Source organism: Synchiropus splendidus, chromosome 6 (assembly GCF_027744825.2).
Source record: "Synchiropus splendidus isolate RoL2022-P1 chromosome 6, RoL_Sspl_1.0, whole genome shotgun sequence".
Classification (NCBI taxonomy): domain Eukaryota; kingdom Metazoa; phylum Chordata; class Actinopteri; order Syngnathiformes; family Callionymidae; genus Synchiropus; species Synchiropus splendidus.
In genome coordinates, this window is record NC_071339.1 from 14,138,027 (window position 1) to 14,259,922 (window position 121,896).

Below are 121,896 nucleotides of genomic sequence, written 5' to 3' on the forward strand. Positions count from 1 at the left end.
AGATGTCTCCATTTTGCCCAGTATTTCTAGATAGAGTATTCTTCATTTCCTGAGATAAAAACTGCATGTAACATATTTTCCTTCTTGGAAATATAGCATTTGAGCTTGTTCAGACAGGAAACTCAATTTATTGTAAATAGATGTAACCGCTATTGCTTGCCTCTTGCCCCGCTGAGATAGGCTCTAGCAGTGCCCGGAATCCTGAACAAGAAGATGAAGATGTTATCGCAATTCTGTAATGGGTGGTCAAAGCAAAATAGTTCACACATTTCAACTTTTCATTTCTTCTTCTCCTTTCTGTTTCTCCAGGCCAGGAAGTGTTGTCGCAGAGAGTATAGCGGAGTATAATTATCTAAACAACGCCACGCAAATCCACTCCCTTAACACAGAGCTTGTTGGGGTCCTGACCGACATCTTGAATGACACAAGGAACCTCAATAAGATTTCTGAAGACTTCGGCAATGTCAGTGTCCAGTTAAATCTCCTGACGTTTCAGAGCCCTGCCATTCAAAGTGAGCACAAACGCTTCATAACGTTATAAAGCAGCTGAATGAAGAACTTTAACTGGCTTTGTTCTCACTCCAGATATCACAGACCTCCTGCCTTTCGTCAACTGCTCTCGATTCACTAACTACACTGCTGAGCTCATTGATGGCCGGTGGCAGTGCGCGGGACATTGCAGAACAAATCCTGGTTACTGCCACCAGAATGGACAGTGTTTAAATCACGTTTCAGAAGGGCCGATTTGCAGGTGAGTCAAAGCACTCTTTTGTCCGCTCGGCTTTGCTGAGGACACAGCTTGCTGTTGTCATTACAGGTGCTACAAGACTGACACCAAGGAGTTCTATGGAGCGCGATGCAATCAGTACCGCTGGGGTCCAGGTTTCTACGCAGCGGTCTTTGGTTCTTTAGCAGCTGTGCTCCTGATCGTGACCATTATAGTGGTCATTGTCATCGTCAGAGCGAAACACAGCAGGGTTTGGTGGGTAGAAGTGATTTGTTTCTCAGTGTGACACAACACCCAGAGCAAATAAGAGATGCACACGCCAACCAAACCAAGTCCTTGCGTTGGACATCATTTCAAGTCTGGGCGCACGAAACTTAAATGTACAGGCCCTGGAAGAACAATAGTGCTCACTGGACAATGGATGAAAAGATATCTTACAGGTGCACACTAAAAATAGTTTATTTACTTAATGGGTTGGCCTTTGCTGAGGTCGTGTCTTTTCACCGATTTTCTATGGAACAATGACACACTGGTGAGAGAAAGTTGACATTTGACGTACTTTAGGGAGCATCACTTCTCTTTTTTATCAGGGTTTCAAGCCTCTCAAGCAAATCCTTGTCTATTTGGGCAGCAATGTCATTGTCCATGCACCTCTTCTTTCTTTTGACAAAATACAGACGTCATCATGGACACAAACTCTCACAGAAAAATCGTCAATCGACGTAACCACAAAAATCCATGAGGAGAACAACTGCGAAGTATGAATAATTAACGCCAATATATCAGCACATCACGATAAAAGTCAGGGTGGGGCAATTTAATTCACAGAGGAGACAAAATTCCGTATTAAGAAACCTTTTTCACAATGTTTTTTTTTCTTTAAATTTATGTTGAGGGATGAGAAATACTGAGGAATAAGACAATTTGCTGTGAGAAACATTTCCACCTTTTTTTTTTAATTTTACATTGCCTCCACGAGGGCCGCAAATCACTTGATGCTTTTTTAAAAGTGAGAACCATCATTAAGTTCAATACGCAATTTAAGGCTGAATCATATATTTGCATCAGTGAGGCCTTCCTTTATGGCATGGTAAGTTTTGGAATGTGTCAAAAATAACTACAGTCAGGCCACACTACACACAAACGGAACAGAATACAACACGTAACCTATTCATACGTCCAGTTTAATGTGAATGAATAATTTGACAGATGTTTTTTCCTTTCCCCATTTAGGAAGCTTAACAGAGGCTCCAACTTTGAGGAAGAGTTCTTCGACTTCTCTCATCAAGGTACAGCTTCTATTCATGGCGAGTAAGCGCCTCAACCATGTGACTTCACGGCTAGTTTTGTGTCTCTGCAGGTCGAGTCACCTGGTTGAGGTTGTGAAGCTCAAGGGCCACCGCCTTTGTACATGACAAACTTTTATTTGGAGCTGGAGCTTTCCATCACTGAGTTCATGATATTAATAGACCCATTTAGAGTTTGTGATAAAGTGAATGCGAGTGCCTGCATTTTGGCAATTGAGTCAGGTGGAGCGCAGCAGTTTGTCAAGCTACATGAGAGGTCAGGACTCACAGTGACGGATCCCACGCCTGTACACCAGTCAGTGCTCTACTTTACTTGGAGGTTTACTGAACTTTAAGCCTTGTTTACAGCAAACATTCAATTGCACGTGTGGATGAAGCTGCAAGCTGCCAAGGTGTGCATGTATTTTCCGAAGACAGCGGTAAATGGATCTATACAAGTGTTTGTCTGTGTCTCTGTGAACGTGCAATGATCTGTAAATAAATGATGAATGAAAGTTCAGATCTTCAACCAGTCATCATTGTTCAAATCCTTGCTGAAGACACCCAACAGAGTCAGAACTGCACATCAAATTGTTTTTCCAGGTGAGTCATCAAAAGAACCAGAGTCAGGACAGTGAACTGCTGGAGTTGTTTAACCCCAGAACACTGCTCATAGTGAGCATCAACATCATTGAGGGCCCTCCTTTGTGGCTCATATGCCATAAAGGAAAAGAGTCATTTTGTCCACATCTATCGAAATATCTCCGTCTGATGTCCAACTATAGTGAGTTATAGCACTGTAGTAGCGCAGGTTGGAGGATGGTCCGCCCTCCAAGCCACCAGCCGGGGTCCAGTTCAACAGACTGGAAGGGATAGAGTTCTCGCTCACAGGAAGCCACGGCCCCAGAGCAGGAAATCGACCTCCATAATAAGAGTGCGACGAGGGGAGCACTTCAATGACGTCAAGGAGCATCTTAAATAAAACATAAATAACCTGGTGAGTTAGTGACGTCAGGTGTAGGAGGGGGTCTCAGTAAACATTTCATTAATGCGCAGATGGCGCGAAGAGCTGAGAGTTGAATGCAGGTCGCCAGCAGGCGGCGGTGTCCCTGCACGAGTTTCAGACTGCGGGAGTGTCCAGAGGAAAAAGGAATCGGATGAATGCACAAACTACAAACAATTATAGAATTGTGATTTTTTTTTTTTTAATGTGTTGGAGGCGATTTTCAGCTGTTGGCTCGGGACCCAAAAGAAGGTCGTGTAGTTACCATCAGTGGGTCAGAGGTGGGGGACAAAATATCTTTTATTGTATGAAACTATCAATAAACTGTCGTGTTGTATTAAGTGTGCAGGATGATTCTGAATTTATTTTTCTTATTGAAAATAGATTTAATTAACCTCATACTTGCAATTTGGCATAGGAATTATCTGGAAGGAGTAATGACTGAACTTTCTCTTGTGAGGAAAGTTGTTTTAGCAAAGAAATAATTGGACAATTATTAATAACAAAGATGTTATCAATAATAATGATGCTACTGTTACTATAGATGTCAGATTCCTCTGCCATATGGAGCTCATTTATTGTGCACACTCAAAATTTAAATAGAATTATCCTGTTCTGTTTTCTTCCTGAAGTTGTTATTGCATGAGTCCAGTGTGTTTGCATGTGATATGTTCCTTCCAGAGTTTTTCTCACTGAAATGTTTTTTCTCACTCAATTTAAATTTGTTTAAGAGCCCTGGTTAAGGTTAGCCACATGTTTTAGATGGTTAGGTTTAGGGTGAGGTGAGCATTGCAGCAATGAGCGGTCTCCACTGAGTCCTAACAAGGATTCAAACACGAAGCAGGAAGCTATATGATCCAAACACATACTCGGTCCTCAGTAAAATTTAACCAGCTGAGTTCAGTCTGAGTTAAATATTGACAAACCTCTCCACATCTGTGAGCCAATGGCAGAAGCAGACATGGGTGTGTAGCTCACCCGCAGAAGTATGGCTTTCATGGATGGAATCGATCTGTTTTTAAGGTGGACTGATCAAGTTAAAGAAACAGTCATACTTCGAGGATTCTATCAGCCTTGTTATTGATGTACAGTTGTGCAAAAATGATGTCATTACGTGAGACAAAATATGATGAGATTCTCCAGACTGGATGAGAAAGGGTGTAAAATGAAACAATATGCACTTTTGAACCTTAATGTAAAAACGTTGCAAAAATGTTTTTGAGTTCACTTTTACTTGTATTTCGACAGTGAGCCCATGAGACTGAGTGTGGTCGAATGTGAAGTCTGACAACTGCAACACAACAGTGTCTTGCTTTGAAAATGAATGAGACAGATGAACACCACTGCTTCGTTTTGTTGCGCTTGTATCCAGACTTTTCTTACCTCATCTTCATTAAACAAAGGCTCAGGAAGGAAACTGTCATCTGGTGTCATCGCTCTGAAAACTCGTGTGTGATTGATGCAGAGGAGTCAATCATCATTGTCTGTCTGAGGAGTGTTCATTAAAAGAGACTGTTGCCAGAACAATTATGTAGCTGACCCACAGAAAAAATAGGTCAGGTCACCAATAGTGTCAGGCCTCGTGGGGTTTTATCTTTATGGAGCTTAAATAGAATACAAATTCAGATATTAAGATATTAAAAAAATCACCCAAATAAATAAGAAACATCCATGTTTTGAGATTCAAAGTTCAGATGAAGGCGTCTAATGAACTGAGTACGACACAATGATTTATAATTTTAACAGGAAATAGTTCAAATTAGAACCACAAAAATAGAATGATCAAAAAGTGTCGAAGGATGCAGTTCAAATGAGTCATCAGTCCGCACGAGTCAAATATCAAGAAACAAAAAAACAGATTGTAAATACAAATATACATATTAAAGTCACAAATTTTCAAGATAAAAAATATGTTTAGATCTCAGTAGAGATCTTGGCACTTTTTCTTAACATGAACTTAAATAAATAAATGTCATATCAAAGATTTCAAAACGGTGTTGAGAGAAAGAAACAAATGTATTCACCAACGATTATATGAAATCGTGTTAGAACAGAGTAAGAGTTTGAATTACAATTGAGAGCCTCAATACTTGTTTACTTTAGTCATTTATTTTAAAATTAATTCAACAATATTTTCATATTTATTCAGTAACAAACTCCACAGAGCAGTCAAAACTGCCAGGTCATCTAGTGCGGGACTGAAAGACTCATGAATACAAGATGTATGAACGGGATGAAGTGTGTTGGACTCCCAGTTTGTAACTGAAATTCTGAAAGTAAATAGAAATTATACCAGAAATAAATTGACTTTGTTGAATTAAATCCATTAAATGAACGAGCTAAAATACCATCATCATGAGCTTAAAATGAGTTACAATGTAAAAAAATGCATTGATAAATATTAGCTTTAAAGAGATTAAATTTAGAACTAAATTTAGGTCAGAATTATTTCAATGAATACAAATAATGAAAGGAGTGTTAAAGATGAGACAGTGGCATTAGATTTGCCTTTGGGAAATGCAGGAGGAAGGTCTGTAATACATGTAAAATATTGTGGGGGCAAACAGGGTGCCCGATTCAGGTAGCACCAGGAAGAGGAAGCGAGGCGGTGTACACCTGCCACACCACTGTCAGTCACTCTGGTTTCTCTGGATAGAGGCCAGTCACACTGAGGATCAGCAGGAGGGCGTGTGGCTGATAAAACAGGCCAAGCAGCTGAGTGAAGAGAGCACTTCGGCTCAACAAACCCAAGCACGGAAGTCCATAAATAATCGCTTTTATTTTCTTTCCTTGCAGCGACCACACACTACTCATGAGAACAAATGGAATTGTTAAATACGAAACACGGCATACTCTCCCAGTGCACGTCCTCACCGCAGCAGAGTCTCCATTCACTCTTTTATTGTCACTTTCTCATAAGACATGTGAATACCTTAAGATTAAATAGTGTCAGTGTACGATGTAAACATTGCATTCAGACCTTAAAGTCAGAGTGTTTGTGAACAGGAGGGGAGAAAATAAACAAAACAGACTTCAATGACCGTTTGACCTAAGCAGGCTTCCCAACACGAACACTTGGATACGTTTCTGTGATGCATGTGCTACATCTACTATATGTAATGGTTCAACAGAGTAGATCATATTGTCAGGGCCGCCAGCAGCCGAACACACCCACCACAATCATGTCAGACAGGAATGCACGCGCAGAACAGGAAAGTCTGTCAGGTAAGAAAAACCAGCAGCGTCTCTGACACCAGCAGCTCCGTCACCTCACGTCTGGCTACACCTGAGCAGCCCTCGCTGATCCAACAACAGCCGCTCCATTTTAGCTTCAACTCCATCAGCTACGTTCACATTACGTCTTTGTCGTCAAATGCCACGTATTGTCCTGTCGCTGTGTCTCCTCCAAATTTTGACTGAAAGTTAGTACGGATATTGTGCTTGTTTCATAGCTAATGATGTTGTAGCAACATTAGAAATGTGTTGTTGGCGCGGGTTTGGAGCAAACATGGCAAAACTCAACATCAGTTGAGGTAAATAAAGATCACATTTTAATAAAAAAAAGGAGTATCTGCTTCATATTTCCAATATGATGGCAGCGACATGGCAGCAGGGTCGAAGCCAGCCAAGCTCACTCTTAATGGTTAACTTCGCCAACAAATGTGACAGAAAACCTTGCTCAAATACATGCAGACTTTAAAGTGACAGACTGCAGTCCTAAACTGCAGCTTTAAAAGTTACTGTTTCAGGTTTCATGGGTTTGTGGCTGCAGTATTTTTGGCTCCTTTAAGGACAGGAAAAAGGTTTAATTTCCACGAGACACGGCTCAGTCTGTACCACGAGTACAATTGACAAAGGTAAAAGCGCATCCAAACTTGAAGGTGCCACGTGCCTCAACATTGCTGTAGCTGCACTCACTCTAGTATTTCACCTCGAAAATGCTTAAATCTGTCTGAAATGATGAATGTTGACAAAGGTTTTTAACTCAACACATTTCATCTTCATCAATTTACCAAGGTGTTTTCATTTATTGCTCACTTGAACGGAGCAGTGAGCTTCTTTAATTGGCAGCCTCCCATGAAAATAAATAACTCCTATCTTCCATGAGCCATGAGAGTCAGTGTGACGTGAACGTAGCCCCTTATGTTCAACCACTCGTGTTTCTAACAAGCTGCTCACTTCACTTGTCCAATTTACGAACCGCTATTGTTTTATTCGTGACATCGCCGGAACTCTCCATCTGCTGTCGCACATACAAACACACACATGCACGCGCGCGCACACACACACACACACTGCACCTCAGCTGCACTAAACATTCCAACACTCATAGCTACCAGTAGTGTTCCTATTTCTCAGTACAAAATGTAACACAACAGCACAGCACTTAGGAAACACAAATGTGCACAAACACTTTGGCCTAATGGAAACTAAAAGCACGGAGTCTCAAATATAACAACAGATTTGCGTGTCCTTCATTATCTAGACTTCAACTGGCCTCGTCGCTGACCCTTCGTGAGAGCAGCATCCAAAATGGCCCAAACGCACACTCAACAACCTTAAAAACACTGAGCTTATGAGGTCAAGACCCGCTTGCACCTTCGAACAGCGCTGCATTATCAAAATCAATACAAAAATCTTATCAAAAATAACGTCTATAGTCACAGATACAAGGTCAAAGTACTAAGATGTGATTCCGAGATTACCAGTAACGCAAACACAGGGTGCACAGGTCCTGCGTGTCAGAATACAATGGGGTTAAAAAAAAAGCAGCAGTTTGAGAGTTCCAATTGGTTTGTTAAATAAAAAGACGCTCAGTTAAACCAGGTGCACGTGCGCGTTCCTCCGGGAGTGGTAGTCCCGATGTGAGTCTGACACATCAGTGTGATGTGTAGGGGGACTGTCCAGAGCTGAAAACAGTTTATCCACGCAGGTGGAGTCCACAGGCTGCTGAGGCATGAGATAGTAGTGCGTGTCGCTGTCTTTGACGCCTGCCACCGTGACAGGCAGGATGCAGGGGGAGCCCTCGCTGTTCTGTCGGTGAAAACTCATATAGTTGGGGTCTGGTGCAAAGCTCTGGGTGGAGGGCATCACTCCATTGGAGTACATCGGAAGGCTTTTGGGGCTTGGGCTTGGGGTGCGGGAGCTGCCCAGAGGATCCCTTGGAGGAACCTTGGGAGGTCTGCCCTCATCGCTGTGAAGCCCGGACGAGTCTGACCAGCGGCGAGGGTCCCCAGTTTTGCTAGTCCGTGGTGGGATGGGAGGCGGAACGTCGTGTTTATCCATATACATTTTTTGACACATGATGCGCTGTAGCGAATGTTTGTTGAACGATCCAGCCGGGCCGGAGTGAGAGCGCTGTAGCCTCCTCTGAGCTTTGTTCTGCTGACAGACCAGTGGCGCTTCCTGAAGCTGCCGTGGCTCGTTCTGCACCCGTACCCCGTGCGGCGGGGCATCCAGGTGGGGCTGCTGTTGGGGCACCTTCCTGCTTTGCGGTGCTAGCGGTCCATCGTAGTAGGCGTGGTTCACCTGCCCGCCGCCTCTGAAGCTCCGACGGCTGGACTGTCCGTTTCGAAAAGGCGATTTAACGCAAGGATCAGACACCAGGCAGCAGCTCTCGTCAGTGTTCGTCGAGAAGTCCAACTCACTGTCCATCTGCTCGAAGACGTGATGAGGTGGCGGCGGGGTCGGGGGGAGAGGCTTGGAGCATCGGCCCGGTGTGTGTGGCGGACTGTGGCACCCGTATGCTGGGACACCGTGGAATGGAGACGCCATCAGGTCCTTGTCACCTGGACTCGTGTGGGACGGGTCAGTGCTGCAGCTGAACAAGAGATGATGCGGACGGGGCTTCTTGGGAGGAAACTTCTGTGTGGTGGCGCTGTGTTTGTGCCCTGGAACAGAGAGCGACAGTTTAAACTGGCATGTCAATGCATTATTGAACTATTAGTCCAGTGTCATTGTCTTCAGTGAATTTGCAGACTGCAAACTTGGCTGCTGAATTGAGACTCGTGCAGCAGTGGCATACTATCAACCCTGCATTCATACCACGTTTTTAAGAATGGCAGATACATGTTCCACCCCCTCACAAATGGAATACTTCTTCTATCAAGCCAGACAGATCACACGCATTGGGCAGGCTTGTTGGAAAAAGAAAAGAACGAAATGACTTTGAAATGGATGAGCATGGCTGTCTCACACTACACCATTAGTGAAGGTAACCTTTCATCTTGCTAGCACGAGCTCTTGTCCGAGGCTATTACGTGGGTCCCTTTAAGATGATGACAGAAACAACAGTATAGACCAAAGGTTTCCACGGTGCTTGGACTACACAGATTCCGCAGGACATTTCAAATGACAAAGATGAACAATGAACCCGCCATATTAGCGTCACAGAGTGAGACGACCTTCCTGCAGGACGGACGTGCAAACACGTGGCCAACAAACTGTCAAGTTTATCCACGTAAGGATACGTGTGATGGCCCATCTTTCAATGCCAAAGACTGGATCGCGTGATGCAACAGGCATTCCCAGGTAACCTTACTGAAGCTGCGAGCTAAACGTCACTTCATTCATGTTTTTCACTTGAAGGTAGACGTGCATTTAAATCTAAAGGCTCAATACACTGTATGTTGACTGAACGATCCAGATGATGAACCAAAACAGAGTGAATCAACTCCATTAATTCTATTGAAGCAAGCCCATCTCAGTCAAGAATCTTCTCTCCCCCTCTTTACACTGTCAGTTCCCCAGAGTTCTCACTTCTTCACATGCAGAAGAAGACAGCACTTACTCTCATGGCTTATAGACGGCGCCGTGGGTGTCTTCTGCTGGGCTCCATAGCTGTGACACGTGGGAGGAGACATACTGATGTAGAAGCTGCAAACAACGATAACCAGTAAACCATTATTCATACAACCAAGTCATCATCACGCATTCACTGCTGAGCACTTACTTGTCCTGCTCACGGCCGCAGCTCCAGTTCGATTTGGATCCAGCCATGCTGTGACAGTAGCTGCCCCACAGGAGGGAGTTTTCGATGGGAAAAGCGGTCTCCTGGGCAGTCAGGCCCACTGTGGACATGCTCCAGCCACACTCGGGTCGCATCAAAGCCAGGAAACACTCAGATCACCCCGGCTGGCTGCCCCTGCCTCTCCTGAACCTGCAGCCAAAACCACACCATGAATGGAAGTGAAGGAAGCCAGTGCACAACAGTGACACCTTTTCTGCTTTTCCAGTTTTATTCGTCATGCGAAAATGAAGCAACAACCTGTCAACATAATCAAAGTTTGACACGACTCTTGAGCAATCTCCCAGCCTCAGGACAGGATGTTCACGCTTTCCGCTTGTCTATAAAAACGTCCCGCTCTCGTATTTAAAACACTTCAGGTCAAAAAAGAATAACATGGAAATATGAACCACACACTGAACACCCCTCACCTGGTCATTATAGGCGACAGAGCTAAGTTTCAATAAATCTAAAACAGAATTTGTGGAGCAGAACAAGCACAATGCTCTGACACAGCAGGCCTATGCCTGACTCAACAACCCTGTCTGCTATATATCTGATATTTTCTTCATTTTATTTTCTGAAATCAAAAGTTAGGTTGAATAACTTAATCCAAAGTTTACTGTACATTGCTCTGAGCACTTCAGAAGGACGTGAACTTGATGTATCCAACAAGATGTGTCTGTCTGTTCTATAGCACCGACTCTGAAGTCACATCCTCTGTGCACTTTTCAAACCAGACAGCAGGCTCGAAAGCTGCTGCCAGACTAGCAGTGGAAGGGGCTCCTCCTGTTACCAGAGATCTACCTGATGTTGCAACAACTCCTCAAGTCGAATGACCTGAATGTTTGTGTCGTGTCAAGTATGTGTCAAGGGCTGAGTAAACAATGTACACAAGAGTCAGCAGGGGAGCGTTCGCAGACCCTCCAGTACAGACATTTCAGGGTCAGAGACATTTGAGAAGAGACAGTCAGAGGAGGACAAAGCTGCACGATTTGGACTTTATAGAGACAGTTTTAAGGCCAGGGAGCCGACAGTGACTCCTAGACTCTGTGTCGACATACTGTAATCGCAAGTTCTATGTGTAATACTGCGATACCTGTGATGGCCTAAAAGTGGACCTTTGAACACCTAGAGACTGAACGCTAGTTTGTGCTTTGCAGCAGAACATTGTACCCACCTGAAGATCAGACATGATAGAAGACATGAGGTGAGAGAGAGGAGAGGAAGTCTGTGACAACCATCGAGGCAGTTGCAGGGAAGTTGTTCAGTATCTTATATTATAAGTATATGAAAAGCCGCATCAGCATGTAGGTGGATTTAAATGTCCCTCCCAGTGATGGAGGACATCTCTGAGAGGCCTGTGTTTCAAGGTTCACTAATACCAACGCATTCTCCAACATAAAGTAGCAAGTGTCTTCTAGGGTTAAACATGTGCTGGCTGTGATGTGACACTTGGTACATATAAAGTATCTTAAACAGTGACAGTCGTGAGGAGGAGGGGCCACTCAAGGTGTTGTTGTTGTTGTTTTTAAATTCTTCACATGAACCAATAAAGACCTGCGGAGCTCTCCGTCGGCCGCTTCATGGTTCACACATGTTCCAATTCACACCTGGAGGTTTGGCTGAACCAAACAAGATTCGTTCCTGTTTCACTGATGCTAAATCCACTCTGAGCTTTTTGAACTCCAACCCTTGTCATTTATGCAACAGAGTAAACTGTTGAAGTTGATTAGGAACCAGTGTCAGTATGTAGAATCGTAAAAGGAATGGCTAAAGTCTATGACACTCAAATCCATCGATACTGATGACCTGAACGTTCCCCATTGAGAATCAACAAGAGAATTGCAAAGGAAGTGAATTGTTTGGCAGTAGCGAAAATGGAATCAGAATTGTTAAAATACTATCAATTCCCATACCTTTACAGAATTTTTTTAAATTAATTATTGAATTAAATAGGAAAACATTTTTACTCCACTGAAACACCTATGCACCATCAACACACAACACCGACTTCGGCATCATCATAAGATGCAAAAATCACATGAAGAAATCTTGGGGTAATGAAAGAAAGTGATATATTCCTGCACTGACTTCACACGTCAGTCTTCAGTTCCAATAAAAGCCGGACCTCATGTGCCACATACAGAAGAAACTCAACAAGTAGCCGTGTGCGTAGTCAAATAAATGGAAGATATTTGGCAACATAATGTGAGAACAGCGAACATAACTCACGACATACGGGCGTGTTTTAAAGGCCCAGAGGTTTTCTGCTGGAGAAGACAGTTTGCATGGTAGACAGGGGAAAAGTCTGAGCAATGGTTGGTCTGCAATAGCATGCAGTGAGCTAAAAAACAATCTTGGGAAGAAGCCATTAAGCAAGAGTGATCAAACTACACCCAGTCAAAAAGCTCTTCCTCTTTCATTCTAGAGCCAAATCTCCCCACGACGTACGGAATCGACTCAAGACTCACTCGACCAACACTCTCACGCACCCATGAAGAGGACCAGCAGCAGGATGAAGACTGTTATGATCACCACACACAGAGCAATAGCAGTTAAAAATGTATTGTTTGGGGCAGGTCTGAAAGTGATTCCCAATGATGAATTCCCAATTTGATGGACGTACGTCTGATGGACATTTCAGGAGCCAATAAAGGGACGCCAGCAAGAGAACCTACTTCGCAGTAACCTTGTGTTCGTCGGTAGCAATGGGGTCAGGGTCCATTTTTGCATAGCGTACTGAAGTTTGCGATGATCTGGTCTGATAGCCAGAATGAGGTTTCCTGTGATCCAAGTTAGAGATGTCATGCAGACATTCCAGCTTGACTTCCAAAGCTAAGTTTGAGGGCACTACGAGAACAATGTCAGAGGTCAATATTGTTTGAAATTTGTTTAACACTGCAGCAAGAGCCAGGGTCAGAAGGAGCTTTGCATTGCAGCGTCCACTCATGGTCCTGGTCCATGTTGATAGCGATCTTTGATAGAGTCCTGCAGGTCTCCTGATAACGGAGCCATATTTCCGTGCTAGTCCCTGACAGCTGGGGAGAAACAAAGCTCTAAAACAACAGGAAGCCTGGGACATGAGCTTAAGCCAAACTGCCCAACAAGGCATGCAACCTCCTGCCCGCCCAGGGCTGTAGATTCGGTTCGGTGAGGACGGGAAGCAACCTGATCCCTGATAATGAACCCCCAGAGGCCTGTGCTTCCTCTCGCAACAGGTGCAATGACAGTTCATCCTGGCACTTCACCACAGCAGCATTTACAGGCAGGAGGATTACACAAAATGATGTCCGACATTAGAACCAAATTATTTATCTACTTGCCACAAAAAAAAAGTGCCCCTCTTGTGTGTGTGGACCTGCGACCGGAAGATGCTTTCCTTCTCCAGATTGCAATCACAGTCCGTGAAAGAGTGAGTTCACACCCCGCTCATGACACCCCTGCAGCGGTTTCCGAGCAACCATACCCGCTTTACCTGTGCTGCAAGCAAACAGCGCTCACACCCCCTCACTTTGCTTGAGCGAGATAATAATGGTTAAAAGCCCTGTAGCAGCGAGGTGAGTCAGACCAGAACACACAAGTCAGCTATTTGGCATCCACAAGGTAATGATGATGCAGAAATTAATGATTCCCCACTGACGGATTATTGGAGAGAGCAGAAGATGCAGGAAGGCTTTGTAATGAGGGCGCACATATATAAATACATATAGGATGCACTATATATTAGTGTGTAATTACCAGTCATACCAGTCATTTGCATAATTTAATGATAAAAATACTGAATAAATATTGCAATTTTTAGATGTCTGGCTGTTATTTTTATTATTATTTTATTATTTCTTGTATACGGCACGTTTGAAAAGCATTTTATGGTGAAGATGAAGTCATTCGGACATAATAATAATATTCTCTACTGAGAATGAGGCATCTAACATCAACCAGGAATACACAGTCTGAGGCTGGTAACAGAGAGCTGAGGCTGCATGACAGGACCCCACTGTGTCCACTCACCAAACACCACTCCACCGCTCGTCCGTGCCCTCGCTGGAAAGAGTTCCAACTCCTGATCGCTTTTGGAAAGTTTTCTCTCGCGTCGCGACTGAGGAGGATCCGTCACGCGCCCTCACTGGTTTTTCGAACGCTTCTTGGCTGTGAGTTTGTCTCTAGATCGTGTGTTGTGGAGAACAAATGTCTTATAGGCTGGAGCCCACGGCGCCGGCTCCGCCCCGCTCTGCGCACGCTCTCTTAAAGGCGCAGGCGCACTCACGCCTGCTTGTGGGGCCCTTTTGCTGGCCCCCGCGACTTAAGGCCTCAATGGAGTATTGAAACTTCAAAATAACTGGGTCACTATAATTGAGTTTGGTTCAGAGGTTAAGATGAGCCATGTGTTTTGGATGGTTAGGTTTTGGGGGAGAGGCTGAGGTAAGTGTGATGGCAATGAAAAGATCCCAACAAAACTTCACACAATAAGACGTGATGGAAAAGTTGATTCCATGTTGAAACCGTAATATCTTTTCAACATTGAATCAATGGAGATTTTCCGAGTATTTTTGGTCGAGATTGAAATGTCTGTTACTGTTTCAGCGTGCGAAAAAGTTATGTTAATTCAACGCTGAACTCATTTCAACTGGTTGAAATTTCAACGTTGTTTCAATGTTGAGCATAACATGCACTTTCAACATGTATTCAGTGTTGGCAATGTAGGAAACCCAATGTTATTTCAATGTCAGGTTATCTGGATAGTTTTGGGTTTTTACATTCATACACAGCCAACCAAGTTGAATTATTACCAGGTTCTGTTAGTTTGACATTATTTTTATGAAACCAGAAACCTTTTAAAATTGTATATCATGAGCCTATTTTGCGAGCACTCTCCACCTTACACACAAGGCGAGCGCTGAATGAAGGTGTGGAGACTGGTGGACTGAAACCTCCAGCATCCAGATGAAGTCAGGAGCAAGTGGCCAAATGAGCTGTTGCTGGATGGCATGTTTAAGTCTGCATCAGTGCACAAATTATACAATTTGCCAGGAATATGTAAGTAAAATATAACTGGTTGGTATGCTTCACGCTGCCATCGTGCCCTGAAGCACATATAAAAGCCACCATGAGAAGCAAAAGTTTCACATGAATGTATTTGGCAGGTCACAATTCTATCTAAAACATGTTGCCATGAGAAGAGAATCACACAGTATGGCAGGGGCAGATCTCAACAACCTTCTTCAAAAAGAGGGATCAGGCAAACTGACTGCTATACTGACCACATGTCATCTTTTGCTCAGTTTAGGACTACTGTTTCCATGAGAGGATGGAAATTCACTATGTGGTGGATACATGAAGGCGTTGGTTACCTCCTACCACCGTCACCAACCCTGACTGTGCTGCTTATCAGATCACGCTGCGCGAGCTGGTGACCTCACACAGCCTATTCCTGAGGCCAGAATGTGCACTTGCATTTTGCTGTTTATGATGTGCAACGTGCAAGTTCACACACTCCATGTTGCTCAGCCAGGTAATGACAAGTGTTACATTAACTATGTCACCCGTGCAGTCCACGCAAAACCAACCCTAGTCAGCGCGCGCTAACCAAACAAGGCGACACAAAACACCCGCTGAATCAATAAAGGCTGAGGTGTGGGCCCAAACAGAACACTGTGTTCCTGTGTCAGACTTTCTAAATCCTCTGCAGCTTTAACACACGGCCCCCCTCTAACCCCACAAGGCTTATCATTACATTCATGGATCTGCATTGCCCCTCTTATAATTTCAGACACATTTTTGGGATTCCTCTGGACTAGTGGAGAGCAGCAGGACAAGATGGGACTTCTGTCAAATTGCAACTGTCAGTGTTGCGGTTTTCCACCTCGCAGCATGTATGTCAACCGTCACGTTACTTTCACATTCTGAGATCTTGTCTTCCATACTTCCATGTTTCAGAGCTCACTGACTCTTGTTGTTGAGCCTCCTTGCTCTGGAATCAGATCCTTTGTAGGAGTCTGGACCTGTCTTTTGCTACCCGGACTGATGCCCTCCTTTGATAGGGTTTTTGTTCAGCTTTCTCTGCTCTCACTCTATTTACTTCCACCGTGTAGCTACCAAAAGCAACATCTTCCTGAAACCAGTCAGTAGATCAATTCTATGGTTTCCTTACTTCCAAAATAGACTTCTAAATTTACTAGCAGGCAAAGAAACAGAAGAGTCAGAAGAGTGTATTTTTTTAATGTAGCCATCAGCACAACACTGAAGATGCGCCGCAGATAAACATGTTGTCGTAACCCAACGCGATAGACAGATTGATTTAATTTTTCATGTGCGTGTCTAAACAACATACGTCATGACATGGCGCACAACTCCCCTTCCTTTGATGTTACTCACTCTATAGCTGTCCTGTGTGATCACAAAGTTGTGCATTTGAACAGCTGATGCTGTGAAACCCAGAAATCAACACCATGTTTTGTTCGGAACGGTTTGACTGAGAAGATTCATGGATTTCAAATCTAACAGTGCAGTTCTGTCTGGTGTGGCTTACTGGAGTTGGACTGGGATTTGAACCTATGGTCCACTGCACAGCAGTCTTTGTTTCTCAGGCATTCATTCACTCAGCAGGTCCCACAGTGCACAGCAACAGTTGAAGCCATCCAAACATGCAAAATGAAGGTTTAAAGCAGGAGTGGAACTGGTTTGGCCAGGGGGGCATTTGTGGTCCACGATCAGATTTGAAGCGGCCACAGCCTCTGGTGAAAACACAGCTTCATCCTGTCTGACCTTCAGATGTAAAGATGTTTCGTATTCATAGATTAAGAAAGCTTCCGTTGCAACATATTCATGTTCCTTTTGTCCTGTGTTAAGTTGCAAAGGCTCTGAGAAACCAATTTGTGTTCTTGTTTAAACGTAAGTTCAACTAAATATCCTCACTGTGACTTTCAAACTTTCCCCCATGTGAAGCATTTCCCTCTCTTATATATATGAATATATGAAATACATGAGGCCAATATGAGAGCGTGGGAGTGTCTCTAACAACAGCTTCGTGTTCTGTCGCTCGCTCTCCCGTATGAGCGGAGTGGTGATGTCATCACTCACAGGAAGCTCCATATAAAGCAAGGCGGCGGGGGGGGGAGTAAGATAAGCAGCAAGACAGAGGCGGCTCTGATGAGACTTGGAGATGGCAGATGAAAGAACCCACAGAGGCTGTGTCCTGTTCTCCTGCCCCGCACCATGACTCACGCTCTGCCCCGCTCACTAAATCCCCCTACAAAAGAGGGGACGCACACACACCTTTGGCTCACTTCCCTCCACGGCTGAGGAACCTTCCTGTCTTCAGTGTCTCACAGTGGAGTTGGAGCAGCGGATCAAGCCAGACAAAAGAGAGGCTGAAGCGGAGCTGGGAGCCTCACAGGGAAATAGAAGCACCTGAACCATTAGGGTAAATCATTTATTCCCTCTGGAGGTCACGGGGCTGATTTCCACCGCCTGCAGAGGTTATTGAATTACGTAGACGTTCATCCAGCGAGCAAAGTCCTCACTGATATAAACACAAGGTGGAGTTTTATAGTAAAGTGACGTCAGCTACAGAAGGTGCCAGCCAGCAGATCATTAACTGAAATTCTGTTTACATTTTTTCACCTGACAGACTGGTTTTCCACATCGGTGTCTCCAAGTCGATCTGATTATTGGACTCAACAAAAGCAGAGAGTCCGAAAAGTCTCTCTACCATTTATAAATCATTACACAGCCTTTGATGTGATCAGAGTGGAGTTTGCTGAGCGATATCAGAGTGAGGAAGTGAGGAAGCGGAGTAAAAAAGTTCATCAATGTAACTGGGCTGAGGTCATATCTTGGACCATTTGTCTGCTAACTTGAGTTAGTGAGAGTGTCCTGATGTGAACCTTGTATTTCATTAAGACAGTTCTGCACTTACGCTCCCAGGTCGGGAAACAGACCGGGACCTGCCACCACGTTTTTAATACTTTCAGTGTTACACTTAACGCAAACAAACCTGGCAGGATTCATAATGTGAGACAATAAATGAGATATCACATACAAAATAAAGGTAAAAATAAAATAAAATACAGGTCAGAGAATTAAATGATGAACACAATAGTAGCAGAGTGAAAGAACGATGTGATACTAAAAGTATCACGGCACACAGTTGGCTGATGGATGCGATGGGACGGGCAGACCTGGCCTCCTGTGAGACCCAGAAGATGGTCGTGAAGATGGTTAAAAGTCCTCGACAGTTTTCCTCAAAATTATTAGGGATTTTCACCTTTCTTTGATAAAGATAAAGGTTCCACTGGTGGCGTGCCTTAAAAAAAGTGAGTTGTGGGTTTAAAAAGCTTGGAAAAATAGTCTTAAAATGTTGACTTTACAGAAGAAAGAAACTGCACACAAGAGTATCCACTCCAACATGATGACAAAAATGTAGTTTCTAAAAAACATCACCACAATGACCACAATGGGCACAAAAACTTACTGTGCATGTCACTAAAATGTCACATATTTACTGCAAACTTTGGGCAGTGTGTGCTACTATAGTATTAAAAGGAGTCCAACATTTCGTACACACAGTACAAATACACTTCAGAAGTAAGGGTTGTTGTATGGCAACAATTTTATGCCTGATTGTGCTGAATTTGTGACTCGCCACCTAAATGTGAGGTTCTCTCCCAAAGTTTCTGCTGGCAGTGAGTGTGAGTCACAGCAGAGGAAGAGGACTCCACCATCCTGGGACTGGGCCTGACGCACTGCACTGCTGCTGGACGGTGGTTTTGTCTGACAGCCCCGCACACTCTTGGCTCCTGCTTTGGAAACTAAACACAAATCCCCAGGCAACGGCCGTCACCTTTCACGACAATGTAAATATAACCTGATTAAAGCTCTTTAACTTGTTAACTGTAACAAGTTCCAGGAAACAGCCGCGCTTCTTCACTCATTGATCACTTCCTCTTGGAGCAAGGCCTGTGGGGAAATGAATGAATTCAATGCAAATTGCCACATAAGCTCTCAGGTATCTTCTGTTTTGGAGTGTAATGAAAAGCAGCAACAGCGAGTCACAGTTGCATCACTTGTTTGACATTGTTATGCAGAGTGGTTCAAGTGTAGTGGGTGGGTGGAGCAAGTCGAGCCTGACTGAAGATGACAGGGTGTGTTTAGTCTCCGGGATCCAGTGAGGGCTTCAGACTCAGAGCGGGGGAGTCATTCGCCAGCACATCCTGTGACTCGAGGATGAATCAAAGCTTCTTAGTAATCCTGATGAGTCAGTGTTAGTAAAGTGCTGGAATACTTCCGCTTCCAGTTATCTTGAAAACAATCCCAGGAAGTAAATCACTACAGCATTCTCCCAGAGTAGATCTTAAACTGGGTTAAGCCTCCTGACTTCCTCCGACATCGAGGAGAGGAGTGAGTTCACTGACCTCTTAGTGTAACTTCACATCTTTAATATAGAAAGATCCTCTGATGTTATTTTGTCATCACGCTGCAAACATCCATGTGGAATACTTTGAACATATTTAATCCCTTCTAAAAATGTCATGTATAACTGTGGCCTCCTTTAACTTGTTTCAACTGGACGGCAAGCCATATTCAAGTGAGCAAGCTCTTCTCATCAACCCATTGAGACTCACTTCTGTGACTCTCTGGCTCCTGTCATGTGCTGCAGCATCTGCACGGAACAGAACCTTTTTTTTCATTCCTAAATTCTTGAGGAAAATAGTTACTCTGTGATCACGTCCACTCAAATGTACAGCTTAAAGCTAAAAAAGCTTTAAGGTGTTTCCATTATTTTGTCCAAGGAACCAACGCTGCAACAACATTTGTGATCGGTGACTTTCTTCCAGACTTGAGTTCCTGGTGTTAGATGTTGCAGGGGAGCTCAACTCTCCATGTGGAAGAAGCACAAACCGCCATGAATCACACATCAGCCCCATGTTGCGGGCAGTCCAGGGCAGGGACTGGCTTTCCAAGATGGTGCATTTTGAGATAGGAGCTCAGGAGTCCTACAGCGGCTCAACATCTAAGGTAGGTTGAGATGCACAGGTTTTTTCCAGTTTCAGCCAAGAGGGCACTTGGAAAGGTTGTGATGATCCCGTCAGCTGAGCGCGAGACAGTGAGTGGCCGAGGGTGAAGACTGCTCACACTGATGCAGTTGCCCACACAAACATTCCTCACTGAGTCTCATGTTTTGGGAAAAAGTTGCCAAACAGAAGACAGCTGTGGTGTGATGAGAGTGTCCCACAACTCAGAATCCTTCCAACTGCTGGTCGTGAGCCAGACCTCCAGCAGACAGACTGACACAGATGGAAGTGGCTCCTCAAACGCCTTGTTTCCGGCAAATGTTTCACAGTGAGCAGCACGTCAAGTCCGCGTCCGCTCTTCCATCTCCATCATCAAACCCTGGACGGATTGTAAAGAAACGATTTCCTCGTGTGTAACGTCTGTATTGGATTTCACACAGCCAAGACAGGAGTTTCTGGCGTCCGGCCGATGACTATCCCAGGCTTCCGGTTCCCCTCATGTTGTTGAGCTGATGTTAGACTCTATTAACCTTACATCACAACCTCTGCCTGTAGGAGTCTGCTGTCCCTGATTTTCTCATTAAACCTCCGTCATGGGGGAAGAAAGAGCGCAGCAGGAACCAAGGTCTCGGACTGAGGTGATAAAGATTTCAGATGTGCTCCTCCAGAGATAAAGGGGAAGCTTTGAATGCGAGGAGTATAAATCAGAAGCTGCAGCGGTAAAGAAAACCTCCCTCAACAAGCGAAGAGCAGATGTGCACAAGAGAACACAGTGGATGAGCTCCAGTTCCTCACGTGGAAGTCAGTCCCTGACCTGAGTCCTTCCTGGTGCCCTCAGATTCAGTTGAACACTGGCCTTGCATTAATTCTGCGCCGCTGAAACCGAGCGGCTCACTAACCACACGCTCCTAATGAGCCGGTTCAGGGAGTGCAGATGTGCTCCGACTCCCATTTTCCATCCCCAGCCAGAGCCGCAGCCTGTGCAGGCGCATATGTTGGAGACAATCGCAGCGCTTCAGGGAGACGGGCCAGCGTGGGCGGGAACTGCTTTAAACTTTTGTCACAAACCTACAAGAACCCGGAGGCCAAATGTGCAGATAAATAACTTGTTGGGTGAATAATTCTCCCAAATGTGGGGCCGAGTTGCAACTTCCTGTGGCTGACAAACACTCCCATTAATGTGATGGAGTAATGAGACTGAGGAAGAACATGACTGTCATTTTACTCACAGTTCAAAGAACACTGTATGTAAATGATTATCTAATACCTATTTATGTAACACATATGATGCCATCATTTTAAAAGCATTTTTTTTTCCGTTTAAACCGGACATTCTCATCAGAGTTTCCTCAAGAAAGGTGACCATCGTCTGAGTCAACGCGTCAGTATTAGGACAAAAAACCAGCGCTGGGGTTAGCACGATCATCACAAATGCTAACACCTGCCACTTACCTGTCACTCCCAAATGCGTGCGACTAGAAGATTGTTGTGTGGGGAGTGAGGATCCATAGCTGACGTGTCTTAGTGGTTTGTGTTTGCCTGTTTGCACCCGCTGTCTCTCTCTAGTCGGCTCATTTTTAGTCAAGATAAATGCATTTTATCAATATCAAACTAAATAACAAGGCCATTTACTGTGATTTTTTGATAAGAAATCAACAATAAAAGAAAATGGATCAATTTCTCTCTTGAAAAGATTTTTGGAAATTACCTAAAATAAAGTAAACAATAAAGTTCTTTGGCCTAAATTGTCAGATTTTTCTTTTTCCTTTGGGACTAACACTGACTAGAGTTATTTAAAATAAATAACTCATGGTATATTCTGCCATAGTGCCCACCCCTTTCTGGAGACATTTCTTTTGTTTCTGCCTTTTTTTGTTTCCAAGATCGCTCAGTGTCAGTCGCTAAATATTTTCACAATTAAACAGGATTATTTACAGGACTTAAAAAAGGCTTAAAAATGATCGAAAAAAAAAACTGCTGTAGCTACGGCTCCCCGCAGTGTTTACAAAAACCTCCAATTACTGGTGAAAGTTAAGTCATATTTAAACAACACCAAACTGTTCTTTATCCTTTTAATTCATTTACACCTACAGGCAAACTTAACTATCAGTGCAAAAACCCTCATGCTGAACACGGAGCTCTGCACGAGGTTCAGTACCAGCCTTTGCTGCAGGATAAATGTATCTCTGAGTGGGAAGAGGAGTGTGAGCTTAATACCAGTCTGTAATTACCTGGAGTGTCTAAATTACTCCCTCACTGCCGAAGAAATAATGGGTTACTGCGCATGAAACCTACTACTTAAATCATGTGAGCAAAGAAGACCTTTGATGTCTCAGTCAACTCTATTATATACTGTATATATATATAGATATAGATAGTCTGTGCGCTTCCTATTGGCCGGCTGGGCGAACACTTGAACAGTGATGGGGTCACTCCGAGTGATGATATTACCTGTTGCTTACAGTCAAGATAGTCCCCGACAGGAAGTCAGTCAGCCAGCGACCGGCCCCAGACCAAACACTGCAAAGGCCCCCTGAGCCTGAGGCTGCGTAGGAGGTGCAGTCGGGGCTCGCGGGGCACACACTGCTGCCTTTCAAGTGAAAAAGCAGACCTGTGTAGACAACCTCCGAACATGTACTCGATTCAAGCAGCCTGATTTCATTCACACTAGTGACGTCTGGAACACTCTGGACTCTGGAAACAGTGTCGCATTGCACTTGTAGTACAGATATGACACTAACAAGCCTGTCACTCTGACCTGCCCAGGGCTATAGAGATGGATTTCCATTGAGACTGGAGGTGGTCAAGACACATTTTAACACATCGCTTGTGTGTAAAGAGAGTTATTTGTTATCCCCCCTGACCCGTGCCGCCCTCAAATAGCACTTGGATCTCCACCAGTATCCGGGTACTACAGGGAAAACAAATACAAGTTACCCTGTTCGCAGAGTGTGGAACACCATTCCTGGCGACTCTGGACAAAATGGTGTACGTTGTGAGCAAAGAAGTCTGCCGGTAGAACAAGTGAAAATTCTCTTGACAATGTTGTCAACATAAGTCCTTCCATCTGACAACAAGAAGCAAAAACTCACCCTGCATTTCATCTTTGGGTTCAAAACTACATGTTTCCAAAGGTTTGGTTTTGTCAGACAGAGGATCTTGAAGCTGCCACTCGGCAGGTAAACTTTAACCGGTTACTTATTTTAAGCTAAATCAGTTGTATGGGATTTGAATGAGAGGGAGGGAACACTTCATTAATTTAACAGTGTTTGCAAAGTAGAAGTCTGTATTTCGCCTCTGTTCCACTGTCATCCAGTCATCACCTTGCGTGACTGTCGCCTGGTACGAGGCTCTGCAGGTTTCAGCAGGAGGTGGAGGGGCAGACAGCGCATGTCAGAGCGGACTGTGTGGTTAATACAAGGCAGGAGAGCTGCGGAGGAAGTGTTGGAGGAGGTGTGGGCGTCGGCTCGGGGGAGGAACCGCACACTCTGACACAGAAGACTGACTCATGAGGTTTTTGTTGGCAGACGGCTGCGGGACAGGGACAATACCTGGTCGACAGCCAGCACAGATCAGCCAATCAGCAGCCTCTGTTCAATCTGCTGAGCCGAGAATACAACCTGCCATTATGCGTATTTTCACTAGTCATTCCCCACAGATCACAAACAATAACACACTTGATGCATTCACATCACATCACTTTATTTTATTATTGTAATTATTGTAAAAATAATGCCGTACATAAAAGCAACGACAACGAACAGACTTGAGCAATAGTACGCCAGGACTGTAGAGGCGCTGCAATGCTCCAGCAACAAACAAGAAGACAGCGCATGTGCAAATTTAGCAAGGGTGCAAGTACTCTCTCACTTTCACTTGACTCACCAGCTCTTATCTCACATTTAGGAGGAGGTGGAGGCGTCAGCGCAAGAACACGAATAACCAGTCCATCCATTTCCTCCTGCGGACTCCTGGGGATCCGAGGGTCACCTGGATGGAACCCGTCCCAGCTGCACCTGGAGAGAGCTGGCAGATCACTGGTCCAACAGGAGGCTCGTGGTGTGGGAGGATGCATCGCACTCCAACTCGTGGTCACCGCGACTACAGTCCAGCACTGGACTCTTGTATACAAGAAGCACACAATCTCACAGCTGCTGTCCACAGTTCCCTGTGGAAGATCCTTGAAGACACCTACAGATGCGAAGAACCAAACTCCTCCGACAGGACCCAGCTAATGAGTTGCAGGTCGCCTCATGTGAGTTTGAAACTGGGGACCGTCTTGCTGTGCTACTGCAACACTAACCACCTCACTGCCACCCGCAAGCCACTGACCCAGACGGGACGAAAATGACCTCCTGTCCATATTCTGTAGTGCCACAAACAATCCGTTGGTCCTGTGCAATCAATGATGATGTCCCTCTCTACATGTCACTGTCAGATCTTTGTTGTAGTTGGTTAAGGTGGCCTAGGGCGCCCCAAACGTTCAGCGCACATCCGTGTCGAAGCACCGTTTGCCATCGCCGCGCATCAGAGCAGTGCGTTCCTAAACTAAAACATGAATCACATCATCTGGAAGACAAATGATGACAACCTCAGCGAGCACCGTGTCCCAGTGTGCTGTGATGATGTGGCAAAACCAGTGTTTACATTGTGGCCCACTCGGACTTAAGGAAGTCTGGCAGCCTTTTCAAACTCCCACAGACTGACACGACGCGGTGACATGTTTGGCCTGAGACCAGCCGGTGCGTGCTGAATTAAGTCTGCTGTTTCATGCACACACAAAACCCACACATTGTTTGTTTAACTTGTTGCCGTAGTGATGGTGGCATCTCTCATGACCTGAATAGTTTCCAGGGGGAACTCGGGCACTGCCTGTTTCACTATGAGATACTGTACAGTGGAGAGAGATCCCTCGCCCGACAGACCGACAGCCACTGATCATGGGGAGTACTTTCTCTGCTGCCCAGTTTCCAGACCACATTATACGCCATCTGATTGTTTTACAACCTGCTGGCACCAGACCGTCTGCCTCACCTGTGTGTGTGTGTGTTCTGCTAATCAAACACACACTTGCAGCGCTGAGTCAGAAACCAGTGAGTTCCTCATGAACCCATGAGCAAGGCTCCAATTTGATCAGGGTGTAGAGGTTGTGTTGGAAAAGGCAATGCAAAATCTCCTCAGTAGCTTTGGTTTTATAATACGTTTTGAATGAAAATAGAAGGGGAAATGCTGTGCGGGATCAAAGGAGCTTGTAGGAGGTTTGGCCAGCAATCGTGGGGCAACACTGCAGGTTTGTCATCAGTGACTGGTTGGACCTGATCTGTCGCATGTATCTCTGCACACAGAGGGTGGGGTTTCCCGCTGGCCCGCGCAGGCTGTGCTTAGAAAACAGTTGGCGCCAAACAAGTATTTTGTTAGGTGTAAAATGAGTTGTTATCTATTACTGTGATCAGAATCGTTGATGGAATGATCGCAAGCCTGGAAAATCAAAGGAGATGGTGGTTAATAAAATGTACATTTTATCAACGCTGCATGACTTGAATCCCTGCGGCGAACCACAGCACTCGATGGGAGAAAAAAAACAGGTCATTGTGTTGTGCAAGCGCTCGGTTGTGTGTTCCAGGTCATGAAGGAGCGCAGCGCTGCCATGGCTCCGAGTTCATGGAGAATTGCAAGCATTTCTCCACGACAAACTTCAAAAGTGAAGTCTGCGGACTGACAGGAAGCCTCTCTGTTCAAAGTGTGCATTTGAAGAAAAAGAAACAGGAAAGTCAGGATATATGAAAGAAGAGAAGAATGTGTGGCTGCAAGGTTGACTGTTGTCATGCCGTAAGCACCGTATCTTTTATTCTGCTGATAAAACACCCCCCCACCTCACCCCCACCTGTGCGTCTGTCCTCCGTGTTTGCACTACAGACTGTGTCATCTGGCCACGGTTTACAAACAGAGTCTGTCTCGTGTTACTGGACACCACAGCTATTCTGGCCTTCTCTTCCGATGCGCACCAACCAAGTGTCCGGTCTCCATGTGGAAGTCTGCAAGCCAAGGTCACCGGGTCACATTCCTCAAGCTCTTTGGCATTCTGCCCCATGGTTGTACTGTGTGTGCGTGTGTGTGTGTGTGTAGAGGTACATGTATTAATATTCTTGTGTTGACCAATCTTTGACAAGACACTGTTCTTATGAGGACATTTTTCTTTTCTTTTCTTGTTCTTTTCTTTCCACACATAGTTTTGAGGATGTCTTCAAAACATCAAGGTCATTATAATTGGCTGTGAGTTTGGTTCAGAGTCCTGGTTAAGGTTAGTCGTTTATTTTGGATGGTTAAGTTTGTGTTGAGAAGCTGGGGAAAGGGGTATGGCAATGAGAGGTCCTCATAGGGATAGAAGTAGAAGTGAGTGTGTGGGCATGTTTGCTGTACTGTTGAGTCTTTTCAGGACATTTTGCTTTGTGAGGACATTTTGGCCTGTCCTCACAAGGTTTAGAGGGTTAAAAGTTGTTTTTTTAATCGATCATAACTTTGGTCCTGTTCAAGGTTTGCGCGAGAGAGAGAGAGAGAACGGTGCACACGCCTGTACACACAGCATTGATTTGAATTATAGCACTGTAGAGGGAGATGGTTGGAGGCTGGTTCTTCACTCAGTTCTTGGCTTCTTGGATGGTGAGTTGCTGTTCTCTGGAGGCTGGAGGATCTGGAGCTGGTTGCTGTGTTTTCAGTCTATCTGCTTGTCCCTTGTGGAAAGGGGGACTTCATCTCTGGAGGGGGAGAACAACTCAGAAATCCACCTGAGACACCTGAGTCCTGGTTATCGCCAAAGAGCCTGACATCAAAGAGGTCAGCTGACTGTTGACACGATGAGCATCACTTGGTTTCATTTGACACGGGAGAAAAGAACCACTCATATTATGACTTTATACAATGTTACTTATTTATTTTGTCAGCTTATTTGATGCTTTCCTAAGTATTTGATAGATCATTCACAGCAGTGAGCTCAATGAGGTGAGGAGGTGGCAGCATCATATCTCGCAAATGAATAAAGGAGGCAGTCAGATGGGAGCCTGGAGGAGATGAAGCTTGGGCTTCAAGTATCAATACGTTTGCCGATTTCATCCTGTAACTTGTCTTACGCTCTACTCACGTACACAAATACCCAGACGCGTGAAGCTGTGCGTACACCGTTGCAGTGAGTACAGATGTTGGACGAGAGATGAGTTGTTCTGAATGATGAAACAGCAAGCCATCTGGATGTGGAATACAAACTTGGTGTTTGCGAGGAGCTGGTGCAATACTCATCATGTGACCGGTGTGCAGCGATCGCATCGGTTATACTGGCTCTTAAGCTTCATCTGTCTTACTCACTGTGGAACACGTTGGATCTTTTTATCAGTGTCTCCTTTCCTGTCAGTGCCACAGATGAAGCACACATTTTCTGTTTCCGCTAGCAAGACTTAAGTGTCACAAGGTGACAATGAGGTGAAACGGCTGCCTGAGCGGCGATGGCTCAGGGGGTGTGAGTCCTTCAGTCATTCTCTGGTGCAGTGTGAGGCCGATGGGGTCTCTACCTGTAGGACAGTCACTCCCACAGGCCTGTAGGTTTCTGCTGAAGACAACAGGAAGAGGACACGCAAACTCCACACACACAAATGTACTGACCACTGCAGCCTGAAAAAAAAAAAACAAGGATCTCAGGGAGGTTGTGTTGAGATAGTGCAACAGCTGTCATCAAGCAGTGCCAAGAGGGAATGAACCACGGTGAAAACATGTTTTAGCTTAACTCAATCATGTTTGATTTGAGGAGCGCACATCACGTCGGCCAGAGCCTGAAGACAAAGTCAACAACGTGAGGCATTTGATTGACAAGTGTGTAGCTCATATTGAAGCGCGCCATGATCCTAAAACTTCCTGGAGTCCTGTTCCCTGAATTTCCAAGAGCCGTGCCGGAAATCCCAAATGAGGCAACAAGCTGGCCCCTGACAGGGTCGCCGAGTGTGAATCAGTCCACAGAGTGGTCATGGACGTGGCTGACAGATGGACTGACTCAGCGCCACATTCCAGGGGAGTCAACCACGCGCTGCACTCCCAGCACACACTCTCTCACACACACACATCAGATCTGTACGACGCTCATCTCAGAAAACAACAACAACAACACAATCTCCAGATCCGGCTTTCCTCAGGAGGATTTTGGGCGGAGCCTGTGATCAATACCCAGACAAGACACTTCAGTCCCTCCCTGAGGAGCTCATCACCACACCACCTCAACCTTTGGATTACAGACCATAATAGCCTTGGTCATGCTGCAGTCACTTGGCTGTAACACTGAACCATCACCATTGGTCATTTGCTACCTGAACACAGGTCACTGACCTCTTCCTGATCTGCATTCGTTCTCCCGGTTCCATGACGCCTTCCGTTGGACTTATTTCGTTGTGGACTCGTGGCGCTTTGGATTTGGATTATGCTTTATTTCTCCCGGTTCGGTGACGCGTTTTGTTGTGATTTTTGTATTGATATATTAAACAAATGTATTTGACCCGCTATCAGCCGGCTGTGACTCTTCCATCACTGCAATTGGGTTCCACTCTGCGTCTCTAACATCACAAAAAACCCAGCTACAAATTATGTTGCAGTGATCATCCAGGAGAGGGAGAGAAGAGAAGAGGAGTGGAGAGACATCAGAGTATACAACAGGCTGATTTGGTCCAGACCTTTGTGTTTGATGATCCTGTCATCGAGGTCTTTTGTTCATGAATGGAAGAATAAGGGTATTGTAATTTCCACGTGTTGTTTGCGTAGTTCAACTGTAAACATTTGTATTTCATACTTAGTTACTAGATCTGTAGTATCTAACCCATAGATACTACAGAGGTTACACGTAGCTTAGCTCGACTGCAGGTTCAGCATGAAACCCAACATGAGGTTCCACACAGTAAAGGAGTAACAAGACTTCCTCATCAAGATCCCACCCCAGAGGAGATGACTCCACCAGCCAGATCCCACCCCAGAGGAGATGACTCCACCTGCCAGATCCCACCCCAGAGGAGATGACTCCACCAGCCAGATCCCACCCCAGAGGAGATGACTCCACCTGCCAGATCCCACCCCAGAGGAGATGACTCCACCAGCCAGATCCCACCCCAGAGGAGATGACTCCACCAGCCAGATCCCACCCCAGAGGAGAACAACCGCACCCCAAGGGGGAAGAAGCAACATGGTCCCACCTTGGAGGGGAAGAGGAAAAAGAGTTCATCATTGTCCCGCAAGTCCCACTTTGGAGGTGAATTATTTAGGTGGAAAAATGGCCAATTGAAGGCCAAAAATAATTAATTTGAAACGCTGAGGCTCAACCATGTGACCCGAGGGGGCCATCTCATTGGTCAGTAAGCTCTCAGATGACACAATATTATTGAATCAAACCTCCTCACTCCAAATCTTATGGAACAGTCTAAGCTTTCTACACTGAAGCACTTGTTTCCTGCACGATGACAGAACCACACCATTGATTCAACTGCTCACCTGGGTGGTTATTTCTGGCTTTCTGTCAGTATGAAACAAAAATAAAAAATGAATTTCGCTTGTTTTATGTCATATGTGCCCCGCCATCTAACGGGCTTCGCTATTTGTTAGCTGCTACTCATCCTTCTTTGACTCAGGTATGTAACCAATAGCTAAGTGAAATGTTAGTTACCTGAATGTAACTTCAGTGCTATGAGTACGTGCAAACTGTTCGCCCAGCAGGCCCTGTTCTGTTGTTGAGTTCAAAGAAGGATGTGTAGCAGCTAACAGGGGGCTTTATGGAAGAGGTGGAGCCTACCTGGGCAGAGAGTTTTATTATCCAATTATCAGGCATGAGGCGGGGCCTCAGAGTGGAGGTAACCAATAGCGAAGCCCGTGAGAGGGCCTCGTACATATTCATAGAACTGAAGTTACATTCCGGTAACTAACATTTTCATCGTGAGCCAAAGTTTGCAATGCAGCATGTGTGTTGCACATCACAGACACACACACTGAGACATGTCACTAAGGTGATGGTTGTAAATATTCTGGGAAACGCGGTCATACATTTAAATATTCAAAACTAGCAGGGAGACTGAAGACGCAGGTGCCTGTGAGGAACTGAAAACAGTTCCGTCTGTGAAACTCGTGGAGAAAAACCCACTTGGACACTGTCAGCACACTGCAGCAGTGTCTCTGGTTGGAGTTCACAGAGGATCAACCCAGAGTTACGTGAACGCTGCAGGTGCTGCTCTGTGCCAGGGAGGTGTGTGATTCGCTCCCAGTGACTCAGATACAGGTGTTTAGCAATTGTAAAGACGGCTTCCGGTCGGAGTTTTATGGTCGTGAGGCCGCCTGCATCTTCACACGCGAGCTGGCCGCCAGTCAGGAGCAGAGAGGTCATCAGTCATCGGACGCTCTCCAGCAGCGACACCCGTGTTTACATGTGTAATCCAGGCTTCGGTATATAGCTACGGGAAGGTAGCTGATGCTGAGCCATGTAGGTGTGTGGCTCAAAGTGAAAGATAAGGGGGGGATAAAAGGGGAAACAGAAGGCCTTGCTATATCAGGGGGTCAGAGTTTGACAATCCGCCGCCAGGTCCGGTATTACAGTGCCAGCCTGTCATCACTGGGGCTATTACCAATGTCAGATCATGGTGACGACGCGCACTGTCATCTGCCGGCAGTAATGCTATGTGGATTTTCCTGTAAGGTCACAAGTGTGACGCAAAGCCATGTCTCAAGAGCATCCACTGAGTCATCCATCTACAAAGGACAATATATATCTGTGTGTGCGCATGTGTGTAGGTGTGTGCACTTGCGTGTGTGTGTGAGCACAAGTTAAAATTGAAACCAAACCAAGCGCACTTGTTTTATTGGTGGATGGTCTACAGTGTTTCGTCGACACGCCATTACAGGAGCACTGCGAAGGCTGTGCTTGCAGAGGATTGACCTCGGCTCAACATGCCAAGGATGGCACCACTATCCTGCAACCCTATGGAATCAGATTTGGGTCAATAATAATCAAACAAAGCTTTTTACATTGCAAACAAAAAATTAGATTTTGAAAAAAACTGAAATATCTACCGTAATTTCCAGACTATAGAGTGCACCAGAATATTAGTCGCACTCACTGAATTTAAGAAGGAAAATAGATCTTCCATAAGCCTCAGGTTCAGTGGTGCTGTCTGTGCTGTGGACAGGTCAGTTTGGAAAACTAGTTTTGAAAAGGGGGGAAATTGCGGAAATAATACAGAGTGTCTTGACTGGTGCAGCTCTCGAGCAGGGCTCAAGTCTATGGCCAAAACCCGACTTGCGTGTGTTCACGTCGGACTTTTGAGCTGAACGCACTTTCTCTCGAGACAGCGTCCCACGTCTTTTATTCACATTAATGCCCTCAAAATGCACTCTTTTTGCCTGTGTGCCCAAAGTTCTGACACCACTGCCGGTTTCAGCGGCTGCTTCTGGATTCCAGACTACCAGGAGATCAGCTCTGTTGACTCTGTCTCAGACCACGAGAGAAAAGTATCAGTTTATAGTCCGGAAATTACGGTATATATTTTTAAAAGTAACTTTCAGTGATAATCTCCTTACTTTTGTTTTGTTGTTTACAGTCCTCAATTTTCTTTTTTTTTGCTCCCGATGTCAGCTTTCTCGTATCCGCTGCCTGATTTTTTGCTTCCGAGTTTTCACCCAAACGGCTGGCGTGGGCGGGCCTTGTGAGGAATGCGTCCTCATTGGCTAACTAGATTTGAGGTGACAGCTCAGTGCCGAATGTTGAATCCCACATTGACCAGACTTCTCAGACTCCAAGAGTAAGTATGAAATATGTTGTCTATGGTGTACTAGACGTTTTTCATTCCATACAACCCATGTATACAGGATGTATACAACTAATGCTAGCATCCGCGTGACGACCCCACCAACACGTCACGATATGCACCCGCATGTTTCATCATGTTCGGCTCTGTCCACGTGGACAGCTCAAAGGTGGTACTGTGATGGGGCTGTAAGAAGGAGGAAGTTCCTCGTCCCTTGACCAAAGCACATTTATTCCTCCGGGCTCCAACACACCGCTTCCCTGGTAGTGGCGGTGGTTGAAGCTTGACACCAGCGTGGCCTGTCTCTCTTCTAAAGAGGTCTACCTCTCCAGAAGCGTGAGGAGGATTCATCCTGGAAGTGACAGCACGTGGGCAGCTCCTAACCTGCGCTGCGGAAGGCAGACACCCCGAGGGTCCAGTGAAGCAGCTGGTGTGTTACTAAAAACAGGCTGGGCTCCAGGCCGTCCGTCCTCCTCTGGTCTTGGCAGCAGATGCTGATTTGTGTCTGTCTTCAGAAGCAAGCAATTACTGAGTCAGAGGGAGCGCCGGCCTCCTTTTAATAAAGCCACATCAGATCATCTGGTGACTGACAGCCACACAGTCTGACTCACGGAGAGCGGAGAGGTTGGACGATGATGTCAACCTGACCATCAAAACGAGCAGCAGTGAAGGAGGGACGCTGTCGCTTCTCTGTCTGACTCCTCATCTGCAGCTCAGCCTCTTACATAATCCTGACCTGGTAAAATTCCACAGCGTTGGTTTACTCCACTGCTCCCAGGTCCATCACCCCGCGCTTCCTGTCCTGCCGCTCACTCCTCGGATGTTTTGCCAGCTGCCAGAAAGGAAGAAGAGCTTCATCTTCTGGGGAGTCCGCTTACCAAAACAGGGTATCAGCGTGTCACAGTCACGTCTGCTGCTGCTGCCGCCGCCCGGCAAGCGCTCTTCTACTTTGAAAAGAGTCATCGTGGACGTGACGGACACGACTGTGACGTGCGCCTGGTTTTATCGGCTGTGCCAATCAATGTCACTTTGTGGCAGAGGAGGTTCACATCTCTTCATCTGAGGATGGAGCAGGTTAAACAAACAGGAGGGAAGCAGACAGATAACTTGTCTGATGAGTCACACACACGAGATGACAGATGAGACCTATCAGTTTGGTTTAGCTTGTAACAAGACACCAACACACACACAGTCGCACACACACACACACACACAAGCATGTTTAGGCACGCACACACTCTTATCTTTATTTTGTAATTGCTGTACTGGATATTTATCTACCCGCAGTGGAAGGGGTGCTGGGTACGTAGTGAAGTAGGGACGTCAGAACACCAGCGAAATCAAAGCCTTTCCAAGCTGCTTAGCAACCAGCTCTGGAACAGTTACTCTGTTGACGAATGGGCGACAGAGATCAGGTGGTGCTTTTCCACAAACAAAAGACTTCATTGGTCCAGAAGTTACCAAACAGCTGTGGCCCACAGTGGTCTTGATAGTCTAGCATGGAGGCGATGGATTCCGGGACACGACCAAGTGCTAGAGGGAGCTATAGCAATAGTGATATTAAAAACTTTTTCCCCCTGGACAGTTATAGTCGCAGGCAAAATCTGCCATGTCAGCATTCCTCTATCACGCTTGAGTTAGCAGCAGTTCTAGCTTTGTTGTAACTCTTGAGGAAAACTGTATGAAATGTGAAGAGGTTCAGTGATGATGGACCTTCGGAGAGCAGTCGATGCTGGACTGGACCGAGCCTTGCTCTTCAGTGGATGACAGGAGTCCTGCCTCCAACTGAAACATGGATCCTGATCAAGATAACAAGCACTTAACAACACCTGGCAGCACCTCAGGAGTATTTCCCCTCTACTGGGGGACCTGATGGTTGGATCTTCTCATCAGCCTGGGAGTCACCTTTGCAGCTGTAGCTGCAGCGAAGGTGGAACTGGTGCTGCTGCGATGACTGTGACCTGAACAGCACAATGCAGGCCACTTTATCACGCTTCCAGTGGCTGCGCAGTCTGATCAGAGAACAGTCCAATTCCTGACCCTCGAGGAAGGTTGCGTGGAAAACTCCAACAATCTGTGTGTGTTGCTGCAATTCTGCACATGTGGAGTTGCAAAACTGTGTGCACACCACACACGCAAAGACACACATGCATGCAGAAGACACGAAGAAGAACAAGTTCTACTGCTCCGCGGGGAGGAGGATCCACTTTAACCCTCGAAGGTCCGCCTCAGACACCTACGTGATGCTGCGGGATCTTTTCTGCAGAACCAGAAGGCAGCTCAAGTGAGCTTCCAAAAGTCAGCAGCTGTGGCACGAACTTGTGGGTGGCCAGTGCACAGACAAGTTGGCCAATCAGTGGTCAGTACCAGCAGGGTTTGAGGCCAGAACGTCAACAACAAGGCCACTGTTTGATGGAGAGACAGAGCAGGAGGAGAGGACAGGGGCCACAGACCGAGTGGGCCACGGCTGGAACCCGGGGTGGGCATGTTTTGCAACCGTCATTGCTTCACTCCTGAACACGCGCAGCATTTTCTGATGCTGAAGACATGATTGTTGTCACAGTCACCAATGTTGTGCAACAACGTTCCCTCCTCTCAGGTCAGCCGCCGCTGCAGGACCTGCTGTCTCACAGTGTAAGTCAGCACAAGGAAACACAAGTCATGGTTCAACACCGGTGCACAAGCGTCAAAAATAGCCGAGGCACTATGGTTTTCAATGCTCCCATCTAGTGGGCAGCTTTTAAAGAGCACCTACACTCAGTTCAGGTTTAACTTGGTTGTGGTCAGGCTGAACAATATCTGTATTCACTCTCACGTTTACACTTACAAGCTTATATATTCATTAACACCTTATGTATAGACATTGAAATGGTGCCAATGTGTGTGTTAATTTGAGGTTTTATAATTAATCCCCTTTTGTCAAATGTTCGTATTTCATGCAGGAGCCATAGGAAAATATATTTATTTATGTTCAAATAGTTTGTATTTTTCCCTGACTGTGAGGAGGTCTGTCTGGTGGTGTGTGCGCATTGTTATTTTCATCTCCAGCGTTTGCTGTGACTTTTTCATTTATTGTCTTATCACTTTGATTTGCTTTGCACTAATAAAGGAAAAAAGTTTTATAAATTGGAGTAAATGTTTTTGGACAAATGTGTCTTGCTATGGGGCTGAGTTGAGGAGACACAATCCCACGTTTTACGTGTTGAATCAAATGTTGTGGAAGGAAGTCGGTGCAGATTTGAATGCATCTGCAACATTACAGGCAAATGAACATGCAAAGAGTCTCCGGTGGTCACACAACATTTAAATAGGTGGCCCAGGAGTCTGTAGGTCTTACAGCAGGGGTCTCAAACTGACCCTCATAAGGTTGGGAAGGTGGTCCCAAAGGACCTGAACTATAAATAGTTAATGCCTCAGGAAAGAGTTTTTCTGATGTATCAATGTCATGCAATAAAATGGAAATTAATTAATTGTTTTAAATTACATCAGTCACATTTTTATTTAATGACTGCCCTCTACAATGGATGGTCAAGTAAAGGGGGAGAGGCTGGGGAAAGCTTTATGGCAATGAGAGGTCCTCATAAAAATGTTGAAACAAATGTGTGTGTGTGTGTGGGATGGTTTATACTGCCTCGTGGGGACCACTTCTTGACAAAACACTATCCTCATGGGGACCTTACGTCTTTGTGGGGACCTTTTGCTGGTCGATAGATAGATAGATAGATAGATAGATAGATAGATAGATAGATAGATAGAGCTGCAATATTAACAGACTGAACCACCTGACCACAATCTTGCGGCTGATTTGACAGTCTTTTGTTGGCTGGCCAAGAGGGGGCGTGGTCTGAAACGCCGAGTTTTTGTTTGCACGTAACCTGACTTAATGACAGAGCCTGACAGTGAGCTGTCTGCAGCATGGCTGGTCTTCTCGGGCTCCTGGTGTTTTGGGTGTCTCTGGCAGGCTCCATGCCCAACCGCCCCGACTGGTTCCACAACATTTCCACTAACTTCTTCTACCTGAGCGGAGATGTGATGCTGGGAGGACTGTTTCCCATCCACGAGCGGTCCGACACCCTGATGGACCGGACAGTGCCCAACAACATCACCTGTGAGAGGTAGGATGCCATGGTGGATCAGAAGGAGTAGGAGATGTTGGTCCTGATCCAGAAGACTTTCTTGTGGGCTGGTGTTGTTTTGACAGTAGACAAGCTTAAATGTCATTTCTTTTCCTGAATAAGCAGCACCTTGACCTCTGTCAGAAACGCCACCTTTGGATGAACCTTTTGAGTCTTGCATATGAGTATAAACATATGAAAATTGCAAGAATTTGATTCATAATGTAAGAGTCCTGTCCCAGCTAGTCGGGAGCAAGAGAAGGGGACACCTGGGTAGGTTATCAATGGAGTCACTCGTCTGTCTACGTTTAGTGGGGAGAATCCAGAGGACAGTGGAGGCCAGCATTCAGTAAAAACCCTAGTGAAAAGACAGTGGTCCGATCCAAAGCTAGGTTTGCCAGGCTGAAGATGCTTTGTTGTCTGAAGTCCATATGAACCGGTTGTGTTGCTGAGGACTTTTCCTTGTCTCCTTTCCACCTGTCTCATCTGCAGACTGAATGCACTCGGGCTGGGTCTGTCTCTGGTGATGAAATATGCTGTGGATGAGATCAACGGAAAGCAAAGGCTGCTTCCGGGCATGACGTTAGGTTATGACATCTACGATACGTGTAAGGAGTCTGCAGTCATCATGAGGCCCACGCTCTCCTTCCTCACTGCCAAATCCACCAGGGAGCTGGACGTCCGTTGTAACTACACCGACCATGAGACCAGGGTCTCAGCCGTCATCGGACCGCTGACCTCCGAAATGGTCTCAGTCATTGGCAAGCTGCTGGGATTCTTTCTGATACCACAGGTTTGGCCGCAGCACTGCTCCCGCTCTTCATGAGCATGTGTCTTCTGCTGACTGGGTTTGCCCAAAATTGACCTCACATCATACATTGCGTCTCACACTCTCATTATGAGAGTGTTTTGGCTGGGACCGCTGACTTAGGCAGTATAAGACCACTGTACTTCCTCAGTGACTGTTGTCATTCCAGATTAGCTACGGCGCCACCAGTGACAAATTCAGCGACAACGTCCTATACCCGTCATTCTTCCGCACCGTCCCCACAGACAAGTGGCAGGTCCAGGCCATGGCACATGTCTTGACGGAGCTCCACTGGAACTGGGTGGCAGTGGTGGGCAGCGATGAGGAGTACGGCCAACAAGGAGTGGAGGAGTTCTCCAAAGAAGCTGAGAAGATGTCTGTGTGTGTGGCCTACCAGGGCCTCATCCCGGTCTACACAGACCCAGAACCAGTGGTGAAGAACATCATTGATAATATTGAAGCAGCCAAGGTGGGAGTGGTGGTGGTGATTTCTCTGGTGGGCCCAGCAGAGCTCTTTTTTCAACAGGTATGGGAAAGACACACACTTTTGATTATAGGAGTGTAAAGTAAAAGGATTTTGGTCAAAGTCAGCGTCCTTTTTCTTTTTTTTTTGACCTGAGTCACAGAGCCGATGAAAGGACTATGGTGTCGAGCACAGAGGTCCAGAAACAACCAGTCAGAAGGGTAGTGAGGTCTTTCCACACCATCACCCGGTCTTATTTGGTGTTTTATTGTGAAGCAAGATCATTTTTTTTTAAATATCTTGAGAAAGAAATATGAAAAGTGGCGATAGACAGAGTCAGGTCACGTCTGGCTCTGGACTGTAGTATCAGATTAGATGCTCTTTCTCGTGTCCCACAGTGGGGACAACTCAATTAAAATTATTTAAAATTATATGAAAAAAAATGTAAAATTATTAAAGCGTATCAATGCTTGCAAGATTGTCAAAAAAGGGAGCCAACCAACCTACAATGGCTACCAGCTATTGGAAACTGTGTTTGAATATAAAGTCAGTAGAACAATTCACCTTTCTCTGCCTGGTGGTTGGTGTTATTGACTCTCAAGCTTCTGGTCAAACCACTGTTTCTATCTTTTCCAGGTTATTAACAGGAATATAACCATGGTCTGGATTGCAAGCACGAGCTGGGCAGTCCGCCATGAAATCAAATCCCTTCCAAATGTCCAGAAGGTTGGCACCATCATAGGCTTCACCTATAAAATACTGGAACTGCCACAGCTCTATGACTACACGCTGGAGCTCTTCACTAAGCTGAGTGAACAGCCGACATCATTTTCCTTTGACCGCCCGGTCAACACCTGCCCCCAATGTGTGGACATCACACCAGCTAACATCAGCCTGATCACCGATGCTGCTGTCCAGGGATTGGCCTTCAGCGTCTACGCCGCTGTCAATAGTGTAGCTCAGGCGCTGCACGACATGTTGGGGTGCAACTCCCAAGGCTGCCAGTTTTGGGAAGCTGGAACCAAAATCTTACCATGGCAGGTTGGTGGATCTATCGCCACGTAGCTTCACGTAACAACACGATAACCACACCAACACTCTTCTCCAGTTGTTGGAGGTTCTACGGAACACGTCGATCGACATCAACGGCACCAGGATCATGTTTGACGCTAATGGCAACCCAAATATTGGCTACAACGTGGTTCAGTGGGTTTGGAATGGCACTGACTTGGACTTCCAACATGTGGGGATCTACAATGGAAGTTTGTCCATCGACCCTTCCCTTTTTAAGTGGCACACAAATAATTCAGAGGTGATTCTGAGCAGTTCTAAATACTGTCTGCAATAATGTCACTGAGTCACAGTCCTGTATGACGCAGATGCCTAAGTCAACATGTTCAGCGGCCTGTGGGGTGGGTCAAGTCCGAAGGGTCAAAGGGTTTCATTCCTGCTGCTTTGATTGCATCGACTGTCTGGAAGGCACCTTCCAGAAGGAGAAAGGTAGTGTCCACCATTTTCTCTCAAACCTTAGAGCAGGTTTGCTAAGGGTTTGAGTGGACTTAACCACAAATGTATCGAGTGAGGAACATTTGTGCTCCACACGCATTCACTCAGACTTGTTCACAGGAGACTTAGAATTAAATGTCTGCAACAAATGCTCTGGTGGAGCTGGCATTGGGTGCCACTCGTGTCAAATGAAATCAAATATTAAGAAGGTAAATAAATGAAGTAAAGGTGGAAATAAAGTATATAATATACTATATAGAATGTATAACTTGTGTCGCAAAAATGAAACAAAACTACAGAGAAAATGGATGGGAAGAAGACAATGTGCCGTTTGTTGTTGAGCAAATAATGCTGTATTGTATAAAGATATGCTAAAATATTGAAAATCTAAATCTGTCTTCCCCCTGTCCCTGGGAGGGCCGGATAGGAAGAAATGGTCAGAGGGAAACAAGTACTGCATGCAGCCAGTTATGCCATTCTTTAGCTTGTCACAGTCTGTAATAGGGTTTATCGTAATGGCTTCTATGTAGATGTATGTTTTGCCATCCCACAGAGGACATCCAGTGCACCAAGTGTCCGGAGGGTCAGTGGTCGTATTTCCGCAGCACCAACTGCACCTTACCCACTTTCACCGTGCTGTCCTGGGACTCCCCTGAGGCTGTGGCGCTGATACTGGGTATGGTGGTGCTGCTGCTCTGTCAGGCATCGGTTTTGCTCCTCTTCCTGAAGCACCGAGGAACCCACATGGTCATGGCCTCGGGAGGAAACCTGAGTTTTGTGATCCTGCTCAGTTTGATGGGAGCATGCTTAAGTCTGCTGCTTTTCCTGGGAGAGCCAGGAGACACCGTGTGTCGTCTTCAGCTTCCTCTCTGCTCCGTATTCCAGACTGTTGCTGTCTCGATTATCACATCTGTGGCTCTGCAGGTGAGAGAACCACTGGTCAACAGCTTGGTCCACCTGAAGATAACGCCGCCTTCCTCTCCTGCACAGATCTTCTTTGTGACGGAGTTCAATGAGAAGGTTGGCAAACTGCTCCCCAAGCTGCGCCTCCCCGTGAACTGCGTGATGGTGTTGATCTGCCTCGCCGTGCAGGCGGGTCTGTGCGGCTGGTTCGTCCAGGACGGACCCACGCTGTCTGAGTACAAGGACAACATGAAGATAGACTTTCTAGAGACCTTCCTGTCCTGTCCACTGGAGCCCATGTTGGGCTTTGTGCTGATGCAGGGTTTCCCTTGTGCCCTGACCCTGACATCCTTCATGTGCACCTTCATCGCCGTGAAACCTCTTCACCAGTACAACCTGGCCAGGGACATCACCTTCTCCTGTCTGGTCTACTGTGTGCTGTGGGTGGTGTTCATCCCCATCTACATCGGCCTCAACCACAGGAAGAGGTCCGTCGCCCACGTGGCTTTTTCTCTGTCCAGCAACTTTGCTCTGATTGTTGCTTATTTCGTCCCCAAATGCTTCCTGCTGTTGAGAAAACCAGAGCTCAACACTCCAGAGTACTTTTGCACCTTCCTCGAGGGCGCCCCAATGAGCCCACCTGAGGAGGAGGCACAGGCCCCGCCACAGGCCCCGCCGGCAGATTAGTTCAGTGGAGGAATATAGGATAGTGCAGTTGACTTTTAAATAAATGCTCAACATGAGCATTTGTTATGTCTGTATGGGGAATATATGAATGATTCATGAGCAGTTTCACAGTGAAGTGAAAAGTGAAGCAACAGCGCCGCCCTTTGACGAGCTGAGAAGTGCGGGTTTGACATCCGAGTGTTTCACTCATCGAAACGAAGTTCTCTGTTTTATTTATTTAATTTTTTACTGAATGTACGGAAGAGGATTAGGGCCAGTGAAGAAAAAAAATGGCAGAATTCTGACTTTAAAGTGAGAATTCTGAGATTCTCACTTTAGAGTCAGAATTCTCTTTTTTGTTCCTCAGAATTCTGTGAAAAAAGTCAGTTTTCTCACTTTATAGTCTATAGGATTTTGAGATTCAAGTCAGAATTCTTCTGAGAAAAAAATCAGAATTCTGCCTTTTTTTCCTCCACTGGCACTAATGCTCTTCCGTAGAATCCAGAGAGAGAGTAAAAAATAGTGAAAACATGTGGCCATGTAATGATTGAAAAAGACACGACGTGTATATGTGCTTTTGTGAGACAATAAAAAGGCATGAAAATGATCCAGTTCCGGCACTTCAGCGCTCTCTCACACGGAAACAGACGCCCGGGCCACACCCTCCACTGCGCCTGCGCGCCCAGTGTCAGCGAAGATGGCGCCGACCACTGCTCAGCTGGAGTCCCAAACGTCTCAAATAATTCAGTGTTTATTCGATGAAAACGAAAAGCTTAAATATCAGCAGGCGACCGACTCAGATCTGGAGACGGACGCACCGGAAGGTGAGTTTGTGACATAAAGTCTGACAGTTACCTGGAGTGAATCTGTCGGCTGCTCCATATTGAGACGTATATTTCAGTCTGACTTTTCTGATCTTCGCATATTTGACTTGACTTTTCGACTGGCTTACTTCAATGTCCTGCTTTCGAAAACGAAACTAAAAAAAATAGTGGCTGGGTCAGTCTGGCGTCACAATCGCACATTACGAAGTCGACTGGCGTGAAAGACACTTCCAAAGTTAACAACTCAATTGTTAATGATTCGGTTGTTCAGCTCAAAACACCTTCTCGGCCCAGTCGTGCTGCTTGCGTCCTGAGTGCTGTGATCACTCACGCTTCCCTCATTCTTCTCAACAGATCTAAACTTCGACCCAGTTGTCGTAGCAGACAAGCTGAGAGCCATCGGCGACTCTCTGGACGCGCGTGCCGACTTCCAAACCGTTCTGTCCAAGATGATGGAAGCCACTGTGGAGAAGGTTGGTGTTATTCATCCAAAGCCCTTCACTGACTTGTCAAACATCACTGACTTCTGACTCTGTGTCACCGCCTGCGTCATGAACATCCTCATAGTAAACCAGTTAGTCATCATTTGGCTGGGAAGAGCACAATATTTGGTTTTTTTTTCTGTAGCTCAGCAACATTGTTGCTCTTGAGGTTCACACAGAGTCATGTGATTGCGCCATCATTGCTTGGTGTGTCGCCATTTCATGACACAATTGGATTTTTAGTCTATAAATATGTTTACTTCCTTGAACTCATTCATTCATTCGAACAACAATGAACTTACCAGGGTTGGTGGTTGGGGTGGGGGACTCCTAGATGCATCGCAACGGTTTTGAATCCATCCGTAAACGTCCATATTCCGATTATTTGAATGTGAAACAGACTGAACTAAAAAGCAGAACCAACATGGCTGACCATCTATTTCAGCACATGCTGCAGCATGCCTTCACCCTACCCTTTTAATCCGCTGTAATCATGAGCTGCTGAACATCAGTGTCACATACACACACAAACATTCCCCACCTTTACCTCTCAATAACAACACAGCGAGCGCACGCTACAGCTCTCACCCTGGAAACTTCTCACAGAGTGTCATCATAAAAAAAGATAATGTTTTTTGAAGTTAAAGCACGCAGAACCCAAATCACTTAATTCGCGGTGCACCGAATATTCGATGGACGAATATATATTTACTATTACAAATCAAAATAGCAATCAAACAGTGTGTTTTTTTTTATACAAAAATGTGTTGCATGGTTGAAACAATGTCAGCAAGAATATTGCAGCAATATCCGCCACTTCAGCGGTGACAGCACAGAATCACTTCACTGTTCAAGAGCAGACCAACACAAGTTGATTTTTTTTTTCTTTCCGAACCATTTATCACAAGTTTCCTTTCTATTTTTTTGTCATCCATTGTGTTAAAATATCAAGCACGGAGGCGTCATGGTAACACTTCATTGCAAAGTGTGATTCAAAGTCTGAATTGCGTTGGAATCGTGAAGTGCCTGTCGACTCCCACTCATAGGAGTGATGACTCTTGGTTTGGCAATCGTAAAACGTAGACGTCTAGCTTGCAGTTCAGAACTGGAACTATATATTAAGCCAGCCGTCTAAGATCTGACTTTTTAAAATGCATGTCAGCACTTACTCCAACTATGTTAGGGCAGAGTTCTTATTGACTGAGTGACCGGTGACCTTCTAGGTCACCGGTCACTCAGTCAATAAGAACTCGGTCAGAGAGGCCATGTGACTCTCTGATCGGTGAGAATCACATGGTGAGAGTCAGAGAGGCCATGTGACTCACTAGAGAGTGTTATCTCTGCTACATGGAAATCAGTACAAACTGCAGCACTGAGCTCTTAGTTCGACTGTTCCTGCTTGAAATCATGGTCATTCTCACGTGGTGTCATCCTAAACAGGAGCTGAAAGAAGCCTTCAGTGGTGGCGTGGATGCTGTGGTCCAGGCTCAGGGCCTCAGTCTAGCTGAAGTGGCTCCAGAGATGCTGCTGATCAAAGCGTCAGTGGCCTTCGGACTTTATATCAAGAAGTGTTGTCCGGAGCTGAAGCGGAAAGCCCAGAGTGCCATGACTGGTTATCTGAATGAGCGTGTGGGAGCCTGGGTCGCCGAGCAGGGAGGATGGGTAAGTGACTGGACCTGCATTTAACCTGTTGACAATGGGCCAAACTGATCAAGACACAGTGAAAGTCCTAGGAGTTATGATCCACCCAGGTGGACTTCACCTCCTGAAGGGCGCCTTACTGTTTGTGGACAACTACAATTGGCTTCTTGTGCTACAGTGCAGCTGTTTCTCTCCACGGTTGTCTTGTGGAGGACTGTCATGCCAACTCATTTGTTAGTCATCATGTTTCCTCTTGTCTCAGTTCTGTCTTCACCCCAAGACATGTGTGATTTCATGTGTCTATGTCCTTAGATAAACCAAGTACTTAAGGCTGTGTCCCATTTCTCATCCTAACACTAGCACTTGGTTTTGAGTGCCCTCCACTATGAAATGCCCTCCGACGACCATGTGAGTCCTAAGAATTGGGACTTCAAAAAACACTTCAAGTATGAGGATGTTAACGTTAGCCTGGATGCTAGCCTTAAACTGAGGAAATAAAAACATACTGCTGTACATCCACGTGATATTGTTCATGTTGTCAGACACGGTAGACCATGTGGGTCGCTGACATGTGGCACGAGAGAAAGTCAACAGACGGAAGAGTAGTCCTTGTTACTAAAATGTCCCCGTTGTCCTATCCAACGTTGTTTTTAAATGGTATCCTGGAAATCTATCCACACTTTGGTTTCAAGTCAGCTCCAGAGAACCCTCTGTTTGAAGGGATCATTTCAAGTGGTGAACGGCGAGTGCCCTCGCTCTTAGGAGTGTTGGGACACACTACACTTCGACATGATGCGCAAAACCCAGTGTTAGGGTGAGAAATGGGACTAACTGTAATAACTCCAGATTAGGAAGTCATGGGTTCGAATCCCAGCGGACCAGTTTTGGCTAGGCTTTTGCCAAATCCTCTGTCATTGTTGTGTGTCTTTCAGAATCGAGTGGCTGATTTCTGATCTGAGCATCAAGGCGCTCCACTGAGGATGCCTCCAATGCCTTCTCACGTTCACGGTGTCACTTCACCTTGAGTATTAGATCGTGCACAAACCAATGTGAATCGTTTTGTGAATTTGTTCACCTCTTGGCTTCATGGGGGACAGTCAGGGTTGTAAGATGAGACAGCTATTAGAGGTTGGGATTTGAGTCCATTTATAGTTTTGTTCGTTTACACTGTAAAAAAATAGAGATTTTATTTTTTCATCTGCTCAGGTTGTGTCATCTAAGTTAAGGGATGACTTTTCGTGGTGGCCTCTCTGCAAAGATACTGTTATTATTTGAGGAATCATGATCATCATCATCAATTGGACGGTGCTCAATTCAAATTGCTCCTCCTGTCTTCCTTCTGTTCTGTCATGAAATGCCTTTGTGCGAAACAAAGAAATGTTTTTGAATAAACAGTGCGTTTGTGTAGTGTTTCACAATATACTGCAAATGCTTTTATTTCTTGTTAAATAGTTCACACCTTATTGACAAGCACACAACATTGAGCACGGTTTTGTTGGACAGCCTGGGAACACCACTGTGTCCCTCCTGAAGGAGGTTTCTGGGGAGAGATGGACAGAGGAGACTTGCTCCTCATCCCACTTTCCACGACAGGTGGCGCCAGAACATTCCTAGTTTGTTTTGGCAGCCGAGGCGCTTCACATTATTTCCATGTAGATCCAACAGCTCAGTGTGAAGAAGTGGGTGACGCACAGGGAGGAACACAAACAAGTGGACACGATGTTAGTGTATTCATACATGATAAGCAACACACGGCATATACTTTCAAGTCTTAGTTCAGCGGAGAATTGCACACTAGTGCTGAAAAACAGTTATTTTAACACAATCTTCACTTTGCCTTGTCAACATTGGAGTTAAAAATTGTGTTACTGATCTACTGCTATTAACTCAAGTTTGGACACCTTTGTCTGTCAAGAGAGCAGCAGACCTTAACCACCTGAACCTTGTCAGTCCAGCATCATGTCCATCGCTCACGTCCCATGACGTCATCCTCACGGGACACAGCTGCCCAACACTCTGGCAACGTCAGGTCCTCACTCCTTGAAACGAGGGTCACACCCAGGCGTGATATCGAACCCTGTCACATTCATCTGAGGTCAAAGGTCACACACTGTCGGCATCGTCGTCGTCCTCATTCTGCTTCAGCCGCTGCTCGCGACTCCTCCCTCTCTGGCTCCCTCGCTGAGGAAGCCGACCCACAGGATCCTGACACAGGAAGTACAGCTTCCAGATTTTCCTAAACGCACTGCGGAACTGCTTAATGCGGAAGGCGTAAACCACAGGGTTGACGGCGGAGTTGCCGTGCGTGAGGATGATGGCGATGTACAGAAGAAACGCTGGCATTTTAAAGGAGGGGCAGAAGAGAGTGATGCAGTTGAGGATGTGGAGAGGAAGCCAGCTGACAGCGAAGAGGAAGAGGACCAGCGCCAGGGACTTGGCCAGCTTCAGTTCCTTGCCAAAGTAGCGGCTGGGGTCGGCGTGGCTGACAGTCACCTGCACACAGACACAAGTCACTGGCGGGATGTTGTCAGGAAAGAACACAACCATTAGCAAAGCGTCTCATTTTGTCTCTTCTGTGAACCAGAATCCTGAGACTCAGAGCTCAGGATGCGGATTCCTGCTCGCACAGTGGCAGTATGTTCCGTGAACCCACACCTCAGTGAAGCTAAGCTACCAGCTAACACTGGCTAGGTGCAGTAGATCGTCTACACATGACTGAACTGACCTTCTTGTTCAGCTGCTTGTGGATCATGTAGAAGATCTCCACGTAGATGGCCAACATGAGGAGCAGCGGCGGCAGCACCCACCCGAAGAAGTTGAAGTAAACCATGTAGTCCATGCTGATGACCGTCTCAAACTCGCACTTCACCCGCAGGTCGTCCGTCAGCAGCGAGCTGTTCCGCCGCAGACTTTCCAGGTTGTTCCAGCCAAACATGGGCGTGAGGCCCACCACGATGGAGACCAGCCAACACAGCAACACGGCCATCCCTGCCCGGCGAGGGGTCACCACCTGCTTGTAGCTGTTGGCGCCAGGGAGGGTGGGAAACAAGCAGGAAATTTAAATCCTGGCTGGTCAGTGACTCAGTGGTTTAGAGGTACACCTGTGAAAAGCTCTGAGTCTAAGCCTGTCAAGAGTGGGGTGCCCCATCCTAGGGCTTTGGTCCTTCCCTAACTGGGAATAAAGAGTGAGACGAAGTGGTCCGAAAGAGCACAAAGTTCCAAGCTGGACTAGTGGAGGTGTGAGGCCTAGTGAGACAGTTGAGGTGGCTCAACTCAAGTTCTGGTCAGGAAGCCGGACAGGACACGTCAGCACCTCAGGAGGACTGATCTCTGGTCAGCAGGTGACTGGGTGGACGGAAAATCAGAAATCAGAAATCAGTCGTTCAACCAGGACGCCCCTCAACAGTCTCTCTCTCTCTCCCTCGTCTCTCTGCCCAGACTCCAACCTCTTCCAGCTGTTTTGAGTTCCAGTCTCCACCCAGATGTCACATGACACAGAGCCACGGGTCGCGGGTGTTGACAAGCTTTGGGGAATCTTCACGGTCAGTGTCTCGCACCGTGTTCAGTTCCAAACACAAGGGCTCTCCCGCTGGGGCAATGGCCCCAAGTTTCAGAACCTCATCCAACCTAATTCTAGAATGCTGCTGCTGTGATGTCGCTGAGAGCTGAGCTCAAATGTGAACGCAACTCTCACGCAGCTCTTACAGCCAGTAAAAAAGGAACTGTTGATTTGAAAAAAAGGGTTCGGCTATTCCATGGACAAGTTTCGGCAGATGACAGCCAACACCCAAAGCCGTTTCTTCCTATGGCTGATCCTGGCAAATGCCTTGGTCCCCGAAGCCATCAGGGAGCCCCAAAGATGAATGTGAAATGATCGTTTTCATCTGTGGTTACGTTTTCATGACACCTAACATATGCTTATAAATAAACATTGGCTATTAATAAATTGTGTTTTTTTATTCTTTATATGGTACTGTTAATTATGACGTAAAACCAGATATTTTATGGAAAGAGTTTTTTAGTCATGTTGTTGACTATTTGAGTCTACTGTGGCTGTGGATCATTATGTACATTTCAACAAACAACAGCCCAGGGCCACCACACAGCTAGAAACGGCCCTGCCAACAACAGACGGACGGGGCGACCCGAAAGTGGCGCTGCTGTCCTGGGTCCTATAGACGGAGACTCAGCCAGTTTTACCACAGGGTCGACAGTGAGTGCTAACTTTGCATTATTACCAGTAGTGGGACTTTAACGGATTAATTAATTAATCGTAATTAACACGTTAAAATATTTTAACCACATTTAATCGTTTTAATTTAAGGAAATTTAATGGAACAGTTTGTTCTCCAGACAACAGGGAACCTTTGTCAGTGCAGGAGTTCCTGGTCCACTGATCACAATGACACAAGACACGTGGCAGCTAGGATGATAACAACAACAACAAACATGGAGGAACCCCTGAACAAAAGCAAACAAAAGCATCTGTTTGCTTTTGTTCAGGGAGGTTTATCACTACACAGTGGCCAGGGTTTCCACTACCCTGAATGTACTTGAAATTCTTAGAAAATTGATATTCTTATACATATAGTTTCAAGACATTAGAAGAGTTTTAGTTTAAATAAGGTGATATAAAAACCTAAATATAGCCACCATCTTGATTTATTGTGCTGTTGTCAAACTGATGCAAAATAAACAATATTTTGTTGTTTAAATGTATGAATGGACCTCCATCATTTGATTCAGTAATATACCAAATTCATTCAAATTGAAAAATGTGACTTCTTGTGGCAAATATTCTTATACCATTAAACTGTGATTAATTAATCACCAATTCTCTAATTAATTAGATACATTTTTAATCGAATTCCACCCCTAATTATTACATTTATGAACGTGTAGGAACACATGAAATATGCGAATGGCTGATACCAATCCTTCATGTAAAAGTAAAATCATTGTTAAGAAACATATCAGTTAAGATTTAAACATCAGAAGAGATCATGCACTAAATTTAGTTAAGTCACAAAAACTAAATACTGAATAAATACAGGAAAACTGCAATCATTTTATTTGCATAATAAACTAATCCTGACTACATTCCCGACTTATAACATCAGTTCCCCACTGAACCTTCCGAGGAAGCAAGTTCCAAGGAAGAGCTCTGTGTCTGACCTGACACACAGCAGCGCCGCCCATGCCTTCTATGCCTTACTTTGGTTACGTGGGATCCGTCACACACATAAAAACTACATTTTGCTGTTTTAGTGTTTTTAAACACAAATGAGGCGAGCATCAATGATGTCTGCGACCTTCATTCATGCTGAGGGAGTCAGGATGGAGTCAAATAGTGGAGTCTGAAACGTCCCCTATTTCAGTGGATGGAGGAGTTCAAGTATTTCAACCCTGTATCATCGCTGGGATTTCCTGTTCCTCTGAACATTGCCTGAAAACGAAGCAGCCTCCTACAGATTGTGATCAATTCAACTATCTTCGATAAACAGTTTTCACAACATTGAAACAGAAACAATAATTGAAGCTCCGCAGCCAGTCAGGTCATTTTGCCTGTGTAAGGCCTCTGCAAATGTTCGGAGCACACCTGTCTACGAACAGGTTTGATGTCCGGAATGAGCAAACCTGCACAGTCGGCATCGCCAGGGTCAGAGAGACGCTGCTGGGGTGCGCTTGTGTTGTTTCCCAGCATTAGGAATGAAAGCAGGCGGCCAGCGAGAGACGGCACAAACAGCAGCGCTCGGATGAGTGAACCACCAGTGTCTGGACTTCTCACACCTGCACCTCTGCAACAGGAGTGTTCCTGTCCTCCGAGTCAGCAGAAGCCAGGCCAGCCAATCTCAGTTATCTTCATGAGCAGTTGTGCGACGCCCATCAGCCTCAAGCTTCACTGACACTCGATGGAAGTCAAGGGTGGCAGAGAGAAGAACTAGTAGCTGAGTCTCGTGCGGACGGCACTGGAACAGTGCTCAGTCCGAGAGACGGTCTTTGGTCTGACTGATGTGTCGTGCTCGATCAGAACCAGATCTTCTCACTGGAACATTCCCAGCTGAATTTGAGGAGGAGAGTTAGAACAGGACCTGTCCAGGTTTAGATTTCCCAGAGTCTTGTTCTCCAGTGAGGGGAAGGATGCTGAGGGAAGAGACTTCATTCATATTGTAACGCTGCTTTGGGGTCGCGTGGAAACAAAATAAACGAGAACGGTATCAACATGCAAAGTTTAGTTTCGGAAAGAAAAATTCTCCACAACTTCCCTAGGCTATGTAACTTGAGTTGAGACAGATGTACAAAGAAGACACTTCAGATTACTCATGTGGACTGGCAAATCACAAACTGTGATTGCCCGCCACCAAAACGTCCTCACATTTCGATTGTTACAACATGCTGACTTCTCATCTCACCAGGCGGAGAAGTCTCTCAGAGTCCTTTCACATCAACACAGTTCTGGTTCTGGAACCGGTGCCGTTCTGAGACTATCTATCGAGCCAGTCCACGTTCTTACGGGTTGACATGGAACTAAAGTGGGAGCGGCTAAATATCCTCATGCCAGAGCAAACAAAGCATATATTTCATTTAATAACATTTCCAGCAGTTCCTCCTCATTTCGCAAAGAGAGCAAACAACACACCCACCGGTTCCATCTCGCAAACCAAAGTTTCTGGTGCCGAATCACTTCTTTCCCTATCTGAGCAATGTGAACATGTGAAACAGCTCACACTGGCTTCTTATAGAAACCAGCTGAGGTGATTTGGGCATGTGTGGGGTCAGCAGCTGGACGGATGCTCGGGTCGGTCCCAGGACTCACTGTGGAGACAGCACCTGTCAGAGGGAAGTCTGGGACTCTGCTTGGGCTGCTGCCTCCACAACCGACCCATCAAGAGGAAGGAAGTGGCTGGAAGTCATACTGGGCAAATGTGAGGAATAGCTAAAGCATTTGCTGCCTTGCCAACAGTTTGACTCAACTCCTCTGCTCTTCATTGGCTTTTTAATGAAGTGAGCCTACCTCATGGGGATCTTGACTCTCAGGTACCGGTCGATGGCGATGGCCAGCAGCGCCAGGATGGAACTCTGGGTCAGCACCAGCATGGTGCAGGCGACCAGCAGACAGCTGTAGAAGTGAGTCTGGAGTCCGATGCTGAGGGTGATGGCCAGCGGGATGACCAGAGCCCCCACCGCGATGTCCGCCAAGGCCAGCGAGACGATGAAGCAGAAGGTGGTGTTCCTCTGAGAGCGGTTGATGCGCACCGCCCAGACCACCAGCACGTTCCCCACCACAGAGGAGAGCGCGATCACCGCCTCCACGCCGATGTAGACGGCGGTGGTGGGGGCCACGGCCGGAGTCATGCTGGCCGGCGGGGGCAGCGCTCGGCGGGAAAACACGCGCTGGGACTCCTGCGGGAGAGCTGCTGCGTGTCGGCGGAGGAGCTTGTTCTGAGCATGTTGCTGGACGGCGCTCCCGCTGCCGGTCCGGGCCGTGAGTTTGTTGTGTGGGAGAGCGCCCCCACCTCACACCCCCGGCACCCCTCCCATCACCAACTCCCGTCAGAGGTTCGTCCGACCCCCAAAACAGGCCACGAATGAAGCAGACGTTCCAAACTGCTTCACAAATATCAGAGCTATTTTGTACTTTTAAAAGCGGATGTGAGGACCAACTTTCACTCTCCATCAGTGCAGAAAAATATCTTTGTCTGAGTGTGAGTCGTTCACTCTTCCAAACATCTCAAATAAAAAAAGATTGTTTAAAATCTAAATGTTCATGATAATGATTTGTTCGCTTCTGAACTAAAGAATATAGATGCTTCCTCCTGTCACTCACCTCTTCAGAACAACGCTTCAGTGGTTCCCCATGACTGGTCCATGACCAACTTATCTCCACCTCCAAACTCTGTGTTGTGTAAGCTACGCTTGCGTGCAAAGAATACCAGCTTGATATACAATGTTGCTTCCTCTTATCTTGTCTTTGACAGCAGCTGCAATACACAAATTCCCGAAGCCTTCAGCCAGAGCGTCTCATGTTTCACTTGCGGATGAAATCATGGTCGTGACCAGAGGAGTTCGGGGAGGAAGGAGAAGATGATTTCCACGTCCTGCTCAGGTGTCGTCACAGCAGGTCCTCCACCTCCTCCACCCTCCATCACACCCTCACTTTGAACATTACCGTCCTTGTTTCTCCTTGTTTCCTCTCCCATCCTCGTCTCTCTGTCTCAAAGCCATGGAAGAATCATGATGACATGCATTCGTCTGTTTTTTAACATCACTGGTTCCTCATGGTGAATGAATGGGTGAGGTGGGAGGTGACATGTTCTTTACAGGTCGGCTCAGGCATTTATTTTCCTACTCAGACTGAGACCCGAACATTGAAGTCAAGAGTGAAAAACATATCTGTCCATCTAAAATCATCTTGCAAATGAGTCCACAGTGTGAAAGGATGGAGGTCGAGTGGGGCGGCGGATTGTTGTCACAAGTTTGACGTGTTCCGGGAAACGCAGCTGCTCTGACAGACAATGTTTCCTGCTTCAGTTGAGGCCCTTTGTGTGGAATCTGTGCTGTGGCCACCCAAGCATGGCCACTTCAGGGAGAACGTGCGGCTTCTCATCAACCCGGCATAAATGGAGTCGATTGTTTGGCTGCGGAGCTGAGCTGCAGCACCAGATCTCTCCTGCAGAACTGCTGGTGGAAACCAAGCTGTTAGTCCTGATGATTAAAAATACAGCAGAAAACACAAATCCTTTTCTTGTCAAATGATTTTTTGAAGTCACCAGCGTGATGAAGAGCTTCCTCAGATAGTACATAGAGTACCAGTATGTGGTCAATACATTGATATGGGATAGTGTATTTCCAGAGAGGAGCAGAAGAATCTTGCTGTGGTGGATGTTTTTTTTTTTTGGAGAACATTGATCCAAAGCATTGATTCTTAACCATAGGGCCAGGGCCGCGAGCGCCACCTAGAGGGCTGCTAGAAGTTTCTTTGTTCAACACCTTTGGGCTGTGAGGGCCGCAAGACGCTCAGTTTTAATGCATTACCAACATATGGTGACAGTAGTGTGTCACTGAATTGACTTGACTGCTGCAAATCTGTGATAGTTACCAACTATGGAGACGTTCTTGAAAAGAAAAAATGATGAAGAAAGTGAGTAACAGTAAAAATTGTTAATGGAAGCACCTGTTTAATTTTGGAAATTAATTAGAACATTTTATGGCGATGCTTTCATTGACATTTCACTTATATCTTCCTTGGAGTTTAAATAAAATACATTATTTTTATTTTATGATATTTAGGCATGGTTTTATTATATTTATTTTATTCATAATTTGTTCAGTTTTTCTAATTTTCTCAACAGTTTGCATCAAGTGTATTTTTTTCTTAACTAAATTTGATGAATATGACTTGCGCCTGGTTCTGCTGCTGGTTGGACGTTTCGATGACAAATGAATATCTTTGCGATGATCACATGGTTTCATGTCATTTCATTCAAGGTTTTGCTTTGTTTACGTGTGGCTAGATTGAATATGGTTATTGATCACAAATGAAATCAAAAGTCATGAATCAGTTCTATTGAACAGTCCCCCGGGCCATGTGTTCTGGGAAAGGTGGGCCCCAGGATCAGAAAGCTTACAAAGGGTTCAAAGCACACCTCTCAGACACCTGAAGAGACGAGTCATGAGGAAGAGAAACTTTGAGTTTGTCCCTGTCTCCGTCTCTCACTTGACCCCTAGGGAGAGTCAGGACACACTACAGAGAAAAGCACATTTTCAGAAAAGGTCTCAAAAGCTGGCGATCGTATATAAGAGTTAATAAGAGTAGAAATCCACCAATAGATTGAGCTTTATCTTTTTGCACAGCTCTTTCTCCCTCACATCAGAATCCTCGTGATCCGCCTGTCCATCATGGGAAGAATCTCTGGGAAGGTTCCAGTGAGAGCTGAAGATCCTGATGTAGATGCAACCTTGGGAAGGCAATATGCAAAAGGAAATGAAAGACTTTCCCATGTTTATGTCTGTCATTTCTGAGGTATTCCTGAGGCGACCATTTTCAGGAAATGAAATTGCTCCTTTCTGCAGACTCCAGAGGAGCTCTGATGACTTTCTTATTATTCAGAGGGCTTTTTCTCCTTGGGACACTGTTCATGCTCCTGTGTTCTTAGGCCAGGTAAAGGTGACGTCATCCTCTGGAGCGTCACAATGACGCTGTCCTCCTGTGTGTAGCTCTGAAAGGTGCTTCTGAGGACGTGGCAGGGTGTGGACTCTGGACTCCTACAGTTGTGAAGGTGCTGTCTCACACTTGATTGTCTTATCCAGTTTGCATGTGAAGATCAGCGGCTCCAAGCATGAATGGAGTGATGACCCTGATACAACCTCATGCCCTTCACCTTTGTCTCACTGCTGCATTCACAGAGTGCATTAACTGCAATCTTCTCCTGTGTTCTCTCCTCTGATCTCATTTTACATTTGTGTGTGTGTGTGTCTGTGTGTGTACCTGTGTGGCTTCCAGGCCACGTCCCCCACGAGCTCTCCACAGTGCACCTCCTCATGCAGCAGAGATCCAATCTGGCTGAAGGAAGTTTACGTGTGGCTCCATCTCACAGTGGAGCTGGTGATATTACTCTCATCTATGAGAGCGTCTGTTTAATGTTTTTCCGTGGAGTTTGGATCCCACAGACTGCTGAGCTCCCACTGAGCCACCGTTAGCTGACGACTCGTGTCTGACCACCTGAGGGGGTGCAGCAAATGACTGGAGGATTTATGATGAGCAAACAAAAGAGACCATCAGGGCCAAACTTGGAACAATGTGTCTGCACTGGCTGAGGGACTGCAGTTCCCAGGTATCACGGCGTCTGTAGCACAAACATAGCTGATCCCTGACATTCAATCAGGTTCCTCTCTTTGTGTGTGAGGTCACTGATGCAAGTCTTGGAGCCTGGAAACTTCACACTGTGACTGAATTTTGAATGTATCATAAATGTGTGATGTATTTTATATGAGGACGCCTTGTTAAGCTTGTTAAAATAGTGTCCACGGTGAGCTGAGGCTGAACCTGAAAACGTATATGACCTTCAGAAGGTGACGATGCCATCGTTGCTCCTCCCTGTTGACAGACAGGTGGTGAAGGAGGCTGTGAGTCTGGAGAGTGAGCGGAGCTGCGGAGAAAACTGCAGCCAGGGAAGGAGCGTTTTTGCATGTCGGAGGTGCTGGGGACGTGAAGGCGGCCGTAGCTTCTATCAGCTCTGGTTCTGGTGGAGCAGGGGTGGCTTCTGGGCTTGGTCCTGATAAATGAAAGCCACCAGCCTCAGGGCGGTGCGTCAGCCCCTTATTGTGTCAGACTCAGTCGCCTGTTCGCTGCTCACATTTCACTGCTCCATCTGCAGGTTTGAACTTTTCTCTCGCCAAAGTAGAATTTATTGTTCAGAGACATTGTCTTTACATTCTCCTCCTAATAAGCAGCAGTGCAAAAGAAGCCCCAGGGCCAGTCGAGGTCCTCAGCATGAAGACCTTCACCACCACCATCATCATCATCATCATCAAATATTTCACCTGTTCTTGACTTTTACCTTGTTATTGTTACTCAGTAATCTGTCCTGTCATGGGGGAAAATTGATTTCCCTTACATATTAATTTGTTCATTGACATATTAAAACAGAAACATTGTTACTTTAATTCTATTTACTTGCTGCATGGAACTTTGTGTCCCTTGTGTGTCTGAAAGATGCTGTTTTATTATTCTTCATTTTTTTATTTTAATCATAAATTAATTTTCACTTATATTTACTATAATTTTAATTAAATTTAAATTTAAATTATTTGTCATGCCAAATATACAGATTTACATGGAAACATTTAGACTCAAGAACATTTCCTTTACAGTATGAACTACTGACTTCAATATCAACAGAAGTGATAAACTAACAAAGTCATGGAGGCACGGTTGGAAAGTGGCAGAGTTGATGGATTCCTGCCGAACTGCTGCTGAGGACCAGAAAGAATGTTCAAAAACCAGATCGCTGAGACTTACTGGTCCTCTCATGACGATCTTTTATGAACAACAATCATGTGGGAAAGCAGCTCCCAGTGTTTGGTTCCAAGCCCTACCCGACAACATTTCTGCCCGCCAGTGTTTTTGCATTCCTGAAATAGATGTGAGATTTCTGGCGGATTGCTGTGCCACTCCGTTCCCTCTCACACAGAAGTGTGTTCACCCTGGCGCAGCCGCCAAACCCCCCTCAGCTGGGAGAGGAGTTTATGGACGGCCGAAAGATTCGGGAGTCGTAGACAGAGTCATGATCTCCTTGATGATGTTGCATTTCATTCAGTTGTCTGGTGCTCGGCTTGTCCACACAAAAAAACTCTTTATCTATTTGTGTTTTGCTTATGAGGTGTTTCTTTGACGGTTCATCCAAGAATATGTCGTCTCTGTGGTTCAATGTTTGGTAGCTGCTTGTTATAGAGAGGTCCACGATTCATATTTCCATGAAGCCCAACGGCTGCTGCAGAATGAGCTCCACTCGTCGCTGACTGAGACTTTAAATTCCACCTGTGAGATTCTTCCATCATGTCAGACTGCTGCCCCGTCACATTAAGGGTTGATGGTGAAATTCAGATTTTAATGTTCCCTCTCTCTGAAGTAAAACACATCAGGCCGCTGCCGTTGGCAGGCGCAGCATTGCTCAGCGCCTTGGGAGTCGGACAAAAATAAACTTTCTCATTGGAATCATTCCATGAACGTCGCCAACACTCACGACTCTCTTCGTCATGTCTGATGGGACTTGCAACCAAGTCATGCTGAATCATGGAAACAGTCATTAAATCGTAAAGCAAACATTAGAAACTGAGACAAAGTAGAAGAAGACAGTATAGTAAACATTTCATATTGCTGAACATTAGAAATGATGAACAAGTGAAAGCTGACCTGACTCTTCTGCACTGGACTCCAGTGGTGACGGGTCAATGGGGGGCGCTGTCCCACACCTCATAGTCCCCTCAAATAGCCATAAGGTAGAGTTGCCTATTTTTTAAAGGAACATTTTATTCATTAGTTGTGACCATTAGTCACGATTGATAGTGAGTCAGAGTTCAGCATGTCACCAGTGAAATCTGAATCATTGTATATTTGAGGAAACAGCTTCCTGTTCATCATCAACTGCTCATGTAAAAGTAACAAAGCAGCCCAGACACAACCTCGACTCTCTAACACAAGGGGCACTTTTCTGCAGACGACATCCGACCCCCCTCACACGTCCCTCTGATAGACTCATTTGTGATCTGGTTCTTTCTCCCAATGGCAGCCTCAGTGTCTTCATCTCTGACTCTCCTGACTCTGACTCCTGCCTTGTGGGAGAGAGCTGAATACTGTTGTGTTTTAAAAATCAACCAACCATTCCAGCATTCTCTGAGTCTTTTGTTGACGCCATCAGGCAGTCGGAGTTTGACATTTTACCTGTTTAATATTGAAAGTACAACCTCAGGTGTCCGTCAGCAGCGACGTGATGGATTCAATGGCTGATGCAGTGTTCGCTCGAATACAGAATAGTTCCTGATCGTGTCGCTCCTTTCTGACGGAAAATGAAAAAGCTGGGACTTCAGGAGAGTCTCAGTGGGTCTGACATCACTGACCAAGAGAGCAGCTGGAGCCATCAAGCCGGGAGACTCCAACACGTCTTCCTTCTGAGGCTGGAGTCTCCACCTCCATGACGAGGGGTGGCACCGGGAGCTCTTCTGTCCTTTTGGTTCTGCTGTCGGTAGAAGAACAGGCCGAGCTGCCAGGTAGCGAGGAGCCGTCCCACACTGTTATATTGTTCTTTGTACGCAGCGATCGTTCTGAGAGTCAGAGTCAGCGCTTCAGAGCGATGGCCCTGTCATGGTCATCGTGTTTGGATTGGAGTAAAATCCAATGTTCAGGAGACTCTGTTGTCTTTGTTTTGCAAGAATGATAGATGTCGAGTCACTGAAGCACAGAGTCTCACTTCATCTCACTGGGCGTGAGCCCCCGACTAGCTTAGTATCCAAGCTTAGTGACGGCTGCTAACACTAGCACAACCGCACATCACCCAGTCCAGTGATGGTCCAGCTACATGGCTACATGCCAGTTTAGTCCAGTTATTAATCGCATCATCCAGGTCATGGAGTCTGACTAAGAGAAATTCCACTTCTCTCGATTTCTCTCTTATAGTTGGACGAAGCTGTTTATATTAGAAAAAGGCTGAATTTAGCCGGACTAACACAATAATTCAGTTTTCTGGGCCGGACATGCGACCGTGCTTTCTCTCTCTCACTTACTCATTATCTCACTATCTTACTTATTCACTCACCCTCTCTCTCACCCTGACTTGCTCACTCTTACTCACTCAGTCATTCATCCATCGATCTGGTCACGGTCACTAACTCATTCTGTTACTGTCTCTCTCAGTCACACACTCACTCAATCGCTCTCTTTCACTGACTCTCACTCTCACTCACTCACTCATCCCCACACTGCCTCTGGTTCTCTCTCTAGTCCCACTGAATGCACCCCTCAAAAGCCCCTATGGTGACCCCGTCCCCTGGGTCAGAGCAGCCATGTTGTTGGTGACTGCCCTCTTTGATGAAGCGTCTTCGCTAATGAGGTCCAGTGAATGCACGACTCCCTCACCCTCTCATTTGCTCCCTCTCTCACTTCCTCACCCCCCCACTGACCCCTGGACCCTCAACACAGAGACCGACGGACCGGTTCACAACACGGGGCAGCTGTTGCGGCAGTGATTGTGTTGTTAAGGCAACACAACATGGAACAAATGGTGTTTTAGACAGTGTGGTTAAGAGTCCCACACCATCATCCCCTTTTTTTTACGTTGCCGTCTTCATGTGCTTTGGAAATACTGATGGGAAAATAACATTAGATAAGATAGTCCTCTAAATATCGTGAGCACAGTCATGTTTCACAAGAGTTGTGAGTCAGTGCTCCACTGTCTGCTCGTCCCCTGGCCTCCAGCAGGCCGGTCAGTGGTGACCATGAAGGAGAGTTGTCCATGCCGCAGGAGAGCTCCTTCTCGGTGGAGGCCTGGATGACGTCCATGAAGATGAAAACCTGGTCCAGTCACGCCCTCCCCTCTGAAGAGTGCACCCTCAGGCAGCTGCTGATCTCACCTCCAGGCGTCGGTCTGGAGTCGCTGAGTCACCCTGTGTGTCCGTGTGTGTGTGTGTTGTGCCACATCTCTCTCTGCATCTCAGCAGCAGCACCTGTGGCCCTTCTCGTCAGTTGTCTGAGACAGAGGGGAGGAAGGGTGAGAGATTCGCGGGACAGCAGAATTAAACAGGCCCGATATTGTTTCAGGGAGTGAGGAGGGATGAGAGTGGGGGTGAGGAGTCATATCCATTACTCCAACAAGATGGTGAATCACAGGAGTTGAGTCTGTATTTACATTAGATCAGAGTCTGTGACTCCTTCAAGAAGCTCCTGAGGGTGTCAGGAGTCATGGTTTCTGCCTCAGCTCCAGCAAGCACTGGCCGTTATGAGGAGGATCTCTCACTAACCTCAGGTCAAGATGGTGTCCCTGCTTCAGTGTCACATTCCCTAACAAGTTTCTCCTCTACGGCCCAGATCACAGTCTGTTTCCTGATATTTATGATTGATATTTATTCATCTTTGAACTCACATCAGTGAGTGACCTCTGACCTCTCTGTCACTCTGAACAGACTCCGGGTCATGATTTAAAGGTGGTTCTGCTGCGAGTGTTGGTTCCAGTTGAAACCCGGCAGAATCAGAAGGAAGCTGGTCACAGTTCAGGGTGGAGGAGAGGGACCTGCTGACAGGAGGTGCTGAAGGACGGAGAAGAAGACAGCAGAGTTCCGTCAGCTACAGTGACACCAGACTGCAATGCAGCTTGAAGTCATCCATCAGCAGGCCACATCTTTTCTGACACCCTGAAGCCAGAGAGGAAGGTTTGCATCCGTCTCCAGAGACAGGAGTCTCTGTGGAGGCACAGCTGTCGCCTCACTTCTGCACGGAAGGGGGACGAGGCGTGAGGAGATTGTACTGGTGTGACAGGAGGGTCGACAGGCTGCAGACTGAGAGGAAACATTTCCACAGTTCCTGAGGAGTAACTCACGAGAGGGTCAGCAGTTGGAAATTCATTCCAGATCTCCATTCGTCCTGTTGTACAGATCTAATTATTTATCAGTGAATAACCTGGAGACATGACTTGCCAGTAAGTTGACATCTCTGCTGCACGTTTCAGTGAGTTTTGTCTGCGTTTTTGTCTTTTTTTTTTCTAAGTGTTGTTTTTGCACCCGCATCCTCCCACACAGACTGGTTCTGGTTGTGTTCAATCCCTCCTAGTATGTTGTTTTTTTAGACGTTAGTGTGTGTTTGTATACTTGGTTCATCCTCACTTGTGGCGACCAATTCTTGACAAAACACCTCCTTGTAAGGACCTTACGCCCTTGTGGGGACCATTTGACAGGACCCCACAAGTCCTTTCATTGTTTGAAATTAGCTCATGATTCATTACACGATCACAAAAAAGGAAAAATTCCTCGGTCGACGTTTAGTGTCGCGCAGCGTGAGGATTGATTTAAATGGACAATACTCCATCTAGTGGTGTATTTGTGCAATTGCATATTTCCAAGCGACATTTCAAAGGTTAATATGTGTCGCAAGAAATCACAATTATGATGATCGATTCATCAATAATAATGTATAATAAGAGTGATGAAAATGAAAACTGATTGATACGAGGACAAAAGAAAACAGGCGTTTTTTCGGAATTATTGCTTTGAATTATGCATATGCAATAAATATTTTATTGTCTCTATCTCAATTATTTAGAATGCATCTCACATTTTGTTTGATAATAACTACCGTAATAATTATTGGTGAACTACTGGAATTCTTATGGACATTTGCCATTGTTTATGTATGTATGCATTTTGTTTTTACTTACCTATGGTTAAAAAAATAAAATGATATTGAATGCCCTGAAATGAGGGAATAGCTCACTGTCTAAGAAGAACAATAAACACTGACCACTGCTGTCCAGCTGCTGCTCTGACATCTTTGACCAGAGAGACTCCTGCTCCCTAACCTGCATGAGCAGCATTGAGAGGGCTTCAGAAAGAAGATGAGAATCTGTAACGGATGTCCACAGGTGTCAGTGCTACTTTATTAAAAATAACATTTATATCCACAACACTGTACAGTTGAGCTCCAGACATGCTGAAAGTGAGTCCCTCCGCGGGATGATGGACGCTGAGTGATCATGTGCGACTGATCAAACCCTGAGTCTGTTGGAAGAGTTCAAGTCCTGAGAGGAAAAATGGGTGCTGGCTCAAAATCCATCACAAAGCGAGGAAGACAGTGGATGCAGAGATCCCACTGTGATGGCTCAGATACACGACCCCTTCACAAAACCATGATGTGCATGAAAATAAACATGCTAACACTTGTGTAAAATGACCACATGGAGCACTTGTGCTCTGTCGGCAAGCGTGGTGCCGGCACCGGGTCGGCACTGTGTCACGTAAGGCAGCACATGAGTTTTTACAGACAGATCATGTAACGCACAGAAGCTGGTTAGGTCTGATGCATTCAGGTGCAGTAGGGATTCATGCACACTCACTCAGCTCAACAGCCACTTTAGGTATCTGAACCCTTTTACTGATTAATTCCTTCCTGGTTCAAGCAGTCAGTCACAGTTCTCTATGCTTTTCAGTCATGATGTTTGTCAGCTACAGTTCAGGAGGCACCTGAACGCATCAGCCCCAATGGCTTCTACGATTGGCTGACTCTTACTAGGTGATGCAGGAGGAGACAATCTGAAAGCAAAAATGGGTGACTGACACTAAAGAGGGGAAACATGCAGTGTAGACTGAGCTAAATGATCCAATTTGCATGACCGTGAGCTCAAGCTGTGTTCGCTTCAACTGGAAAACTCAAAATCAGGAGCTAAGGACGGATGGAAGGCAACGACTCGGCTGAGAACGTTTATCACGACACCTTCTGCAAGCAGGCAGCTTCAGAGCTTCAAAATACACCGTTTTTTAGTTTGGCCTTTTGAAAAACTTCAGCTGGTCAGGAAATATTGTTTGGTTTGTGTCGTCCGAGTGAAAAAAATATGCCAAGATTTGAGGCTCCAGATGTGTGGAAGACTTCATCTCCAGATACTAAATGAAACCGGACGTTCATTAAGGCTAACTAATGACTCGCTAGTTTGATCCTCCAGGACGAATATAAATCATGAAAATGACTAAACTGGCCAACTCAAACTCAAGATCGGAACCACTGTGCTGGTGGGGGTGGGGGTTAGGACAGGCAGTGACGTCACCGGTCAGAAGCGTGTGCACAGCCACCACTCGCAAGCTCAGTCAGCGTCATTGTCCCGGGAAGTAGGAGCCCTCGCGGTTGTGTGTCTGCAGGTGCCTCTTGATTTTGTCGGAGCGACTGAAGCACTTGCCGCACACCGGGCAGCTGTACGGCTTCTCTCCGGTGTGGATCCTCATGTGGACCTTCAGGTGAGCCATCTGCGTGAAGCCGTTCCCACAGATCTGGCAGCGGAAGGGCTTCTCCCCGGTGTGGCTCCGCTGGTGCTCCTGCAGGCGGCCGGAGGAGCTGCAGCACTTCCCACATACGCCGCAGCGGTACGGCTTCTCCCGCGTGTGCACTTGAACATGGACGTGCAAATGTCCGATGTGACTGAAGGCCTCGCCACATACCTTGCAGCTGAAAGACGCCATGTTGCCTTGCAGTGGAGATTTCTGATGCGGGCAGTCCACGTTGGTCGGCTGGCCGCGCATCTGAGGCGCCGGCCCTCTGCTGACAGCCGTGCCTTTCATCTGGCCTCCACTGTCCCCGCTGATGATGTTGTTCTCATTCGGGCAGTTTGGGTTGACAGGCGCGAGAGGCTGCGCGCTGCTGTTCGCAGCGGCAGCAGCAGTGTTTCTGTGGACGCCTCCGGCCTCGGCCTTCACGTGTCGCACCATGCCGCGGCCCCCAGGATCCCGTTCGCTGTTCTCCACCCCGGGGTTCTGCGGCAGGTTGGAGGTCTGAGGAACGTCCGGCGTGTAGTCGTTAGCGAGCCGTGCGGGTGGGAACATGTTTTCTGAGGCGCTGCAGTGTCCGCGAATCTGGCTGCCTCCTGGGTCTCGTTTGTCCTTGATCTGAAGAGGGACTCGCTCCTCGTGACCCATGCTGGGACTCCACTCTCGCCGTGGATGTTCGCCATCCTCCTCCTCCAGAAGAGCCATTGATGGACGATCTATGAAAAGAGCAGGTTCAGGTGACTCCATCCACAGAGCTTTTTCACAGCGATATTAAACACACACATCATTGTGTACATACAGCTAGTGGCAGACATTTGCGTGTAAATGGTTATCACTTCATTCTAGAGTGGTTTTCCAAACCAACCATAATGAACTTGACACTACAGGAGTCACTTTACACTGCCTTTTGTTAGCTAGAATCAAGCACAAGCCCCTCATTTTGTTCATGTCAATGTTCTTTTAGATAATCTAATAAAAGTGACGAAAATTAACAATAAAAAAAGAAATACTGAGCAAAGCTGTGGGTAAATGTAATTCAGTCGGGTGACTCATAACACGACTTAATTGTAGATGCAGCTCAGTTCATTTGAAAACCTTGATCACATGAGGGTGTACGAATATATATGCTGCGGAATTTTCACATGGAAAACAAAAAAATGTTTTTGCAAAAACGAAATAAGTGAAAATACAAGCCCTAAAACAGTTATATAGCAGGTAATACCCGGTATTTTTTTTTTATACAAATGAAGAATACAAAATAAAAAGGACTAGCTCATTGACATCTGCATAGCTCAAGAGAAACTTTAACAAATAGCCCCATGTCTGCATGGGCAGCTTCCAAATGCCCTCTGACCACGATGGCCACACAGAGGGCGGCAAACGGCCACGCTCGGCCCTCAGATCGGCTCGAGAGGCTGCACAGTGTACAGACATCATTTGAATGAACAACACTAAAACGTGGTGCTCCTTCATTCAGACACACTGTGCTGTGTCCTGCTGCAGTGTATCTAAATTCGATACAGAATGAATGAATCACAGAAATAAATACGTTTTTTGAGTGTTGAATTAAATCAGATTAGTGTTAAAGTCAGGTGTGTGTGTGTGTGTGTGTGTGTGTGTGTCAGTGTCAGTTTTGATCTCTGAGGTGAAGACCCTCTCCAGAATAATCTTTGTGTCAGACTGTTGTAAAACGAAATAAAAAGCAATGTGACTCAGCCGCTCTCTCTGTGTTCAGACAGTTATGTTGCCCTTGAAACACATTAGAAACAGAGCTTTTCCAAAAGACTCGCGCGGTCAGCCGCAGCTCGATCCTCAAGGAGCGAGTCGCTCACGACCCACTGGAGCGGGAGGGAACGAGCTCGGCTCCGGTCTGGGTTTGCAGTGAGTTAAGATGCGTGTCCTCGTTACATTAGTATAGCAAGGGGTTCGTTTGAGCAGGAACATCTAGCACCAGCTCATTCACTTGGAGCTGAGTTGAAACTAACTTGAACTCCGGTTCGGCGGAAGCTAACGAACAAAGGCTGCTATGACATTAGCAGCTAACGGCAGCTAGCTAGCGCGCTAGCTGCCACCGTGACATGTCCACACATGCGCTGACTTGGCGAGTCCTTCAATGAACTCGAGGCCACTGACCCGCGGCCGAGCTCCGGGTCGCCTCACCTGGCCACACTTCCATCCCCGCGTCTCTCAGCCGTCGCCTCAGGTAGTCGTTCTCGCGCTCTCGGATCGCGATCTCCTCCTGGTACTCCAGGATGGTGTCCTCCACAGACTTGTAGATCTCCTGGGCGGCGAGCATGAGCCGCTCCGTCAGGAACACGTTCAGAAATTGCAGTTTGGTCATCGTGTGCGGCGACGTGGACAAGAGACGATCCTCCGGCGGACGAGGCGATGAGGGGGACTGTCACGTGACCCGCCCTCGCGCGACACCCTCGGGAGCTGGGGGGGGGGATCCTGGGCGATGGCGCGCTCGCGTTCACGGGGGGCTGAACCCCAACTCTGTGTGGCGTCAGACACTAATGTTTGAAGAGGCAGCTATTTTTTCTCAGTTGATAAGGAGCTCAACTGCATTAGATTAGATTAGAGGCAGAATCTATCTCTCCTGACAACATGTGAAATAAACCATGAGAAAGGGTTGTTTGAAAACATGTTTGTGGCCCCTGATAAACACTTTTTATGACCAGATATTCTCCCAAAATAAAGCCAGTAGAATTGAGTTCAGGAAAAGTTTCAATCGCAGTGTCGTTTAAATGGCTCATCTAAATGACCAGTTACATTGCACTTGAGTTCAAAGATGTTTGAAATCTTCAAAATAGTGGTGAAGAAATGTTGAAGTGAGTCAATCATTCGAGGTGCTGTAAATGATCAGACTCAGCTTTAGTGCTAAGGTCAGTGGGGATCCTACCAACTAGGAAAGTGCTTTGGTACAACGTACGAGAATGAATAATAATAATAATAATAATAATAATAATAATAATAATAATAATAATAATAATAAAGAAAGAAACGAATGAAGTATGCATACAATAATAATAGAAGTACCCAATAAATAAATAAACCACAATCAACAATAAATGGGATTATTATTAATATAGTATTCCATATTATTTCCGTTTTAGAGCAATAATACCAGAGAATGGTAAATGAACAAAATGTCTCGTCTTCGTCTCCTTCTGTTCGTATTGACAGATAAACGTCGAGCCATTGTCCGCCAGATCAGCAGGTGGCAGTGTAAGTACCGCTGCGTAGAAAAGCGGAGGTGACGGCACCAGACGCTTCCTCGCCTCCTCCACGTGTGGGATCAGTCACTGCACCATGAAGCGACCAAGTGAGTGTGGCTCGTTTTTCAGAGCCAAAAACGCGTCGCTTTAATGTTGTGGTAGTTTAATTTGATGCGACTTTTTTGTCTTCATCTCTTCCTGTTATGCGATCTGACTTCTTCGTGTGTTTTCAGAGCTGCGGAAGGCGAGTAAGCGCATGACATGTGCGAAGCGATTTAAAATACAAAAGAAAGTAAGTTCTACGTCATTTTCCAAACTTGTACTTGTTGTCGGGGAGTTTGTTGATACGTGACCCACACTCGTCCTGTGCCCCAGGTTCGGGAACACCACAGGAAAGTGAGGAGAGAGGCCAAGAAGAAAGGTGTGAGCAAGAGAGTCAAGAAAGACCCCGGAGTTCCGAGCAGCGCCCCGTTTAAAGAGGAGGTGCTGCGGGAGGCCGAGCAGAGGAGACTGCAGGTTTGGCTTCAGCTCGGACTATAGTGACTCTTGATTGACTGACCGACAGAAGTGTCTGAACGTCCAGAGCCAGTGAACCAGTGAGATCTGGTTTCCGCCACATGGACACGACCGTAGCGCACCTTACACATTCTAAATATCACGTGGTCAAACGTATTAAAACAACGGTAAAACATGAGGAAACCGACATCATGGTGGTTTTCGGCGTGTTTGTAACGCAAATATTCCGAAAGAAAACTCAATTGGACGAGCAAGAAACGAGCCCGCAGAAGTAGACACGTGACTGCAGACGATCACCCTCGTTGCATTCAGTCTTTCGGTTAAAGAGGTTTCGACGAGCTTCTTAATAAATTTGTCCTGAGGTCAGAATTGTATGCTTTTTAGGCTTCATCCACACGGATCCGCACTTTTTCCTATCCGAACATTTAACACATCAAAACCGTGCTTCGTTAACACGCAGCATTTTCTGCTGTTGTTTCAGTCGGGTTTGCTGCACGCCACTCCCGACCACTAGTGGCCGCTGTTCCCGGGTGTACCTGGCACTGGCACCTGTGGTTCATAGAGGGACAGCTGACGTTTCTCTTGATCCAACCAAGAGCAGCGCGTGTTGTCACTGCCTGTTGCGGTCCGTGTCACTGCCTGATGTGGTCCGCCGGACGTTCCGGGACTGGAACCGGATCTTAGAAACACGCATGCTCAAGGTCTACGAATTGTTTATTATATCACGTAAATTTGTTTTGTTTTTTTTAATAGTTGTCAAAATAGTCTTTAACAGTAAAATCTGGAAACTACACGTTTTTACGTGGATGCGTAAGTACGATCTGCTGGTCTGTCTACCTGATGTGGTCCACCGGATATGATGGTGCTGGTTCAGGAAGTAACCGACGAACCGGTTTATGGTAAGTGAGTGTTACTTTGGTTTATTTCTTTGTCACAGCCAAACTGTACAAACCTAACCCTTAATCTAGACTGTAGAAGTAAAAAAATTAAAAAGTAAAAAAATAAACTTGCATTGCCTGTGCGCGATACAACCATGGACGCATGCGCTTACCAGTAAACGTCAGTTGGTAAAACACGCACAATTTCCGGTTCCAGTCCCGGAATTCCTGGCGGACCGCAACAGGCAGGCGGACCACATCAGGCAGTGATAAGTGTCACTGCCTGATGTGGTCCGCCTGTGGTTTTTTTAACTTATTAAAACATTTTTTTGTACTTCTAGGGTCTAGATTAAGAAATTGTATCTTTATATGATATTCTAGTTTAGTACAACATAAACGGACTCAAGCGCTGCACCACGGTCGACATAAACCTCGTTCAGGGCCAGATGACCTCACTCCTGTTCCTTTTAAATCATGAAACAAATTTTAGGAGAAATGTTTCCCATACACTCCGTATTGTATCGGAAGCAATGCACAGCGCAGGTCATTGTATTGGAGGAGTCTGAAATGATTGATTCAATACTGGATTAAAGAAATTATAATGGCAGAGAAACATGCAGTCTCCAGATTACAATGCCAAATATTGATTATTTTAATAAAAAATAACCAATTCACATAATTGCACGTTTACTGGTGTGCACATGCGCTCAACAGTAAACCGGTTAGTTTGTAACTTCCTGCTCCAGCACCATTTCCAGCGGACCACATCAGGCAGGCGGACCGGATCGTACTTGCGCATGTGCGTAAAAACATATAATTTCCAGATTTCACTGTTAAATATAGACTATTTAAAAAAAAAAAACACCACTTCACGCGATACAACCAGTAAACACAATTTTTGCGCATGCATGTTTCCAGTCCCGGAACTTCTGGCGGACCGCATCAGGCAGTGACACTGCTTTCTCCCCTCGCACATGCGCAACCCGTGCTTGTGCCCTAAGTATTAGCACTGGATGACATAAACAAGTTGAGCGATAAGAGACACTGTGGTTTACAGAAGATGCGGTGGAGCTTTGATTTAGGTCATTACTGAACTACAAATCGTCATTGACACTCGAGTGGCAGGGACACATGTTTAGACTGGATTTAGCAGCTCTGTGGTTTCATGCTTTGGCACCCCAGGGTGTAATTAGCTTAAATTTCACTTCCATTAGTTCTTGTTTGGTTATGGTTTGCGAAAATAGACATTTAATTCTAAACAAAATATTCCACTTGTTGACTGGTTTCCGTGTAGTGTGCTGCTCTCACATCTGTATCACGACGATCGTCTGCTGCTTATTATGAGTAGAGTAGCTGAAGATTTCCTGTTTACATTAACAATGACTTGAACAGTTGTTGCTGAGCATATACTACTCCCTTGTTCACTGGTGTTGTGAGGTGTTGAGCGAGGCAGACGGACCTGTGATGTCATTGTTGAAATGCATCCACTGTTCACATGGAAACAGGTTTTTCAAATGTGTTCATGCCTGGCCCCTGTTTTAAAAAGTGTTGGATACGGGCACTCAAAACTCTGGATCAGTTTGGCCTGTTCGACACTTCGACTCTTCTTTGACTCGCTCCACTCTTTCATGTCCTCCCCAAAATGACTTCTTAGATCGAGGAGCAAAAGGAGAAGCAGCGGCAGGCTAAGAAAGAGGAGCGGGCCAAGAAGAGGAAAGCGGAGAAGGAGGATGGAGCCAAAGAACCCACAGCAAAGAAGGCTCGCCAGGTGAGTGCGCCTCTGACGCCCTGATGAAGCACAGTGTGGTGACTGTGCTCTTCCCTGGTCCAGGTGGAAGCTGCCGAGAAGCGTTCAGAAAAGACACGAGACAAAGGCTCCAAGCAGTTCATGTGCTCCGAGCTGAACAAGGTAAAGCATCTTGGTGTGTTGTTTGTGAAGACTGGCCTCACACCGTCATCACACTAGGTGATCAACGCTTCAGACGTCGTCATTGAAGTCCTGGATGCTCGCGATCCTCTGGGCTGCCGATGTCCTCAGTTGGAGGAGTCAGTGCTGAGCAAGAACAAGAAGCTGCTCTTCCTTCTCAACAGGATCGGTAACAGACCCTGAGGTTGCTCGGTGTTGTGTTCTTGGAAATGAGCCTGGTGTGTTGCAGACTTGGTCCCCCGACAAAACGTCAACCAATGGCTGCAGCATCTGCAGAAGGAGGGCCCGGTCGTGGCGTTCAAAGCTTCAAGGAAGTATCAGCACGACACGCCGGTAGGAATCTTAAGATCGCCGCGTTACAGTTGTTAAGAGCTGTCACTGACCTGGAGGGTTGAGAAGGTGACGCAGCTGACCATGTGCTGCTGTGACCGGTTAGAACCTCCCACAGCAACTGTCAAAGCGCTTCTCGACATGGTTCTGATCACCTGAGACCAGGCCAGTGTGTGCGCGTTTGTGGACAAGTCTTGGATGATGACAATGACACAAGAGCACGCTCGCACAGCTGAGGCTCACCCGTTCTTCTGCTCTCTCTCCAGCAGTCGAAGAAAAAGCGATTCGTACCCTCCAACGATGTCGCTGACTTGTCTAATGCAGCGTCCTGCTTCGGGGGCTCCTGTCTGGTGGAGCTCCTGTCCGATTACGCCACCAGCATGAAGGAGGGAGCTCTTCTCAAGGTCGGAGTGGTTGGTGAGCTTCCCGCCGTCTAGGGTTCCTCACTGGCTCGTTCCTCTGCTCAAGTCTTTTGGTTGTCTCCAGGCTTCCCCAGTGTGGGGAAGAGCAGTGTCATCAACGGTGTGAAGGGAGCAGTGGTCTGCAGCGCCGGCGTCCAGAGAGGCCTGACAAAGTGAGTGACCGTCCATCTGTAGGAGCATTACCAGCATCGATCTGAGGACTGCTGAAGTCTGGGGTGCAAACTGAAGCCTCACTGAAGATTGGCTGATATTTCGGGAGTTCTGGCTGAGAGCTGTTCACTGGTCCTGCTCACTGTCGGTGTGGAGCAGAAGAGCTCTCACTGCTACACTGGCTTTCCAGCTGTGGGGGCTGATCCCGCCTCTGCCTGGACAGTTGCCTCTCTGATGTGACATGTTGAGGAAACCGGGTCCTGAGTGGGTGCTGTTGGTGCCAGTCCTGTGTGGACACGAGAGCCTATTGCATCGCAAGATATCGGTCCATACACACCACTAGTGGTGGTGAAATCCCACTGGACTCTTCTGACCACACACACACACACACACACGTGTTTGTATTGCTGACCCAGTTATTTTGAGGTTTTCATCCTCAAATTTGCCGGTCCCCACAAAGACATAAGGTCCCCACGAGGATAGTGTCATCAGGAATTGGAACACACTCACACACACACTTTAAATGCCCTCTAGTTGAGGTGTCCTCTCAAAGTTGAGGGATTTTTTTTTTTTAACTTTGGAAAGGTCACCTTAAAACGCTGACCCTAGAATGATGACCATGATGTTTGACCCTTTGTTGGTTGAGGCCTGACCAGTGTGTCATGGTTGTGAAGAATTGCCCTTAAAAATGTGGTGTTTCTGTGTTGGGGGCCAGACACATGCAGGAGGTGCACGTAGCCAAGAACGTGAATCTGCTGGACAGCCCTGCACTTGTGGCGTCGCCATCCAACTCTCCGGCCTGTCTGGCCCTGAGGAGCCTGCAGATGGAGGAGGCCCAGCAGAGCGTGCTGGAGGCCGTGAGGGTGCTGCTCAAGCAGTGTGACAAGACTCAGGTGGGTGTGGAGAGCCGGTGTCGTCCTGTAGTCAGACACCGCTGAGCTAGACGTGCTTCGTCCCACAGGTCATCCTCCAGTACAACATCCCAGACTACAGGAACTCCACAGAATTCCTGACTCTCTTGGCCAAGAAGTGGGGTTTTCAGAAGAAAGGGGCCCTGGACACAGTGCAGGCCGCCGTCACCTTCCTGAACAACTGGACCGGGTGAGTTGTGGCCTTGGTTCTGTTGACCTCTGTGGCTGAGCACTGATGAGGAAGTGAGGACAAAACGATTTCTGGATTCTACCGTGAAGACTTTAATCCAACACTGATCCTCTCATCACCCAGCTGTGGTAGCAACATTTGTGCGCCTCTAGAGGGCGTTGTTTTAACACCTGTCCTCCCGCAGGCCCAGAATGAGCTACTACTGTAAACCACCCAACAGCGCTGCTCCTCCAGCCTACATGTCCGAAGCCGTTGTTGCCCAGATGAAGGAAGGATGGGATCTGCAGAAGCTACAGACAGGAAATGAGGCCACGATGAATGGTGAACGTCTCAAGTGTTTGAACATGTTTTTGGCTCCAGTCTGTGACTGACACAGCTCTTCCCCTCAGCCGTCAGGTTCCCAAACCGGATGAACGGGATCAGTTTTGTGTCCACTGGCCCCACCTCTGGCCTCCTGAGTGTCAGCAGCGACTCGCCGCCTCCTGCCACCACATCGGCTGAGCCCGAGAGCCAGGTAACTGCCGGTGGAGGCACTTGTTTCTATAGTGAGCCTGGAAGTGAGGACAAACGCACAAGTCTCGATTTGTTAGTGAAGACTGTATATCCAGATCTGATCCAGTCCAAACGTGAAAGACACGACTGCGTGTCAGAGGCGGAACTCTAACGTGCATCTGTTGTCTCGCAGCCTCAGGTGGACTTGGCAGAAGAACCCCAGCACACAGAAGAAACCAAAAGTAAACAGTCTTTGAAGTGGAGCTCTGATGTCGAACCTGTTCTAAACCACTTGTTTCCTCTTCCACTCAGAGACTCGTGTGCAGTTTCAGTCCGTCGACATCAGTGCCCCAATAGCCACCTCAGGTGACACCTACGACTTCAACACAGACTTCAACTGACGACGGCAATCCTCACTCAGAACATTTTATCAGACGCGTGTCTGATTGTAAACTTCTGTATATTTATTGATGGTTTAACTGATGTTTGTGCAGAGTAATGTATATAGAATTGCTTCAACTGTAATAAATCTGTCAACATCTCCAACACTCTTGTTCTTGGGATTAAGTCAGTTATTTGGTGGAGTGACTGCTAGTTCTGACTTGAACAATCCCTGTAGAACATCAGGAGTGAGGTCATACTCTCCTGTGTCCAGTCATAGCCACTGAAATGTCATCGGAGTTCCTCTCTATGACAGCAAGAATGAGTCAACTGTAAAAAAAAAAAAGTTTTATTTTATGTACCTTACAAAACATTTACACAGGAACATAATTGTGCAAAGACTCTGGAGTGTAGTCTCAGTGGTGTTTCTGGAAACGTCTTATCTTCACACCTGGGTCCATGTTCTGAGTTGTCTGAGCTTGTAAACCCGACTCAGCCTGGCGTCAGGAAACAGGCGCAGCTCTTGGTAGTGGAAGTTTCAGTCCGGGCTACAAGATGTGCCAGGAGAAGGTGATTCCTGGGGGCCCCCTTCCTCCGCTGACTGACACACCTGACGCCAAGCCTTCTAGTCTCCTGTGTGTTTGCGGACGGGATGAAACTTCCCCGAAGGGTCCGGAACAAACCACTTGTCCCAAACATCAGAGAATGACGACGTCCTGCCCCACGGCTTGTAGTGGCCATTCCAGTGGAGCAGTTTGGCAGCTTTCACGAACTGCTGCGAGTAGCGGTTCCCCGTGGCTGTCATGCCTGGAAATGACCTGACGTCATGACTCGGGCCATGGTGAAGGCAGGAAGACAGACTCACCCAGGTGCCTGACATGCCACATTGGGTCGATGGTGGAATGGCGTTTGTAGAAGACGATGAGTAGTGGGGGCGTAGTGAAGCTCTCTGCCAGCATCTTACTGTACAGGTCCTCCCTGAGGTGCAGGGGACACTCTGAGTTCCCTGACATGTCACTTATGACCATGGACTTACCGAGCATTCAGCTCCATCCAGTGCTCCAGCTGCCCGGTGATGTTCATGTTCCTCCACTCGGTCAGGTTGGCCACAATGACCCCAGGGTTGAAGGAGCACGTGTTGGCCCTCATGCCCAGCCTCTTTATGGACTCTTTCTTGAAGTCCAGGAAGCCAATGTAGTTGTTCTGCACGAGGAGTGTCACTGGTGAACAAGACAAGGCAGTGGGAAGCGACAGGGAAACAGAAGCCCACCTGACTGCCGGCCCCACGCACAATCCCCTTGGAGGAGGCGGAGTCACAGTCTTCAGAGAAAGCTGCCGCATGTCCTGGTTTGATGGAGGTTTCGTACAGTTCCTGAATGTCTCCTGAGATCAGAGGGAGTCAAAGATGGGTCACAAAAACTGCATCTCAGAGGAGTCATGACCCACTGTCAGGGGAGGAAACTAACAAAAAACCTCCAAGCATCTCATATCTAGCCTTTTTTGTCATCACCTTTTTCCACATATTTTCCAGCCTCACCTTGAACGATGACGTCATCATCCAGATAGATGACCTTCTCTGCCTCGGTGATGTATAGAGGAAGATAATAGCGGGCGAAGGTCAGCTGGAGGAAAGAGAACCGCAGATGGAGATGGCAGCAGCTTCATTCTACAGTCAGTTTTTTTTCTTACTGGTTTTGTGGCCTCCAGCACTTTGGGGTCGCTGGATATTTTCCCAATCAGCACCTCTGAATTAAAAATGACGATTTTGTACTTGAGATTTTTGAACTTGGTCAGGCTGAGCCACTCTCTGTGAAGCCAAGAAGATGGAGTGGAGTTGGACTCAAATGGTGATTGACACGTTAGGGATGTTAACCTCACCTGAGGTGATCCACGGTGTCGTTGAAGGTCACGATGGTGAAGACCACATTGGCTTTGCTGTTCTGGTAGATGCTGTTGACAGCAGCGACCACGGCTCCAAGTCTTTCCTCGGCTGCAGTGATGATGACCGGGATCTCTGGACCTTTTCTCTCCACCTCCAGTCTCAAGTCCGGCGATAGCTCATACTCAAAGGGAAGAACTGCCCCGGTATCTGGAGTCACATCCGCAGACTTCATGTGACACAGAAGCTCGAGGGTTCAATGACAGACTACTTACACGTGTTCTCCTTGTGTAGGAAGTCTCGGAGGTTGAGAAGGTTCCGCTGAAGGATGATCAGGAAGGCCACAGCCAACAGCACCAGGATGACCACGTTCACTAGGGGACACCAGGAAAACACATCAGCTTCATGCTCTCCAATCCACAGGTAGCCACAAACTATTTTCAGACCTGAAGTATCCAGACATAGAAACCAAACAACTGTTCTCAAGTGGGGGCTTTAAAGGTCCAGGTTATTAAGTGAGAAAACAAAAATGAGTTTCGCCAGCAAAGAATGATTCCACATGGACTTTCGAAACTGGGTTTTTCATTTTCTGGGTCATTCATTCATTCGGACCCACAGGTGTCAGATATTCCTGCCCTTCAGTTTTGCAGTCAACATAAGTCAAGTGCTCGAGAACCAGGTGCACGTGCGCTGGGACACGAACAAACGTCTGTCGAGAGGAAGACCAGCAGTGAGGTTCACGGATGACGTGTATTGGGACTTGAAGCGGGCAGGTGTGACTGAAATCAAACATCGGCCACGGTGCCACACCGCCTTTCCTGTGGCCCCAGTCGTAATCTTTATGATCTGCAGCTATGATGAACAGAGCGATGAAGGTGCATGTGCGCAGGTGTGAGTCCACTCACCTCTTCTCATTGCCATGACAACATCCGCCTCCAAGTAAAGAGGGATAACTGGAGGTCAGTTGCAGAGCAAGGCTGTGTTAGCTGCAGGCTAACAAAGGCAGAAACGACATACACGAGGCGAGCCCATGCAACGCGCGCGCGCACACCAGCGGGTTATTCTGTGCGTCTCAACTGCACCAACTCTCGTTAAGAAGCGCGGAGGCGCCTGTCGCCAGTTGGAGGCTCCTCCAAACTGCCAACTCAACATCAATAACTTCCACTACTTCTTCGTTGACCGCTCCATCTGGCTGCATAACGCCCCCTGCTGTACGGGAGCAGTACAGCTACTGCGCGCCTAATACATACATAAAATATTTTTTTTTTAAACATATGCGACACAAATGCAATTACACCAGTATAAAATGCATGCAATCATATTTACAGCATCATAATAATATAATTTTAAGTTATGGTAGTGACGCGTGTGCTTAGCGAAGCTGCCCTCCTCGCGCCTGATGAAAATCATTTGTATAAAAAATACATTGATAAATAAACTTGTTTTTAAAGACTATATTCAGTGATATATAACGCGATAGAGGTATTTCAGTATGCTATAACGCATGGTCTGCGCAATCACATCTTCACCCCAGCGGAAGTGGTCCTTGTTAACATGACGTATCTCTCCTGAAACGGAAGTGTCTGTTGAGCGGAGTTTATTTTCCTGCATAATAGAAAATATTTCTTGAAATATGCTGTCTATATTCAACTCCATCCCCACTCACATGGTAGGTAAATAATCGAGTGAAGCGAGGCTGCATGTTCACATGCATTTTCTATTTCCTGTCACACGTTTAGACGAGTTAGCGCTTTGCTGCATATGCCACTGACGACGAACTGTATCTCCATGCTGCTTCTGCTGTGACTTGTGTTCCATCAGTCATTTATTTCAATGGCTCATCTGTTCTCATTGGATCTCACCAGCATCATCAGAAGCTATTTATCCGCTCCAAACACGTGACTTCAAAGGAGAGGACGTTTATTGACGGCAAGCCTAGTTGAGGAGCCAATAATTCTACAGCAGACACTGGCGATGCCACCTTTGATGCAGGGAAACAAGGGAGCCAGCCCTCGATGAGGCAAAGACGGAACTCGGTGCCGACCTTGTTTTGCCAACACAATGCTTTATGATCAGTCGTAATGCAAAGCTCATTTATACTAGTGATGAGAATCTGCATCTATATTGTAGATTCGATTAGACCGATGACGTGCCTGTGAATTGTCAACGTCTGAGAACAACATTCGCCTTTATGCACACATCCACTCTCACCTAGGGTCACCGTTTATATGATAATTTTTCTGTAATATGTACATTTTTTATTCTTAAAATCATGTTTCTCCACAAGCACAGTGCAAAACCAGTTGACCAGCATCAAAAATATTCCATATTGAAGCAACACGTTAGTGTGATTACATGAAAAACGCATATATTTTATTATAAATCCCATATTATAACACTGAGCAATAGCTGTTTACAGTTGGCATGTAATAACTTCACGTCATATCATGACAGTCAAAGGAATCGTGGCAGAATGAAAACTTCACAGTGTTAAATCATGTGTCAGTAACTGGTATTTCTGTTGTTGCATTATTTGCATTAAACTTTTGTTGCTTTAACAGTTATTATTCGCACAAACCTTCCTTCATATTAGACGTCATTTACACATATATACTCACAATCTTCATGAACTAGTTGGACTCTTTTAGTGAGGACACTTGAGATTAACCCCAGACCTTTGTAAAACAAAAGCCCAACTTGTTGCTTGCCATTTGCACTTGTGCGGTGATTCTAGCGAGGTGTGCAGCATAAACGCACAACACAGGCTTCCGCCCTCTTCCATCTCCAGTTCTGCTTCTACCAGACAGATTAACGTCACCCGGAAGACAGAGGGACTTACCAGCATGTTTGATTTTAATACTTTCATCAGACCTTGTGTGCTTGTGTCTGCTTGTTTCCAGGATTACAAAGGCCAGAAGTTGGCTGAACAAATTTTCCAAGGAATTATTCTCATCTCAGCGGTAAGTGTTAAATGACACTGAAGACGTGACGGGCTGTCATCACTCCTGTTTGCTCTGTCTCTCAGGTGATTGGCTTCGTCTGCGGCCTTGTTGTGGAGCAGTTTGGATGGACGGTGTACATCGTGCTGGCTGGGTTTGCTGTTTCCTGTGTGGTAAGGTTGCATCCCGATGGCTTGACTTGTAACAGCTGTCGATGTGCGGTTCACAATGGTACGTGTTCTCAACGCAGTTGACCCTCCCTCCGTGGCCGATGTACAGAATGAACCCCCTGTCATGGCAGCCAGCTTTGCCAGAGAGCAACAGCGAGCCTGGCCAGAAGCCGCAGGAGAGTCTCAAGAAGAAGAAGCATAAATAATCCACCCGTTTCCAGAGTTTTGGCTGCTCACCGTTCAAGTCACACAAACCCTGTGTGTGTGTGTGTGTTTTTTGTTTGTATCTTGTGAAAGAAACATTCATTCACATTTGTTGTGTCAGTGAACGTTTCCTGAATCTTCAGTATTGAAAGCTGCACTGTGGTTGAAATAGATGTGGTTCACCGGACGGAACATCACTGGACCAGACACGTTTAATAAGATGTTTATTAAGGTTCTACCAAAATACAAATCGGAGCAGGATAAAATAATACACTTATTTACATATGATTGCAAGAACAATGTCATTTCGTAGACATTATTGGACATGTCCTTATAAAGGGTGTATTCACCAGGAACATGTAACAGCTTCAGTCTTGACCTCATGACTGGGAGAAGTGACCCTTTATGTGTTGAAGAACATTTCTTCAAGGAACTTGAGTTGGCTGACCATCACGCCGTAAGCTTGGAACTTCTCATCGCCCATGTGGCTGCGCAGACACCGCTGAAAAATGGAAGGAAATTAGGATTAGGAACATCACACCCTGGCGTCCAAAGGTGCTGACAACAGACAATAGAGGGTTTCCGTCTCCTGCACTTGGATAAAGCTGGACTTGTTCAGAACGTTCCGTAAATAGCAGAGCAAATCCTACTTCTCGTTCACCATCATCCTCCTCCTCCATGATTTCCAGGACTCTGTCGAGCAGCTTGACCCCCAGGCCCTTCAGCACATCTGTCCTCAGTTTTTCCACCGCCAGCCGTATCTTTGCCGGCCTTGACGGAAAGCCTTTAAGAAGATTAAAATATCGGGTGAGTTGCATCACAGCAGCCAACTGACAATAGAGAGTGGCCAACAAATCTGACCTTTTGGTATCTCGCTGAGAGACACGCCGTCCGTCTGGGAGCAAGCTTTGCCGTGAAGCGCCAGTGTGTCCCGGTACTTCCTGTTCAGCTTAAACTCTGGCAGCACCACTGAGCCAAATCCCTCTTTGTTCACGTCATGTCCACCATTCATGCTCAGAGTTTGGGTCATCATTTGGACCAAATCCTGCATCTCAGTGGATTCTGTCTTCCTGCAGATGAATCACAGATTATGCTAGATTATGCCATGACACTGCAGGATAACATGCGAGTTCTAGTGATCAGTGTCTGACTTCAGTCATGAAAGACTTCTATTTTCTGGCTCCATCCATACTCCCTTGTGTGACCCTACCTTTCTCTTTCATCTCCCTCCGAGCGATCTGTGGAACTGGTGGACGAGCTGCACTCCTCATCCTCATCTTCATCATCTGACCTCTTCACGATCACGCCGTGCTGAAGTAGATCACTCATTAGACTTTGCGTTCACAGTGTCAAGTCACAGCCTCGAACAGAACCAACCCTGCTGGACACCAGAGAGTCCGCTCTGCTCACTGGGACGTGGGCAGTCTCAGCCGGGGTGGTGCCGCACGGTGCTTGTCTGATGGAGCTCAAGTCTACAGTGAGAGACGTGTTAGATGCCTCAGCCTGCTGGGCTTTGAAGAGCATGGCGAGAGGTTTACCAGACGGGTGGCTCTCCAGAGACTGCCTCAGTCTTCTTCTCTCTCGAGCCGACAGGAGGCGCTCCTGGCATCGCTAGCAGATCAGAAGCTTGGTTCACGCCAGAAACAGACTGTGAAAGAATCTCACCTGAGAGGCCTGAACATGGACATCAGCTGTCTGTTGGGGGACCTTCCTGCTCTGCTTCATCACCTCCACAGGTTTGCTCATGAGCGGGCGTGGGGGCAAAGGTCGGGAAGCCACCACCTGAATGAAAAAGTGCCATACTCTTTAGAGTGCTTGAAACAGTACTCTGCTTGAACCAACACTCAAGATGATGTTGGTCTAGTAGTTAAGATGATGTCCTCCATCACCTCCTGCTGATGTTTCCGTCGACCATCCTTCAGACTGTGCTGATTTGGGAGCAAAGGTCCTGCTGCTGAATACGACGGGGTCGGAGTGAGCTGGTCCATTTGATTGGAAGGCTTCACTTCTGGCTCCTAGAGGAACAAGATGTGCAGAAGGATTCAGAGAAGAGCACTTGGTCTCTTCTTCCAACATGATGGTGTCAGGTCACATCATGTGGCAGTTGTGTGTGTGTCGCGGTGTACAGCTAGTTAAAGATTCCAGATCATCAAGAAATTAACCGGAGGATGGACAGACAGTCATAGTATTGAATCTGATACCAGGGCGGAGGGAAAGGGCTGCAGCAGCATCTCAGTCGACTCCAGGTTTTCCTAAAAATAAATCAACAGTCAGTTCTTCGCTGGAAATCTGCACCTTTATCCAGGGGAGACTCACCTGCTGGTCTACGTCTTCCATGCTGCATTTCTGAGATCTTCCTTCAGGGTTGGAGGACGACACTACCGGCTTCACGTTGTTCATCTCAGCTTCCTTGAGTAACTCCAAGGTGCCTGGTTCATCATCAGAGTCTGGCATCTGTTTACCATCAACGACCCCCAGAGAGAAGGTCTTCCCAGGCTTTTCTGGAGCCCCAGGGAGGAGGTCTGTGAAGCCAGCAGAGCATTTCCGAACCTCTCCCACCCTCCTTCCAGCACCTGAGCTCGGCCTCGGAAGGGGTTTCACAGACACCAGAGAGGGGTGTGATTTCCCTCTTTCCTTTTGCACATTTTGGGTGACATGACTTGAACTCGGAGTTGTGTTTGTCTGCTCAGCCTCCTGTTGCTCTTGGATATCAACATCAATGTTGCTGATGGTCGCCAGACATGTGCTGCTCTGATTGGCAGGTGGACACAGCAGCTGCGGCCGCGGGCTCTCGGCCCTGCTGCTCTGGACCCCTCTGTGTTGTGATGCCTCTTCTTTCTGTAAGAGCGAGCAAACCATGCAGTCAAAGACACAGGCAGCTACCCTGTCCCCAAAACATGTTGGGACACTGGGATTGCGGACAGTATAGGAGAGACGAGGAAAGTTGTTTTCATCCGGCCAACTGGATCTCCATAATAATCTTCTGGCAACCCATCCAGCATACTCAGAGGCCCGGTGGTAAGAATCTGGCAACCCTATCCCCCACTTCAGCGGTGACAGCACACTGCCCACTGGTGACCGAACCGGAGCGGTTTGGAAAGTATTTTGACCAATGTATCAATGTTTCCTTATTATTTGATAATTTCTTTGATCCCCATGGTGTCCAGTATGAAGTTCGCCCTGCTCCGAATGTCGTCATAGCGACAGTTCAGCACAAATATAATATTTTAAAGTGTTGGAAAGCGAGAATGCAAATGCGACAAGTGTTTAACCAAACTATCTTAAGTGTTCTGTTTACATTATTAGCCTGCTCACTGTGAGAAGATGTACTTTTTAAAGACTTATTTTTATATTTTACTGTTTTTTTTTAATGTAAAAATGTAAATGTAAAAAATATTCAATCAACCACAATAATCACATTTCTTTGATAATTATTTGGTATTCGGCCAAGCATTTTAAATTTTATTCCGCTTTGGCTACACTGAAGCTTTGGCCCCTGTGGAGTCTGAAGCAAACGACCCCCTGGCAGGACCTTTAAGTCCAATTTGATGGGATATGAATGAACTCTAAAGCACTAGAGTGCGCTCTCTCACAAATCTAGAGCAGTGGAACCCAAGCAGGCTTTTAGCTAGGATTTTGAAAGAGGGCATCCAAAACCCCGCCCCTAATCCCACACCCTCCCGACACCATGTCAACTGACAACTTGCTTTGTAAAACAAAGCTGTAAACATCTATTTGTCCCAAATAACTTGATAAACAACAAATAAACAAGCATCTGAGTCAAATAACAAACGTTGCAGCAGACATGGACTCAGTAACTGTTTCCACAGTAACACTTTGAGATGCAGGCGGGCCCGGGGCAACTGTTTTATTTGGCTGACTCTGATTAATCAAAAAATAATAATAAAAAAACATTTTTATCATGATTCTTTCCCTTACTACAAGGCATCGTGTGTACAGCCTTGTGTCTTTTTTCATATATTTATGCGAGATCAGCATGCAGTATTGGCTGTGATGGTTTCCTAAACTTTCACAACCACAACATTCATTCATGGGATCTGGGGGGCGGAGAGGGGACCGCCAAATATTCCTCCGATTAGAAAGCAAAGAGTTAGTTTTGTGAACCGATTGTTAAAAGTTTGGAACACATTTGCGGTTTCCTCCTGTCATCAGCGTCAGATATTCCATCAATATCAGCCCGCGTCCATACCACGAGTGTCGCGACTCGCGAGATGTGGATCACCGTGAGATTATGGCAGTAGACAAATATGGCGACAGCCAAAATACAGTTGCAAAAGGTTCAAGGATCTGCACATTTGGATCATATTCGGCAAAATTACCAGACGGAAACACAATTTAGTGTAAACTAGTGAGACGAGTCCAGGAGTTGGGCACTAATAATACATTGAGGGGGTCCGGTTTTGAGTACTGGAATGCACCCATTTTTTTCACGTTTTGTAGTTTAGACGCCCTCTAACTAAAAGCTTGAACCCAAGTTCAGTCCTCTGTTCTTTGTTTCATTATCAATATTTCCAACCTTAAAAGAAAAACCACACCAGACCCCTTTAATAAATGGTCCCCTCTGTCTCACCTTCACAGCAGCAGCACTTTGGGGCATCTGCCTTGATGGAGTTGGCTTTTTTTGCATGACAGGTGACACGCTGATGGACCTCAGATCACCGTTGCCACCCACTGTTTTCTTCTTTGTCTTGGCAGTTTTTCTAAGATGACAGAGGAATGAGGCATGAGAGGCTGTTCAAGTGTAGGAGACCATGAGGACAAACGCACTCCTTGGTTGCCTCCAGAAACATTGCAATTTGATGTTTGATGTAGGGTTGTCGCAGGATGATTTTCACTTCAGGTCTGTCTTCAGGGCTCTTAGAGAGCATGCGCTTGATCAGATCTCCCAGCTGAGGGTCGTAACGGCTGGGCATCTGAGGCAGCTGGAGAGAAGGCACCAGATAAAAGATGCAAAATACGAGGGATGTACCAAACATTCGGCTTCGGTAGCAAAAAGTCAAACACCATGGAGAGCAGCATGAACAATGATTTTTTGCTTGAAATTGACTATGCAATGTAATAGTGTTTTTCAAATATCAAAAATTGCACAATGCATTGCATCCCAACAAACTAGATATTCAGCTGTAACTGCCAACACTAACACTCAGGCTAGCACCGCAGCAACACCAGTCACAGGGTGAATAATCTACATAAAAGGAAGCACCAGAAAAAAACAAAAACAAAGAAAGGAAACTTACTTTTCCTTGTACAATGCGGTAGACGAGGGAGTTCATGTCTTTGGCGTTAAAGGCGTGTCTGAGTGTGGACATCTCGTACAAACAGCACCCAAGGGCCCAAACATCGGACTAGCAAAAGGCAACTTCATAAATGACAACGCACAGGATACATTCAACAAGAAACACATACCTTGTGGTTGTACGGTTTATTAGAGAATAGCTCAGGGCTCATGTAGTAAGGAGTCCCGATGAGTGTGCTGGCCATGTCGTTTTGATTCTCCAGGACTCGGGCAATGCCCAGGTCTCCGACTTTAATGATGTTGTTCTTCGTCAGGAAGATATTTTGTGTTTTCAGGTCCCGGTGGAGAATGTTCCTCTCGTGCAGATACTGCATGTCAATACAAAACAGATGAATAAAAAGTGCACACAGTCAGCCACAACAACAACAACAACAACAGAGCTCACCTGGAGGGCCATGGCGATCTGGACAAACCATTCCACCACCTGCCTCTCTGGCAGAAGCTCTCCCTTCTGCTCTTTGAGCCTGTGGTAGAGGTCGCCAGCTTCACAGAAGCCCATCACAATGTACAGCTGAGAATCATTTCCTTCCCAGGACTCCCTGTACGTCACGATGTTGGGATGGCGCAACTGTGAGAGGAGCTGCGCCTCCTGCTCCGCGGACCGCCGTTCCCGCTTCGGGGAGTTGGAGAGATTCAGCCTCTTGACGACATACTGGAGGTTCACAAACGCAGAAAACTGAATCAAACATTCGACTTAAGACAGTCAGACTGAGAATAAAATGAAGATCAATAGGAACAAGACAGTGTGTGAATGGGAGGGTGTCAGGAGTGAAGATGCAGGGAGCTGAGGGAGTGAAAATAGCGCAGGAATTTGGGATCAGGCATCCAGATGATGAACAGAGATGAGGAAGACCACTGTGGTACCGTAGAGGTGGCTGCCATGATGTATGTTTTTTGAGATTTAACAGTCAGAAGCAGAGGAGCCATTCACATATATTCATATATTCATATCACTACTTTTTCGATAAATTGCCAATGTTCATCACCTTAAGTGAATGACATAATTCTCACTAAATCTCTAATTTCATATCAAAATCACACCTTCAGATGACATTTACTCTTTATACAGAATGCAGAGAGAGACACGTGGTCATTTTGAAATTATCAATCGAATTACATAATAAATATTAATAAAGACTTTTAGGTAACGTTTGAACTGCATTTGATAGAAATTTTACGAAACAATATTAGACGTTTTTGGACATTAACAAAACCACGTCTGCTGCTCGGTAAGTTCTGTTTAAAATGTTCGGTGTGACTATAATAGTATAGAATCCATTACGTATATGAATTCCTTTTTCTTTGATGCAAAAATGGAACTTTGAAATACTCTAGGTTCTACTCCTTGAGTGTAAAAAAAACACTGTTATCTGCGTGTCGACAAGGGAGCAGTATTCTCGAGCTGTGCAGCACAACGGACAATGCACCGTGAGTCATACCTGGAGAAAAGAACATTGGAAGTACTGTGGAGCCGCTCAGAGACCCCATTCATCTGGGGTGAACGTCAACAACCCGCTAGCCTGCTGAACTGAACTCTACTGCTAAGCTAGCGACTTCACCTTCTATCACACCGTTTCACGGGCGCTTGAAACAGACGTTTGCTTCTCTGATAACTTCTCACCTGTTTTCGGTCTGCCTTGTGCCTCACCAAGTTCACCTCTCCGTAGCTGCCTTTCCCCACAACTCGGATGAAAACATAATTATTCATCCCGTCGGACTCGTCACAGCGCGGAGCGAGACGCTGGAGTGACGCGTGCGCACGGTACAAGCATTATTCCGTCTGAGACGTAGACATACAGCGAGAACACGGGCTGAAAAGTGGGATCGTATATGTCAACGAAGAGATTTGGCGAAAACGCAGCAGACGTTTTCAGTCACTAGGCAACCGACGTACGAAGACGTCGAAGAAGAAAACTTCAATAGCCAGCCTTTGCTTACAACACAGCGACACCTGCAGTTTGGGAGTAGCACGTTCGAAAGCGGCCCTTCAAAATAATTCAATTCCGAGCATCTTTTGGCAAGTTGTCTCCAATTACTCAGTCGGTAAATTGACACAGGGTTGTATGTTTTTTATATTTGAATGGTGGAAATATCATACAAACCTATGTTTAACAGCAGGCTTAGTCTGTATATGAGGACAGTGATGAGCGTGAGTCGGGTTGGGTTGTTAGAGGAGCGAGACAGAAGTGCTGAAGACTACTGGAGGAGGAGGAGAAGACGAGGAAGACAACAACGAGGGCCGTGATGGAGGACTGACTGGAGCACGACGAAGAAGGAGAAGGTGTAGGACTTGCTGTGAAGACCCTTGGTGGGAAATGATGAACAAAAGCCCGTATGTTCAGTTAATAAAATGTAACATGTAAATACAATGTTATGTTTCATGTGACTCGGCCGATTAAACCCACTAGATGGAGCACTCCCCTCTCTTTCTGTTCATTGAAGTCGTGCTGGTTGTCCAGCAACAATTACTGCTGATGTTTTTCCCCGTTATTTTTTAAATCAGGAAATGGTGTAGCTTTTTTTGACTAGTGAGTGAAACGCAACATTTCAAAAATATGGCGTCCTTTCCGTTGGATCATGTTCTTCTCTGTATACCATCACATCTTGGAGTGATTTCGATGGTTTCTGACGTGTCTCCACCGCACAGTTTACACTCATCCAAGTCAACGTATTCCCCTGAATGCCTCCAACATGGCATCCAACTATGTCTTGTGAATCCGTTGCAATGCACTTCAGTATAAATCAAGCAAACAGTTTATCCGCATTAATATAATCCTTTAACTTCGCGAACACCTCGCCACGAGCCTGAGCGGCACCTCATCGCGTCCCCGTCATGTATAGGCGGCCTGAAGGAGGAGACAAGTATCTGCTCCTCAGGAAAGTTGTGCGCGTTAATGCTTTAATCTGTACCGGTGGTGGTACAACCTATCGGTCGTCCACGCGCCTTCACATGGAGGGGACTCGACCAATCAGTTGTCAGTGCCGAGCAGGCGCCTATAACATTGTCACCTGTGATTGGTCGATGTGTCGCCCCGCCCTGCACGGACCTATTGCCGCTGTAGGAAGCTCCGACTTAGTCCTGACTGTCAGCAGACGGAGCCGGACGCGCTGCTTGGACCGCCCTCTCTCTGAGCCCGCAGGTAGGACGCTTCTTCGGGACCGTGACTCCGTTCTCCTCCTCGCGTACTCTGACATTGTGATGTGGTGAACGGATGCCGTTCTCCCCGGGGCTTCCGGAGTCTCATCCCCGAGGAAGCTCTCTCGCGCGCGGCTGACAGATCAGAGGGGTGAGACAGATGTTGGGACCCAGACTTGATGATGGGAGGCGTTCATTCAGCTGCAGACACTTCTGGTTCTGGCGCTCATGTGGGTTCATCGATATTATTAAAATAACGAACGATGATACAGTGAGCAGTATGTCATATTTCTAGTGGAACCCAGCCAGAGCAAGAGCACAAACAACAGTATAATGAGAAAAGTAGCTCCCAACGCTCAGCAGGAGGATTCACAGTGGAGACACTGTCCCCCACCCCGGGAGAAGCCAGAGGTCATGAATGTGTCAGGAAGTCCGGCAACTGGGATGCGGCCGGGGACACACTGGAGAGTTGTCGACTGTCAGGAGGAAGTGTCTGGGGAGATGGAAGTTTAGACTCTTTACTTCTGTAATTGGGTGGACATGGAAAACCGACCAAACTGAAGGACAGAAATAGAAAGAAAGTAATATTTTTAGCCTTTGTATATCCTGAACTGCTGGAGGATGCTGTATAAATACACGACAGTTGTCTGATAAGGAGCTGTATGATCTACACACACTAGATGTGGCGTCCAGAGTCTGCGCCCGTGGTGACATGTTTGTGCTCTCGGCAGTGTCGTCTCCCTGTTTGGATGTGGGCCACAGGTAGTTGGTAAAGTCATCTAACAAAGGCGAGCCGGTACCAATATTTGTCCTTGCTGACTGACAGGACGAGAGCCATCTTGTAGCGGCGTCCTTCTGTTATCACTCTCAGACTGTCCATGTGTCTGAATCTGTCAGTGTTTAGTGTCTAACAATGCTGTTATGATACATCATTTGTCTCATTTAACTGTGGTCATGTGTCTGTATATATATGTGTGTGTGTGTGTGTGTGTGTGTTCTCTCTGTCCACTGCTCATCACAGGAATGGGAAACCAGTGAGTACACCACTTCTCTCTGTGTACACTCTCCAGGGGTGAATGCTGCATGTTACGTTCTTGTTTGGGAATGCAGTTTTGGTCCTGTACACCTCCTGACTGCAGCACCTCACTTCAGTTCTGAGGCTGTCCCAGTGCCAGGCCGCTGTCAGCTGCAGTCACTGGTGGACATTCAGCGGCTCTCTGTGCTCCTGTTCCTTCAGTCTCACTTCACCTGCATGCGTCTGTCCTCTTTTCTCTACTGTCCGTCCCCGTGTGTTTCACTCTTGTTCCGCTGGTGTTTCTAAATGCTATTTTCTGACAATGCCTAGATGAATTCATCTCAACAGAAAAAGGATTAATAATGTATGACTGTCACCATATTTTCTTCTGGGACTTTTGCGTAGCCAGAGTAGCCAGAACATCTCCATCCTGGCTGCCACCTGAGGTCCCTCTGTCAAGCAATTTGGACTCCGTAGCCGCTCCGACAGGTTTCCATGACGACACACATGGAGATGATTTGTGACATTAGTTGTGGCAGCTTGAGAGAGATGCTGCTATCACCTGCGAGCTTCGACTTGAGTGCACGTGCGCACATGTGCGATTCATTTGTGCCCCATTAAGCGTCACTCATGGGTCTGGCTTGGTCTGACCTGCCTCCCTTCATATTTCGGAGGGAAGCACTGCTTCTTCACACTAATTGGAAAATAATTAATGTTCAGATGAAGTCAAGCTGCAAGTGTACCCACTGGAGCAGAGTCATTGCATCATCACAGTGAAGGTGCAGGCAGCAGGAACAAAAGCGGGGAGAGGCGTGCTGATATGAGCGGGGCTATTTTAGTCTGCAGGTCTGGAGTCACTTCTGTGTACAGATGACAAGGTCTGTGAGTGAACACTCTCACTGCTGACTTCTGGTGCACGCCGATGTTGGAACAACAGTAACACTGATGCTGTTTTCTCAGAGCGCGACAGTTCGCCGATCTAAATCTGGAACTGTGATCTTTAGGTCGGGCACTTTCACTTTAATCATCTGGGAGGAGTTGTTTATGGAGTACCAGCGTGAGTTTGGTAAACAGTCTAAGCAGTGGTAGTGGTTCAGTGTTCTGACCCCTATATGTCATACTAGTGTGACGAAAAAGCATTAAAAAGTTATTGTAATTCTCTGAGCCCCCGAATACGCCTGTGAGAACGGACATCTGTCAGTGTCTCCTGGGTCTCTCCCAGGGCCTCCTCCCTGCCAGGAAGGAGAAGAAGGAGTCCTGTAGAGATTCTGAGAACTGGCTAGTCTTCTCTGAGAGAAAGAGTCCAGACTCCTATGGATTCAACTATTTTCCTCACAGATGACGTCAGCGATGAGTACACACTTTGATGAGCCACTAAATTAGCAATAGGTCGATGAATACTTGAGGGTAACTTTCTGAATGTCACAAACATGTGTGAGAGAGTTTCACGGGAAAAACAAGTCGTACCAGAACAAAACAGTCCAGCTGGTTTCCCTGAACCCACCTGTGACACTGGGTGCTCGGCATATTTGGTCTCTTGTCCTGCTGGTAATTGAGCAGCCTCATCTGAAAAGCCTCAGGGAAACTCCAGTCCACGAAGAAAATGCATGGGGAACATTAGCTCACCCTGCGCAGTCCAAAGACAATCGTTTTTAATAAGAAACAAGTGTTTCATTAGAAGTAGGGCAGCGGTTATTGCTGAACGAGAACGAGATAAGTCCAGATGTACAACCTTGAAACTGCTAAAAGCTTGGCTTCTTGCTTCCATCATGGGTCCAGCCGGGGTCACCCTGCATCCCCTCTCCTCCTGCCTTGAGCATGGCAACAGTTTTTTCTGCTATCAAGCTGGAAGGTGGCAAAGATATTATGAACATAAATCTCACTGCTGGCCTCTGTGCATGGCAAGCTAGGATCCGATCACGTCAACCCAAAATTGAATAAATGGAAAATGACCTCAGCGCTGACCATGACTCGGCTGGAACCTGCCTTTTAAAGGGACAAGACGGAAAGAGAAGTCGCTCTTAGAGGCACAAGAAATGCTGTGATACGTATCCTGTTTTGTCGATATTTTTCGGAGATATTGTCAGAATACACACTTCTTTGCTGCGGTTCTCAAGTAACTAGTAACCTAAATGTGGGTTTCATCATAGTTCTCTTATACATCTGACTGGAGATCTGCACGTCTGCGATGCCAACGCACAGCTTTTGCGTTCAGTCATCATTCAGTCCATCATGTGTTTTAGCTCTATAAAAGTCACCGTCTCTCCTCTCCACAAACCATCTGTCCTCCCTGACTTTGTCGCCAAACCTCTTGACATTGTCCCTCTGATAGAGCCACTTCTGATCTGGTCCTTTCCAGTCCCTCCCATTAACAACCTCTGTGTCTTCATCTCTGATTCTTCTGACTCAGAGTCCTGACTCATCACGTCACAGATCATCTGTCAGTCATCTCCATCCAGCCTGCGCTCTCTTCTGCCCTTCCTCTGGATGACAGCACATGTTAACTGCATAATATTCTCCAATGAAACTATTGCACATCGCCATTGTCCTGATCAAAGACCGCGAGTTAGTAGTAGTCATTTCTTCAGCACTGCCACAACACGAGGCCCTAGAGTTGGCTTCAGTGTTTCATTAGAGACTCAAGTGCAAGAATTAAGAGGTGCAGTGTGAACATGTTACAATATTAGCACATGCTGACTGCATAGCAATAAGTGGAGCATATTTGAATTCCACTCTTTATAATCATGAAAACAAGCTGAATGAAAATATGTCAGAATCTAAAAATGTCTGCATATCGTGCTTCAAAACTTAACTCAGACAAAAGCTGTAGATGCACTTGTCCTTCTTCATAAAATGTCACTAGTTATATAGGAAAAGGGAGTGTGTAGGAAAATGCTCTGCTGACATGAAACAGTTGCCCAGAAATGTGACAGGCTGTCTGTCTCACAGTGATCAGGCACATTTCCAAACTGGAGTGAAGAGAACTGTAACACAGGTCCCGCTATAATCAGCTCAGCAACTACTTTTAATTCCTATGGCTAAAAAATGTCCAAAAATAGAGAGTGGTTGTCTGCTGAGCCATTCTCGCCTCTTTGACGTGAATTTGTGACCCCCAAAACGTTCATTAAAAACCAACTCTTATTAGTTCTCGGCTAATTTATGGAAACAAAATTGAAAAATAAGGGCAGCCTTCCACTAACAAACAGTCACCACAAATGCCAACCTTGTTGCCACACAGGTCCTGTAGTAACTGACCTCTTTCTTCCAGAGAGACTTAGGAACCTTTAAACTTCTGATATGCACATCTCAGGAGCGAGCATAAAGTCTGCACTGACATTTGCACTGACTTTTTAAGTCACAGCTAAAAAGGTCATCCAGTGAGTGAGAGTGTAGAGGAGGTGTGGGGGGGGGTCATTTTGCAAGTCACTAGTGTAACAGCTTGCTAAGTTCCTTGTTTTCTGTTTAGTCTCCACAAACACAACTGACTGTGAGCATGTTCTCACCGGCTCTCCTCTCCCTCCACAGTATCGTTCCGGACCGACACAATAAGAAAATGCCGTTGGGTGAAGAGTGTCCAGCCTGGAAAAAGAAGACCACAGACGTGAAAGAAAAGTACGACTTCAAGGATGTCTTGGGGACGTAAGTGCACCAGTCATGGTTGACTTTTTCAGTGTTGATGAAAAAGTTGCGTTCTGGAGGAATTTTTCACTGGGACAGCTGTTGGGAAGCCGGGAAACCCATCCAGACTGTGATTGTTTGACTGGGCTGCAGAACAAGTCTCTGTTACTCACATCCTACTTCAGTTATTATTGCAGCCAAACAGTATGGATACAGTGGAAAGAAGTCAGTGAAACTGTGCTTAGTTGTGACTGTTGGTCGAAAGAGCAAGCTATGGGTTACTGACCGTTAGCACTTTTATCTGGCATTTTTGATGTTTTGTTTCTCTTGTCAAAATGAATTCACCATAGAATCATTCATACTTCAGCTCCAGCATTCTCAAACTTGGTGATGGTTCATTTGATTTCTGTGCTTGAGTGGCCCTTTGACCTGACATCCAAAACAGCAGAGCTGAGACAACAGCAAAAGACCCACGGCGGTGATGTTACTAGTACGCTTACATTGCTTTTTCAAAGTCATGCAATGTGTTATCTGTGTATTTGTCTCTTTGAATACATAGTCAGTCCTTCCAGGATTTCATCGTCAAAGTTGCTATTATTTTTTATTCTGGAACAACATGACAGGAAATAAGGACTTTTGAAAAAAAAAAAAAACTTCTGAGGTGACATCATGTCGTTGTTTTTATTTTGTTAATCCTCACAAGGGCAGAGACTGATGGACGTTTGGATGAGCGGCATCTGAGAGGTAAAAATGGGGAATCTTTGTGTGTGTGCTGATGATATGTTCCACACGGTCAGGTTGTAGAGTGACAAAAATAGTCAGCCATGTTTGTTTACATCCGCCCGTGTTTTTTTTTTTTTTTTTAATAATTGGAACTGTGTAAGGGAGGGACTATTTAAATATTGAATTCAATGTGATTTAGGGTTCTAGCTGCTGTTGGACACAGTTGTTAAAATGTGTTTTGTCGCATCTACACTGATCTTTGTGCCATAGATGTTGGCACACAGGTCTAGTTTTAAATACAGTTCAAAATACAAGCTGAGTCTGGTGCCCTGGTATTTGCACAGTTTTCTTTTTAAATAAATGGAAGGAACAGGAAGTTGAGGACAGCTAGACTGTGTCCTCTTGCCGGGTTTCTCAGTGTCTAAGGAAAACCCTCTAAACCACTTACGCCACCATGTTCCCCTTCAAATGTTATTTATTACTGACAGTGTTGCCGACTTGTATTGATTGCATGCTTGTCAGTTGATGAACACTGGTGTCTTTTAAGCCTGTTTATGCTTCTGCTCCAACTTAATATCCACAAGATTAGAGCCCTGTGGTTAGAATGCTTTATCTCCACCCAGCACGTTACTCCGTGGCCACTCATGTGACCCCAATAGCTGGAGAATTGAGAACGGATGTTCTGGACTCCTTCTGATTCCTCTCAGGACGAGTTTGTTCCGATGTTGCTCGCAGTTTCTTGTGTTCACATCAGCCAGATCTGACAGAGCAGTCTGTCTTTTGGACACACTCTCCCTAAGCTTGATGGACTCCCCAGGAGGTTGTGGCTCTCACCTGAGTCTTGCGATGGGGCCACAGCTTGCCTGTCATCATTCAGTGACAAATTATTTGACACTTGCAAAACCCTTATACAACATGGCTTCATTATTGTTGCTTTGTGTCAATATTTCAGTGGAGAACAGTTCTTATAATTTCTGCCCCTGATTCCCACGTGTCTTTATTTTTACAAACAGGGTTTGTGTTGCTATGTGTTAGCGTGTGTCTCTGTGTTGCAACAGTCAGTTTAGTGTTACTGGCCCCCGATCCAGACGTTGGTCCAGCAGAACTGGACCTCAGCCGTAGTCCAACATCTTTTTTTTTTTTTTTTTATTATCAGAAGTGTGTTATCATTACGAGTCACGTCGGAAGATGTTGTAAAGCAAAGTCCAGTGGTGTTTTTGCTCCCAGAGAAAGGTGGAAATCTCGATTGTAATTCACTTGTCATCAGAGTTTTGGTTTCACTAGAGTGAACAAACCTGAGCCAACGACAGCTGTTCTGAGAACAGTTGGTAACTGCGAAACGATCAACACAAGTTTCTCTTTCCCGGCAGTGTAACATGGCGGTTCTGTTCAAACACTCCCATTATCCACCCTGAATTAGGAAAGCTTTTCCGTATTAGCAGGAGCTCTCTGGGCTCCAGTTTGCACTCCATCTGAATAATAAATTACTGGAGGAGGGATCAGCACCATAAAAACCCTGAAGTGACTATGTTTGTTGTGCCAGTGTCACAAGACAGGATGTTTATCTAAGGTGTTTTGTCAGAAACACCTTTTCTACACAAGCACATCCGTGTCAGTCCAGGATTGCCGTGTGTACAGTGAGGCCTCAGCGACAACGACCCGCGACCCGTTGCACTCTTGACTCCCAAATCTCTCAGTTGCTTAATTTGTTGTTGTACTACTTCTACTACAGCAGTGATGTCGTTTCTGTTGTTGGCTGGTAGTTCTGTAACTGGTTGGTGAGAGAGCCAACGCGTTGAAACCAGTTGGTTCAGATCAAAAACTGCATCTAATCTCTGTTTAAACTGAGTCATAAACTATACATGGTGGTTACCTTTCCAGAGGAGGTCATGATTTCGACGCTGTTGCTTTGTCTGTGTTCAAAATAATTTGAAAAGTTACAGAGGGATTGGATGACTTTTTCAGGAAAAGGAACACATGCTTCAATTTGGGGAGTTATCACGATCCATCTCTACCCAGTGCTTCATAATGTGATTTACATGATCCTCGGTGCCTTGTGGAGCTCCGAAAAAAAGTGCTGATTTGATGCGGAGGGGAGGTCGGCCATCAGGCTGCACATAATACAGTATACATGCCTGCGACCACCCTCGCTTGCATCAGAGTTGACAGCCCTGTAAAATCCCACAGTGCACTGAATCCATGGCTTGTAGCAAGGTAGTATTGTAGTTGGTCGTGTGTGAGTAACTGGCGAAATCGGCCAGTGTCGGCAAGAGTACTGATGCTGGTTTAATAGTTTGGTTCCAGGAGCTTTTAGCTTGTACTCACTTCTTAGTTCAGAGGAGACCTGGGCAATACGGTCCTCAAAGTGCTGGGGTCGTGCAGATTTTTGTTCCAGCCACTGGAGCTCACACCGTCAACAAACTGATGATCAACCGATTGCATTGCTATGACACCTGATGAGTGAAAAGCTCCTCTTTATTGGACCCTTTGTGGAACTAACTGCCCACCCCTAGATCAGAGGATTTACAGTAGCAATGGATGACTGCAGTCAGTTATTAACGGGATAAAAATAACAGGAAAAACAAAGCTTAGTTTTACCCGTTGTGACATGATTCTTTCGTGTTCTAAAAGAACAGATGATACATTTGAACTTTCTCTCCTGGAATCTACCCTTTGGTTTTACTGGCGGGTATTTTTGCTGCCATGGCACCACTTGAAGCTGAACTGAAACTGACCTGGTGTTGCTTGGCTTTGTGTGAGACTCATACATGCGACGTTCCCAAATTGTCTTAAACAAAATCACTTTCTTACTGGATAAACTCCCTACAGGTGATGGTTGTCTGTCATTGCGTCCTCCCTCTCAGGAACTGGTCTCAGTAGCTGTGTCTGTTTCAGTCCTCATGTGTGTCAATCAACTCTTGTTTTCTGCTGCCAGAAACAGTTTTATTAAAAATCACACTGATGGTTCCAGAGTTACTGTACTGAGAAGCTTGGATGACTTGCGCAGTTATCTCAGCAGGGAGCAGCCAGTGCTGTGTTTGACTTTCTTGTATTGGCCACGGATTTACAGCGAATTATAATGGTGTAAAAGATTGTAAATGAAGCTTTTTGTTCATATCTGGTCAGTGACCCTGTCTCCTGGACGTGTCATAGAGGTCCCTCTACTGACACTGGAGCACCTTGGTGTTTCCTCAGAGGAGCCAGGAGAAACACATCATCTCCTCATTCAGGTTCCACAATGGCTCTGCCATGGGACTTCAGACTCACTCAAAGCTCTTTGAGGAATTAAATAAATGTTCATGTTGCGTTTGAGCCGTCTGATTTAAGTTCACTATTAAACGTGAGACGAAGTCTGTCAGCCTCCGAAGAACGGGGCGGCGAGCAGACTGATGCAATGATTGTGAGAGGAAATTCATCATAATGCAGAACATGAAAACGGGAAACAGAAGTTAAAAGCTGCAGCAGACACAGTGTGGCCTTTGTAGCGGCGTGTAATTGTGAACGTCGTGTGTTTAGACGCGGCTGATGGATACATGAAAAGAGGTTTCCGTTGCTTTCAAGCTCTCATTGTCATTCTTCCAGTGGTCCCTGTGCCCGGCTGGACTGCAGTTGTCAGTGTATCACCCAGCTGTGCACCATGTTGGCTTGCCATCGCTGGACTGTTGTCTTGGTAACAACAGGAGATACTTTCCATAATGAACTCCAATAGTCACTATGGAAACTAAGTTTTGTGATTTGCTATTAATACTCTCTCAGCAGGTCGTCATGTGTGCGTCAGGCCCGAGAAACCAGCCTCCATTAGTTGCCACTTGGTCTTCGCAGATGATCCACTTATGTCAGCACACACCTGCGTTAGGATAGTTTATGATCGGTTCATCTAATGAAAGGACTCGTCCCATGTTTACTCTGCTCTATAAGGAGAGGGAGACATGAGCAGCTATGAGTCAGTTAAGAAGAGCAAATACCTGTCAAGTGTTGGTTTAAAGGTGCAGTTGGTAGTTTGCTGTCACAGCTGTGTATTCAAGCATGTTTGACCTAATGGACTCGCCCTTAACCCATAACTGATGTTGGACTCTGAGGACTGACTTCATCCATTTGAGGCCTGTGGAGCTCAGCACATGGACCTTCACCTCCCTGATGATTCACAATGATGTCCATGGGTCACTAATATCAGATAAAGTGCGGTGGCGTGGCTGATGGTCCTACTAGCCTGCTTGAAAATTCATCTCTTTGCAACTCTGTTGTTGCCCCAGCAAGACCATTCCTGATAACTTGTGATAACATGTTCTGAGTTGTGATAACTGGTTTGGAGGAGACACACTGCTCTGTCTCTAGTCGGACTAGTTTCACTGTCTTCCAAGAGGATGGAAGGCTGAGTCATTGTGGTCTCTCAAGAGAGAAGTCTCAGAAGCATCATTTTGCAGAATATTAACTTATCTGTAGAGTTTTTACATGTTCATTCTCAAGAAAGTACTCTCCTGTAGAAATTATTAACCAGCAGCTGCTGCCTCTTACTCTCCTGCAGAGTCGCCATATAGTCATCCATAAGGACAAAAACATGTTCAAGAAAAGTGACTGTCACTCGAAAGGTTGTTCTGCATTACCAATAATTGCTTCTAATCCCGTCCTGGCAGGACTGAGGGCTCACATCTGGCTGGGATTAGAGGGAGAGTCAGAGCTGAAATTAAACAAGAATATCAAGGAAAAATCTCTCTCATGTCTGAAACAAGTTCTCATCTAAGCCAGGAGATGCTGCACAAAACCCCCAGAGTTGCCTGAATCTGGATGAACCGCACACCAGGAGCAGAAAGTGAAAGTGACCCTAGTTTATGACTTTTTTTTCTCCTTTGGACTTTTAAAAGGAAATTAGGAAAGTGTGTGAAGTATGAGCAACAAATGAAATAACAAATACCAGATGAAAAAATATATAAAAATAGATACATGTTTATTTCAAAATGGGACCAGGAAACCATCTTCGATAATATTAAATTGGCCTCTAATTCACATGGAAAATCTGTCCTCTCTAGTACTTAAATGCATAAATCACTTCCTCATTGCCATCGAGTTGTGTGCAAAGCTGTTGTGTAAAACCTGCAGAGCAACACCTCTCACCCAAGAGGAAGTTGACAACAACAGCCAGTCGTTCGTGTCCATACGCAGTGTCTAAGGTCATTGGTTGTGTAACCATGGTGATAAACTTTAACCTCACAAAGTGGCCTGTAGAAGAATGCGTTGATCAGGAAGAAGCATGTACCTTAGAATGACAAGAAGTGAAGTTATGTTTGTTTGTATGTGTATGTTGCCTTGCATTAGTTGTAGTACTTTGCACCTGAAGGTGTTTCAGGAGTTTGCCTTAAGGAAAACAGAACAGAGAAGAGAAGACCTGCACTGTCCCTCTGTGAACCTGGAGAAATCCTGCGACAATGTGGAGAGGTAGTGTGGTGGTGTAGGAGGATGTCAGGGGAGGGGCGAGTATGAGGATAGTGGTGCTCAGCGATGAGCATAGGGTTACATCAGGTCCACTGTGTGCTATTGTGATGGTCAGACTGACAGAAGTTGGAGGGGAGTCTCATGTTTGCACATGATACAGTGATGAAAACAGTTGTGGTGGGTACGATCGGTCATCAGGGTGACAGATTGAGATGAAGGTGGTGAAGAAGTGAGACTCAGGAGTCAGAGATGAACATACTGAGGTTGTCATTGGGTATAAGAGTGAGATGATCATAAATGAATAGGTATCAAAAGGACATGCAGAAGTTTGGAGACATATTTGGGGAGGGTAGAAAGTTTGTACACATGGAGAGGAAAGACAGAAATGAATCAAGAAGGTTGGAGATGCAGGAGAGGGAGACGGCCGATGGCTGGGAAGTCACTGAAGAGTTTTGGTTTGTGGAAATGGGGTCAAAGGCTTTGCAGAATGTCTCCAGTGACTGAGTGAATGTTGAAAGCTCGCTGAGTGTGTCGGCCTTGTTTGTGTGAGTTTGACTGCCGCCACATTTGTGTAATGGAAACAGATGGAGATTAATAATGCACACACGGGACAGCAATTTCACTGCAATCAACACAAATGCCCTCTTCCCGTTACGTCCCCTCCTTTTTCATCAGAGTGACTTGCGTTAATCCGTCTCTCTCTCTCTCTCTCTCTCTGCTCTCTGACTCTTCCACACAACATCCCTGCTGAACTCTCTTCATTGAGGCTCTGACTTGCGTCTAACAGTCCTGGTGGAGCCTGCATGATGCAGCTGTGTATTTCTCTGTCGCGGGTTCCCCTGTGATTCCCTTGGCTTCACTTCAAGAGCTAAATCACTGGTGTCAGTAATGGCTCACCAGACTGTTTGTCACGACCGTGGAAAATCTCTATCGATTATTTTATTGATGGATCTCTGTGCGGATTACATCACTATATTTAGCTCGGCGTGTCACCTCGCCTCTCTGCGCTCCAGCTCCGTGTCATGTGTGGTATTGGCTTTGTTTTCATCATTATGTCAGAGTTTGAGGGCTTTTGTGCTGTTATTGTGTTTCTCTCTCCCCGAGGGAATCTGTCTTTTTCTGCAGACCAGTTCAGTCGGTTGGAGCCATGCTGCCAAACCAGTCTGCAGCGTGTTTATACACTTTTGACATTTTTACCTTCAAGCCTCTACAAGCCGGAATAATTTTCTGGCAGTCTAAGTCTCAAGGAGTTGGAGGGAAGCTGTGAGAGGTAGGGAATGCAGATTGACGAAGCGGGCAGTGGAATCATCTGAAATCAATATTGCAGATTGATTGACCCCTTAGGTCCATGCGAGTCCTCCTGAGCAGTGACCCAGTCCCTGCCCTCACTTACTGCTCCAATTATCAGTGTAGCCAACCACTGATTTGGACTGTGTGATTTTGTCACTGTGAGTGTTTTCTTTCACAACTTAAAAAAAAAACATCAGCAAAACAGCAAAAATCTTTAAATCTGCTACCAGACAAGTCGGCAGTTGAAGGCAAAAACACGGCAGAATAGTTTAGGGCTGTGCCAAAAATGATTCACACAAGAATCGCAATTCCTACTTGCTATGTTTCACAATCTATTTAAAATGTCCCAAAAAAAAATCAAAATTACGCTACGGTAAGTACGTCACTGGTCTGCCTGTTGTGGAACGCTTGCTCCCATGAAAGCATTGAAGAATTATGGGGATGGGGGTCTTTGCTAAAGGCTAGAGTTTGGCATCATTTGGGCCCAGGAACACAGAGCTAGACAAAGTATGCAGTGTGCAAGCATTGCAAAAATAAGGTCAAGCGCTTTTGCGACACCACAAAGGCAAACGCTCATATTGCGAGGCATCACCCGCAACTCACTGCCTTGCTTCACTGACAGCTGTGCCACAGCTTCACCTCAAGGCTAGAAGAACGGTCACCAGTTAAGGCTCTCAAATGGCAGCCATTGGAATCAAATCATGAGATAGTACATTTTTCCACCAGCATAGTCACTCGCAAGTTAGATGTTGAAAGGACGAAAACACTTGGTTGACCCTATTCATGTCCATGACGGTCATAAAAAAAAAAACATGAAGAGGAATCTATGACAAAAATCAACCATCAAAAAAAGGAAATAATATTCAACATCACATTTCAGTTAACAATAGAATAACATAAAGAAGAAAAAAGAAAAAGAAACTTAAATAAAAAATCAAGCAACCATAGAAAATAAGTGGAATAAGGGGATAGCAGCAATAGAAGCTATGGAAAGCATGTTAAACATTCACCTCTAAAGTCAATCTTCCTTTTTGTTTTCTTTTTCTTTTCTGCTTTTCTCTACTTCAGGAAATGCAGTTATATATTGTGTATAAAACTGCCCATGTTGAAAGACTAGGGAAACTAGAGCAGAGGAAACATGAAGCGCCAATTGTTGCTTGTTTTGTATCACAAACACTTGAGAGTCTTCCAGAGTTCCTCCCCCTCGTCTCTCACTGGCCTCGCAAGCAAACTTGTCCATCTGTAAACCACAAAGTGGGAAAACAGTTCAGAGTTGGACATCAGGTGTGAAACACTGACACCATCTGATCCTCGGCAAAATTGTTGGAGTGCCATTGTGCCAAATGGGAAGCTGAAATTCTCCAAGAATTCAGCATTTTTTAAGTGACAACACCCAGAGGAGTGTTTCACTGTGGTCAAAGGAAGAGGGCAGGCATAATACACAATAAGTAGCTTGATAATTGTTCTGCGTATTGTAATGGACTTCCAGAGGCAGCCCAGCGGGGGTGGATTCTAGGATCATTGTCTCTGAGCTGAGCCGTGCTGAGGCAGGGACTTCTGTGTGAATCAGGTCATGCTGAGGCTCAAATGCTCAGGGTCCTGTGAATAGTATAGAGTTGCCTCACGTTGATTGATAGGCTTCCAGTCGACATGATCCAAAATGACTGATTCTCTCAACCCAGTGTCACAGGACGACAAAGTTATGCAGGCCAGACTCAGATGGATTGGATGAGCAGTGAGAAGAGACGTGGAACGTAGTACATGAGGTCCAGCTGAGGACCTCGGACCAGGGACAGTTGGGTCAGGCTGTTGCAAATTCTTGGGGGGCAGTCGCACACGTTTTTGTTTTTGTTTTTGTTTTTGTTTACGGTAGGGCTGCGCCGAATTGAAAGTTTGAGGCTGAAGCCAAAGGAACTTTAAAATGCTTGGCCGAATACCAAATAATTTGTAATACCAAATGTACATTGCTGGTTTATTTTTATATTTTGAAAACATTTTAAGCACATATTTACATATATGTTTGTCAAAGAAAGTTAATGTTTAGATGATTTTTGGACATATTTTTATATTTCAGGCTTTATTTTTCTAAATGATACTACGTCTACTACTAATAATGATAATAATGAAAATGTGACTAAATTTCCTATTAAATAATATTGTAAAAAGAAGGCTCTAGATTGAATTGAACACTTATTTGCAAACTCCAATTCTACTTTTGCTCTCCAACAGCAAGCCACTTTAAGGTGAATGTTGCTTTATTTCTTTGAATGTTCGGTGCATCCCTTGTTTACGGAGAGTAACATACTAAGCTCCAGAAAACCAATTCAAATGAAACGTAATTGTTGATGATTCCTGTGGGAGTCGCATCATTTGAAGCGATCTGTCACCACCTGTGCTGATATGAATTGGATTTGGTGAAAATCGATATTTTAGCTCCCACTATTGACAACATTTTGTGGATGTGTGAAGAAGCACAGCCTTTTTAAAAGCTTCAATTATTAAGTTGAGGAGGAGGGAAGTGGCACAGAGAAGACAAAAACATGAAGATGTAAATAGACAAAGTGGGACAACGCTCATGCTGAGAGAGTCATCTGCTCCATGAAGGTGGCGCTTTGTTCCCCCACTTTCTTTCTTTAGCCTCATTCTGGTGACAAAAATAGCAGCAGCTCTGATCTTCAATTCGAGGTGGACCTTTGCATGGGCTCCACACAACCACCGACCTTCACAGACATATTGCATTAAAACCAATCCGACAAGGTGGTTCACAAACACAAGGGCCGTGATTCTTTTTGTGGAGGCAGTCTTCCAATCTGAGCTGTCTAATGGTCAGCTTTTTTTTTGAAGGAGCAGGTGGATCTTGTGTTGATATCGGACTGAGCCAAACCACAGTTGGGCGTCACTCGGCTCTGATTTGACCAGATGGTCTTTCCAGGGCTAATTTTTCCGCTTGCCCTTTTTTGGCGGGCATAACAACAGGAGATTCCCAGCTGAAGGTGATTTCATCTTGTCGTGTTTTTTTTTTTTGTCAAACCTTTACACATTTAGGAAAAAGTGGAAAGAGAGGCGTGCAAAACAATGGTTGGACACGTGGAACATAGAAACCTCCCCATCACTCCCCAACATGAAGGACCAACCTAGAACCTGTGAGGATTCCAGCGTGAAGCCTGGAATCAGAAAAAAATCAGGAGAGAGAGAGAAAAGTGCAGCTCAGAATTGGAGTGTGGTGATGAGGTGAGCTTGCCCAGCTGGTTGTCACTGATCTCATGAGTCTGACCTTCTATGATAATCTCAGAACACACAGTGGAGCTGTTGATGTTGGAGCTTGTGTGTGAACCTCTTGGTGTCACTTCACCGCAGTTACCTGGTTGGTCCAGGAATGTCGGGTCAAATCCTCCAGATATGACCAAACAGATGAGCCAAATGTTTGCAAAGCGCTTGCTGTGAGATGTTGGTCATTTCAGTCCAAACACAAGCAGAGTGTGACTCTCCAAACACAGTGTTCTGTTGGTGTCATCATCTTTGTGCCACTCCCTTTGCCATCAATGAAACACACCGACAGTTGTCATTTCACATCGGCGCACTTGTTTGCTGTAAACTCGCCTTGGTTCTTCCGCGGCGAGGGTCGGGCGCAGCTGAGGGGGGTGCGCTGTGTAGCAAATGGGGAAAGTTCAATAAGGTGCTTGTTTAGCAGGTCAAAGAGCCTTTAATGGTTCATCAATGTAACACTTTCCAGTGAGTCAGAAAAACACAGGCACCCTGACAAGATAAAATGAAACAGTGCCATCTAAACTCCAAAAGAATAAAGTCAGTGATGGAGATTTAAGGGCGGAGCTTGCAGGTCCCGTTAGGGATACTGATAGGGAGACTGGTTCTGTTATGCTAAGAGTCAGTTCAACCTAACCAAGCTGTGTTTATCTTCGGTAGGTCTGATCATGAGGCCTGCGAGACCCAGATGTTCTGCGTTAGGATGAAGTCATTGGAATGTTTCAACACTGTCCCTCCCTCTGTGGCCCTCAGTTGTCCCTCTACTTTTATGACCGACTGCTACAGCGGTTGTCTATGTGGTTGTTTCAGTTTCAGGCGCTGTTCTGGGATTCCGTTCATCAGACTCAGGATCTTGTTTCTTCCACTCTTCTCTGATTATAAACATCTTTCTAATTGCTGGGCCTGGACCAGAACCTCAGGACCTAGTGTCTCAGGCCACTTCAGCTCCCTCAAATATTCCTGGAGCTATGCCAAAGCCCCGCAGATCATCAGAACATGTGCCACTACTCTGAACGGGTCATGGGAAAATGTCTTGCTGCTTCAGTCGGCCTGCTTTCGCTTAGCATTTTCCTCTGCAGGGAAAAGCTGCTCAGAGAGAAACATGTCGATCAACGCCGGAGCTGGGTCCTTTATCTCTGTGCTGACCTTCATTGCTTCCATCAAGGAGGTTATGTTTTTGACAGCCTTGGTTTGTCTGTCGGTCTGTCTGTATTCAAAATGACTTGAAAAGGTGTGGTCGGATTTGGATGAAATTTTCACAAAATATGTTCAATGCAAGGTTGTGAGTACCAAGCCTTGACAAGCCACCTTCCTATGAGGACATTTTGCTTTGTGAAGACATTTTGGTTTAGAGGCTTGGTTAAAGTTAGCCACCTGTTTTCGATGGTTAAGTTAAGGGTGAGAGGCTGAGGAACTAAGCTAAACAAACGTGTGTGTGTTTAGTTTATCTATCCTAGTGAGGACCAAGTATGGGGAAAACACCCCCTTTTCGGGCCCTTATGCCTTTGTGGGCCCCTTTTGCTGGACCCAACAAGGTCATTATAATGAGGTTTAAGTTTGGTTAAGGTTAGCCATGTGTTTTGGATGGTTAGGTTTAGGGTGAGGCTGTGAAATCACCAATGGATGAGCCAAGAGTGACCGACACTTTACAAACCTGCTGGTTTGACTGTGTTCTTGTGTGTAATTGTGGTGTTTTTGTGTTTCAGAGGCGCTTTCTCGGAGGTGGTCCTGGCCGAGGAAAAGAGGACCCAGAAACTGGTGGCCATCAAGTGCATCCCAAAGAAGGCGTTAGAAGGCAAAGAGAACAGCATTGAGAATGAAATTGCAGTTCTGCACAAGTAAGTGTCTTTCCCTGCTCCGTGTGCAGAGTGTGTGTGAGACAGCCTTCTCTGGAGGTCAGCTTCTGCTCGTTGTTCTTTTGGACAATGCAACAAATATGTCACATGAGTGTTGATCCGGGCTGATCAGCCCACCCCTCCTTCACATCAGTCATCATTCCGTGACTGATCGTCTTCAGCAGCCCTCCATTTCTTTTTGGGTCAACGTTCTGGACTCCATTCATTTCTTCATAGAGCACATCTGTGGAGCCCTTCCAGAAGTAGAACACGACCCGCTCAGACATTAAATAGACACACTGCAGCTACAAAGAAATGCACGCGTGTAGAGGAAGGCGTGGAAAATACATTATTGGTGACAACTTGTTTTGACTTTGTGAGGCCAAAAATGAGACTCTTTCCTTGTCTGTGGCTGAAACGACCCACTATTCAAACAACCAAGACTCGTAGCTAGCTAAGCTAAGCATCAGCTTCTGTGGAACGTTGGTCTGTATCTGTGGTGGATTGTAGGCCCTTGTGAAAACTCTGATCTTCATCGCAAGTTATTTTTAGAGCTCTTGTTGCCCAGGTTACAGCAGACATACAACTGGCCAGTATACAAGTGTCTGAGGTGGAGAGGAGAGAGCGGGTGTTGGAGGCACTTCCATTCACACGCGTTCTAAGACTCATCGGCGAAATCGGTTTCTGACGCAGTTTCAGTTTAGAAGTGACTTCAACATCACACCATAGTGAGAGTTATAATGAGAGTTGTCTCATTCAGACGTGGATAAAATACAGTGCTGCCGATCTAAACTGGTGCCATGATGACTGAAAACTGCGACTTCTTCATAGTCAGGAACAGGGTCAGTAGCCACACTCATTTTGTCTTAGTCTTCGCAGGCTGGCATGATGTTAAACCATGATGAACGTGACTCAAATATCTCAAAATCAAATCATGCTGCCAGGACCCTAAGATTCTCAAGTCGATCACCCCAAAAGGTTCAGTCTTGGGGTGCAGAGCGTTATCCATCTTAAACACGACATCCAACGTTTAAAAGCTCTTTTTGTTTATTTCTAATATCATCCTGTTTTCTTATGAGCTTCTGCTCACTGATGTCTCCATGGGTCAGCATTCTTGTGTGTTCTTTTTCAAGCCCTGTTCTGTCCGTGAAACACTTTGGGAACGGTGTTCTGAGAGTTGCTATTGAGGTAAAGTTTTATTATTATTATCCTTGGCTATTATCGTCTCTGGAGACTCCAGCTTGAGCATCGGTTTCCTGGTTCCTCTTGTGTTTCTGGGAGGAGCACTGAAGGCAGGGATTTCTCCTTCCTGTGCTCACACAGGTATCAAGTGATGCTCTGGCAGTGTCAGTGAACTGAGGGCAGAGTTGCCTGGCTGACAAGAGGGCTGTCGTGAGGAGGGAAATGGCATTGTCTTGTGGAGACACGTGGTCGGGATTATATGGAGCTGACAGAGAAGAATCCAGCTCCTGATTGTGCTGATCTTTTGTTGGATTATAAGGAGATTCATTATCACCGCCTGAAATGTCAAACAGACTTGTCTCTTCTATTGACGGAGTAAGATGGGAGAGACGCGACGGCCGCAGGGTCCACTCATCGGAGCGTGTCAATGGTTACACGTCACATCCACGCTTGGAAACACATTTGACCGTGGGACGTGGCACCTCTTCACACGTGCCGGCTTCATTCATCCTTTATCCTTCAGTGGGCTCTGCTAGTCTGGGTCCTGTGTAGGAGCTGTCGTAGCTTTGGCTGACCTCCAGTGTGGATGATGGAGAGTGTGCCTTCGTGTTGTCGCCGCTCCACCCAAACCAGCGGTTTAACTGGACGAGCTGCTTGCCGATGCTGCTGAAACTGAAGCACCTTGTGACACACTGCAGGGCCAAAACTCAGCAGACGTCCTCATTTTTGTGTTTGTCTGAAGCACACATGGACGCCGAAGCCCAAGGCTCCTGAGTTCTATATATACTCCTGCAGATGCCTGGATACAAGCCGAGCATTAGTAGCAGAGGAATTACTGAGACACTCTGCAGCACTGGAGCCAAGATGTGCCCTGGAAAACATCATTCAGAAAAAAAACATTAACAACCACTGAATGGATTGCTTCAGTTGATTTTGGGCAGATGTTAACCTTTTTTTTCTGAGTGAAGCAGTGTGGATCGATGTGAAGTGCAGAAGGAGATGGTTCTCACACATCACTGTGTGAAACCAGTGGTACCGACAGGTACGCCAACTAGGCCTGTCACTATTGTACATTTTGCTGCTTGATAAATTGTTGCTCATGAACATCATTATATGTTTTGAGACTAAAACAGGGGTAGCCAACCAGTTAGAGCCTAATAAGAACCACATTTTGTACCGTGTTGTGACAAATAGCCACATCCTACAAATATGTGGTGAAAGCACATCCCAGCGTGTCACATGGTTGCTGGTTCACGTCCGGCGCATGTCTCTTGTGCATTTATTTTTTTTAATTCATGCATTTTTCCGTGATCCTCCTTGAAATATCAAGCGGGGTGTTTTTTGTTTTACGTGTTTCATGGCGGCAGTAGCGTCGCCCTGGTCCGTGCGTGCGAGCAACGCTGCGGACTTATGCGACATGTTGACTCTTCGGTCCACTGAATTAAGCGGACTTCATGGTGATCAACGATGAGTAAACACATGCCATATGTTTAGTTGAGGTCATGACAAAGTGTAACACGGAACTAAGTAATGTTAACCCCAGTTGATCATGGCTCTGATGACAATCCAAGTCTGAGGACCACAACTCTCATCGGTGTATTGTTTATGTTAAAGGAGATTCAGTCTTGAACGATATTTAGAAAATATGCCGGCATCTGTGGATAAGTCCAGCACCTTAAAGATCAGGGACAGCAGTAACACTTGCTCGCACAACACACACAGGTCCAGAACACCGCCTTTTCCGTCACATGATAGCATTTTATTGAAGTACATTTTACAGTAATTCTGGACTCGGACAGTAAATGTTGGCGGCCACATATCTGTGGGCTCTTTGTGAGGTTGATTCTGTATCCATAATGAAGAAATACTCCTTCAATTCTATTAATGTCTGTCAAATTCACGTCCATTAGCAGTCTGGATCACAGGGACTTAACCACTTGATGAAAGAAGGTTCCTCGCTATAGCTTTGATCTGGTGACTCATTCTCACCTGTGTCTCAGCACCTCGGGTCTCAGGGGGCTCAGGGTTGAGCCAATTACTGAGGTTTGGTCAGCGACACTAATGACTCCAGCTGCAGAGCTCAGATTCACAGAGACTCTCTGCTGGTTTAATGTGGACTCGTGTCTGTTTCTCCCGCAGGATTAAACATGCCAACATCGTGTCTCTGGAGGACATATTTGAGAGTAAATCGCACCTCTACCTGGTCATGCAGCTGTGAGTATTCCTCCGTTCACTCATGCTCCCACTAATGTGCTTGCTCAAGAGCACTAGTGGAGAGTTTGGTCACACACCTGCAGCCTGCCAGCGAGACTCATCCATTCATCCATCCATTCATCCATTCATACTTTCATTCGTTCATCTTAGCGCAAGGGTCGGGGATGGTCTGTCGGAAGGAAGTGTATCATGTGTGAAAATGTATATTGTTACAAGGGTACATTCACGATAAATATAGCTTTACAAACAAGATGAATGAAGTACCAGCATCTGCTTGTTGCTTAGTTATCTGCTATTTATTCCGTCATTGTCGGATCAGCGCTCCGATTGTTGTTATCAGAGTAATGTCACCACCTAGTGGTCGTAAGCTGTAACAGCAAGCATCTTCCATCCATTTAAAAACGTCATCAGATGAATCCACACCCACTGAGCAGGTGAACCTCCTCCTCCTCTGGTTCTTCCTGCTGCAGGGTGTCTGGTGGGGAGCTGTTCGACCGGATCATTGAGAAGGGCTTCTACACGGAGAAGGACGCCAGCAAGCTGATTCAGCAGATTCTGGATGCTGTCAAGTATCTGCATGACCTGGGCATTGTGCACCGCGACCTCAAGGTCAGTGTCTGCAGTCTGGTGCTGACGTAAGTCCCAGAAGGCATCAGTAATGAGGGCGTGTGGTTCCACCCCAACAGCCGGAGAATCTGCTCTACTACAGCATGGACGAAGACTCCAAGATCATGATCAGTGACTTTGGCCTCTCCAAAATCGAGGACTCTGGCAGTGTGATGTCCACCGCCTGTGGAACGCCTGGATATGTTGGTGAGGTTTTGAAGGAGCCTCTGTGGTGTGTTCATGTAAACTGAGTGTCTCTGCAGCTCCGGAGGTGCTAGCACAGAAGCCCTACAGCAAAGCCGTAGACTGCTGGTCCATCGGGGTCATCTCCTACATCCTGTTAGTGCTCATCGCCACTGTCTGGTGCCAGCTGCTCTGTGAACTCACCACTGTGTCTCCTAGGCTGTGCGGTTACCCCCCCTTCTACGACGAGAACGATGCCAAGCTGTTCGAGCAGATCCTGAAGGCAGAGTACGAGTTTGACTCTCCGTACTGGGACGACATCTCAGACTCGGGTGAGGCGAGACAAGCCCCATGACGTTTGTCACACGACTGAGCTTGTTTCTCCCTCCTCTCTCAGCCAAGGACTTCATCGTCCACCTGATGGAGAAGGACCCGCACGTCCGTTACTCCTGCGAGCAGGCTCTGCAGCATCCCTGGTACTGACCCGACCCACCCCACCTCCTCACGCCAAGATTCATTCCTTCCCTTGTGTGTGTCAGGATCGCCGGCGACACAGCGCTTGACAAGAACATCCACGAGTCCGTCAGTGCGCAGATCAAGAAGAACTTTGCCAAGAGCAAGTGGAAGGTATGGAGACCTTCTCTCCACATCCGTCCAATGGTCCTTCAGCTGAAGGAGCTTTCTGCTGATGGTGTGACCGTCAGACTGTCCTCCTACAGACTAAGTGTGTGTGTAGTTGTTGCTGCAGTGAAGGTTGCTCTGCACCAGGATCACCCGAGTGAAACCCCCACCTGGCTGGTATTTCCTCACCGCTGACCTACTCATACTCAGTCTGTCAGTAGTCTTGGAGTGGAGATCACATGACCTGAGACTACAGCAAGTCGAGAGCAGGACAACGGGGGAAGACCAAGTTCAAGTGAAAGCATCTCAGTTCCTCAGCTCCTCAGTCTCACCACGACTCAACTTCAGGAGTCAAAGGGCTTTCTTCTCTCATTAGTGGCTGCAGTTTGGTGGTCTCGTAAGGTCTCTGGTGTGTGTACAGCTCCATGAAATACTCACATGTACGTGCAAATTTGTAGACATGGGTCCACTGTTGCAGAGTAAGTTCCGGTCCATACCATAGAAGAAACAGGAAAAACAAACAACAGCAATAAGCTTAACGTCCAGGCGCCGACGGTGTTTGGTATCATTGCCCAGCTCCGTGATCGGACAACCGATGCCTGGGGTGAAATGTTTTTGTGGCAATTCAGTCCTTTCTTACGTCAGGAACTGAGATGCTTTCACTGGAACTGGATTCCCTAGTGGTCCTAGTCTCGACTAGCTGTAGTCCCAGGTCATTTGACCTTTGAGTATGAGTGGGTCAGCAGTGAATGAAAACACCAGCCAGGTGGGTGGTGTCACTCAGGAGTCCAACACTTTGGTGGCAACAGAGGCGAGCGACTCACACAGAGGGAGGCCTGGTGGTAATGTTGCTGACTCACCTGTCTCTCTGTAGCAAGCCTTCAATGCCACGGCCGTCGTCCGCCACATGAGGCGTCTGCAGCTGGGCACCACTCAGGAGGGTGCGGCAGCCCTGCAAGAAGGTAGAGTCCCAAGAGCGCCGTGTCCCAGCGGGACCTCTCTGACGCCGCTCTCTCCTCCCCCTGTTGCAGAGGATGAGGCCCCAGATTCGATCTCCCCCTGCAGCCTCCGGTGCCACCCGACCAGCCGAGTGTGATCCACTCCACGCTTCTGTCTCATCCCAGTGACGTCTCACTTTTAATCCCTCGGAGGAACCCGCGGCCCCCCTCATCCGGTTGGGAAACACAGTACCGACCTCTGGCCTGCAGGGGGAGCCAGCCTGTCCAGCCTCAGACAGACCTGAAGGGGGCGACCTCCAGAGTGGCTCTCTTTTCCAGACTGGGCTTCTAGATTAGGATTCTGTTAAAGAGAATGGTGATATTGTGCTCTGTCAGGGGTGGTGGTTTTATTGAGTCGCAGGACGGAGCCTTTCCACTTCTCCTCTTCTGACTTGTTTTTTTTTTATTCGGCCTGTGCTCTTTCGTCCGTGGTGTCTGGTCCCCCTTTCTCAGCTGCATGTCGACAGTAATGCGAGTCAGCGTGTTTAAAAGCAGAGCAACCAGGGTGGTTTTGCAGAACCCCTTTGTTTTGTGACCTATCTGCATCACGTGTCCCAAAAGAAGCTTTTAGACAATCACTGACTGGTTTATGCAACGACACCTCTGTGTTTACGACGTAGCCTTGTATGCGGTGAGGAAACAGTTTTTGGAAAGAAAGGCTCCGCCTCCTTCTCTTGACTTTGCGCCCGCAGGGATTCTCTTGTCTAAGGTGCCTTCAGGATCACGGTGTGATGGGCTGTGCCGGCTCTCGTCTCTCTCTGATTTGCAGTACTGGGCACTGACACTTGATGTACGTTAGCGTTTCTCCTTTGCAACTCTAGAGCACAGCCAGGCTCAGAGCTGAGTCCAGCCGGGTTATCCTCAATATCATCTGGATTAAAAGACTGACAAACTGCTTGAAGGTGTCTTTCATCATCAGAACTGGGTTCCCCACAGTGCCCGTGGGTCCAAAAGTGGTCGGCGAACCTCAGATTTTAGCTTCAGTTCCATTCCATCCCTCCCTCTCTCTGCCGTAGCTCTCTCTCGCCCCCTTCTGGTGCTGAACTTTGCATGACATGTCACAGATGATGCTTGTCCTTGACTTCTTCTGAGGTGATTCCTTTTGCATTCGGTGGTTCATGTTTGCGGGTGTTAGAACGTGGCTTACTAATCCTGTGGCTGTGGTGTATCTGGACAGTGGTGCAGTCAGTACCTCAGTGTCGGTCTTATGAAAGTGCTGACGTCGGCTGAAGGTGGCCCAGTCAGGACTGTAAAATTCCAAAAAGACCTGCGACACACACAACACTGCAACACCCTGGTCCCTGTAGGACTGAACTCCGCTGAAGACTTCACTGTTTCTCTGCACAAAGATGGTGATTGTGTGTTTCTAGTGTAATGCTGTATGAAGGCTCTCAACCTCAGTGTGTAACAATGGAGCAGTGTGATTGTTGTGACCTGTTTACCATGAATATGTTGCCTTTTTATAAATGTTTTTATTTTGCTGGGGCTACAGTGACGTGCACAGATGCAATGCATTATGGGTTGTTGAGAAGTGACTTGTTTGTAAAGCATTAAATCCTATGCCTATGCATCGTTTCGTCTCTGTCTTTTTTTCTTTCTCCTCATTTTTTCGGACTAAAGACGCTACCTTAATGAGAACTTGCTTTATCTTTTGGTGGATTCCAAACAACATGTAACTTTTCGGTTTGTTTCTTTCTTTCGATCCGGATAGGATTTTAAAGATAGACACAAGTATAAAGACATTAGTGCTATCACACGTTGTCATTGAAACAAAAACACAAGACACAATGGCTAGTAGTAATACAAATCTCATCGTCTGCATCTTCTGACAAACATGTGGACCATCATCCTCATCTGTGCTCCGCGCACTCCAAAACCCAGATGCTAAAAGAGATATCACACACCAACATAACCGCATGGTGACATCACTCCTTAGCTTGTCTTAGACAAAGACTAACATTGAAATACTGACATATTTTTACTGACTGGTTGGATGGATACAGACCTGACTTCATTAGAAACTATCACTGAAACCAGAAAGGCTCCCAGAGAGCGCAGACCTCCACCGAGCCTCTCATTCCAACCACACTGCGATGAATGCGGATCCCACATGATGCTAAAATGATCACTCTCCAATATTATACGTCAGCATTCCCAGTGCAATGAGCTCCAACGGCCAGCTGGGGGCCGTGGCTGCGGCGTTCCATGAAGGAGAGAGATGGATGAGTGAAGGAAGAAAGAAGGCGCTGGTAAATCCACACTTGGTCACCAGACTCACATGGGTCACATTACAGCTGTTGAACCAAAAACATGTCTTCCATCGTCGGGTTCAGCGTGAGGAACATCTACGCGCCTCTGTTTTTGTATTGAATCTCACGCACACAAAGCTCCAACAAGCTCTTTTGTTTTGTGTCACAGCTGTTTTTGTTTTTTCTTTTGTTTTGGTTACAGATTGCTCCAAGCGTCGTGCTGAAATATTTTCTTTAAACAATAAAGACGGTGAGGACTCATCTCCGCAAGCCCCAGCCGCCGCTGATCTCATCGAGAACAAGCCTCCTCATCACAGAATATCCTTCTTTTGAATAAGCTAGTGAGAATCTCAGCTTGGAGGCATCGTGTGCTCACGACACCACAGAGGAGTGAAGCGTAGGGAGAACATTCCTGCTGCAGTTCGAGACACTGATTGCTCCACTTTTGAGGTCAGAGGGGAAAAAAAAAATCCCAGTTCAAGCCAATCTTTGCCAGAAAAGTGACGTCCATGTTACTTGCATTAGTGATGGATCAGATACTGGTCTGGACTAGGACTTTGACTCGGCCCATTAGAAGACTAAACTGCCGGCAGCTGGTCGGTGAAGGCACACTGTCAGCAGAAGTGGAGTGCATGAGAAAGAAATGTTTCCAACAGCAGTTCAGATTTAACGTGAGTGGTTTTGACTAGGTGAAAGATCATCTCCTGTCTTCGAGGGCAAACCCTCAGGTGTCACTTACTGGAATGCAAAGTCATCAATTGTGCACTTATGGACATTAAATTTTCCCCCATAGTGACCTGGATTGGATCCGCTCACAAGCACACTATACATATATATATATATATATATATATATATATTCACACTTCACTTCCAGCCAGAGCTCAGAGCTCCTTCCGCCTGAGCTAGAGTTGACATCAGAAACAGACTCTAATGTTGAGCTTTTCTTTGTGTGTTGGATAAAAAGAAATGTCTGTGGTAAGAAAACAGATGAAAAAAGCTTTTCATCAACATCTGGATCTGAAAATGAAAACGACAGCAGTGAACACATGCTTTTCTGAAATGGACGCACGGTCATATTTATGAAAACACAACGGACTTCTCTCGTGGCTGGAACAAACACTCACTCACTAACACATTTGTATGGAACTCGCTTGAGATCTGCATTGGCTCCTGCGGCGCATACTGACCTCCTGAATGAACCAAGGATGAACCTCTAACGTCAGATACAGTCGTAGTTGTCCTTGAGTGTCTGTGTCTGTAGACACAAAGCTGGTCTCTGAGGTGCAATGGGTCACGCTGAAATGCCATCACAGGTTGCTTGTTGCAAGAATGAATGCTTTACCATGATATTAAAACTGATGTTTCCCCAAGTGAAAAAGAAGGCACAGCGCCACCTATCAGAGACTTGATCTCTTGGTTTACTGAGGACAAGTCCAACAGACCGTCATGGCTGCTGGAAACCAGGCAGGACGTGGCACTGGAAAACCCAAATCTGCCACAGAAGACATCTGCTTTTCATTAACCTGCAGGTATACAAACATCTTCTTTGTTTGGTCATCTGGAAAAAATGCCACCTGGTTAATCTACATGCCTGCAGCGCTCCACACGATGGCGCTGTGCTCTACACACAATCTGAGCTATGTATAAAATCTGCAGCTGCAGGCCATCCTCAGTTTGAGGTGGAGAAATTCAGACAACTCCGCCGATGGTGGAGTGGAAAACCAGAGAGCCACAGAAGAACAATCCTCCCTCCAAAGTCTTGGCAAAGTCCGTAATGAAAAACAAGTCACTTAAAACCTGTAAACATCTGTGGTGGAAAATATGGCGGCTGGCATTCTTTCTCCGGGATTTTGAGTTTCCCAGAACAAGAGAGGAGACAGAAGTCACATGAGAAGATCAGAGTGTCGATTCAGGACCTCAGAGGGATCCCAAGCCTTCTCAACCATGGTTTCTGCTGGAGCTCTTGCCAGCAAGTTGGACTTGTGTTGGCCTTCACTTTGATCTCATCAATTGTATTCAATTGTTTGGCTGGCATCAGAAGATCAGATGGAGGGAGGATTGCAGTGGTGAGTCATCCATGCTCGCTGCTCCACGTGGTGCGAGATCACATCATGGACCTCAATGTGCTGGCAGTCGACATGTTACTGTGAAGACAACTACTAATGAGCACTACAACAAACACAGGCATTGCTTCCCTGCTTGTCCATCATCATCACCCTCGCTCCTTTGTGGTCCTCATCATTGTCCTCCTCTCCTTCCTCTCCAACATCCATGGTCCAACTCTGTCTCTCCTTTCCATGTGTCCAAACCATCTGTGCTCCCTAACTTTCTCTCCAAACTTCTCCACATTGTTATGTTCTGTTTTCTCTGGTGCTTTTATTTTGTTTTTGCCTGTTCGGTTTCATGTTTCCATTTCCTCGTTTTTCCCCAGCTTTTCAAGCGACACGGCTGGGACTCATTTTTCAAATCAAGCTCGCATGGATTTCAACACATTCCAGCTCGTGTCGCCAGATGGTTGGTTCACGTCCTCACTGTAAACTCTCTAACTCTCTGACTCACCTTTTCCGTTTCTCTGCATTATAGTTATTCGTTGTGTGTGTCTGAGTAGATCCACCATCAAGCGATTTTTGTTACTTGGACCTCGTGAGCAACCTCCGAGTGCATTTTCCGTTGTCCCCCTTAGTCAGGCTTTGGTTCATCGTTCCAGTTCATCTTTTGTGTTTACATTATTCACTATAAAAAATTGTTAAAACTACCCTCTCTCTCCCATGTCATCTGTAAACCTGCACCAATACAGCAACTGGGTTCAATCTTCTTGACAAGCCCTGACACACGTCCCTCTGATAGACTTTGATCTGGTCCCTTGATCTTGTCACTCCCACTCTCTCTGAACCATTCACCTCTACTTGTGAAGGATTTGTTGTGATGTAGCTACTTTACAGTAGTTCTTCTGCTCCAGAGCCAAACTCTCTTATTTTTAAAAGCTTTACTACGACCTAAAACTCTCAGCTCTGTATTAGTATCTTAATATTCTCCATTTTTTGCAGCGAGGACTGGTGTGAGAACGAGGTGATGGGCTCAGGTGGAGGAGTCTGGTGGAGGGGACCCCCGATGCTGAAAGAAGAGGCAACATCTGGGCCTCCCAGTCATGTGTCAAGTGTGGAGGCCTGGTGTGTCGCGGCCAGTGATGCCAGTAATGCGTTACTTAGTAAAAAGAAAGTAATCAAATTAAAGTTACTTATGTAAGTCACCGTGCGTTACTATTGTTGCCATTGTCGGGAAGTGAAATATTTTCATTCGCTTCCTACACGACACGCCAGTCACGGTTTCAACACGCGGGCAGCTCACGCGGCAAGCTGCCGGCTACACGGCAGTAAATAACAGTGTTGTGAGGAGAGAGATGCACGTTTCTAGCTGATAATACAGCCACTACTTTGTATCAGTGTCTGCTATAAATGACGGTATTAACCCTGCAGGGTCCACCAATGCGCAGAAATCACCGGTTAAAGAGAGCGAAATAAAGTAGCCTCCCAATATGTCGAAACTGCAGACTCAAACAACTACGGACCAGTTTTTTCTTAATCCTCTCGATAGGTCAAGTTAAACGACACCTATAATAGATTTCTAGACTTTTACAGATTATTTTTTCTTTAGTGCAGGAAGAAACGGTACTGGTGTGATGTACTGATGTTGCATTGTCTCTCGAAAGTCAGAAATAAAATGATCCTCGGCGCGACAGCGGGTAGAGGCGACTAACAGTAGCCACTTAAGTGCGACTACTGCCTCCAGGTGGAGACGTGACACACTGAGACTTATAGACTTCTGACTTGTAGTTTAAAAAAAAAATAAAAAAGTAAAATAATAACAGAATTAATGGGGCATTCCCCACATTTTATTATATAAATGACAATATATCACTTTGTTTTGTTTTCAAAGTAACTGTGGCAACACTGGTCGTGGCTGAGTCTCAACAGGAGTCATGGCCTCCTCGTAGTGTTGCCGGAGCCGGTGCTAACTCGACCCGTGATCGCAATCTTGACACGGTCATCATGGAACGTTCTCACCAATTAGCAGCTCTGAACAGCTTCGGGTCTGAAGACACAAAGAGAAGAAGACAAATAAACCTGCGGAGGAGACCACCACAGCACCAGGGGGTTTCTCACATCTGTCTTGCAGCTACACAGTTGTCGGGGGTTCCTGTTTGTGTCCATCATCTTTGGCTCGCGTCCCCAGATCCAGAGTGAGTGTGAGCCCGAGAGGTGCTCGTAAACCGTGTGAAAGTGATGTGTTTGTTCTCTGCTCAGTCCAGCGCTACAGCATCTGTAAGACATTTAGCTGAAGGTTTGGAGGAAAAGCTGGTTTTGAAAGTCCAGAACTATGTCACAATGAAATTAAACACTTCAGCTGTGATGTCATGTGAATCTGATTAGTGAGTCAATGAAACCGTCCAAACAAACATCAGGTAACGTAGCTTGGTCACAACTGGCACCCTGAGCTCCCATATGGTGCACATGTGACATCTGAGGAAGCCTTGTTCCAATTTAGTGACGGACTTCATACAGATATAATAGTTACTGAACGTAACTTCAGTTCTATGAATACGTGCGGAGCCCTCTAACGGGCTTCGCTATTGGTTTAACCACTCCGAGGCTCCGCCTCGCGCCTGAGAACTGATTGGCTTAACTCTCCACCCAGGAAGGCTCCACCTCTCCCCATAAATCCCCCTGTTCATCACCATTCGTCTCCTTTTGGAAACTCAGGGAGAACAGGGCCTGCTGGGCAGACCGTTAGAGGGCTCCGCACGTATTCATAGAACTGAAGTTACGTTCAGTAACTATTATTTCTATGTCATACGTGCGTCGCCCTCTAACGGGCTTCGCTATTGGTTTAACACCTCGGCGAAGCCCGTAGGGATGAGTTCCCTCCCAGCATGGCCCTCAACCGAAGGACCAGCCGAAACAGAAGCCAAGCACGACCAGTGACCCACCTCAAGATGGCCCTGAAACCGTCTGCAAGACTGAATGGGCCACGGATCCCGAAGCCATATCCCTGAGATATGCTCGGGCGAATGTGGAAGCCGATGACCATGATGCAGCTTCACAGATGTCCAGCATCGAAACACCTCTGAACAAGGCAGCCGACGTGGAGATGGCCCTGGTCGAATGAGCCTTCAACCCAGCTGGAGGCTCCGCTCCTGTGGCCTCATATGCTGTGGAGATGGCTGCACAGAGCCAATGAGCTAAGCGCTGTGTGGTCACCGCTCTCCCGGCCGACTGACCACCAAAACATCTGAAAAGTCTCTCCGACTTTCGTATCCCCTTGGTACGGTCCAGGTAAGCCGCCAGGGCCCTCACTGGACAGAGCAGGTGCAAACGCGCCGCCTGCTCATCCTGATGTGGCGGAGGTGAGAAAGCTCTCAAAGAGATGATCCGCGACCGGGAAGTCGATGTGATCACTTTAGGGATATAAGATGGATTCGGTTGGAGGGTGACCGAATCACCATCAGCCCCAAAAGACAAACATGTTGGCATGATTGACAATGCTGCCAAGTCCCCAACTCTTTTAGCAGAAACCAGGGCCAAAAGAAGTGCAGTTTTATATGACACCATTTCAATGTGAGCAGAGGCCAAAGGCTCAAAAGATGAGCCGCACAGTCCCTCCAGGACCACTTGAAGACTCCAGCGCGGGACCACAGTCCTCGCAACTGGTCTGATCCTGCGAGCACCACGTAAGAAGCGTTTCACGACAGGGTGACTCCTGGCTGAAAACCTACCAAAACCTTCATGGCCCGCAGTAATGGCAGCTGCAAACACTCCCAGTGTAGAGACTGCACGGCCCTTGTCCAAAAGTTCCTGCAGGAAGCCCAGAACCCCAGACAAGGGACAAGAGACTGCAACCAGATCCTTTCCTCTGCACCAGGCGTCGAAGACCCGCCACCTTGAAGCATACGCTCTGGTGGTGGCCTGGAGCCCGAGCACTCTGAATCGTGGAAACCACAGAATCAGATAAACCCAGGTTAGCCAGTCTCACCCTCTCAGCAACCAAACCTTGAGTGGACGTCCGAGGACAGGGCGAGACAAGATCGTCCCACCCGCCTGTGTCAGGGCCCAAGGCACGTTGGGGACTGGCCATGGCTCCCCCACCGCTAGCTCCACTAGGTTGGGGAACCACCTGGTGCCCGGACTCTCCGGGGCCACCACCACCACTGTCAGTTTCTGATCTCTTATCCGTTGCAGCAGTGGCATCATGCGACTCAACGGAGGGAAAGCGTACAGGAGCCCCCGTGGCCAGTGACGATGCGCCAGAGCATCTACCCCCAGCGGAGGGCAGTCCGACGGTCTCAAAGAGAACCAGAGGGGGCATTTTGCATTTGCTTTCGTTGCGAACAGATCCGCAACTGGTAATCCGAATCGGTTCCAGACCGACGTCATAAGTCGAGGAGACAGCTCCCACTCCTCCATCAGGGCGCCCCCTCGCGACATCCTGTCTGCTCCCACGTTGAGTGACCCCGGGACGTGGCGTGCTCTCAGTGACAGTAGATGACTGTCCACCCATACTAAGATGGTTGCGGCCACCTTGTGGAGAGCGGGTGACCTGACACCCCCCTGTCTGTTCAGGGAGGCCACAGCAGTGGATTTGTCCGACCTTATCATACATGGTGCCCCTCGATGAAAGGAGCAAAGTGGTGAAGTACTAGTTCCACCGCCATCAACTCGTGAACACGTGAAGATATCGCGGAACACAACCAACCGGCATGCCCCCCATCAGACGTGCCCGAGAGTCCCAGAACACCAGATCCCGACGCGCCTGGCCGGACAGCACCAGTCGGCAATTCTTGTCCTTCACCGGGTCCAGCTTCAAGCGGCTGAACCATCTCTGCATTCTTCTCATATGTAACAGCCCCAGTTTCACTACTGGGTGCGCTGCTGACATGAGTCCCAGTAGCGACATGACATCGCAGGCTCTCACACGCTCCAAGATGGGTCTCAGCCCCCCGGACTTCTTTGGCACCAGGAAATACGGGGAGAAAAAACCCCTCTCCCTGTCTTCGTGATGCACTCTCGACACCGCCCCTTTTTCCAATAAAGTCGAGACCTCCTGGTCGAGACACTCTCTCTCCTGCATCGTGCGGGGTGTCGATGACCGGATCCCCTGGAACCGAGGTGGTTGTCGGCAGAACTGGAGAGCATAACCTCTCCTTAACGTCCTGTCGAACCATGGCGCGAGAGGTCCACACATTCTGACCCACTCCGTGTAAAACTGAGTCAGCGGAGGAACGCCCAGCTGCAGACACGTTGGCCCCCCCACGTCTGACTTCCGTGGTGAGGGGGCTCCCCCGAAAGGGCTGCATGCCAGACAGCAAAGAAAGGTCAGCTTGAGTAGGCGCGGCGCACTTTGGGGTCTGTAGTCTCCAGGCGTCCCCAAAATGGCCACGCGACGTACCATATTCAGCCCCGTGCGTGGACTTGGCTGATGGAGAAACATTAAAGGCGAACCTCCCATGTGAGCCGCCCTCGTCCACTGGAGGGCGCACAAAATGGCCGACCGTCTTCTCACACACCTCGGACTCAGCGGTTCGTGAAGATGGCGGCGTCGTAACTCCTACTTGGAGAACGCGTCGAAAAGGCCTCAGCGAAGCCAGAACCGCGGAACCTCGTGACGCATCACCACACAATGACACAGTACCATCAACAGTACCTGAATCACCAGGCAGAGCATACTTGTGGGAACTCTCCAACTTCTCCACGTGGTCATTAATCCCCTCACCAAACAGCGTGTCCTCAGAAATGGGGACAGCAGCGAGGACGCGTCTCTCTTTGTTCCCCAGTCCCGAAAGGCCAAGCCACATGCTTCGCGCTGTCATTTGCATCAGCGCTTGGGTCCGGCCTCCGGCCTTGATGAAGGCCTGCGCCATCTGTAAGAAGGCCCCCATGGACACTTGGGCCTCGTGTAGCTCCTCTGGGGTCAGGTCCTCCTTGCCATAGAGCATCCTGTCCATGGAGCAGGCCAGAAGAGACATATTGTTGGCCAACGCCATGACTTGGGTCGCACAATTGTATGCCCTGTCCACCAGGGCATAAATATAGCGGGAATGCTCGTCCGGGAGGACCTGCTTCCCCGTCGCCCACGGCGAAGTGGTTGGCGCCAGGCAAAGGCCAGCGTGTCGCCCAGCGGTGGGAGGCCTTTCCTCCAGTCGACGCCATCCACCTTCGCATACGGTTCGTAAGCGACCGTGACGGTCGCCGGGGGCCTCCATGTCCGTCTTTAAGAATCCCCACAATGACGGAATCTTCGGGCACGTTGTTGACGGCCTCCTCCCTGGCTTAGATTTGAGCTCGTGCACCGAGTCAAGTCTTCTTCCGCAGGGGGCTCTGGCTCCTGCGGGGGTTTTAATCCCAACCGCTCCATCGCCGACGCGAAGAGCTCTGGCATATCGTCGAGTGGGAAACGTCGTGGTGGAGGAGCGGCCGCTTCCTCCCCTACATCCTCACTCGGGCCCTGCCGCAGGACCAAGTCCTGAGCTGGCGCGGGGACGTCGTCGACGAACAGAAGCTCCGGGTCCTCCTCCACGAAGACCCGGACCTCGTCGCTCTCATCGTACTCGTCCCAAGGCTTCATCTGCGGCCGCCTGACCTTACCGTTGGTCGGTGGCTGCGGCGCCGCGGGCTCGGGCGGCGTGGCCTTCTCGACCAGGCCGTCGAACCACGAGCGGAGGGCCTCCCTTCTCCGCCGTTCCCCAGCAGGAAGGTCGGCGCATGCGATACATGTGTCGAACTCCGACACATGACGCGGTCCCAGACAGGTAAAACAACGGTCATGTGAATCCCCTTCGTCCAGTAAGTACTCACAAGAAGCGCACGTTCTCTCCATAACACCCGATGGCGATAATCCACAACGGAACAGTTCAAAGGCTGAGTGACAAAAGGAGACGAATGGTGATGAACAGGGGGATTTATGGGGAGAGGTGGAGCCTTCCTGGGTGGGGAGTTAAGCCAATCAGTTCTCAGGCGCGAGGCGGAGCCTCGGAGTGGTTAAACCAATAGCGAAGCCCGTTAGAGGGCGACGCACGTATGACATAGAACTAGTTAATCTTTGAGCATGTACCAGCTGCACAGGGCAAGAGGCAACAGACACCCTGAGAGCTCAGGTGTCAGTAAGTGGGAGGAAACCAGAGTGCCGGGTGGAATCTCTCACAAGCAGGTGAGGTTAGGGCACCATCTTCATCCTCCTCCAGTCACACCTTCATCATCTCACTGTTGTCCTCCTCCTCCTTCATCTCCAACATTCTTGCTCCAACTCTGCACTCTCCTCTCCAACTTGGTCTCCTAACATGTCCACCCTGATGGACTCGCCCACTCTTCGTTATTACTTGGTGTAACTTGAAAGTGTCTCCCGCTTCTCACACAAAGCAGCCAATGATTTCCTCCTCTCCTTTGATCGAACAAAAAAAAAAGCTCCATGATCATTTATTTTAAAATCATTTACTAGAAAATATTGTTACAAAAATCTGTTCTACACAAATCCAAGATGATAAATGGCACACTTGTTTACGAGAGCAGCATCGCTGGCCGAGTGCTCAGCACCCGGAAACAGACGTGACAGCAACAAGAGAGGAAACATGACATGAACTACGGCGAGAGCTAAACAAGTTTGAGGACAAAGATTATGTTTGGGCTTCCACACGTTCAAGTTCTGTCACATCCCAACACTATGCCACCGACATCTTCTGCTCTTCACGACACAAACAAACAAACATGATGCGACCAGCACAGAAAGGGAAGATCAAACACTGTGTCTCTGGATACGGAATGTGTCTGCTGTCGACACGAGCAGGAAACACTAGCTGGTTTTTAAGATGCTCATTTGCAGAAAAACAATTTTAAGCACACACATCAAGTACATACATGTGCACATTATTAACACATTCATCTGGACACACACTTTGTGAGGACCTCTCATTTGCATAACCCTTTCCCCAGACTCTCATCCTTAACTTAACCATCCAAAAAAGGTTGACCATGACCAGGACTCTGAACCAAACTTAAGCCTGACCCGCTTATTTTGACGTTAACATCCTCAAATTGAGACTTGGATTTGTGGTGTCCAGTCAAATGGTCCCCACATTGACACATGGTCCTCACAAGGATAGTGTTTGATCAAGATTTGGTCCCCACAAGTTAGGATCAACCAGGAACACATGCACACATAGAGCCAATGTAAATATGTGGAAAGTTAAAAATACTTTTACCATAATGTAATTATCATTTAAAAACCTTGAATCCTTGAATCAAACCAGTCCAGTTTCTTTGCTGAGACTCAAATGAAATGTGTCTTATCTCTTGAGCTTTTTGGCGGCCTTCCTTGCAGGCGGGCTCTTCTGGTCTTGGGCAGTGTCCTGGTCCGGATGGCCCTGGCTCGTCCTGGAGTCGTAGATCTGTTTGAAGCTGAGGGTCTGCTGCTCCTTGGTGGTTTCCCGTTGGGCCTGGCGCAGCAGGCGCTTCATGGTCTTCACCTTTTCCCTCAGGTGACCGTTGGCCTTCTCCAGCGTGCGGACCTTCTGGGACAGAGTCCTCACGCGCTCCTCCTCCTCAAACAGAGCCTTCTGCACCGTGGAGCACAGCAGCTGCACAGATATGGAGATTGGACTTCACTGAAAGGTTGGAGGACTAAAAACCCCCCGTTCTGCAGACCAGTCCTTCAAGTCTGCTGTCCAGCAGAAGTCAAACATGCTTGCTGAACCCTACGACAGACAAGCTACATTTTTGAGGGAAAGAATGGGCTCCAGATGCGGTTCGCTTGTCTGTCTTAGTGTGGATTTCCTCCCCAGATCACAGCGCTTCCACATGGGCCGCGCTAAATCCCAGAGTAAACTCTCCGACATCAGATAACGACAGCGAGGGTTTGGAGGAAATGTTAAAAATGTGCTGTTGGCTGGCAGAGCTTATCGCTGGTTAGAACATTACAGCCTTTAAGATCAGGTTGGGTTTGTTCCCTCATGCTTGGGCTCAAGTAGGGGGACGGAATTTTTAATGTGGTGATGGAAGACAATTCAACAGCAGAAATAAGGGAAGTAAATAAACAGACTCTGGACTCTGACGGAGTCTCACAATGGAGTGACTAAAATCCATCCTCAAGACAAATAGAGTCAAGTTTTTATTGCTGCATATGTTCTTTGCACTGTTTTTGTAGTGGCACAAAAATGCCCTTTTGTTTTTTTGAATTTGGAGCTTGAAGCATCTTCAACTCAAAAACATCTGATGTGACAGGAGACTCAGACTCTGAAAACAGTCAGAGCCAAGAATTGTAAAGGTTACACATGCTCAATATGTACGAGCAAAAGTCTTCGTTTGCAGGGAGAGCCGATTGTTCCAGACCCAAACCTTGATGTGGAACAGAGCCCACGAAGAAGCGAATCAAAGAAGAACAGATGGACATTTTGATCTTGACAGAAATGATGGCAATAAAGACACAAGATTGTAAACAACTCTCACTCCAATGTGCTGCCGTCCACACCTGGTCCATCCCTTCAAGGGTCCAAGCGTCCGAGGTGTTTCTTTCATTCAGTTGTGATGTTTCTTTGCTGTGATCTATGTTGCCAGCTGTGTTTTCCGCCCGTAGTTTTCACTTTGTTCGATCACACATGATCAGCTGATACAACTGTATGCTTATCTTGCATAAATATATGAAAGAAGAATAACAAAACTATAGCCACTTAGCTTGTAGTAAGGGAAAGAATCCTTATAAAAAATATGTTGGGGTTTTTTTTTTATCAATGAGTGTCAGTAAAACAACTGCCCAGGAGACTCCTGCATCTGAAAGTGTTA

The 121,896-nt window shown here is 46.6% G+C and overlaps 11 protein-coding genes and 1 non-coding gene across 22 annotated transcripts in view; 6 read left to right on the forward strand and 6 right to left on the reverse strand.

Moving 5' to 3' along the window:
• LOC128760861 (mucin-3B) overlaps window positions 1-2,504 on the forward strand; it is a 4,196-nt gene extending 1,692 nt beyond the window's left edge. The window contains exons 4-8 of the mRNA XM_053868566.1: window positions 310-512; window positions 586-751; window positions 818-982; window positions 1,961-2,016; window positions 2,088-2,504. Coding sequence (XP_053724541.1) covers window positions 310-512; window positions 586-751; window positions 818-982; window positions 1,961-2,016; window positions 2,088-2,113 — 616 coding nt within the window. The 3' untranslated portion in view covers window positions 2,114-2,504. The remainder of the gene's footprint in view (window positions 1-309; window positions 513-585; window positions 752-817; window positions 983-1,960; window positions 2,017-2,087) is intronic.
• Window positions 2,505-4,106: 1,602 nt separating this feature from the next.
• Window positions 4,107-14,182, reverse strand: errfi1a (ERBB receptor feedback inhibitor 1a). The gene is made up of 4 exons (XM_053868976.1): window positions 14,037-14,182; window positions 9,969-10,175; window positions 9,807-9,892; window positions 4,107-8,907 (listed from the first exon to the last, which is right to left on the reverse strand). Exons 2-4 carry the CDS (start codon window positions 10,118-10,120, stop codon window positions 7,835-7,837), a joined length of 1,311 nt encoding a protein of 436 aa, XP_053724951.1. The 5' UTR covers window positions 10,121-10,175; window positions 14,037-14,182; the 3' UTR covers window positions 4,107-7,834.
• A 21,587-nt stretch (window positions 14,183-35,769) lies between these two features.
• On the forward strand, window positions 35,770-40,336 carry LOC128760440 (taste receptor type 1 member 3). Its single transcript, XM_053867855.1, has 8 exons — window positions 35,770-35,969; window positions 36,462-36,762; window positions 36,947-37,303; window positions 37,877-38,281; window positions 38,349-38,552; window positions 38,620-38,740; window positions 39,300-39,670; window positions 39,737-40,336. The coding sequence occupies exons 1-8, from the start codon at window positions 35,770-35,772 to the stop codon at window positions 40,334-40,336; spliced, it is 2,559 nt and encodes an 852-aa protein (XP_053723830.1).
• Window positions 40,337-44,700: 4,364 nt separating this feature from the next.
• On the reverse strand, window positions 44,701-50,726 carry LOC128760589 (adenosine receptor A1-like). The gene is made up of 3 exons (XM_053868097.1): window positions 50,278-50,726; window positions 45,988-46,282; window positions 44,701-45,755 (listed from the first exon to the last, which is right to left on the reverse strand). The coding sequence occupies exons 1-3, from the start codon at window positions 50,616-50,618 to the stop codon at window positions 45,366-45,368; spliced, it is 1,026 nt and encodes a 341-aa protein (XP_053724072.1). The 5' UTR covers window positions 50,619-50,726; the 3' UTR covers window positions 44,701-45,365.
• A 9,663-nt stretch (window positions 50,727-60,389) lies between these two features.
• LOC128760359 (zinc finger protein 135-like) lies at window positions 60,390-64,194 on the reverse strand. The gene is made up of 2 exons (XM_053867717.1): window positions 63,942-64,194; window positions 60,390-62,497 (listed from the first exon to the last, which is right to left on the reverse strand). Exons 1-2 carry the CDS (start codon window positions 64,120-64,122, stop codon window positions 61,614-61,616), a joined length of 1,065 nt encoding a protein of 354 aa, XP_053723692.1. The 5' UTR covers window positions 64,123-64,194; the 3' UTR covers window positions 60,390-61,613.
• Window positions 63,667-71,347, forward strand: gnl3 (guanine nucleotide binding protein-like 3 (nucleolar)). 2 transcript variants are annotated; one of them, XM_053867714.1, is made up of 16 exons: window positions 63,667-63,984; window positions 64,968-65,106; window positions 65,233-65,291; window positions 65,375-65,515; window positions 68,048-68,161; window positions 68,225-68,302; window positions 68,360-68,489; window positions 68,550-68,653; window positions 68,917-69,067; window positions 69,137-69,224; window positions 69,938-70,115; window positions 70,184-70,323; window positions 70,508-70,644; window positions 70,713-70,837; window positions 71,009-71,057; window positions 71,128-71,347. In XM_053867714.1, exons 2-16 carry the CDS (start codon window positions 65,094-65,096, stop codon window positions 71,214-71,216), a joined length of 1,596 nt encoding a protein of 531 aa, XP_053723689.1. In that variant the 5' UTR covers window positions 63,667-63,984; window positions 64,968-65,093; the 3' UTR covers window positions 71,217-71,347. The 2 variants fall into 2 exon arrangements, with proteins under 2 accessions (XP_053723689.1, XP_053723690.1); XM_053867715.1 differs by lacking the exons at window positions 63,667-63,984; window positions 64,968-65,106; window positions 65,233-65,291; window positions 65,375-65,515 and adding an exon at window positions 65,527-66,414.
• On the forward strand, window positions 68,705-68,796 carry LOC128761353 (small nucleolar RNA SNORA47). The gene has a single exon (XR_008415011.1). It is a non-coding gene; the product is annotated as a small nucleolar RNA SNORA47 (small nucleolar RNA).
• A 213-nt stretch (window positions 71,348-71,560) lies between the features above and the next one.
• glt8d1 (glycosyltransferase 8 domain containing 1) lies at window positions 71,561-74,950 on the reverse strand. Its single transcript, XM_053867716.1, has 9 exons — window positions 73,981-74,950; window positions 73,351-73,449; window positions 73,075-73,285; window positions 72,886-73,003; window positions 72,734-72,818; window positions 72,467-72,579; window positions 72,233-72,399; window positions 72,062-72,174; window positions 71,561-72,003 (listed from the first exon to the last, which is right to left on the reverse strand). The coding sequence occupies exons 1-9, from the start codon at window positions 73,994-73,996 to the stop codon at window positions 71,822-71,824; spliced, it is 1,104 nt and encodes a 367-aa protein (XP_053723691.1). The 5' UTR covers window positions 73,997-74,950; the 3' UTR covers window positions 71,561-71,821.
• spcs1 (signal peptidase complex subunit 1) lies at window positions 74,603-76,650 on the forward strand. The gene is made up of 4 exons (XM_053867718.1): window positions 74,603-74,744; window positions 75,976-76,035; window positions 76,101-76,187; window positions 76,265-76,650. Exons 1-4 carry the CDS (start codon window positions 74,709-74,711, stop codon window positions 76,388-76,390), a joined length of 309 nt encoding a protein of 102 aa, XP_053723693.1. The 5' UTR covers window positions 74,603-74,708; the 3' UTR covers window positions 76,391-76,650.
• On the reverse strand, window positions 76,601-83,625 carry nek4 (NIMA-related kinase 4). Of its 4 annotated transcripts, none has more exons than XM_053867712.1 (16): window positions 83,327-83,624; window positions 82,091-82,357; window positions 81,816-82,013; window positions 81,647-81,754; window positions 81,177-81,331; window positions 80,980-81,109; window positions 78,705-79,226; window positions 78,590-78,640; window positions 78,278-78,403; window positions 78,054-78,170; window positions 77,927-77,999; window positions 77,766-77,860; window positions 77,599-77,699; window positions 77,250-77,458; window positions 77,039-77,172; window positions 76,601-76,890 (listed from the first exon to the last, which is right to left on the reverse strand). In XM_053867712.1, exons 1-16 carry the CDS (start codon window positions 83,411-83,413, stop codon window positions 76,792-76,794), a joined length of 2,472 nt encoding a protein of 823 aa, XP_053723687.1. In that variant the 5' UTR covers window positions 83,414-83,624; the 3' UTR covers window positions 76,601-76,791. The 4 variants fall into 4 exon arrangements, with proteins under 4 accessions (XP_053723687.1, XP_053723686.1, XP_053723685.1 ...); XM_053867711.1 differs by having other exon boundaries at window positions 76,959-77,172; XM_053867710.1 differs by having other exon boundaries at window positions 76,601-77,172; window positions 77,927-77,990; window positions 83,327-83,625.
• Window positions 83,626-84,790: 1,165 nt separating this feature from the next.
• On the forward strand, window positions 84,791-109,386 carry camk1b (calcium/calmodulin-dependent protein kinase Ib). Of its 7 annotated transcripts, none has more exons than XM_053867876.1 (14): window positions 84,805-84,845; window positions 85,863-85,875; window positions 89,382-89,495; window positions 99,963-100,148; window positions 101,888-102,019; window positions 105,338-105,412; window positions 105,883-106,021; window positions 106,099-106,225; window positions 106,282-106,357; window positions 106,421-106,533; window positions 106,599-106,677; window positions 106,741-106,828; window positions 107,697-107,784; window positions 107,854-109,386. In XM_053867876.1, the coding sequence occupies exons 2-14, from the start codon at window positions 85,865-85,867 to the stop codon at window positions 107,916-107,918; spliced, it is 1,293 nt and encodes a 430-aa protein (XP_053723851.1). In that variant the 5' UTR covers window positions 84,805-84,845; window positions 85,863-85,864; the 3' UTR covers window positions 107,919-109,386. The 7 variants fall into 7 exon arrangements, with proteins under 7 accessions (XP_053723853.1, XP_053723856.1, XP_053723851.1 ...); XM_053867879.1 differs by lacking the exon at window positions 84,805-84,845 and adding an exon at window positions 86,262-86,345 and having other exon boundaries at window positions 84,852-85,875; XM_053867878.1 differs by lacking the exon at window positions 85,863-85,875 and having other exon boundaries at window positions 84,791-84,845.
• Window positions 109,387-113,962: 4,576 nt separating this feature from the next.
• Window positions 113,963-118,985, reverse strand: LOC128761226 (uncharacterized). Its single transcript, XM_053869308.1, has 2 exons — window positions 114,235-118,985; window positions 113,963-114,163 (listed from the first exon to the last, which is right to left on the reverse strand). Exon 1 carries the CDS (start codon window positions 118,326-118,328, stop codon window positions 116,721-116,723), a length of 1,608 nt encoding a protein of 535 aa, XP_053725283.1. The 5' UTR covers window positions 118,329-118,985; the 3' UTR covers window positions 113,963-114,163; window positions 114,235-116,720.
• Between the last annotated feature and the right edge of the window lie 2,911 nt (window positions 118,986-121,896).

Bases quoted from the DNA above. Each gene is read 5' to 3' on its own strand.
- errfi1a (XM_053868976.1), bottom strand. From the start codon at position 10,120: ATGCGACCCGAGTGTGGCTGGAGCATGTCCACAGTGGGCCTGACTGCC. The intron at 9,893-9,968 runs GTAAGTGCTCAG...CGTTGTTTGCAG, and splicing joins TGCGGCCGTGAGCAGGACAA to CTTCTACATCAGTATGTCTC. The intron at 8,908-9,806 runs GTAAGTGCTGTC...TCTCTGTTCCAG, and splicing joins GCCGTCTATAAGCCATGAGA to GGCACAAACACAGCGCCACC.
- LOC128760440 (XM_053867855.1), top strand. From the start codon at position 35,770: ATGGCTGGTCTTCTCGGGCTCCTGGTGTTTTGGGTGTCTCTGGCAGGC. The intron at 37,304-37,876 runs GTATGGGAAAGA...TATCTTTTCCAG, and splicing joins CAGAGCTCTTTTTTCAACAG to GTTATTAACAGGAATATAAC. The intron at 38,553-38,619 runs GTGATTCTGAGC...TGTATGACGCAG, and splicing joins GGCACACAAATAATTCAGAG to ATGCCTAAGTCAACATGTTC.
- LOC128760589 (XM_053868097.1), bottom strand. From the start codon at position 50,618: ATGACTCCGGCCGTGGCCCCCACCACCGCCGTCTACATCGGCGTGGAG. The intron at 46,283-50,277 runs GTAGGCTCACTT...TGGCGCCAACAG, and splicing joins AGAGTCAAGATCCCCATGAG to CTACAAGCAGGTGGTGACCC. The intron at 45,756-45,987 runs GTCAGTTCAGTC...GTCTGTGTGCAG, and splicing joins ACAAGCAGCTGAACAAGAAG to GTGACTGTCAGCCACGCCGA.
- LOC128760359 (XM_053867717.1), bottom strand. From the start codon at position 64,122: ATGACCAAACTGCAATTTCTGAACGTGTTCCTGACGGAGCGGCTCATG. The intron at 62,498-63,941 runs GTGAGGCGACCC...CTCTTTTCATAG, and splicing joins GGGGATGGAAGTGTGGCCAG to ATCGTCCATCAATGGCTCTT.
- gnl3 (XM_053867714.1), top strand. The intron at 68,162-68,224 runs GTGAGTGCGCCT...TCCCTGGTCCAG, and splicing joins CAGCAAAGAAGGCTCGCCAG to GTGGAAGCTGCCGAGAAGCG. The intron at 70,838-71,008 runs GTAACTGCCGGT...GTTGTCTCGCAG, and splicing joins CGGCTGAGCCCGAGAGCCAG to CCTCAGGTGGACTTGGCAGA.
- glt8d1 (XM_053867716.1), bottom strand. The intron at 73,004-73,074 runs GTGAGGTTAACA...TTGGCTTCACAG, and splicing joins GACACCGTGGATCACCTCAG to AGAGTGGCTCAGCCTGACCA. The intron at 72,580-72,733 runs GTGAGGCTGGAA...CTCTGATCTCAG, and splicing joins TGATGACGTCATCGTTCAAG to GAGACATTCAGGAACTGTAC.
- spcs1 (XM_053867718.1), top strand. From the start codon at position 74,709: ATGCTGTCTATATTCAACTCCATCCCCACTCACATG. The intron at 76,036-76,100 runs GTAAGTGTTAAA...TCTGTCTCTCAG, and splicing joins GAATTATTCTCATCTCAGCG to GTGATTGGCTTCGTCTGCGG. The intron at 76,188-76,264 runs GTAAGGTTGCAT...TTCTCAACGCAG, and splicing joins GGTTTGCTGTTTCCTGTGTG to TTGACCCTCCCTCCGTGGCC.
- nek4 (XM_053867709.1), bottom strand. From the start codon at position 83,413: ATGAATAATTATGTTTTCATCCGAGTTGTGGGGAAAGGCAGCTACGGA. The intron at 82,358-83,326 runs GTGAGAAGTTAT...GTGAACCTCCAG, and splicing joins ACAAGGCAGACCGAAAACAG to TATGTCGTCAAGAGGCTGAA. The intron at 77,700-77,765 runs GTTGGTTCTGTT...GATCTACTTCAG, and splicing joins ACTCTCTGGTGTCCAGCAGG to CACGGCGTGATCGTGAAGAG.
- camk1b (XM_053867875.1), top strand. From the start codon at position 85,763: ATGATACATCATTTGTCTCATTTAACTGTGGTCATGTGTCTGTATATA. The intron at 89,496-99,962 runs GTAAGTGCACCA...TTACACATTTAG, and splicing joins TTCAAGGATGTCTTGGGGAC to GAAAAAGTGGAAAGAGAGGC. The intron at 106,829-107,696 runs GTATGGAGACCT...GTCTCTCTGTAG, and splicing joins TTGCCAAGAGCAAGTGGAAG to CAAGCCTTCAATGCCACGGC.
- LOC128761226 (XM_053869308.1), bottom strand. From the start codon at position 118,328: ATGGAGGCCCCCGGCGACCGTCACGGTCGCTTACGAACCGTATGCGAA.